The 120,813-nt window shown below is 39.0% G+C and overlaps 2 protein-coding genes across 4 annotated transcripts; one reads left to right on the top strand and one right to left on the bottom strand.

Annotated features, from left to right (window-relative positions):
- Positions 1-55,152: 55,152 nt before the first annotated feature.
- Positions 55,153-99,377, top strand: dlgap2a (discs, large (Drosophila) homolog-associated protein 2a). 3 transcript variants are annotated; one of them, XM_088433764.1, is made up of 11 exons: positions 55,153-56,220; positions 63,913-64,127; positions 71,129-71,197; positions 73,226-73,379; positions 73,452-73,668; positions 86,859-87,244; positions 92,515-92,603; positions 92,727-93,166; positions 93,243-93,334; positions 95,840-95,992; positions 97,992-99,377. In XM_088433764.1, exons 1-11 carry the CDS (start codon positions 55,153-55,155, stop codon positions 98,196-98,198), a joined length of 3,090 nt encoding a protein of 1,029 aa, XP_088289890.1. In that variant the 3' UTR covers positions 98,199-99,377. The 3 variants fall into 3 exon arrangements, with proteins under 3 accessions (XP_088289890.1, XP_088289889.1, XP_088289888.1); XM_088433763.1 differs by lacking the exons at positions 86,859-87,244; positions 92,515-92,603; positions 92,727-93,166; ... (1 more) ...; positions 95,840-95,992; positions 97,992-99,377 and adding an exon at positions 75,284-79,010 and having other exon boundaries at positions 73,226-73,370; XM_088433762.1 differs by lacking the exons at positions 86,859-87,244; positions 92,515-92,603; positions 92,727-93,166; ... (1 more) ...; positions 95,840-95,992; positions 97,992-99,377 and adding an exon at positions 75,284-79,010.
- A 7,854-nt stretch (positions 99,378-107,231) lies between these two features.
- On the bottom strand, positions 107,232-119,891 carry mthfd1b (methylenetetrahydrofolate dehydrogenase (NADP+ dependent) 1b). The gene is made up of 27 exons (XM_088433801.1): positions 119,769-119,891; positions 117,573-117,657; positions 117,366-117,425; positions 117,227-117,280; positions 116,963-117,099; positions 116,105-116,205; positions 115,777-115,913; positions 114,797-114,908; positions 114,592-114,719; positions 114,398-114,495; positions 114,138-114,311; positions 113,862-113,998; positions 113,736-113,782; positions 113,384-113,491; positions 113,226-113,300; positions 113,031-113,133; positions 112,871-112,947; positions 112,306-112,446; positions 112,132-112,200; positions 111,902-112,013; positions 111,645-111,784; positions 111,178-111,219; positions 110,083-110,183; positions 108,440-108,617; positions 108,250-108,357; positions 107,950-108,102; positions 107,232-107,862 (listed from the first exon to the last, which is right to left on the bottom strand). The coding sequence occupies exons 1-27, from the start codon at positions 119,804-119,806 to the stop codon at positions 107,773-107,775; spliced, it is 2,805 nt and encodes a 934-aa protein (XP_088289927.1). The 5' UTR covers positions 119,807-119,891; the 3' UTR covers positions 107,232-107,772.
- Positions 119,892-120,813: the final 922 nt, after the last annotated feature.

The raw sequence follows: 120,813 nt of genomic DNA, 5'->3' as shown, positions 1-120,813 counted from the left end.
TTCTGGGAATTGCAATATGAAGACAGCTTTTGAGCCACATCTCCACTTGCCTGCCAAACGAGAGAGTAAACACGACATGTGAATGGCAGCTCCAATTGCTGTGTCAGCTTTTGAACAGACTGTGAGTGAGCAGATGCACAATACAGATGGATTCTGGTCTTTTTTTTTTTTTCATTGTCAAGCATATGAGGAGAGCTCTCGATTTGTCCACCAGGCTTTTACAAAGCTTCCACTTATGATACTCAGGCTGGCAAATAAAACATGCCAGAGCCTGATGCATCTTACTTTTAATACTCAAGCATATACTAAATTCCGATATGGTGAACCATTCATCCATCCGTTGTCTTCTGCTTTGAGTTGCGGGGGCAGCAGCCTAAGCAGGGGAAACCGGGCTTTCCCAGGCCATTCGAGAGACATAGTCTCTCCAGCGTGTCCTGAGTCGACCCCAGGGCCTCCTCCCGGTGGGAACACCTCACCAGGGCGGCATCCTAACCAGATACCCGAAGCACCTCAACTCGCTCCTCTCAATGTGGAGGAGCAGCAGCTTGACGCTGAGCCTCTCCCGAATGATCGAGCTTTTCACCTCATCTCTAAGAGAGAGCCCGGACACCATGTGGAGGAAACTCATTTCGGCCGCTTTTATCCGGGATCTCGTTCTTTTGGTCACAACCCACAGCTCGTGACCATAGCTGAGGGCAGGAGCGTAGATGGACTGGTAAATCGAGAGCTTCGCCTCATTCGTTACCACGACAGATCGTCGCAGAGTCCGCATTACGGACGCTGCACTGATCCGCCTGTCCATCTCCCGTTTCATCCTACCCTCATTCATGATCAAGATCCCAAGATAATTGAACTTGTACGCATGGGGCAGGATCTCATCTCCGACCCAGAGAGTGCATTCCAACCTTTTCCGCCTAAGGACCATTGTTTCAGATTTGGAGGTGCTGATCTTCATCCCAGTCATTTCACGCTGATACGTGATATCAAATGATATATTTTTCATGAAGAATTTAACAATTGGCAGGAATTCCATCCATCCATTCATTTTGTATCTTTGGGCAGTAGGTGGGGGACACCTTGGACAGGTTGCCAGCCAACCGCAGGGCACTTGGATAAACAACTATTCACACACCCAATCACACCTAAGGACAATTTAGCGCGTCCAATACACCTGCCATACATGTTTTTGGAATGTGGGGGTAAGCCGGAGTGCCAGGAGAGAACTAAGGCAAGCTTGGGGAGAACATGCAAACTCTACACAGGAAGGCACTGGACTTCAACTGCCCTGGCATTCATATACACTAATTTAAAACTGTGTGACATTTCTATCTGTGTCAACGCAGCATATCTACAACTATTTAAGGTTAGTTGTAGCATTCTGAATTATTTTGAAGCTTGGAAAAAAACATACCTTAATATTGTTGGAGCCTGTCATTTTTTAAAATAAAACCCGTAACAGTCCCAATGTTTCGGCTCACTCTTTACTATCCAATAAAATGATATACTAACAGAAATATCAGAAATATCATGTTGGTGTCAGGTGAACTATCCTGTCACATGTCGATTCATTAGAACAATTGAATGTCTTCCTTTGGCTGAGCATGATTTAATAAATAATAAGCATATCAACCCCCATGTGCATAATAGGCCTGGGAGCTCCATGCATTGGCCGCCATGTCAACAAAATCTGATTTCAATCAACACTGTAATGGCTTTGAGGCACTGCTCTCAATCAGATTGGCTGGAATTAAGAGGTTATTTGTGTATACATGCACTCATGGGAAATTAGTTCTGTTTTACAGCTCTAAAAAAAAAGTCCACAATCTAATCCAAGTATGTATATATTCCTAACAGTTTATTAGACCTCTCATGCATTAGTAATGAAGATAACAATGGTTTTCATTCCATAATGTGAACCAATTTTGTGTTTTATTCCATAAATAGACGTTTTGTTTCCAGTTGAATTTTGTGTAATGATGCTGAATTTATTATTATTATTTTACCCTAGTGAGTTCGGTTTTAATGCGACTTTCCTCCTTTGGGATTCAAGACGCATCCTGCTGTTTACTCATGCTGTGCCATCAGTCTGTTTTTGCTGTCTACAAAGAGACAGTTGACTAATGGTGATGCAAGGCAACATTTCTTATCTCTTTCTCACAGTGAAATTGATGTCTGAGCTACTAAACGTGAACCCCGGGTTGCAAACATCTGTGAAATACTTATTCAAATCTCCTTTCTCCACAAATTATTATGCAAGTTACACGAAAAATTCTCGTGGTTGTCTTTTTCACATTCAACTGGAGCACAGGACAGGCTATGTACGTTTGATGAACCCTTTGATCATCACGATCGCAACTTCACTTTTAGTAGGCATCCATTTACTTATTATGAGTCGGTGAGTTTCTAAAATGGGATTTAAATGTGTTCATGCTAAAATGTGCTTATTCCCAACAACAGTGCCGCAGCACGTTATTTTCCAATTTCATTTACTTTTTTAACCCCTGGGTGTCCGGAGATTTTTCACTAGCCTGGCCTTTTTAACACTCAACTTGGGCTGACTTTGAAAGGGTCATAACATATAAATATAAATATATATTTACTTTCAACCCCTCAAAGTGTTCAGTGGCATCAGCCCAATTCATTCATGCGTGTGTGTGTGTGTGTGTGTGTGTATATATATATATATATATATATATATATATATATATATATAAAAATATATATATATATATACACACACTTTTTTTTTTGCAGAGGGAGGGGCTATGCCACCTCTATGTACAATTTGTTTTTAAAATGCGATAACAGCAAAAGTAACTAGCATGTATATGACATTGACATAGGAATATTTATTATGTCATAATTAGAGTATTTTGACTTTTGAAGACTTTTGCATTATGTGAGTCCAGGCTCAGCCAATCATCAAAGTGAAGGCTTGCAAATGGTGTGTTGGCCGCTAGCTCCACCCGGTGTTTTTTTCTACTGCGCCCCATTCGCAAGTTGTCGTTGAAAGGATTAATATAAAAATTGTTGGAAATGCATGATAAAAACATCGGGTTTTCAATATGTCCAAAATTGACAATATTTCCAATTTTGAATGGCAGTAAATAAGCTTGACATGGGCTAAATTTGACACCTACAAGGTGTACCTCTCGACCTTCCTTTTACAAGATTTAGAAGGAACGGCAGCGTTGCATATTGAAAGTGGTAATGTTTTGACAATCTATGCATTATTTAAACCTATTGTTTTTTGTATGCTTTTCCTTTGATATTGCACATCAAAAAACATTAAAAAGCCTGAGTTGGGACCTTTACTGAAAAAGTAAAGTCACATGAATGCACCTTCGGGCGGTCACAGCCCCTCTCGTTTAAAGCAAAAAGGGTCAGTGAGGGATAACATGGATGAAAAGCACATCAGGAAGTATCTGGCTAAGATGGATGTTGACAAAACTGCTTTGGCGAACAGAGTATTTGGTCTTCAGTTCATCTGGGGCTGGCTACCACTTAGTCATAGCCTCGAAAAGACAGATCCGATGATGCTGTCAGCCCGCTGCTGCACAGTCACGTCCAACACAAGGGCAGGGTTAATATACCCGGGAATAATTTGAGAGATGAGTTATTCAGCTGCAACTCTTTCACAAAAGGATGTTACTACTTGGATTCTTTCACCCAGAATGAATTAAGGGTGTCTTGTACCAACTTTTTCACTTGATATACAATACCAATATTTTAAGCTAAAGTACTGTCTGATGCGATATTGATATCAGCAGGAATGATAATTACTTGTTTTTATTAATTGTTTGTTTTGCATGAAACGTTAGAATAGTCTTGATCAAGACTAAGAACAAAAACAAGAACAAATATCAGCAACAGCAAGTATGGGGAATGATGACCCATTTGTTTCAAAGTTTTGGGTTGCATAATTCACCCACAAACGTGAGATTGTACTTGAATAAAGTGGATACAAAATAAACTAGATGGCACGATTTCTGGAGAAACCGTCTGAATGCTGAATAAAAAATGTGGAATGCTTTGGAATCGTGGAATATAATGGAATATTTTTGAATTACTGATTATGGAATGATATTTAACAATTTGGAATCCGGTTGGAAAGATTAATAACAAAATGGGATTAAGAAAAATCTGGATTTGTTTCTTCTTTCAATCATAAATTATTGGGTAACATTTGTTGTAGAAATAAGATCAACAGCTGAACCGGTTGAAATAGGTCAAAATTGTAAAAATTAGAAGTGGAATTTTAAATATTTTGCTATAGTTTAAAATTTGGGGGGAAACAATTCTGACATGAGCCAAACAGTTTAAAGTTGTGGCGGTTTGAATCAGTCAAAAAATGTGGAAATTTGAGAGAACAACCCAAAAGATTAAAAATAAAGATTTTATGGCCATACATGATGGAAAATAAACCAAAAAATGAATAAAATATTACAACATATTCATAAAATATAAGTATTTTAAAATATGGATATGTAAACACCGGGAGAACATGAAACTTCCCACTGTAAGGTCTAAGCCAAGATTCGAACCATGAACTTTTGAATATAAGGCAAACGTGCTACATATATAAAATCATGCCCCACTATGTTGCCCCACAGAGAGCAGGAGGTGCTGCAGGTGCTGCATTTACCATTGTCCGTAGCTATAACAAACATGGCCGCCTCCGGAGGAGTGCCACCCCCAATGTAATATAATTTAATGATAACTAGACCTATGATTATATTTAAAACATACTGGTGGTCATTAATAACACATTCATTTGCAAGTTTTTGAAATGTACAATCTTTTAAATTAATCCCTTTTAATGAAAAACGGTCTAAATCTTACACACTGTGCTTTTAATGCACTGAACATAAATTATTTTGGAGGCAATTGAAGAGGTCACCAAGGAATTTTATCGCTAAAAAGATTTGTTAAAAGCAGAGTGGATGCGTTCATGTTTTTTTTAGCCAATCTAATCTTCATATCAGCCAAGCAATGAAACACTCCCGAGTGGGAGCATATAAAAAATGAAAAGGTGAACAAGTACTGCGACTCAGGCAGATTGTGCAATGTTCAGAAATTTGAACGATATAAAGTTGTTCCTGCCAGACATTTGGAATATTTTAAAAAGATCTATAAACATACTGTAGATGTGATCGAGAAAATCTGCTCCGCCTGATGGGTTGATATTGTCCTTCTTGTCAATACATTCGTAATGTGAATTGGCGAGCGTTAAGTAAATGGAATGAACTTTTAAGCAAATAGTTCACCTTGAGTTAGGGTGAACCAACACATCTCAGAGACTAACATTTGCGATACCAAAGAGTTCCAAAAGGCAGCGCACAGCATTAGGATCTTCCATTTTGGCATCTCCCTATGAGGACTAGAAGTGGGCCACATTAATTCAGCCTTGGTGAAGACAGCAGATTAGCTTTATACTCATGCATCTGCTTTAAGTGGGAGAGCAGGAGGGAAAACACTATGCACGGGAAAGGAGACTCCGCAAACACCTCCTCGCCGCCCATCGTCATGGCAACAGGACATCTTCATAAGAGAGCTATGGTTAGTGGGCATGTGCGTGTGTTCTGTATTCACTTAACTGTGTTAGCTTTCTATGTGTGTGTGTGTGTAATAAAGGCCTCCTGAGTCACCCATGATGTGTTTAAGCGCTTTCTTCACACAGTCTCTCACAACCTTTGTGACACTTTGTCATGCGGTTTAGTTTTTCGGGAGTTTTCAGACTCCTTTTTGTCCCGTGTTGCTTGTCAGCTCTTGGGCACGTTGCAGTTATAACATGCCGCAACGGGGGGAGTGTTTTTCTTCCTGTACCACTGCAGAGCAAAGAAAAAAAAACTGCATTTCGGTTGCTAAGATACTGAAGAACACAGAGAACCCCTGAAGGATCCCGCTGGAATTATTTGTCGCATTTTGCATTCTATATCTTTGGAAGTCACCACACTGATTGAAATTTGTGAAAAATTTATTTTTTCCTGTGCTGCAGATACATGTTGTGTCTGCTTCTAATTGTTGACCGGAATACAGATAAACTATGCTCGGCCTATGTCAGCTTTCCCTGTCATCTACCAATCCATGTAGTTGTTATGGCCTCCCACTGTGAATCATGTGTCCAATTTTAAACAAACTAAAGAGACACAGATCCTAGCCTTTCTGTGAGGAAGGGACAGTTCACCGAAGCACAGAGGTGTTCACAAGCAGTGCAGCAGTGTGATAATGACAGGTCAGATAATTTAGCACTTGGGCTCTATCTTCGTAGACGTCACAGCTGCTCTCGGGTGTAAAAACAGCCGCATCTTGTTTTTTATGCCTCATCTTACCTGGTTTGGGACTTTGGCAGACAGCTATGTGCCATGGGAGAGTGGTGGCATACCAAGGGCATTTCCTTTGACCTGTGCCCAGCACTTCTGTGATTTTGGTAGTCACCTGAGGGTCACACCTACTGGAACAAAGTTTTTGGCAAAAAAATGATCACTTATCGATTTTGATGAGTTTGATTATGGCATGGATAGACTACAGCTGTAGGTTGTGAGGAAGGGAAGGTATTGTGTATCATGGTGCTTTAAAGTTTCCACAGTTAACTGTAGGTATGTATGTGATTATATACAGAAAACACCACCATGTGATATTAATCCGTTCCAGAGTTGGGATCGTAAAGTGAAATCATCGTATGATGGACAATAGAAACCTATAGTAATTAGCTAATCATCTGCCCATCCATTTTCTAGAAGCGTTTATCTTCACAGGGGTCGCAGGCTTGCTGTCGCCTTCTCAACTGGCTTCAGGCAGTAGGCGAGGAACAGCCTGAAATGGTTGCTAGCCAATCGCAGTGCACACAGAGACGAACAACCATTCACGCTCCCAATCGCGCTTATGGACAATTTAGTATGTCCAATTCACCAGCCATATTGCGTGCAAAACCCCGGGTAAAAACATCAAAATTTTGTATACATATTAAAAATGTGGAACAAAATAGTATTGTTAAGTACTCTCTCTCTCTCTCTCTCTCTCTCTCTCTCTCTCTCTCTCTCTCTATATATATATATATATATATATATATATATATATATATATATATATATATATATATATATATATATGTATGTATAATACAAATGTATTTAGTTAAATACCATAATAAACAAAAGATATATAAAGGAAAAATGAAATTATATTCACCTTTGGAGTGATGGGACTTGAGCTAGTTACGGCCATATTCTCTAGCGAGGGTAACGATGTGCGTGCCTTCTTCGTATTTCTTGATTATGCCCATGTTTGTTTCCGTAGCAATCGTCTTCTTTCTTATCCTTCTAACATCACGAGCAATCTTGGGATCCATGGCTAACCAATTGAAGTTTGAATTAAGCACTAAAATGCAGAAAAAGTACCATATCATAACCACACACACCAGAACAAGTCTTTAGCATATTGGCATTTTAGTGACGCACACCAATAGCAGACTAGCATATCATGACTGTGATGCCAACCAATAGCAGACCAACAGTTGTTGAGTGATGCCAATCAATAGCAGACCAGCATCTTAGTGACGTATGCAGTGATGCATATAGTGACGCATGAGAGTGGTGTGACTCGCAGTCATACCCAGGCACACTGATCGCCAAGTTTGAATTTAGGAATTTTGGCCGAGCAAAAGAAATTGTTGTTGATGCCATAAGACAGGAAAGACGATAAAACTTCGTATTCCACTTCGTAACGTCAAAAAAAAAAAAAAAAACGTATGCTAGGGATGCTGTAACCCTGGGGACCACTGCATTATCTTTGTCACGAAACGCAATTCAACTTCTAATGAAATATGGGTTATTTTGGCGGCTATAGTTCTGACCCAGAAATAAGATGCTTAGCTTCCTTGCATCCTGCCTCTCACGAATGCGTGCTGCATATCTGTCATGACTTCATCTCAGTGCATTGGTGACTGCTCGGACCGCGCGTGCTGAGTCTGCATGGGTTGTATGGGGGCGGTACTCAATTAGTGATGTAACATTATGAGGAGTCTGAGGTCCCTGTTGTTTTCTCTGATCGGGAGGGGTTGTGCTACTAAGAGTGCCGTAATGAGCAGGAATGCTCAGCAATGCGTGAATGGAGAAAAACTACTGTGTGTGTGTGTGTGTGTGTGTGTGTGTCGGGGGGGGGGGGGGGGCTGGTGAGGAACGGCTTAAAAAAACTCAAAAGTAAAAACTTGAAAAAAATTATGATATAATTATAATTATAATTAAATTTTGGAACTATACATGCCAATTAAAATAAGAGTAGACTTACAAAAGGGCGTTTTTAATCAGTGTTGCAAATACGTGTTTTATGATATTACTGAGTTATTGTTAATCATGAAAAAAAGTTTATTCGATTGAACAATTTGGGATGGCACTATCTTAAGCACCTTTCCACTACGCAGCAAAAATTGGAGGGTGTTTACAAAGGTAACAGGTCCTTTGATCTCATCGGGATTCATCCAAGCTCACAAAGTAAACATTTCCCAGACGTGCGCCTGTACTGCTCTTGTCGCAGGGATATCCTGAACATTCAATTTTTTTTATTTTTTTTTTTTCAAAATTTCTTTATGACGAGCAGTACAGGCTAATGACTGGTGGACGTTTGTTGTGACCCTGGACCAACCCTGACGAAATCAAAAGACAACTCTCAACACTCGCCAACATTCCTTATAATTCCGCATAGGTAACAATGAATGGCAATTGGTTTCCACAGTGCAGCAGACTATTATTGTTTTGTTTTACAAAAATGTTCCACATATTCTCCATGTTTGATGCTTAATACATGAAAAAAACGGTGACACATTCAGTACCAAATTCCAGTTGTTTTATTTGTGACACATTTTTTATGGCAGTCTAAATAATGCATATTTAAAGAGCATAAATTTGGATTTTTGAGCATAAATATATTTTTTTTGTTTTTCTTTATTTGTATTAGATGCGTATAGGAATTCTCCAGTCTGAATATCAATCTTGAAGGCACTGACAAATGTAATCAAATGTCTGGCTTGATATCCTCCCAGCAATTTGATTGTGCAGTAACACACACCTCTGTGAACAGGTAGCAGTCATTACTTCACAAAAAGCTATGATTGAAAATGCTGCTCTTTCTTCCTATCTTGATTGCTTGTTTATAACTGATTTGGCTTTTATTTCAACGCATCATTAAAATTTATGCTTACATGTTGACTTCATTTGTGTCCTTATATTGTACATGTGGGGGGGATTATTTTAACAGGGTGAATGTCTACATAATAAGCTAAGTGTGGTACATAGTATTTTACTTTGAAGCTCCAGACAGAAACAGCTTAGAATTTTTCCACATTGTTTTGTACTACGCCACATGATGAATGTTGTTCTGTATTTTTTTATTCAAGGTTTGAAATCATAGTTGGCATTCTCTGTGCATGGTGCTGTCTGTTCCTTTGAGTGATTTGTGCAAGTCGGGCAAGGTTGCATTTCATTGATTAGAACCCGATTGTGCCTGCTCGCGCGGGTCACTTTGGGCTCTGAAAGTAGTCACATTTGAAAAGTAATGTGAATAACCACACAGAATCGTACATGGGCAAAATATTTGATATGAGATGTGCAGTCTGATACTACCTTCCAAAAGAAATGCTGTATCAACAACAGCAACAAAATAATAATTTTACAAAGATTGCAATTCTCATTTGTCCTTGACATACCTGATCAACTTTGCCAATCAAACCATTAGTCTTTGCATACAGAACCATTGTCTGTGCCCCAATTGTATTGTGCTTTTATATCTATTGTAATGGATCTCATTTAAACGGCGCCGGTGTGATTAACATATTACGTTGTCATCACTGCAATCTTTTATAATCTTATCTAAGGATAATCAGATCTTCTTTTGACAAATTGTGTCTCATTTTATAATTGAAACTATCATCTGACATGTTGATGCATTGTTCTGTTTGCACAAAAACTAACATGTCTGAATGATTAAACATAATAGACAGTCGCCCCACAATCACCAGCGCTGACCTTGCTGATTACTTTCATGCTTGGCAGATTCCTTTTCTCTGCACTTTTGCCCACCAATATCGAGCACAGCGCAGAACATGTAGACAGCAAGTGGCTGCGATATGACTTGATTGCATATATTGATTTACGGTAATAAGTGTGAAAGTTGCCCCACCCCAATTTGAGCATGTTTGATCACATTTGTCAATGAAATCATGTCCCAATAAATTGTTCATGGACTTGTGAGTACAAGCCAATGTTTTGTGGAATTGATATGTTTTGAAATGAGAGTCAGTAGGCCAGGGTTGGCCAAGCATGTAAGCCCCAAAAGATCTAACTTTCCAGTAGCCAGGAATGTAAATACACTGTATTGTAGTAAAAGTGAAATGTTGTGAGGAAGCTAACCAAACCTTCAAAATATACTGGACCATATTTTTGGGGCTATAAGGCGCACCGGTTTATAAGCTGCCGCAGCAAAAATTGAGCAAAAAAAACATTTTCTTTATACATTTTTTTTAATTGTCTACCAATTGCAACAACCTCTCTTTAACAGACTCAACATGCCTGCATATTTAGTCCCAACATTATTTTTTATAGAAAATGGATGGATGGATATTACCAACAGAATACTGCGAGTTAAATACCAGTTCAAACTCGAAATCAATACTTTGGTAGGATTCTGTCTCCCGTTGTTTAATTGATAGATTATTTTAGTGAACATTGCACACACTGCAAATAAATAATATATGCAATCATAAATTTATAAATATAGTTATATATACTGTATACCATATATCAAATTTACATGTCACAAACGTTTATATAAGATCTTATTCAATTTAGATCTGTTTTTTTTATATTTTAAAAATATATTTTAAAACTCTTTTTGAGCACAGCCATTGATTCACACCTTCTCAGTTCTATTTCATAATTGTTCCATAGGCTGACTCCTTGAACACACATTTGCTTAACCGGGGGGGAAAACCAGCAGATAAGCCGCACTGGACTATAAGCCGCATGACTCAAATCATGACGAAAACGTCACAGTTTATAGTCCGAAAAATACGGTACTTATGTTACAAATAATGTATGACATGAACTCCTTTGCTACACTTTTATTTTGAAGTTTCTCCCGTAAGCATAGTCACAACAACGCTCAACCAACTTGATTATATTTTGTTTCTAAGTGTGAATCGATGGTCTTTTATTCTGGATTAATGTCCGTTTTTTCGGAAGATTTGTTTTTTTGTTTTGTTTTATTTTTTTAGTGCTGTCATGGAGGTGACCAAAATAGCTAGGCAGTCGACCTGTCCATCGCAGGTGACACATTAAGCATTCCTCCACTAGGGATATTCTCATTTAATTTCAAGATGCTGTGATTCTCCCATCTTGATTTGATTTTCCCATCTTTGATTGACCCACCATGCATAATCTGGAAACTTGCTTACAACCAAGATTTGTGAGATTTTGGAAAATAAGATCTTCTTTGTCCGTTGTGTTATGAATTCACCTAATTATAAATGCTGTCTTGAACGTCATTACAACAGAACTAAACAAGTCTGTGTTTTAACCGTTATTCAATAGGAGTGTAACCTTTTGTTTTTGTTCCAAATTGTCTCAGTTTGGACATCTTGGTTTAGTGTGTCCAGTTAGACGAGAAATACGCTAGTTAATTACAATATCTGCACTCCAAACCAGGTGGCGGTAATGTGCCTAAATCGCTTTGCAACCCAGGAGTAAACAAAAAACACCATGGAAAAAAAAAATGATGTAATCGCGACTAATGAAAAATGAATAATAGTCAACCTTTGTCCAATAAATCATAAAATGTTCCCATGTACCGTCAACGATTAGCTTCAAATTGAATGAGTCTTTCTATTGATGTTAGAGATGTTCTACTGTGGTATTGGACATTAAATGCACCTCCTAGTCAACTGCGCTAGTTAGTACAGTACTCACTTAACTTAGTTTATTCACGCTGTTATCAATCATTGAATGCACAAAACAAATGCACCTAACATATCCTGTGCCCTCATACGTTTCCAGGTTTAACTGGGACGTCTGGTCCCGCCCCCATACCCTCCATGGAAATACAGTACATAACTCAGATCAAGTAGCTCTTTTTCTCAGACGCTCACAAGACTGGAAGATGGTGTCTTTGAGGTACCAATCAAAATAACATTCACATTAAATCAGTACACATACTAGCGCGTTTGCAAATAAATCAAATCAATGAAACATAACAAATTTGCAAATACTGTGCATTAATGAAACAACAGAACAACAATCTCCTTTGGAGCTGAGTATGTTTGCTTTTTGGGTTTTGGTGGTTTGATATTATTAGTTTTTTGATAGATTTGCCCATATTTCATCTGCACATTCCTGGCAGCCAATCAGCAATGAGCCTGCCCTTGTGTTTCACAACTATTTTAAACCTCAGCCTTGTGATTGTTCTCCTGGTGTTCTGGTCTTGGTCATCTGGGTCATTTGTCATTTCTCCTGTTTTGACACTTACTTGTGGCCATTTTGAAGCTTTGTTAGTTTATGTTCGTAGTGTTTCAGGAGTTTTTGAGCGATTTAAGTCCTCTGTCCGACTGAAATGTCATTCCTCTTCATAAAGTGATAACACCAATTTGGAGAGGCTTTGAAATCTTTGTCAGGGTAATTTTACCTGTGTCTGATTGGGACTTAACAGCTGTGTAGCCTTAATCACTTAATCACCCAAAGAGTTCAATCCACCTTGGAAGATTTCCCGTGGTCCAGTGAGTGGGTGCGTTAGGATAAGAGTAGAGGTGGTGAAAGGTGAATTGATGCATATCAATGGTTTGTTTCAAAAAATTGGGTCAGCTGATGTCCTAAATATGCTAACTGAGCAGATTTGGATGCAGAGTGGGGTGTATGTGACATCATTTCCACACATTGCACTTATATAGTAATTGAGCAACTTTGGATGACTGGAGATGAGTTGATGCAGGGTTTGATTCTACCTTTGCCAATACAACGTCTGGGTAATCCAAATATGAAAAGGAGTAGTATCCTGCAAATTGAAATGATGCCACAGCTAGTAAACTAAGAAGAATCCAAAAGATTAAATATAACTAAAACCTGTGATTTTAATTTTTGGTTCGGCATTATGCATATCATTTACACCTCTTGCTTGCTGTACAGTTTTTCTGGCTCAAGTCAGAACTGACAAACAGATGAGAGGTTGGCATGACCAAAGAGGGGGTTAGAATTGAGAAGGAGGAGCAGTGAGAGACTTCATTGATGGCTACTCCCTTCTCGGCCAGGACGTGCCGATATGTTCATCCACTGCCCCAAAGGCAGCAGGCTGCTGGGGCGTGAAGGAGACCATCAATATCCTTTTTGTGGCGAGTCTTGGCCTGCTTCTGTCTATACACAGCTCGTTTTGTCTTTTCCACCCCGTGTATTGCCCCTCCTTCATTCACTTTTCAACTCCATTCACAGGAAGCAAATCACTCAAATCCAGTCAAAGATAAATCATTCAAGCCTTTCTCCATTTATAAAGTTATTATCTCAAATGTTCCTTCGCAATTTAAATCACTCCACAAAACGCCACTCCATCTCTCTTATCACCAAGGAGGTGAAAAGCCACCTTAAGGCTACCGCCCCGACTATTTTTACCATCAACCGCACAAATCACAATGCTCTTTTTTTATTTGTATTTTTCTTCGTAAACCTCTTATCTTTAGTCGCACAGTAAGGGTGCTTTGGCAAAAGTTTGAATGCAGTATATAGGAAAATCACAGTGCACTACTGTATAAATATGTATGCATGCAGAAACGCCTACAGATACAATGCCCCAACATAGCTATGCCTAGCTACAATATCCACATGCATATTGCATGTTCAAATGTAGACTTGTACATATGTCATCTTCCATCCATTTCTAGCACTTCCTTTCCTTTTAAAGCACTTTCTGAATGTAAATAATACATTTATTCAGGTACATTCAAATACTGTACCATGTATGAAGTATGACATATAAGAAAATAAGATAGATGATGGAAACATGTACCATTCATTTCATTTAAACACATTGAACCCATGTATTCAACTACCAGTGTTTGGTCAGGGTGTGGTAAGAAGATATTAAAATGTTGACTCTATGTTTGTTGAAGGGGAGACAGCTGTGTGAAAGGAGAAGAGAGCTAGTTGAAGCACTTCTGTTTGGATAAGGAGCAGAGCTGGTTGAAGCACTTCTGTATGATAGAAAGTGGAGGATCTCTGACCGATGGGAAAGTGGAAGATCCCTGACTGGTTGGAAGAGTTGAGTTACTTGTGCACAGTGAATTCTTTTTTGGGAGTTTGTTAACGAACCAATATGAAAAGAACAATTGGTCTGAATAGGCAAAATGTTTCTCCTTTTACATGACAAGTTTTATTTATTTTTTTCAGTCTGTCTTCAGTCTCTCTTATTGCTAACTGACAGTTTTATTTGGCTAATGCATTTGTGTGGTTAACACGGGAGGCTGTGTTTGAATCGCCACTTCATTTTGGGGGGGATAAATAATTAAACATCCTCTTCTATGTGCGTAATATAATCACTGTAACAACAATATGCTGTAGGACAAATTTAGGAAAATGAGGCCTCCTGTGAAATATTTTTTCCGCCAACTACCCCCGAACCAGCGCAAAACTTTTATACATGAAAAGAAAAAAAAAGACATAACAGAGTTTTGTGCCTCCCTTGTCTGATTTGTATTACTTTGGAACGGCGTTGGTCATAGCATTCCTTTGCATATATTATGTATTAAACTCCAGAAGATAGATCACGTAGCACGTTCTGCTTTGCTTCTGGCTCATCTGCCCGTGTCACTAGCGACAAAGCGCATCAATATAAACTTAACAAACTAAGGGCATTCGTATGCAAAGGCGTCACTTACCCAATTTAGCCATGAATTACGTCTTGTTCCAATTCATTTGAAAACAGACTGTTCCTGTCACAGAATTAAAGTTCATTAAATTAGACTTACAAACACCTGCAGAAACCGCTTACATACATATCATACAGAAACATCTTAGATACTTCTTGAGGTGCTTTCACAGATTGATTATTCAATTATTTAATGCAGGGTAACATATTGTAACATGAATACATGCTCCATACTTACTAATGTAATGGTGTTGTGAGATTAGCTGTTTTATCCTTCCGCAGACTCTGCAATTATAGTTACCAGAGCCCATTACCTAACTGTTGACTTACATGCCTATGGTGGCTTCGCAATAACTGGGGGCAATAATGCTACTATGCATAGTGTAAGTGACCCTGAGGGTGTTTGTTAGTTATATCTGCATCCCATTTTCAGGCTGGATTGATTGCACTGAATTTACCTTGCAAGCACAACAGAAAGTCTTCAGCACCTGCAATAGAGTATTCCCGTGAGCAGCGTTTTTAAGTTCTCGCTGTAGTAGGATATTTTTTCTTCATGCCTCACTACCCTCACAGGCATACGTGTACACAATGTTTTCCTCAAAGGACAGGTAGAACACCATATGTGATGGTTCCTCTTATTCTCGACACGGAATGGCAATGAAGTTTGTGTTTCCATCCCAACGTCATAGTGACCCAAGCGTTTCTTCTACATTCACTGAGAGCCTTTTAAACCCTTTACTCCCCAGCAACACATTTTAGAACTCTTACAACTATAAAAGGAGCAAAAGGAGGAGCTTTTAGTGTCTCCATAGTGACTTGCGCCACAATCATGGGCATGGCGTGATAACATAAAACGCTCTCCGGTCAAAATCAAAGTGTATTTCCCCTGATACAATAAAGTAATTGTCACAAGCAAGATAATTCACATTGAATTTAAAATAAAGGTACTTCAACACTCTTTGAATAAACAAAGGCAGGCTTGAATTTACTAGAAACTCATGACTAAATGTTACAGTGTCGATTTTTAAGCAAGAATAGAATACAATTTAATGCCTTTGTAGTTTGAAAAATATAGTACAGTGGTACATCTACATATGAACACTTCTTATGAAAAATTCAGCTCAAGAAACGTCACGACGGAAAATATTGTCTCCAGTAACGAGAGACACGTAAGATACGTAAGGTGACATTGTTGGCATATAATAAGAGACACTAGCGTTCGCACCAACATGACTGTAAAGTAATAAGTTATGTTGTTACATTTTTGTTATATATTTATGATGTTGTAGTTTATGATGCTTTATGAGTTTATAATTTATTAATTTGCAGGCACTTCCCACACTTCCCAGCAACTATTTACACCATAGAACTAAGAAACGTAAAATTGACATTAGCTATGGCTAACATATCCACATAAAAACACATATGTAACTTACCACTTTGGGTTGTCACATCTTACATTTGCGTTGTTAGCACATTGTTAGCACTTCAGCAATGACATCATACAGGAAGCACTTTGCATGACCCCCAAACTAAATTGAAGTTAACTTACATGCTCAAAATAAAAAAAAATAAAAAAATAATGGTATTGCTCCTGTCCACTTGTAAAATATTCATATTCACTTAAATTGTAAAATAAAAACATACAAATTAAGCATCCTTAAAAAAGTGTCTATTTCTACACAACAGCACTATCTCAAGGCAACAGTTCATGTTCGTAGGAAAGTCTGCTTTTTATTTTTTTATTCTCTCTGATTCTCTCTGTGTTTTTTTTTCAAGTTTTGTTGAATAAAAGAGTAGATGGAGTATGATTCATATTTTGACGTCAAAAAATGATGCATCCAAGGGACGCGTGTTTATTTAAAACTTTGCGTCACTTTCGAAAATGAGAGCAAACGAGAGCACCGTGATGGCAGAATTATTAAGAGTTGGGATAAGCTCAAGTCAAGTCAAAGTTTTTATTGTCATGTGCACAGTGAAGACACAAGTTCCTATGTATAATGAAATTCTTACTTTTCCGTCCACCAGAATGTCCTAAAATAAATACAAAGACAAAAAACAACGTATAAAAAAAAAAAACACAAACTTACTCCAGGTAGCACAAACACACGCACACAAAACATTTTTGTCACCTTTTTTCGCCGTCTTCAAATTTTCATGATTTCTGGGTTAGATGCAGGATTACCATTTTAAAAAATGTGAGAGAGCGAGTGAGGGAGAGAGCGAGAACCTGAGAATTAAACCCGTGTGTGATGGTGCACTGTAATTAGCCCCCAAAGAGGCCGGAAAGGCTTACAGAGTCGACCTGATGAGCTCGCCTCCAGGCCCGCACTCGATACAGCATCTCCTTTGAGAAGTGCTAAATCAGCTCCATGGGGAGGCTGCACTCACACGCGCACACCGATACACACACACACGGTGCGGCTTGTTGAAGATGGATTGTGCCAGTCAACGAGAAGGTAAACTGAAATCGGTGATTGTCCACATAGATGAGAGAAGTGAGAGTGAGCGTTTCGCTGGCCATTTGCTCAACTGAAGCTGAGTAAACATATAGTATATATAATACATGATTGTGGTTACAGTATACAGTATGTGGATGTGTGTGTGCGCATTAGGTTCATCATGGGAACAAGGTAATGAGTGTGACTGTGTACCTCCTTTAATTGAGTATCTATTAATGTTGTATCAATAAGCAAAGCTTTTATTACATTCACCCATAATGTACAATCTATTCACCGCGTGTTTGTCAGTCATCAGGGTGACAAATTTCAAAATTGCAATTTTCTGTCATTTCTAAATACTTCCATTCTGTTAATTCATATTCTTTATAGATTCTATTGTTCACTCTTTCATTTTTTGTTTTGCATTACAGAGCTGCCGAACGTATTTATCAATTCCCAGCAGTAGGAGTAAATGACTCATTAAAATAATTTTTTGTGTAATTTGCAGCCAGAAACTTTTCACAACAGGGGATTTTTCTCTATAGCAACTCTGTCTTGGACGTAAAAAAAAAGAAAAAAAAAAACGTGTTGTGCAATCTCCAATCTGAGTTCAAAACAAAACCATCCAACAATGAAAAGAAAGAAAGAAAGAACTTGGCAAATCTACAATATGCATTTATTTTCCTATTTTCATAAATTTCTTGCATAATGTCTTTCACTTTGCTTCACCCATCTTTCATCTTTATTACTTTTATCCTGTCTTTAGGTGTTAAGCTTGTTTTACGCTTGACGTTTCAGCAAAATCCGCGCGTTATTTCAGCAACCACACCCTTCCGCGCAGAGTCCGCGCGAAAAAGATTCTCTGCAACGCATATCTTCCAGATTTTTTTTAGGACAGACAACATGGCGGACGAACTATTGCTTATAAAAGTTCAATTCAAGGTGAAAAACACCTTTATGATTGATGAAAAGGAATACCGTGATCTAAATACCGTAAAAAACTCCTGGTGAGCACCACATTATAGAGTAGTATCTATCTATCGGTCGGTCGGTCTGTGTATATATATATATATATATATATATATATATATATATATATATATATATATATATATATATATATATATATGGGTTGTTTTTTTACATTAAGCTTGTGCAACATTTATACTGTACATTTTGAGGTATAAATGAAATCGTTTTTCTTTTATACTTGGATATAACGGATTAACTTAACTTGGACTATTGCTGTGGCTGTTGTATTAATGCATTCAGTGCCTGTCATTTTAGAGAATTCTGATTTCCAATGCCCACAATGATTATATATACACCAAATCTATGGAATGAAAGCATCTCCTTTCTGTTATGTGCTGGGTGTTTTGTGATACGTGTGAGTTGGTATCAGCTTTCTGTTCTTTTCTGTTCTGAACTTTTCTGTGGTTTTGAGATGTCATTGAACGTTTTGAGTTGTTTGGGGTTTCTGTTTCCCTTGTGTCTGTGATTGCATCCACGTGTCCTTTTTAACCTGCTTCCCTTGTGTTTGCCAATCAGCTCCCTGCTTCAATTGTGTCTTTCCCAGGTGTTCCTTGTTTTCTTGTCAGTTTTGAAGGTATTCAGTTTTCTGTTTCCTTTCACATCTTATTGAGTCATTGATGATGTTGATATTGTTGTTGCTGTCAGTCCCTCGTTGTCCTTGTGAGTTCCCTTCCTGCATTTCCCAAGTCTCTCGTCATGTGTTTTTGTACAAAGTTTATTTCTGTTTTTTTTTTCTTTGTTACTTTGAATACAAGTTTTTGACCTTGTTTATTTTTTTGTCATCTTTATAATAAATTATTATTTTGAGCACATCCTGTTTTTCTGCCTCCCTGCATTTTGGGTCCGTTTTCCGTTCGTTCATAATCAGCAGTAGAAAAACGGTAGATTTACAAAATGTAGCCATTCCTCTCAGTGGACATTCAAACTGTTTTGATGTCATTTCTGAAATGGAGCATTGTTACCATTTCACCTCCTGGCGCTTGTGCATCAGTAAATTTAGACCTTTACGGTGGAGCTTAATCAGATAGAAAAAAAAAAAAGTATAATAAACATTAGCCAACCAACTCCCCCTGCCCATGTGGGTTTTCTCCGGTTTCCTCCCACCTTCCCCAAAACATGCATGGCAGGTGAATTGGACACCCCAAATTTCCCTTATGTATGTTTATGAGTGTGAGTAGTTGTCTTTATGTCCTGCGATCGGCTGGCAAGCAGTTGAGGATGTCTCCCGCCTACAGCCTGAAGACAGCTGGGCTAGGCACAAGCACGAAAGCGACTCTAGTGAGGAAAGGAGGTTTACAAAATGGATGTATGGATGATCTGCACAAATGTGTTTGAAAGACATACTCAGTTCTAAAAATATATATGATGTTGATAGAGCTATGTTACAAGCTACTGAGAAATGTAGCTAAAACTGGTATCACCGCTACTTTGAAGTTCGCAACTAATCATAAGCACCTGTGTGTCTCGCTCGTCTGTAGATGTGTGAGCTCATCTAACAGGGAAGGTGCAAGCAAGTCCTGCAAATATGGAAATGAAGGCCTTAATTATGGATGAGCACATTATAATATCAAGGCACTAGACTTGATCCCCTTGTATGTTTTGTTTGGGGATGTTACGATGCCAGGGGACACCACAGACCCTCATGAATTTCCATGTGTTAGTTTACTGCGCAGCCAGCAAGCAATCAGCTGCAAGATTTGCTTTAAGGTTGTTTACACAAACTTGGATAGTAAATTACTATGCTTTAAAGCGGCAGTTCAGGTTTTATTACTGTTTAGTTTAAATCACCTGTCATCAATGAACTTTTGTCCTTCATCTGTAATTTCCACTTCACACACTACTCTTTATTTCATGCTTCCACTCCTTTGACAATGAGATTCATACCAGGTTCTTGTTCACGTCCGGTATTGTCCTTAAATTTCTGCCGGCACAAAATGTTTAGAGAGCTTTTGAGGTCATGGAGAGAAATGTTGAGCTGCTTAAAATAAATGTTAGTTGTGGTGCATGTATGTATATTGTATATTTGAAATATTTCCAATATTGTAGTTTGGCCTGTTGGCACTAGGTTTCCTCTATACATACCCTCTCTCCTTTTCCAACTTTAAACTTTAAACTGATGATCGAGACTTCTATCCAGACAGGGAAAGCCAATCAGACGATTATTTGTGAAGCAATTACTTTTTGAACAATTGTTATTGTTCTCCTCAATCATGATAATTCTCTCCCTTCCTTCACTGTAACAGCAAATAGCGGTTACATGTCACCTTAAAACAAAAGCAGGATTATAGGAAGAAAAAAAGATCCAATTTATTCATTCAATTTTTGTTATTTTCATCTATCATTAATTTCACAATGGTTATCCGGGCAAAGAACAACTGTCAAAGTAGGGCTGGGAGAAAAATCTCTTAGTTATAAGTTTTAAAGTTTATCTTGATACTTTTTTTTTGCAGGTTTCATAGTTCAAAGAGCATTCTTGCAAACAAGGCTGCAAAAATAAAAGAGCTTATTCAGAAAAGTGCAATCAGTGTTACAAAATATCAATGTTTGAGATTCTTTTTCGGGATTATTTGTTTTCTTCAGAAAAAAGTCACCTGTGAAATTAGGTTATATATATAAAATATATATATATATATATATATATATATATATATATATATATATATATATATATATATATATATATATAAATACACACACACACACACACACACACACAATCAATCATGTCTTGGTTATTTAATGGTTATCATTTGTCAGTATTTGAAATTTTGTGATTACTTTTTGTGATTACCATAGCATTTCAAATTGCTCTCACTTGGGCAGGTAATTTCATGCTCATCGGTTTTTTGTTTTTTTCCATCAAGAGAACACTTAAAGGTTTTCAGAGCCTTTAAGATCTTTATAGATGAGACACAGTTTAACCAGATTTACACCGTAATAGGTGCACAATTGCTCAAAGATGATAAGCGATTAAGTTTATCAGAGGATTAAAAGCCAGCAGCTACTTTAAAACCTGTCGTTGAAAGCCAATGAGAATTACACTAGACCACTTCCCACAATGCGTAAGTGGTGTGACCTAGATCAATATGAGCCGTACGCAGGGAAATTTGGGAGAGCGGTAGATTTTAACAGACATGACCAGCTGAGTGCACCAATTGCTTTGGCTCTGAGATTATACTGTAGGGAAAGGAAGGTAATTAAACCAGTAAATTTACTCCAGCCTTCAGATGTCTGCCACAGCAGTGCTCCGCAGTCAGGTTGTGTAGGGTTTAGTGCCACAGATCCAAATACCTAATGTGTTCATTTTAAGATAACCACTTGTCTTTCTTTCTTTCTTTCTTTCTTTCTTTCTTTCTTTCTTTCTTTCTTTCTTTCTTTCTTTCTTTCTTTCTTTCTTTCTTTCTTTCTTTCTTTCTCTCTTTCTCTCTTTTTTCTTTCTTTCTTTCTTTCTTTCTTTCTTTCTTTCATTGATGTCACGTCGTACAGACCTGGTGACATTGTTTTTAGTGGGAAACTGCCAGTCCAAGTTCACACAAATATTCTTGTCCTCTGTTCTTGAGGTGGGCCCATATGCTTTTTTTTTTCCTCATGATCTTTTCCTGACGCAAAATTGTTATTATTATGATTATTATTACTATTACTAATATTATTACGTTTATGAAGGCACAGTGGATGAATGGTTAGCACGTAAGCCTCACAATTTAGACGTCGTAGGCTTCAGTCTTCCTGTGTGGAGTTTGCATCTTCCCCCTGTGCCAACGTAGGTTTTCTTAGTTTGCTCTGGTTTCCTCCTACCTTTCCAGAAACATGCATGGTAGATATATTGGACACTCCAAGTTGCCCTCAAGCGGGTTTCTGAGTATGAACGGTCGTTCGGTTGTGTGCCGGTTGGCTGGCAACCAGCTTGGGGTGTTGACTACCTCCTGACCTGAGAGAGCTGAGATGGGCTCCAGCAGGCCTGTGACCCATGTGAGGACAAGCGTTTAAGAAAATAGATTGGCAGACGAATTTGCACTATACTTACCTTTTGAACATACTGTACATAAATGATGTAACTTCTAGTATTTGGGTGTGACTAAGCACAACGGATGCAGACAATTTCTCATCTCCTGAACAATGTGGACATAATCACCTGTAAGGATCGGTTTTCAAATTGCAATTTGTGGACTCTTGTTCACATCATGGCCATTAAAACTAACGGACCACATGTGCATGTTGCACAAGCTTTGAATTTGGAGATGGCTAAATGTGCCTATTTTGTTTCCAGTGCACGTGCTACATTTACTCAAAAGGGCAATGCGTATCTGAAGTAATATCATGTCTGCTTTTGTTTCCTTTCCATTCCTTTCCTATTGAATCATACCGTATTCGCCTTTTCTGCTGCTGCATGTGGCTGATAGTCGTATTATGCATGATGGCTGCCTCTCTACTGCGGTGCACACGGGTGTTGCTCAACACAGACATTACTAGCAGCATGACATTACGACATCTTGTTGCTCCCCTTGCCATTTACGCTGGATTTATTTTTTGGGGTGTTTTCCTGCAAAGCGAGAATGAGAGATGGTCACAACACCCGCACCTACAAATGCATTACCTCATTTAATTCCTTTTATTTCTCTGTGTTCCTTGTCTAGAATCACTGTGCTCTCTGTGTGGTGATCCAGAAGGTGAGTGGCCTTGGCCATGCCCAAAAAGCTCTTGTCATCATCCAGCTTGCTTCATGCTGCTTTGAGAGGGCGGGAATGCGTGGGGGCACAACGCTGCCGGCACATTGTTCCTCTGCCCTCGTCTCAAGGGGGGGCAGGGCACACACACTTAATATAGGGTCACTCTGTTTTTGCTTCAGTGAAAATTAAGCATTCAACAACTGTCCTTGTCAGTTATAAAAACCCATGCCTTCAGTGTGAGCTGAAGACCGCAGACCAGAGCAGGGCAGGTCATCTAAATGTAATTCCAAGCGGGCCGCTATCTTAATGTGCTTTTAACTGACTGATTGGCAGCATGACGGCTGAAGGACAAATCTTCCCAACGCTGACTCACCCCGTTTGCCTCCGCTTCATCCCACTAAAGATTCAGCCTAATGTGCACATGTGATTTCTAAGAGTCCCCACGCTCTCTGGTGTGTTGTCACATTGCTTCAGATGTATTTGAAAAACAGAAAGCTGCTTAGCGCTCCCGCATCCTGCTTCTCTGTATTGCGAAGTCTTCTCATGCAGCTCACGCTGCCCCATCATCCATCTCCAAATGCAAACTATTCCTGTGTGCATCTTTGCTGTTTGGCTCTCAAGCCAGCATCTCAATCTCTCCCTCTATTGTGAGGTGCAATCAGGCATTTCATCTTCTGCGGCTATTGTGGGATTTTGCTTGGAAGTCTGATGTTAGTGACAATTTCACTAAACAGAAGTGGGCAGAAATGGCCCGTGAATACAACAGGAGGTGACAGCTTACTTTGCATTTCGCTTCAAGAGAGGTGAATCGAGGAAACGAGCAAACATGCTCAGTGTTCGGCTCAGTGACAGATAAGAAATTTTCCCCTGGACTTAACCTTGTCCTGGAATCAACAATGTGCCTGTACGCCCAATGAGCATTATTCTATGTCTCCAAAATCAATGAGGCTTGTGCTTTGCCTGATTGGATTAAGACATAATCAAATTGAGCGTGATAACTGTGACCTTCCCCCTGAGAGGGATAGACAGACAGAACGTAAGAAGGAATGAGTCCATGTAATACTCAAATAGAATATGTGTTTGTGTGTGTTGTTCCAGAAAGCATGTGTGCTGCTGTGAGAGCATAAGCAAGTTGCCTTCAGTGTTGTTTCACTATGACATCGAGTCCACAGGGCCTGAGGGGGAGTGATGAGATCCTGGGAGAAAAAGTACATGTGTGTGCACGCGGATGTGAATTTTTTTTCGGAAAAGTCTGTTAAATCCACGCAGCATAACTGTTAACGTCTCCCTAGCTGCTTTGCAATGGGACAAACATCCTTTGGAATCCTTTTTATTTTCAGCAACTAAACATTAGGCCTAATCTGTTTAATGAAATGTTGATGTTTTGCCAGACGTCTTTTCTTTTTTGTCTCTAAGGACGGTGTCAGATTAGAGGAATTCTGAATGCCTTTTTTTTTTTTTATCAGACAATCATTAAATCTGTCAGTAGTTTTGTTTGTACTTCATCTTCCAGCACTTAATGAAAGAGCAATGGCAAATAGCCAAAACAAAATAGGCTAAGTGGTTTTGAAAAATTGACTAATCTATATCAAATTGTTTTTTTTTTTAATTTATAGCCTGATTTTAATACATAAAACCAGTAACAGATTATTTTAGTGATTTATTTCTTTTTTCTTTTTGTATATATTCATGTGAATTGTGTCTCGCAAGATCTCGTAACTGCGCAAGAGTTAGCGGAAGCGCTGAAATCAAGTTTGAATGCAGATGCCTGGAAGTATTTTCATCTAAAAAATGAAGGGCTGCAATGAGCTCAAACTTTGGAAGACACCTAAAGGGATGTGACTATCTTGAGCTAACAATATCTACTATTTACTAAATACACCTAGAAATCTTATAAAAGCTCTTATCTCATCCTTGCTGATGTTAATGTTTGTGTAATAAAGTGAATAAGAACAGGTTACTTTCATTAAATAGTAAATGGAGTGGACTTAGCATATATGGCTTTTTCTACATCATATGGTGCTCAAAGCACCATATCACATTCACCCAATCACTCGCACATTCGGACACCAGTGGAGGTTGCTCCCACGCAGGGCTCTGCCAAGTCCGCTTGAAGCAAATGAGCATTCAGTGTCTAGCTCAAAGACACTTCAACATAGTCACTAGGGCCAGGAATCAAACCCAAAATCTTGTGGTTGGGAGGTGAGCACTTTATTGTAGAGCCATGTTTTCTTTTACAAAAATTACTATATCTTTGATTTGAAAGTTTGAGGAGGTTGTTTTTTTGTTTGTTTAGTTTTAATGTCTTTGATATTTAAGAATTGTTGTTCCCATGTATAAGAATTGCTATTGAAGTGAATTAAAAAAAAAAAAATCAAAACAACTTCAGCTCTTGCGAATCAAAATTGAATCAGTTCAGGATGTAACAACTTAACAAATGTAATAATTTCTTTGTTTGATTCATACAGTGCACACCTGTTAGATTCTTAACCAATTTTACTTGATGAGATTTTGCAAGTCGTAGTGTGTGTGTGTGTGTGTGTGTGTGTGTGTGTGTGTGTGTGTGTGTGTGTGTGTGTGTGTGTGTTAGACATGATGTAGTTGCTTTGCACATTTCAATGAGATCCCGCTTGTAATTTTTAATCCAATCTGCCCTTTTATGGTGAGATTACCACAGTTGTTGTACATTCAGTATGATCAAGGCCGGACTATGATCAGAGGACATCAATTTCCTTGTGTTCTTTCGATTTATGCTGCGCAACTGGGCAAATGAATCTCTTCAATCATATCATACAGTCAGCCTAAGATAACAATGAGGGACTTTTAGTCGATCATCCAAAAACCCTCAAATGGAAAGGCGACATATGAGCTATTTCAAATCTAACCTTGCTGGTCAAAAATGAGCGATGAAAGGATGGACAACAATGGGGCAATTTTATCATAAACATCACTGTTAAAGTGTGAGTCTCTAGATTCACCTTGGCATCCTGGAATATTTAGAAACCTTCACCTACAAATACGTATGATCCTTCATGTGAGTTGGCATATGCTCTGCCAAGGTCTGACATCTCATTTTGTATTTCTCACGTAGACGCAGACTGATTCTGAGCCCAAATATGAACCTCATCGTTCAACTGATGCATGGGCAATTTACTCTCTGTCAGCGGCCGCAAATGTTCATCATTAACCAAATTTTCACAGGGACCCTGAACCTCGCCGCAGAGCCAACATAAGAGGGAAGGGGCAACGAAGATGAGCAAGCTGTGTGTCAGTCGAGATCAACAAAGAAATGTGCAGTACATATTAGACCCATACACAGCCATATTCCCTTCTAAAGCGTGGAGGTCATTTTGGACCTTGAAATAATATGATTACGATTCAATCGTACACCCCTCTCCACATGTCTTGTCCTCTATTCAATTCAACGTCATAAAATGTTTTTATTTATTTATTTCAAGAAACCCATATACAGTATATTGTATTTTGGCTGGACAGAACAGGATTCTTTCTAGATTGTTGACCAAGGTCGGTGTCTAAAAAAGAAGGTTTGTTAGTATGTGAGGAGAGTACTGATCCCATGTATTACCAGAGGCTTTATAATGTAGTTTTTGGTTCCCTTTAAGCCATGCCATTAAGTCCTTAAATGGTGGGGTACTCATCACTCTTTGCTTCAGAGTGAGAGCGGCGAGAGGAAAGGAAGTTCAGAGAAAATATGACATTTTAAGACTGCCTGCAGCTGCCCAGTAAAGTGGGATTAAGGATGCATGCAATTAAAAGTGCAAGCAATTTCTTTTCCTTCAGCAGGTGGCAAGCAAAAGTGCAATGGCAAAGCAATCTTTTCAGCTCATCATCAAGAAACGGAAGTTGCTCTCTCAGCTTTCCAAAGCGCGCATTGTCTTTCTGCCTCACCTTGATATTTTTAACATGAGTCGCACTCTTCAGTAGATTTTTGAAAGTCACATTTTAATTCCGCGAGGGGGCACCTCCAGTGGGATATATGACATAAAACACCAACTTGGCAAAATAATGAGGCTGGAAGCTGTAAGGGAGAACTTGTGGCAGAGAGCTTGCTTCAGTTTGACTGCCGCCCTGACAGTGTGGCTTTATGATAGATTGAACTAGAACAACTTTCCTTCACGCTCAGCTGCAGGGCCGGAAATTAGCATAACATAATCAGTACTCACCATCTTTGTGGGGATATAACACATGAATCCTCAAAATGCAATTTTTGATGTTGCTCAACACTGATAGATTCTGAAGTCGTATACTCCATGTGTGGAGCAGACATGCCCCTTCGACGCAGGAGTTTTACTCCCATAATGTTATGCCTCACTTGGTTTTTATGGAAAGGTTTATCGAAACATTAAGAGAGAACTCTGATGTGGAGTTCATAATGTGCCGTATCAATGTCTGCAAATGAGACAGCAGGAATGTTTATGATGGAGTTTTTTTGTTTTTTTTTCTCCCCAGCATTTTTAGACTGCATGACACTAAGCATGGCAGCAAAATAGTGGACTCTACTACAGCCAGGTAGAACAATCTCTATGCAAAAGAGAGTATTTGTTATGCAAAAGTGAAGCTACCAAAGTGGAGTAAAAATGTTCGAGTGGCATACTAGCTCATAAATATTTCCGAGATCAGTCAATAGTATTTCAGTGGCTTAACTTAAATGCATTTAAACATACTTGCAAAGCTTGCTCAAATGCATTTTTAAATATGCTGTAACGCATTCAAAATAAAAAAAAAACATTAAGTGTGTTCAAACATACTTCTTAAAACATGCATACAGTACCTGCAAGCAAAATGTGAAAATCAGTATATTTTTTTTCCATAATGCTCCAGGGTAATATTGTCACCAATCAGTACGGATGTACTCAAATATATTTGAAAATACGCTTAGACAGGAAATATGTTCGAACATACTTGCAAATATGTTCAAATGAGTTTGCCAGTCAGAATTTGTTACTCTACATCGGCAGCTTTCAGATTTTCCTTTTATGTAAATTTCACTATTGTTCTGTCTTTTTCATCGTTGTAGTACATCCTTGCTTTGAATGGAGCGATCAGTTATATTGGGCTATTTTTAATTTTATAATATTTTCCCATTTTCATGCAAAAGGTTTGGCTTTTCAAACACCTAATTTTATAGAATCATCATGCTTTCGGGCTGCTTGAAAGTTTAAGTCAAAGACACTAACAATTTATGATGACTGTTTTCTCTCTTACAATACAATGAATTTTATTGTCTTTAGTCAAAGGCACACACCTCACCAATGTACAACACAACATCACCCATGAAGACTACATTGGTAGAATTATTTTTAATAGTGTGTTAATAACACCACATGCTCAATTTGAGGTTTGATCAATCTAACATGCAACAGCATTGCAACATGAGGCCATGGACGTGTAACAACTGTCCATGCCATGATTGCACAAGAATTCAAGATTCAAGAGTTTTATTGCCATATGTATAGTATTATTATACCACACGATGAAATTCTTATTCTGTTCACTTCTGGAGCAGCAGATTACATTCCATAATCAAACAAATAAAGAAATAGCAATAAAAAAATAGTAATAAAACAGAAACAATGGTGCTAGTAATACAGTGCAAAATATTATTCATGTATGCAGTAAGAAGCAGATTAGTGTGTGAGGGATTTTTTTGAAAATCCGAATGGCTTATGGGTAGAAGCTGTAAGCCTACCTGGTAGTCCTGGCCCTCAGGCTCCTGTAGCGTCTGTCGGATGGCAGCAGTTCAAAAAGATTTTTTTGTGGGTGTGTCTTGTCCTTGATGAGGTTACTCGTCTTCCACAGAACCCTGGTGTGGTAAATGTCCTGCAGTGAGGGTAAGGCTGCGCCACAGATGACTTGATCACACGCTGGAGAGCCTTCCTGTCTAGTGCTGCGCAGTTGCCGTACCAAACTGTGATAGAGGTGGAGAGGACACTTAGGATTGTACGTAGTAATTGTTGAGAATCTTTGCTGACATTTTTTCAGTCTCCGCAGTAACTCCGCAATAACCAACACATGGTCAGTTATGCTTTGGGTCTCTGAGTGATTGTTTTTCTTAGGTGTAGTAGTTTCTGAAATGTCACATTAGAGGTACAAGAAGTTCCAAAAAATACTTTTTTTTTTTCTCCACAAATCATTTTACCATTGAACTACCCTGGTCATTGTGTGTTATTTTTGTCAAAATGCCTTAATGATCAAGAAATACAGACACACAATTATAGCATATTCCTCGCCATGGTGAAACTGGCTTGTTTTATGGCTGTATCTGTCAAGCTCGACTTTTGTTAGATTGACAACAAGTGGGCTGAATGTCGCCAGCAGGAACCGTCTTCTCTTCCGCCTCGCTTGGCTGCAAGTGTTCACCCTTGCTTGCTTCAGAGCCCAGAGTGTGGAATAAATATATTTTACGCATGTGCCCAAAACAAACAGCCCCCAATCCTCTGTCCTCACACCCCTGCGTTTACATCACGAGATTCGTCATCTAATGCCTAACACAGCTAATCTTTCTTTTCTGTAGAACTCTTCATACTAAAAGCAATCACCCACAGAGATCTAATTGTGTTTTCACATGCAGCATTTCATCACAAAGCTACCAAAATACACTTGTTAATTAATGTCTCGGTGAGGCGCAAGATATGGCCAAAAACGAATTCCCCAAACCCACACGTCTCCAACTTTTCCAAACATTATTCGAACATCATTTTCAAAAGCTAATTTTCATACATAGTTAACACTACACTCTTGGCAATTCCGTAGCTCCTTTTGGCTCGACATGATTGTGTTTCACCTGCCGCGTCAAAGTGGCTCTTTCGCTCTGGAACAAGGTCTAGGCTAGCTGCCAAGTCATTGGCTGAGAAAGTGTGGGGGTGGTTACCAAGGGTGCAAAAGTAGGTGCAAAATTTGAAAGTTGTACCAGGGTTGCAAGTTTTATGTTTTTAAGATGGTTTTTATGTATTCAAATATGTTTAAAAAAACAAAACAAAAAAATAAACATCTTTCATATTAAGAGAAAAACAATTTATGGTTAGGATTCAGGTTGCTTTATTTTGTTTTTTGGAAACAATGCCATTGCTCCAAAAACAAAAATGCATTAAAGACAGTAATGTTCCCAGGTGTTGACCTACCAAAAACCCTAATACAATTATCTTATATTTTGTCTGTTTCGTCCTTGAAAAAAAGCAGTGGTTGTTCTGACCATATATTAAGCATTGTAAAATAATAATAATTTAGATCTATTATTAGATTAAACATTATTGAAAATCTGAATGTGATTAATTTTTAAACACTTTTGTAATGGGGACCATTTATGGTCCCCAGAGTTTTTAGAGTGTGTGTGTTTTGTTTTTGTTTTTTTAAACACTGTCACACTTTGTGCATCAAAACCAATTCAAATCAATTTTATTGTTTGTTTCGGTCAGAAGAGGTCCCTAGATGTTACAGAAGCTTCCCTAAATTAAGCAATTTTTCAAGCAGTTAGCCACAAATGGCCAACAAAAGCTTCATTTCAGCATCACTAAAAATGTGCATCCTTAACATTGAAGCATGTTGAGCTATTGAAAGCCACGTATTCTTTCTCGCTACACTCCGCCATTCTCTGCTTGACTTATGGTGGCTCCTACAGCTCGCAGATCGACCTACTATCTCTGGTATTTTGGTGGGATGTCAATTATGATGTACATATGCACACCTTTATATTGGACATATTTTACTTATGGTAACTACTCCCTTCTCTCACTAGCTCGCCCACTCACTCGCCTGCAAGCCACAAAGCCGTCACCAGGCACCATTACCACAACATTTATTCTGTTTTTCTATTTCTACTGGTTTTATACTGTCACCAAACTGTTTGTGCGTTCTATACACGGCAACAAAATATCAGAATTTGACCCTAAAATTAAGGATGTGTCCTATTCACAGCTGCATCTTATATTTGGTGGGTTACGGAATTGTATTATTTGTTTCAACACTTTTATTACAGGGGCCATTTATGGTCCTTAAGTGTGTATATATACACCAAATGGTGAATGTTGAATAAAGACTGTCTCAGGGTACCTTCGCTCTCATTGGAAACATTTTAGGTTGTTCATTGCAATCGTTATTGCATTTTAGCTCCTGGTAGAGGACCTCAAGTCAAAAACTTTCTATAAAATAAAACGTCAGTCTGTTTGCTTTTGCGTTTGTGTGAATATGAATTAAGCATCAAAATCCAGCCATTATTACCTATCTCAGCAGGTGGCCATTTTGACACTTGCTGTTGACTAAAAACAAAATAAATGTTGCCTAGGTAACAGCCAGTCACCTTGTAAAGGACACGTTTGGTCAATACCTATTTGGAGGACCAATTTTTTTTTTTTTTTTTTACTTCCGTCCTATTATTCTAAAGTAGTCGTATTTTACTCGAGTAAATTGAGTCTACTAAGCTGCAGTCACTAACCTTCAAGTTCAGCACTCAAAGTTCCAACTTCAGAATCCGCTAAATCTAGATCCAAAGCCCCAGAACATGATGAGAACTAAAGAAGGCAATGCTTCCCAAAACCATTATATGTTATCTTGGCAGTTGCATTCTAGGAGCTTCGGTACTGCCTGAGAAATCCAGTAATACTGTATCTAGCCTGCCAGTTCGGAACAGACCAATTATGAAATCACCATGCAATACAGACAAAAACTGCAAACCACCATTGGGAATATGGACATGCGTCCATTAACATCTATCATCTTAATGTGAGTCTAATGACCATCATGACAGATTAGAAAAAGAATTGACTCTGAGTGAAGAGTAATGGCCAATAATAAAAGCATTATTTCAAACACTAATAATGAGTGAAGTAAAAATTCTGAGCTACCTTTAATTGAGTTTTTGCTTTTCATATCAGCTGGGAAAATTATTTGTAATGATGGACCAGTGAATCCTGATTGTGTTTTTTGGCTATGTCTTTCCTCTCCCCTTTTCCAATTTAAAATCTCAAACTGTTGCTGGCAATCTGTTTACGCCCCCGGCTAACACACAATTCACCGTGATGCCTTTAGTCCCCAAGTATGGACACCTGCTTATGCTGATTAGTGTATTTTGCGCAGTTGATCTTACTCTATATGTAAAATATTAATTTTAGAGTAGCTTGGAAGTGCTCACAAGGAGAAAAAAAAAAAACAAGACCTTTACCCTATCACTAAGGTGCGAGCTTAGATATCATCACTGCTCAAAAGCTTGTGAATAGGTGAGGTTGAACCAATAGTCACTCGGAAGAGCTCCACCATTCTTAAGGTGAACGCATTAATCTGTGCACTGCAATTTTCCAACTATCAGCAAGTCCCTGAGATACTAATACGCCTCCACTTGAGCTAGGATGTCATATTTGACTTTACTGCGAGCCATGGCTTTGAGATCTGGAATTGCTGATTCTCACAGTGGCAGCTTCACATTTAACAGCCCTAAAGGACAATGAAGGTCGGGAGCACATCAATCACAAATCACACTGATAACTTATAGAAGACAGGAATTCTCAAACGGGTTTCCAGGGACTACCTGAGCTCTGCAAAAACCATTTGAAATAAATTATGTCATGATAAGAGCATACCTACAAGACATACTGTATAGTGACTGGCAGCCATTCAAACAATCATAAGACATTTAGTCCTCCTTAGCTCAGCTTTGGGTAGTAAAAAGCGTTGTCATGATTGTGACATATCACATAAATTTGACATCCCTGCATGAATACAGAAATAGTATTACAGGAATAAAGGTCTTTTCTTTTCGAGAACAAAGGGACTTGAGAATAGTCCTGTTTTCTTCAAGAGCAAAAGGCATATTTTTCAAGATAAAATTACAAATGTAGTCATATTGAAACAGAATAATTGTAATGCATTTTCACAAAACCAGGCGTACTTAAGAGAAATGTGTTTTCAGTTATTGACCAAAGTACGAGGTTTTGACAGAGATGTCCATTTTGGGATTCAACAAAAACAATCTCCTTAAGGCCTCGACTTTCATATCCCAGCAGACAAACTTTTAAAGTTGTATTTGAAGTCTATAAGTAGGGATAAGTAGACCATGCTCACCACTGAAAGATGAATGTACCAAAACTAAATGCATTTTTCTCAAAACTAGGCTTGTCAAGTTGACGACATTGAAATTGAAAGATGCCTCTCATGTAAGTGGTCCTTGGACACAAAAAAAAAAACCTGGCTAACACCTCTAAATTGTACACCTTCCAAATATTTGCTGCTGAGAGTTAGTGCATATGACCATGACAAACGGGATTCGACATCCACCGTCTCTAACATCCACCATGAACAAACCGCTCATTAAAAAGTCACAGGGACTGATTTTGTCTCCTTTAAATGCCAATGCTGATATGTTTTCAATGTTTGGTTTACTTTAAACCACCTAGCATCCCCATCACCCCAGGAAAGCAAATGACCTCTCTGGTGGTGGAAAAAGCCATACAGTACAATTATCTGGCACTTCATGAGGTCCACCTACACAATGTAATGAGATCCAAAACAAGCATCTCATCCAAATCTGTGTTTGCAACGAGAATGCAATAAGAGAGTCAAAAATGCACATGAATTTGTGTCATTTAAAACTAGGTTACGTGAAACTGCAAAATTAGTTTATGCATCATCGCTAGTGAAGCCTGTTGTCATTTGAGTGGAAAATGTTCAAAGAGTGAGGCAGGGGCAGTGATACTTCCACAATATCCAAACTTCTCATCACCTATCTAGTAATCTACTGTACGAGAATTTTGAAGCAGCAACGTAGTTCATTATCTTTGAATTTACATCATGAATTATAAGAGCGTCGCAAACCTGCCGTATTTGAACCTGGAATAATTTTTGATATAATCAAAGTTGATTGCTGGACTTTTACTCATGAAAGATCTGGAGATTCAATGCTTGGCAAGCCAAGTGGAAGGCAGGGCCGCTGATAACTAGTAATGCACTGGTTCACTTCTGAATCACGAGCACTGTTGCTATCTATAGACTTAAGTGATCTCAGAAGAGTGGATTGGGCGTGTGAATGCTTGCTATGTTGCCGAAGCTTTGGTGGGTCAGTGAGCTCCTATTTTTGCCTACCTGTATTTGCATTTGCACTTCATGTTCCAACTGAGAAATTTCTGTCAGTAGAAATGTCTCCTTTAACTCGTTTTTTTGCTACTGAGCTGACATGGTTGACATTTGATATTGCTCCTCCAGAGCATCTCATGAAACAAGGACGGTGAGACTCACTGCTATGGCGTGGTCCTCGAGGATTTATTCACTGTGGCGTAAAAGTTTAAAACTCGGCCAGCTTGGGTCCGAACAGAGACCTATAATTTATCAGTACGCTCCGATTTATACTCTCATGGCCGAATCCACAAAGAACGAACCGCAACCGCTGACAGCACCATTCATTAATTGTACTGCATTGCATCTACTGTATGTTCCGCCTTAACGTGCTATTCACGGTACCGTAGTTATTGTGCTAATGACATACAATCGAAAACAGAGTGCGGTTTGCACCTGTTTTCCCGCTGACTGCCTCACACACCGTAGCATAATAATTTACTATTAAGACCACTATGCCATTGATGCAAAAATTTGACAATGACAGCGAATGCACATTCATGTCAGGTATTCGTTCAAAGCACCTTTAAAAAATATATATTATTACTATTATAGAAAGATTACATGATCAAAATGTGAACTTGGGGTTCTGATTCAGAAGCTGCAAACAGAATTGTCTTTTGTTGTCTTTTCCATGATGGAACGTGTTTACGTTTGGAATGAACACTGCTGTGATTTAACCTCTATATCTGCATCTCTATTAACTGCTAACTTCTGTGCAAATCAATGAATAACAACTGACTTGAGCAGGGTTAGACACATTTCCCAGTGGCCCTAAAATCCATTGCCTGCAGTGTGACTCAGGCTTTGTAGCAACCTAGAAACATATCCCCACGAGAACTAAGTGAGACTTCTGGAAATTTGATCCTGAGGTAACAGCATCTTCATTATTACCAAAACTACATTATTAAACTTTCCTTTACATAATCATTTGTGTCAGTCTGGTTCAGCTGTGTCACGATGGCATCGTGTGTCTGTGCTGTCTGTTGCCTGATTTTAATAAAAATATGTACAGTCTGGCATTACCGCTATTTGATATCAGTGGCTGTTCAATCAAGCACTTCCTGTGTGAAGAGCTGACCCTTATCATTCAATCAACCATCTGCTATTTGTCAAAATATCACATGGGTTAATTGTGTGTGCAGTGTCCTGACACACCAATTTTTTAGGGCTCTCAAATTGTCGGAGGTAGACCTCAGGACACATTAATTGCCCTTTCACCTTCAATGGGACTCACAAGACACAATATGGAGCTGTGGATAAGGGAGTCTTGCCTTTATGTTCTCCCATAAGAACTTGTGTTGAATCTCAATCTTATACATCTTCTTGCTTATTAACATAATGGCCAGCCGGTAATATTAAATGTGAATTAAAACTCAGCACCGAGAGGTTGTGCTCTTGATACAGTAGTAGTGACATTTGGCAGAAACTGTCGACCGCTTACTGTAGTGAATGTGGGTCAAAACCGTGCAGACACCCCCTGAATGTTTATTCCTTTTGTCTGCCAAGACAAATTAAAGCGGGTTAGACGGTCTAAAACATCACGCGTTTTCCAGTGGCTTTGTTCGAATTAAACGTAGGTGCTGCACGAGCAGCTTTGGTAGACTACACATAAATCCAAAAGGAAAATGACTTAAGAGGCCGGTCTTCTTTTCTTTTCTTCCAGTTTCTCCTTCACGAAACAAAACAACACAACCATGAATAATTCATCCTACAAATTGCACAATTGATTTTTGGCTTACTAGTAAGGCTCCTCGTTGCCAGGCAGAACTTGTGATGCACATTCATTACTGCTCCAAGCCACTGAAAAAAATGGCCGCACACACTCTGCCTTTTATAATTACAATAGCCACTAATGATGCTGTGCATCTGGACAAGGAGCCAATTGGTCGCCAGTCAGTTGGATTTGCTACAACTAACTCAAATGTGATTTGCCTCAATCACAGCTTAAAGTTTAGGCTATAGATTGGATTAGGACCATCGAATTTCTGCATTGAGAGGGGGCTGGTGCAGGTACTAAAGAAGGCGCAAGGCAGTAATTTCCCACTGCAACAGTGATTTCATGAGTTTCACCTTGTACTCAATAGTTTTTGCAAATGAGATGAGGTGCAGTACATTGTTAGTACTATACAATTTGATTGATGATGCATTACTAATTACAAAATGATGGGGGCGGTTTAAAAAGCTGAGGAGTCAGCATCTTTTCTTTTTCTGGCTGAAAACCCAGCTCCTGCATGTTGTTCTACCCTCACTTTAACGCAGCTGACGCTAGTATTTAGAGATTCATCCTTTCGAATCCCATTGTGCGCCAAAGTGTCAGTGGCAGGTAACCGTGTCCTAGTGAGTGATGGATTCTCTCTCTAAAAACAAACATGATTAACTGAAGCTCATTGTGTATTCAGCTCTTGCTTTTATTAGATTGATAAGACACATTGCATCAGTCGTGGTTAACTCACCAAATAAATTAACACAAATTAATACATGTGGTATTTAAGAAGCAAAACATTCATTGTTGGGGGTTATGTGACATCAAATTAGGGAAATCGCCTGACTGCATGTATTCTATGTTCATTCATGCAAAACAACATTATCCATTCAAAACGTGCTTAGCTGCATGCGTTAATGTCCATGTTTATTAGTCTTTGGTGTACATTTTCTTCAACTGATCTCAATGTTCTCCTTTAAGCACAAAATGACCTGAAACAGATTTTTTCAGTTTACTGATCTGGGAATTTTTAAAAGAAGGCAACATTTAAGTGGTAAAATATAATCGCGCACGTAGTCAAGTTTATTTCAGGGCTCTGCATAAAGTGTATGTGCCTATATGCTCGGCATACATGACAAGCTCAGGCTTCCGGGACAAACATTTGAGGCTAATTTAGACGCATGACGACGATTCTGTGGTTACCCTCTGGATTTCATCTTGTTGGAAATGAAAATGAGGGTGGGAGGAATATCACAGGCACTTTAATTGATTTCAGACCTCCCTCATGTTGTGCATTTGTAATGGCCACACAGTTAAATGGCGAGAACACACACACACATACAGGACAATGTGTTGGGGGAATGTTTTCCTGCATAATTTAAGAATCACAGTTGCTGCGAGGTCAATATTGAGGTAATTAAGTTTGGAATGTGTTTACTGTGATAAACCTTTGTATTTCTATGAATATTCAGAATGCGTTACTTCTACCCAAGTTTGGGTTAATTATTTTGACCCAGTAGATTGCACTGAAGATTGAATTTGGTCATGCTGAAAAGCCGTTCTGGAGATTTGTGTACTGAAGTTCAAGTAAAATTGAATGTAATATCCTTAGAAAATGTTAATAGGTGCTGAATGGCTGAGTGGGTTACAAATGATGTGACTTGCTGTTGTGACCCCTGACAGGAAAAATTTGTTGCTGTTTCGTTTTTCTCAGAAATTAACTATGTGCTGGTTTAAATTATCAACCTTCTAACTTTTAATCCTGCAGTTCTAAGAATATGGAACAGTGGGATATGGCATAGTGTTATGGGTTTTTTCTGTTGTTTTTATTATCCAGCGTTGATGTGGTCATATTTCCATATTTGGTCATTCTGTTTAAAATATTTGTCATGATTAGTTCATGCATATATTACCATAGTTCTCTTTTGATTAAAAAAATACAATGTTTATTTATTAAAATGTAACTACTTCCACTGTGGCTTGAAAGTGTGTTTTGTGGGAGTGTATACTAACAAAAATAATGTTCACTGGATTAAAGCATGCAATTCCGGTTGACTTTGTTGATGTTTACTGTGTATATCTGATATAGTATCGATTGACTGAGGGAAGGAGTGTATTTTTTGCTTGTTTTTTTTCTGTTCTTTTGAGAGGTGTTCCACCTCTTCTGGAAAAGAGCAGTAACGCTTGGCTGCTATGGTTAGAATGGAATAATTGCAGCATTCACCTAATTAGGCATAGTGTGTTTGGGAGCAGTAACCATTGTTTTGTTGTTGATGAAGTGGGGCACAGCTGGCGACTGTCACACATTCCTTTGCACTGCAGGCGACTCTGAATAGTGACTAACGCTGTCATCCTGCCTGTGACGCTCTTCTTTCTCACTGAGCAAGCGTCAAGCCACTGAGAAGTTCTCTTGATGTTCGGGCCATTGAGAATGCGATCGTGTGTCCGTTTGATCTTTCTCTCAGAAGCAGAAATGATTACAATTAAAAACAGGTTGTTAAATTCCCAATCTACAAATTCCCTCCGGATCCAGAATGCCGAACTCCCCTTTTTCTCCCCTAGAATGCCATACACGTATGCCATGTCCTATTTTTCGATGTATTTCAATATGGATAGTTTATAAGGATAGACTTGATTCTCAGGAGGGATGCGCTCATGTGCACATTCAAGCAGGAAATCCAGTTGAATCAATTAAAAGTGTTTATCAGCCAATCAATTTCATGAGCCCTTTCTGCCGATAGAATCTACTGTAGAATTCAATTTCATGATGAAACGATGATGTATCCAGACAAATTTCTCAATGCACTGATTTGAAGGACAATTTGATTTCTTCACATTACTTCTGGTGTGTTCTTCTTCCAACATCCTCCCTAAAGAGAAGAGAATACCTGCTTTGGTGTGCGTGGTCTTTGAGTACCTTAAAGGTGGTGAATCATTGCATGAGTAAAATCTCATTTGCCATTTTATTCATATTTATTGTTACTTAATACTAGTATTAAGTTGTGGGTATCTTTCACTCGTTTTAATGAGTAAATCGGTTGAGGAAGTCACTAAAATGTGATGTAAGCATTATTCATTTTATGTAAGCGTGTTATAGCTTTTGAATTGAGGTAATCCTGATTCCTTACACAAAACACACTGTATTACTTCATTTTACTCAAAGTGGATGCAAATGGTTGCCCTACATTTAATGGGTAGTTTCTTGAGGCGATTTGTTTTTGTTTTTGTTTTTTTTTTAAGAGTCTACCATAGCACCACCTGTCAAAATGTGTTCTCTGATTCATGCAAATACTGTATACCCATAGGCTCCCATCTTACTGTTAAATAAAGAAAATCCTACAATGATCACTGAAATAACTTACAATTACTGAGAATTGAGTTGTCACAATATGTACTGATAAGCCACAAACCTTCTGGGAGGATAGTGTGATGAAACAAAACTAGAGCTTTTTCGAAAGTCACATCATATTTTTTACTGACAAAAAAATAAATAAATAAGCAAATGACTAGAGGTTTGTACTAACTGTAAAACCTGGAGAAAATTTGTTCAGAGAAGGCACCTGAGACAGCTGGAGCCGATTGAGCACGAGGAATGAGTTAAAATGGGTTGTGTGTCATCCATGTGACAGAAATCGATTGACTGCAGTGCCCGTTGTCAACAAGAGAAACACACTAGTTTAGTCTGCCATCAATCATGTGCTGAACAGTTGCTGTCAATGTTTCTTTCCTCCTTCCTTCTGTTATACATAACAGAGAGAGCAGGTGACAGCTGTTAAAATCCAATCCAGTCATTAGTGTAGTCCGGCATCCGTGTTTTTTATGTTTCACAGCAATCCCATTACAGCTGCTTGTGTTGTGGAAACTGAATCAGCCCGTTGCCTCCATTGAATTACTACTAGAATCATGTGCTTTTAGTAACTGCCTGGGGAAGAACATGAAAGTGTGCCTGCTCCCAGAAGGGTGCTTCGGTACAGATGTTGACTGTCAAGTCAGCATCAGCATGATTATCTCCACAACACTTCCCTTGGTGGTCATCTTAATAAGGGTATGCACATTCTGCTTTGTAACATCTTGACCTTTTCAAATAGAGGGGCAGGCCCCCCTGGGGGGGCACAAGGTGATGCCGAGGAGGGGGGGGGGGGGGGGGGGGGGGGGCGTTTGACCCTAAGGAAGAGGCTGCATTTGTCTTTTGAAGTGTAGTTGAAACAAAATGTGTTTTTTTTTATGTTTTAGGCACATTGATGCACATGTTTTTTTCTTCAGTTTTAGACTAAGCTGTAACCCTTATAAATGCTGTAAAAAATAATGAACAGATGTTGAAAGTTGACTTATATTGCTTTTTTATTTTGCAATGTTAAAAAGGATACAAGGTTGAGGTATACTCAAACAATTGAGTCATTTTTGCAATTTGAAACCCTGTAGCCTTTAAACAACAATATAAAGTAATTATAATCAAAGTTTTATCAACAGGAATCGAAAAAACACAGTTTAACAAACAGGAGCAGGAAGTGGTTTAAGTTCAGGTGTGCCACAAATGTGAATTTGAAATTGAATGGTTAAATTCCTTTTTTTTATATTGTGGATTGATTGACATACACATGGTCCAAACAATTCAAAGAACTAAAAGGGGAACAAAACAATTCACCGCACCTCAAAAATGGGATTGACCCAATCAAACGGGGCTTCCCCGTTAACGTCTGGTAACCAGACGCAGCCTTTGTTGTCTTTGGTAAGAATTGGAATATACTCAAATGCCTTGTAGTTTTCCTTCCTTCCCATTTAAAACTCAGTCATTTCCTTATCAGCTTTCTACATGTTTAAAAAAAACAACATATTTTAGGCAAGAGTCTTATTTATTACTCAATAACTTATCCTAACATAAGATGGCTGAGTTAATGGTTAACAAAGGGTTTTGTTCCATTTGGAACAAAATTTTTAAATGTTTCAATCTCCCTGGGGTCAAAGACAAATGACCTGCATAGGTAACACTTTATCCCTTATGTCATGTTTTTCAGCAAATCATCCCAAAAAAGTGGAAATCACGTTATCTTAACTGTACTTTATCAGTATACTTGCACTGGGGCGAACACCTAAACGGCTTGCGAGAACAGTATTGGCATGCTTCTCGGTTGTACATATTTAGAAGCCTCCTTATGCTAAAGTAAGACCGTAATTGCTTAAAGAGAAAGGTCAAATCACAAGTTTTCAATATCTATCACTGAACAAAAACAGCTTTTCTGTTTTCTGCTACTTCGTCAGCTGACATTTTTGATAAAAGAATAATCATTCAGGCAGATGTCTTGAAAGTAAACAGAGCTCAAAGTTGCTTGGTGATTAAGGTGTCCTTGAAGTTTTTTTTGTTGTTTTTTTTTGTTTTGTTTTTTTTTCTCATCGATAAAGATAATAAAATTCTGGATAGAAATGCTAAAAGGCTCAATCTTATATTGCAGCTCTCAAAAAGTAATTTGTCCTGTTTTCTAACAACACACCCTGCAGGGAATACTGCAGAATTTGTTGGACTTTTTTTTAGTATCTCCAAGAACTGACTAACCATGAAGAGAAGAAGTACTCTTGAAAGCTTTGCATTCTCCCAAGGAATTCCATCTGTTGTGTAAAGCTGCTCCCACTTTGACTTGCGCTATATGAAAAGCGCCACGAGGTAACTGCTGTTGTGATATGATGCTGCAGAAAAAAAAGTTGACACGAATTGAATGCAGTCATATTTTAATATCTGCAGCTAAAATCACTTGAGTGGTCATATGCACTGCTTGCCGCTGGTTGCTAAATATTTATTGTATGCTGTGTTTAGAGCACACCCAAGGCATTGTCAATACTGCTTCATTCATTTCCGTGCTGTGAAATCAGGCCAGTAAAACACTGGGACATGCACTCAAACTAATTGCATTTTACCGTCAGACGTATCCAGGTTCACCTCCACTCACCGGAGCGACATGGGGGCAACTTTCCTCACTCCAAATCAGTGTGTGGTAAAAAAGAGGCATGTAAGTGACTAAGTGTGTCCATTCACAAAAATTGATGTTTTGGGAATAATAATAGTTGTTGTAGATGGAATCACTGATGCCATCACAGGCTTTGCGCGGCTAGTCTACCATTCTGACTTTCTGGCGTTTGTTATCCATTGTGCACAAGCTATTCCTGATTTCTGGATAATTTGTTGAATAACATTGCTGCAAATGCTGTTTGTTAAGTGTAAAGCAACTAATTGTTAAGTGTGACTCTTTTGGAAACTGCCGTATGCCTTTATTTCGTTAAGTTTAGAACAAATGTGCAGTATAAAAATGGCTTCTTCTTCTTTCACATTGCAATTTGCTGTGCAAATGTTGGACTTTGCGCCTCAAGTAAACACATGGACTCGCTAAACTGAGAGTGAAGCGCCTGCCGACAGTCCCAATTTGTTTTTGAATGACAGTTTACCTGTGCTCAAGAGGGCCAGGTTTTGTTAGACTTACAGGGTGACCCTTACAGAACAATTGGCATGGTTCAGAACGCTGTCTGAGGAGGAGTTGGAAGAGTCGGAGAAAGAGTCATGTCAAGCGCTGCAACAACGTAACACGTCAAAATAAACACTTCGAAAAATGCATGGAGGTCAAAGCAACACATCCAAGTCTCTGATAGCTTCTGACATGGGGACGAGATGGTGCATTCAAATGTAGTCAGACATTTTCAAATCATACAGAATAAAGGGCCATTGATGCATTCAACATTAATAACTGTTGTCAAGAATGTCATAATATTGTGATATTATTATATATATATATATATATATATATATATATATATATATATATATATATATATATATATATATATATATATACTATCATCATTTGATAGTATGTATTTAAGATATAATTACGAGTACCAGGACATAGTATTTGAAAAGTTCCTTTTTGTTGTCCTTCTCAGTGTCGCCTCCACATTAGCAGCGCAGCGCACCATCTGTGTGTGCACACAGCGAGCCCGCATCCTTGAAAAGTTTCTTAAGTCCATTAGTTATGGTTTGAGCGGTTCGTTTGGGACCCAGTTTAATTAGTCCAAGGAAGTCAGAGATAAATTCTCATTCGCTCACGAGAATGATACGCAGCCCAGACATCCAGTCCAAGCCGCTTTATTAAACAAACAGAGAAATATCCTCAGCTCAGAATAGGAAGACGTGATGGTTTCAAATTTCAAGAATATTAAATAAATGGTACTTACCCATGGGTCGATAGAAGATGTGTCCATGTTTGTTTGGTTTTTATTTTTGACAAAAAAAAAGAAAGAAAAAAAAAACATGTTCGATTGCCTGGTCAAAAAGACTGCTGCCAATATGGACATTTTTAATGGTACTAGTAGCCTCCCTCTCCTTTGTTGGTCTGAATGAGTTGCTATTGAGCAACACACATCTCTCGACATACGTATTTGTGACTCCAGTGCAGCAGGACTGTAGCAAAAGTTACATGATGTAAGAATAAACCAATCAGGTAGCCAAATGCGTACAGATCACCCTATTTACAGATCTACAGTATGTATGCTTTTCAACTACTGTATGTGTTTATGCAATCAACTCAACTTACACTTTTGTGACTTTCACTACGCCTTTGTGACTTTAGTTACATATATGGAATTTTTTGAAATACGCATTTGTGAATACTTTTGCTACAATAATAACCACATAGCAAAGAGAAAAACTGAAAAACAGGGAGCTTGCAGTGTTGCAGTGTTCCTGCAGTTTTTCTCGCCACCTAGCAAGTGGACAAGAGTTATTGCTTCTCGTTTAGCTTATTTGATAGCCATAACTGCACTGGTGTGCTACATTCACATGCTCTTTTCATACTTGTCAAATAAAGGATGACTGAAAAATTTCAACCCTGTATCAAATGCACCATTTTTCTTGATGGCTGAGGACATGAGCAGTAAATCTTGTACAAATCTTGGAGCCACTTTTCATGGAAAGAAAATGTTCAGCTCAGGCTCAGTTGTTGTCATGGGTGAAAGTTAGGTAGGGTATGCAAATGTGTGAAGTGAAGCACGCGACGTTACGCATCAGGGATTTCTGACGTGCATGCGTACCTGTGTACCGGTTATGTGCATCTCTGTATATACAGTAAGCCTTGTAAGTGTGTTAGGCTTTTGGGAGTTGTGCCAATAATTGCTTCCTTTTAACATACTGAATAGTCTAAAAATAAAATAGTAAAAATGCACAACACTTTAGACACATTGGCTAGCATATGTATTCACTGCATCTGAAATACTTTGTCAAAAGCAATCACATCTATCAAATCTAGCCTGAGCCGCTCCCCTCCATCTCCATTAAGTCTCTGCGTGCCTTTTTTTTTTCCTTTTGCTCTTTCTCCAGAGTTTAAGACCTACTCAAAACTGTATGGCGCTAGTATGCTAAGATGATGCACTCTTCAGAGGTGAAGTGGATGTGGACAAGGGATGGAAAGGGGATGAACTGCTCGTTACGAAGACTTGAGTCCCATCACTCGCAGTGAAGAGCGTTCAAAATAGTCGATTTGTTCGAGAATGCCACTTGAACATAATCATTAGAGACATATGAGCCAGTTGATGTTACATCATCTATCCTATGGAGTTGCTGACTAAAATAGAGCTAGGGATATCACAATGAAATGTTGTTCCAAAAATGTATTTAAAAACCTTAGTGAACACAAATCTGAAGTCATTACTGTTACCCTCTTAAGTTTTCTATCTATGTGTTTCCCAAGGAAAAAAAAAACTTAAGAACGTAAATATTCCTGTATTTTTCTCTGGACAGAGAGTGGGAATTCAAACAGTGCTTGAAGACCTTTAATGATGTTGTCTATGTGACCAATCGGTTGCATTGGGCATGTGCTTGTTTTATATTGATTCAATTAACTGTATTCTGTCCCTGGCAAATCCTTCAGTAGGTGTATAGGGAACATAGTGAGTTGCTATGGTAACCAGAAATTGTTCTGAGACCACAAACAATTATGCCTGGAAAATGCAGCTGTAATTTCATACGACGTGATCTGGGCTGCTCTCATGCCTTTGCGGGGTTCTCCAAATTTAAACGTTCGGTACAAATTTGGGACTAGACTCCAGCTTCAATGGATTAATGATTTCAACATACAAATGCTGCCCTCAACTTTATGTTTAATATAGTACCTCACTTGGTATTTGAGATGTACAAAAGCTTTGTTAAACTCCCGGAGCGTTTGTATGGGAGTTGCAAACCCTTTGAAGGGATTCATTTGGGGGATTGCAGTTTGCCTAAGACAGTTTTACAACATTGCTTCTATGTGATCGCAAGTTTTGATATCAATGATTCTGTTCAAGGTCATGACATAGGCTTGAGTCTATTCCTGCTGACTAGAAGGATATGCTTCATCATAAGAAGAGTGAATTAGTCAGTCAGTGTTGTGTAACTTTTAATATTTGCATTATTTATCCTTGTTTACTTCTGATAGTACATGCTGCTATCTTTCACGCAGTCAGTGCAGGTTTGATTCCTGGCCAGTTTTCTGAAACACAGCCAGTTACAACCTTTGATGAAATAAATAGGAGTGTTACATCAGAAAGGGCATCTGGTGTAGGAACTGTCAAACAAATTATGCGAGTGACCCGCTTATTTACTTCCAAGTTGCTGACAATTATGAAGTAATCTACATGCAATTTGGTTTTCTAAGCATGAAGGTTGTTTCAGGTCACCAGTGCTATTTGAACATGCATGTAAAATATCTATATGCTTTCAACTGGAATGAATGAATGACTGAATTAATTAATTAGGCAAAGTGCGCATGTCAGTGCATGTCAGTGTGCATGCTGAACAATGTATGAACAATGTAAAAATACAAAAATACAAAAAAAAAAAAAAAACTTGCTCTGCGGTTGGCTGACAACCAAATCAGTGCCCGAAAGGATCCAGGAAAAGTTCCACCAGGCCTGGATAGATGGATGGATGGATGGATGGATGGATGGATGGATGATGGATGGATGGATGGAAAACTCAAATAAAACCGCTAACTAAAACAATGGAGTAGGGCTTTAAGGCTTTAACTATCACATGGGAAAATGACATCAGGTTTTGAATCCTGGGGTAACAACCAATCATGGATCATTTGTTTTCTGTGTTTGATCACCTTTGCAAATTGAGTGGTGAATGGTCATTACCTGATCATATGTGATGTCATTTTCAGGCATTAATTGTTTATAAAAAGAAGCAGTTATCAAATGAATTCTAAACAAAAAAATAACTCTTTACTGGTGAAAAAGGCTTATAAGTATACAATCCATTCACAATCTTAATATTAGTCTAGTTTAGACTAGACTTTCATTTTTTTCACTTCCATTTTCCGTATGTATCTGGGTCCAAATCCTCCTGCTCTATGTGACAAATATTTCTATTTGTGGTGTTGTTGTGTGCTTCTTTGTAACAATGACTATCTAATAAAATTGAATAGATATTGCGTTTTTTGAATTATTGGTTATATTAATGGTTGTATGACGCAAAAGCGCAGCCAGAATGTTGAACGGCACAAAAGATCGAGTGTTGTCTTTCTTGGAAAAACAAAAGAACGCAGACCCTGACAAATCAAATTCTGTTCTGACATATCCCGCTTTGTTCCCATTTTGATCGGCACAGACACTGAAAGTGACGAAGTGTGCTGAGCACAGCACAGATAGCATGCTTCATCATTAACGTGCTTGTGATAAGTATTCAAGCATTCAGCAGCTTCTACTTATCGGGTCACAATCATTTCTCTGTGGTTAAATGCTGTGGCTCACAAGCCTCTTGGTAAAATTGCTCTTAAGAGGGGTGAAATTATGTTTATATTTTTGGGGACACACTGCTAATTCACAGGTCTTTGGATGGCACAATGTTTTCTCTACCTTTAGGTCAGTATTAATCACCATTCTTCACAGAAGCTAGCCAACGAATGTTTCCCTTGGTAATACTTGTTGTTCGAACACTGTTCAGACAAAATTTTGTCTAATTCCGAATGGCCTCGCCATGCTTTAATCAATCCCTTTATGTTGTGTTCTAAACTGTGCAGCGGAGATCGAGATTGCAATGTTTAGTCAGGAGCGGAGGGAGGGTCCTCTTCCATTCTTCACATTTATAGTACAGCATATTACACACACAAAAATGGTAATATTGTACTTGTTACAAATGTAAGTAATGCAATGCGTTACAATGCATTTTCACCTTGACAGTGAAGAAACGTCCAGGACAAAATGTTTACTTGCCTTTGTTAGTACAGTATCTACTGCAGCAGAGATGAATGTGGCAGCAGCAGACGGCAGGTTGAATATGAACAACATGTATACAAGATGGGTATACCACCATAATTTTCAGTTCATCAGTAATAAAGACAAGAATATAATTGTTAGGTGCATTTTGACACCTTGCAAAACAGGACCAGTAATAAGACAAACCATTGAGAGTAGCCGCTAACGTTAGCCCCACCGAAAGTATCTATTTTTGAAATATATGTCTCTAACCTAGCCTTGTCAACTGATCTTGAATTTGAATATTAACATAGAAATTGTGCAATGCATTAATTAACAGTCATGGTGGTGAGAATAATATACAAGAAAAGCAATTGTAGTGTAATGCATTACATTTACAAATACAGTGCAGCAATATTGCAATGTAACTAATTACTTTGAAATGACAGTAATAAGTAATAAAAAATACATTACAGTTTGGAAGTAACGTGCCCAACACTGGCTAAATCCACTTTTCATCCTTCCATCCATTTTCTAGAGCTGCTTATGCTCAGAAGGGTCGCAGGCTTGCTGGTGTCTATCACAGCTGTCTTCGGGTAGGAAGCGGGGACACCCTCAACTGGTTGCCAGCCAATTGCAGGCATTTTACTTTTCATTTATGCTTTAGTCATTGGCATGTTTTGTTATGACAAATCTATTGTCATTGTCAAAGAAAGCAAACAAACAAATTAGATGAATCCATTCCACCCCGTTAATGCACAGTAAAAGTCTGATAATTATCCAATTTCCCGATTCTACAGATTATTCAAATTTCTATGGAAAAAGCATAATCTGAAGGCTTTATTGAATAGCAGCCACTATATAATTAAAATTAGCATTCTTTCCCATGACTGCCAGCATTTTGTTTAAACGATAAACAATTGTGGTTTGAAGCCTATTTTGTAAGCTATTTGTTTTTTTTTATCTTGTTTGTTTTGTTTTTGTCATTAAAGTGCTAACAAGCTACTGTAGTATAAAAATGATAGCATCAGATAGTATGTTATTATAGTCACCTGCCTGGTGCTGATGCCCTTTGTCTCTGGGCCACGCAATATTCCAAAATGCAAATCATCAGAAACAATGATGACTACATTTTTTTGATAAAACAAATCAAAACAAGAATCGATTTTGATGATTTGATTATTCAATGTTAATTCAATCAAGACCATTTTGGAAAATGAGTCAACAAGTAGATTATAAAGGATAAGGATTTCTTCTTTAGAATTGTAAGGGGAGTGAGCGACACTGTATGCAACACATTACTGTTTACATGTATCTAAATGTAATTCAAAGTGTACATCATCATCACTGAGTAATGAAACAGGCATTTTTTTGCATTCTTGATTTCATCTCAGTGAAGGCACACAACAGTGACCTGCTCTCAGTTATTGTGCCTAACGGAAGACTTGCAGCTACAACCACAGTGCTGCGGCTTCATTTTAAGCCCACAGTCGTCACATCTGAAATGTATGCATGAATCATGCTGAGCTGTCACTTAGATGGACAAGTGAGCAGGATATGTGCCAAAGCCATAAGCCGCTGCCTTATTTTGATCAAAAGCGCTATGGTGACCATTACAAGCCTTGCCGAGCTGACAGATTGCAGCTTTGACACTTTTTCCCTTGGCTTCCTCTCAAACCTATTGACTCAGGCCATTGCTGATTCGCCCAGAGGGTTGAAGACACAATTCTCCTTCCGACGGTTTCCTAGACAAAGGCCAAAATTCGGAGGAGAGAACATTTAACCTTTGAGGAGATTGATAAGAAAGCCTCTTTATTGATTTGCTTTGCTGAGAAAATACGAGCCTGACTTTACTGCGGGCATCTGGAAGAGACGCTGCCAGAATGACTTGACGTAGGGCAGATGGTGACGGCGCAGTCTTGATTTATGTTTAACCCGAGAGTCCTTCTTAAATCTGGGCTAATGGTGCTGACTAAATTGTAAAACATTATGTTTGTATTCCTTTTGTTAACTAAAGAAGTCCCTCTGTATTGCTTGATAATGTTGATGACTAGTACATCATCCAAAATTCAAGGCATTTTTAAATCGTGAAAAAACACTAAAGTAAGGGAACAGTAATGCATGATTTTATTTAATTTACTGAGAGGATAAACCCCTTGAGATGAACCATCCAGTTTTCAAGGGGGCTCCATGAGATTCTCACCTCAAAGGTTCAAGATTCCAATCTCGTTTTGGACCATTTCATGTCGCTCATCTACTCATCTTTTGAATTAACATGGTATTTGTAAACATAAATTTAGTTTTCTGCGTTGTGATAATTATCTAGGAGCGTTTTCTTATGTCTTTCTCGTTTGTCTGTTATGTCATTGAGCCTCATTTACTTACAAATGCATGGAACGATTTTACTCTTTTACTCTTTCTAGTTTGATGTACAATGGTACCTCTGCTTATGTACATCTCTTGATTAAAAAAATCGGGGTTACAAAATGCCTAGAAAAGGGCAATTGCAACGCTGGCAATCTTGCACCATTCAGCTACACACATACACATAGACACAACCTTACTCGACGTAAAGCCTGGGTCTTCATGTATATGAATTGCACTGTGTAAACCATCATCTGTTGCATGACCTACTTGGTCTCAGTCCAGAATGAGTGATTGACTATTATTTCACCATAGATGGCTGTGAATAGGGATGTGCACCTCACTAACAAGAGTTGATTGAATTTGAATCTCCATGCATGGAGTATGACACGAATCAAGAAAAGTAATGTACATTTAACCCTAACCCTCAAGTAGAACAATTCTTTTAGTTTCTTAATGACCAATCAAATTGCGGCTTTTGCGGTAAACATATCACATTTCGTCAAATGGTGATTGTATTGCAAATGCAATTAATCGGCTACAGTCATTCCCTTTAAAACTAACATAGTTAAGTTTCACAAACTCTCGGATATTACAGATGCAGAAATTGACTCACTGAGAAGGGTGACCCGACATACCCTTTTACCCAGGACAGTCCCAATTTTCAGCCTGCGTCCCGAGTCCCGATGTGTTTTGTCACAATGTTATGTAGGTTGTGTCCCGACATCCCCTTATAATAAACCAAATGAAATTTAATTTAAACTGTTTCTATACACATTCACGTCATACCGGAACTAGAACTCCAGTAGTTTTTGCTCCTGTGTCAAAGAGTCATGAGAAATTGTGCCAAATCATAGTGAGCTGAGCTTTCTGGTGGAGCGTTTCCAGTGTGGCACGTGCAAGGTATGTTGTGCCAACTGATTTTTAATTTTGTCAACAAGTATTTGGAAAAAAAGAAGTGATTGCATTCAACACCCAATAACTATGTACAAAACCAAAAGAAAGCTAATACCGTACTTGCCCACACTATTGGTTTGAGGTGTGTTCAATGACCACTCATACAGGAGAACAAACTTCTAAAACTTCAATAGAAATATTTTGTTCATAATTCAATGCATTGGAACAGAAATTCCAGGGACGTGAGCATAATGCTGAGTGTCCGTAAAACATTTCTTTTTTTTTTTTTTTTTTTTTGACTAACCAAAATCAAAAAAGCCGCATGTCAGCTCAAGTTGCAAGGGCAGGGGCTACGAATTGTATTACATTGGCTGGGACCAGGCAAAAAAGTTTTGATCTAGTGAGTGCATTGAAATTAATAATTGTAAATTAGTGAAAAACAACCTGAAATCAAAAGAAACTTAAAACTCCATTTGTTTTAAAACATGGGTTTGATTATACTTTTCCTCATAATTGCTCTGATCCCATCGGCCTGTGAAAGCGTTGCTCCGAGAATAGAAGGTAACCACTGACAGGTCTAAATGTTTAATTTGGCACAAGTCCACTTTATTATCTTTAAACTCTCTCCTTAACTTCAGGTTGTGTCTTGTTTAGTGGGAGCTGTCAGTGATACTCTGTTAAGAAATAATGCTATTTAAATGCTAATGTGTTCAGGAGGCAAAACGACCTTTTCTCGCTTCGTGTTTGTGGGATGTGCAACAGCAACGAACAGAAACTTCACAAATGAGCCCCACCCTTTGACTTTTATACTTCTTGCTCCATAACACATGTCATTATGGCTTTGTTTATCATTTTCAAATCAAGATTGCTTTGAAAATGTTATTGACATGATCAAATCAAATTACTTTGTTCAACGGAATGAGACTGGTTACTTTTTTTGGAAATGTATTTTACATCCGCAATTATTTTGGTTTTCATCACTGTTAGTTTTATTAGCAGAATTACACACATACTTTTTCACGTAGTTCCTTGAAACACCAAGTTGGTGAGATGCCACAGAATAACCAATTTCATTTCAAATTAATTCAGTCGTAAAGTTAAGGGTCAGTATTACAGGGCCTCTGTAATGCGATTTTCAACTTTCCACAGGTAACTATAGACATAGGTGTGATTATATATTGAACTGCAGTTGTGCCAAAGGCAATTTATGGTCATATCTAACTATTATGAAATACGAGTTATTTTGGTGGCTATATTTCTAACTGGAAAGCTCGATGCCTGGCTTGTTGAAACCCAGCCTCTCACCGCATGTTTGCCACGCCCCTTTCATGACGTCCTACTAGTGTCCTGTGAACTATTCAGTAAATGTGGGCATGCGTTTCGCCTGCATATCCTATATGTCAGGTTCATCCAATAGACATCTGTAGAAAAACATCACTCAATGAAGAAGCAAAGACACCAAAATAGTCTTACTTATTTGCAAGGAGACAGGAGTAAAACTAGTCTCACCTGTCGTTCTGCCAGCCCTCCGTTCACCTTTGCTTTTATTGAACACAATCACGTCATGGATGTCGAGACATTTTTCATCAACGCTCAACAGTTCTTTCCACATGTCATCCAGGGGCCTTGGTAAAATGGGTCTCAAACTTGGCACCGTGCACCAGTCGTAGATCTGATAAGGGCCTCCGAACATGACCCAACCCAATACTTTTACTGCTGGCAACCTCTAATATGTTTAACAAAATGTACAATCTCCTGTTGCAAACAGTTTTAATATGTTTGAGCAAATGTATAATAAATATATAAATATTCCTACACTATATGGGGTTGGAATTCAATTAGTGACATAACAAAGTGCGGACCCAGTGGGTTTCTTAGATCTCATAGTGCTTGAGAGAGCAGTGATGCTTAATGGAGGAGAACACATTTTTCAGCATATTTTTGCTGAAGAATTAGCAATCTAACATGATTAAACTGTCCAAAAATTATTTTGCGCAATTGGGACACTTTAACATCTTACTAGTAAGATAAATATCAATAATAGTAGTTTTACTTCACTTTAAATTGCCACTCACCATCCAACTGTGCACTCAACTGGCTTTTTTGCAGAGAATGGTAAATGGTACTTCACTTGTATAGAGCTTTTCCACCTTAGTAGGCTCTCAAAGTGATTTACAGACAACAATTCATTCACCTGCCGATGACACAGCATCGGGAGCAATTGGGAGTTTGGTATGTTGCTCAAGGATACTTCGACAAGATCACAATAGCTGGGGATGGATCCACAACCTCTAGGTTGTGAGATGATCATTCCAGCACTGAGCCATGCCGCCCCAAGGCAATAATGAGCCAGTAATGGTTGGGGGGTGGGGGGGGATATGATATAACGATAGGAGGTGCTAACATCCGAGTTGAAACATCAAGCCCCCTCCTTGGCAACAGATGTCGCTGGGTTTGCAAAGCAATTGCAGAAGAAAGAGCGGCCTAGTTTTAGTATCCTCAAAATGTTTTGCACAATATATTAAATATTGCATCGGCTTTTATTTTATTCCTTTAGTTAAATTTTCAAACTGCAAAATTCTGCAGAGGGAATGGGGTACTGAAGAAAGAGAGAGGTGGGACAGATTAGTCTGTCATCAGTGGTATAATCCTTGAAAATTCCAAAACTCTGTCTGGAGGTAATATATTCAGTGCAGCTCTTTAGTGTACCGAGAAGAGCCCACAGTCAGAGGAAGTAAGACAGTGACGAAAGTTGCCAAAGAATGTACTATCAACTCCATCAATAATCCACCATCATCTTTCTGCTACAATTACTAGCAAGTGAACTGGAGTTTAGTAGGTTCACCTGATGTAGCCCAGACGCTGCAGAACATCTTTGATAAGCATTTCCTGCCGCCTGTACAATGCAGCTTCTCCTGAGGGAAAATGTCTTATCTCATTCCTAAACCACAGCCAAATCATGCTTAGAGTAGCCCAGATTAATTTTACATCAGCCTGCCAAGTGGATTTCCTCATGTAAGACTGGTAAACAACGAGACTTTTTCATCTCAGCAGATGGAGAATGACAGCATCGGCAGAGCACAGCTGCACCTCAGGGTTTGAGATCTTAGCCCTCATTAAAAATAGGTTTGAGAAGAGTAAATTTGATCCACTTTGAAAGATAAAAATGAACATCCAGCCTTAGTCAAAACACATAGGGCACAATGTTTAATAAAGAACTCAGATTCAGATATTTAAGCTTTTAGTTCCAGATTGTCTACTACACAGGGAGTTTCTAGACCCAACCCTGAATGTAAAAACATCCATTATTCAGAAATGGAAAAAAAATCCTGACAGTCAAGGAAAGTTGTATATTCAAGGCACGCACATCAAAAAATATTGTATAGTAATACTCTTAAAATCAGGAAGTGTCCATTTTCACCATCAGATTCCAGACAAGTGTGAGATCAAAATTCAAGTACACTGAACTAAAGGTTCTATCCAGCAAAATTGACAGCAGATCGCTTACGTATATTTGTTGAGCTAAACAGCTAATAAAACAATTACTTGTTTAATTTCACACTTCATGGCTGGGCAGTCCTCTAGAGTCTCAACTATTTGTATACAAGCAATTAAAAAGTCAATTTTCCATCATACGGTACAGTATGTCCCCTTTTGCCTACATAGCCAACGGACACAAAGGTGTCTCAGCATCTTCCTTCGGGCTTTGATGGATCACAGTAGAACGGCAGACTGATAGGCTATTATTTCACTTTGAATTGGACAAATGACAATGCAGGCTCCATCTAACCTGTTGCATGTTGTTCTCCTTTTTATTCTTTGTCTTTTTCACCCTTGGTGTTTTTATCAGTATGCTTGTACACATTTGAGGAAGGGGTAACCTCCAACTGTTGGGGAAAATAGTTTTGATGGAACATCAGTGAGAATGAATGCAGGATGGTCGGTGAGGTCTAAATTGTGTGTCATGTCATTTGAAAAGTTGTGTTTTGATTGCCTTTTTAAATGATGTTATGGTCATTTTACCCTCATCCATTCAATGTTTATTGAAAGTCTCATGAAAGTATAATTCAGTCAGACCTTGTTATTGGTTTTTGGTTGTCATGTTGAAAAAAAACATACAGTACATACTGTAACAGAACTACAGTAAGGATATGATTATTCATACCAGGACACAATTTGGAGTTGAAAGTGTATTTGTATTTATTGATGGAAATGAGACAAGATACTTTTAGATTTTTTTTTTTTTTTTTGCACAGTTCTAAAGGAATCTGTCAAGGCATCTTCAAGCAGTGGGGTAAAAATAATTTTTGTCACCATTGTAGTTATCGGTACGTTTCCCTCAAAGAGCTGTTATGACAGTGAGACCATATAAAGCTTAATTACCTATCTTATTAAATATACTGTATGTACAACAAATGCATGTATACCTAGTTTTGTATTTTTTTTTTATTCTGTTAAGTTTTACACATTGTCTTTAGCGACACAATTCTCTGGCCAACGAGAACCTCTGATCCAGAGAATGTCGTTCGAAATCAACAGTGAATCGATAGCACTGCATGAATGAATCGAGAATGCACGGATGAATCAATATTAAGGAAACAATTGCAAAAAAATATAAACTAATCAAAAAGTCTTGAAATCTGATCCATATTCTTTCATACAACCACCTATTTCATTTTTTGAACACTTTAATGCGCAGTTTTAGATCTAAGATCTAATATTCTTTCTCTCGTACTCATTTCCAGGCCATCGGTATTCATGGTCAACCTCGGCATACTTCAATGAGGAAAGCTACTCCCCTCCACGCAAAAACATGAAGGGTCTATCTGGTGGCCGTCCCACCCACCTCCAGCTCACCTCACCCACCTCGCCCCACACGTGTGGCTTTGTAGATGTTGACCATTCCCTGGAGCATCATCTCCACCACGGGGATTCACGGCCCCCGTCCTACCTCCTCAGCCCCACAGAGAGCTGTCCCCTTGAAGGTCGACATCGCTTCTCCCCGAGGAGTTCCATCCACTCGGAGTGCATGATAATGCCAGTCTCCATGGCGCCTACGGACCACTCTGTCGCATGTAGCACTTTCCCACGCATGCATTACGGAAGCGCTTCACGGGAAAGCGGAGGCAACACCTCAAGCGGCAGGGATGACGGTTGCTCTTCCTCGCATGGCGGCAGCGGCAAAATGAACCGAATCCCAGCAAATTTGCTCGACCAATTTGAGAAGCATATGCCACTTCACCGGGATGGCTTCCACACATTGCAGTACCAACGCACATCCACAACGACAACATCTACCGAGCAACGTAACGAAAGCCCCGGGAGGATCCGTCATTTAGTTCACTCGGTGCAGAAGCTATTCACAAAGTCGCACTCACTGGAAGGTTCCTCAAAGATGAACGGCACTAAAAGCGATTCGCATCGGGATGGCTCGCACCATCACCACCACCACCAAGGCCACCACAAACACAACAAGCGCAGCAAGAGCAAAGACCGCAAAGGTGACGGGAGCGGGAGGCAGCGTTCGGGAGGTTGGTGGAGTTCGGACGACAACTTGGACAGTGACAGCACATACCGACCGCCGAGTGTCATGTCACGACACCCCGTGGACCAAATCAGTCACTGCTACCCCGATTCAGTGCACAGCCACTTAACAGGAGACCTATCGCTAAAAACTTCCAAAAGTAACAATGACGTCAAGTGCTCAGCGTGCGAGAGCATAGGCGTGGCACCGGAAGGCAAGTTCATGAAGAGGAGCTCCTGGTCCACGTTAACAGTCAGCCAGGCCAAGGAGGCCTACAGGAAGTCTTCGCTTAATCTGGAGAAACCCATGACGCCAACAGACCTCAAGCCCAACCTCAGGTCGTGTCATTATCTTCAGGTGAGTTTCAATGGTCTGAATAGCCACGATCAACTGTTTGAGCGGCAAGGCATTTCGGATAAGATTATTCATTCATGTACAAACGATGTGGTGACTCATGCCATATAAATTGACTCACGTTAGACTCCGCTTGCTACTTTTATCACCTTGGACATGCTTGCCAAATACTTGGGAAAGACTTTACTTTCACTCAGTATCCAACTGACTCGACTATGATTTGAACTATTTGACCTGACAAGTCATATACTCAAGTGTATGGCAACCTAGTCATTGTCACTTGTTAATGTGAGCGGCTACCAATAGCAATAGGAACTGCACCGAAGATAATTTACAAATGAAAGTCGACCACTGACCTCTGTTCCACCCAGTGCAAAATCATTCATCAAATCGAATTCATTCATTTGTCGTAACATATTCTTCGTAGGCAACAAAGTCCATCCTTCTCACAACATTCAAAGAGGCATGCGGGAGGGACGATATTTTGTTTCATTCAGCGTTAAACTGTGTTACATGACCAAACATGGTGGCATTTATGACATCACGAATCCTCGCATTTTGACGCAGCAACGACTTAAGACATTCACTAATGTTTCTCTTCAACTAGTCATGATGAATGTCTCTGCCTTTGTAGCTTTTCTGACATCACATCCACTCTTTGCTGATTGGTTCTTTCAACTGTCTGTTTTGGTCTGGTTTGCCTCAGAAGTGCCGACTGTGCACAGACTCATTTGCTGGTTGAGTGATGAGTCTGATTCCTAGGCTCGATTTGACTTGGACGCTTGCTTCATTTTTTTCCATAGGACGTTGTCTCTGACTTAGAAGTAGTTTTCTTACAGGAATTTACTTAATCTCATCCGTTTCCCTACAAATGTTGCTTGGCTTGGATTCAGAGGGTCAGTCTTATCCATCGCACATCCATGTTTGACACAAGTTCATCCGCTTGCCGATCTCACAGAAAAAAAGATAGTTAGTATTCTGTAAATGATCCAATGGTCATCATCCATTGATTACAACAGAAGCATCAGGACGTTATTCTATTTTTAATCACGTTTACAGGCAATTCGCAATATAAATAACCATCTCTGTCGGTGATCACTTTTTTTCTAATAGCCCTAAATCACAAACATGTCTCCACAAACCCAAATGTATCATTATTATTATTGAATTTTTCCTCTTGTCTGATTCACAACAGACGAGTATCCTGTATTGTGTTCTCTCTCTATTGTCCATAATCTTTGGCCATGCAACCATGGGATGACTGTGTTATAAAAATCAATATCAGATTAATGGTGTTTGATTTAAAGCAATATGACATCTGACAGATTCATGTACTGTACGTTCCCCCTGCAGCCCAAATAAAATAAGCATGTCAGCATATTTGGAGAGACACGGAGTGTGCATTGTAAATAGAAAGCCAATACATCTCTTAAATTGGCCAGCAGAGCCAAAACAACACTCACTTTAAGCTTGTATCAACATAAAATCTTTTAAGAACTACTTTGGATGGAGGTAGACAGTTTTTCCATCAAGTCAAGTGCACTTGTCTGCAGTGAATCTTACCCTTTCCCCCTATTTGTCCACTCACTTAAGGTAGTGTATGACTAGCAGCACCATAAACATTTCTAAAAATAGCTTCTTTCCCTGTTTCCTGCCGCAGGACTAAATTTAGCCCAGCGTTATCAATCCATTCCTTGTCGGGTGACACGTCTTCCCCCTTGCAGGAGAATCAATGTGTTCCCGAAGCTGCATGGAAGTGCATGAAAGAGAAGGAGTGCTGGTTCGGAACGCAATCGAGTTAAATATGTGAGCCTCCATATGAGAGTTAAGGAGGAAGGGAATAGTTTGGGTCCTCAACACTTCCGCAAACATGAAGTGCCTCACAGGTGCTTTGAAGACAAATGCTCTCGCTTTCCCCCACAAGTAAAATATAGTGTTTTAAAAGCATGTTTTTGTTAACCTAAAGTCATCGCCAGTCTCTTTAAAAAGCCACTGGCAGCCTGTCCAGTGCAAGGGTTTGGCTATAACTTGGAATCTAAAAACCTTCTCATTTGAGATAATTAGTGGCATTTCTGAAAATGACAATCTTTAAAAATTGCAAACTAGAAAGACAATCAGATCCCTACCAACCCAGAAATTTCACGATTTGCAACACAAAAAAGATTCCTGGCAAAAGAACGGTTTAATAAACTGTTCCTATTTGAAATGTTGGTGTTACACTTTTGTGTAACTCTTGTGAATATAAACTGAAGACTGGTTGGTACTTCTGGTTTGATTCCAGCTCCGGCCTTCCTGTATGGAGTTTGCGTGTTCTCCCAGTGCAAGTGTGAGTTTCCTCCCAAAAATGTATTGGACATTCTTAATTACCTCTTCCTAAGTGTGAGTGTTTTGTTTGTTTTTGTTGCACTGCAATTGGCTGGCAAACAGTTCAGGATGTCCCCCGCCCACGGCCCAAAGACGGCTGGGATTGTCACCTGCATGCCTGGCATGGAGGGATGGATGGATGACAAATCTCAACAGAATAATGAACAGATTAATCAATCATTAAAATGCCCTAGACACTTAACATTGACCAATCGAATTTCCCTCATTTTGGTGATACTCTGAAACTCAAGAATTGAAACTGTTTGTGTAGCAACATTGGATCATATTGATTTTATTTTTATGGCTGTCTCTGAATGGAAATCAGCCACATCTTTCAGCACAGGGACAACTAAAAATGTGTCCAAGGACTGTCCATCCATATTGTCTGTCTGTGTGAAAATGAGAGCTTGGGTGTCATGGTGCCGTATTCATCATACGCCAGATGGTTTGGTGATGTTCTAATCACCTTGTTTGTGTCCTTGCTTGATGTCATAGCAAATAATATTAACTTTGAAGCTGTTCTAAAAGTATTCTAGAGATGACAGAAATCTACAAATGACTTGTGTGAACATGAAGCATGTGCTTTGTGCGCAAGAACATTTATATGATAGATCGATTAAATGGTCATTGGGTCGGACATTGATAGATTCATAGCGGCTGATCTTTCTCTGAAATGACAAATGTAGCTAAATCAGGCCAGACATTTGCTATCACTCTTTGTCTGTTCCCAAGTTAGCCTCAGTTAACCCTTACCAACAAACACATACGCACGCACACACACACGGCATTTATTCACAAGTGCCTAATGAAAGCACCTGGTAGCCTAAACACATCAATCTGCTGCTGCCGGTTGACCCATCTGGTATAATTTCAGGCTTCAAGATCATCATGGCCCCTTTGGCTCTTCTCTAATCTGAAAGCATACATATTACATGTATACATGATTGTTCATTTGATATCAAGGTGTGGACTATCTGTGCCTATCTGTGTCGGCTGCAAAAGCAAGTCACTTTTTATCTTCTTTTAACTGACAAAACTGTAATCCAAAAATGCCAGAAAGATGTTTGAGGCATTTAAAAGGGCAACCCCTTTCTAAGGCTTAACGCTCGATCAGTTATGGCACTGGTGTCAAACTCAAGGCCCGGGGGCCAGAACCGGCCCGCCACATCATTATATGTGGCCAGCCAAATGCCGATTTGATTTTCAAGTTTCTAGCTAAACTTGCAGATTGTCTTCAAAAACAACCATTTTCTGTTCTCAATCTATCTTTTGAACAGTTTTTATCGGCCTCTGTTTTCAAAATTAGGTAAAGATGTAAACCAGCAAAAACGGTGTTTATTAGACACATGTTTTTCTATTTTTAAGTCCTAAATTTTCAGGATTTTAGAGAAATTAAAGGGGTACGTTAAAATCGAAGCTTTATTTTAAACTATTTTTAGATTTATTCCGGCTCTCTAACAGACACTATAAGTACAATGTGGCCCACGATAAAAATCAGTTTGACACCCTTGAGTTATGGGTCACGCTGTTCGCTTAGGACCTAGTTTCATTAGTCTAAGGAAGTAAGAGGTAAATTCTCTGTCACTGTAGATTGACAACGTAAATGATCTCCGTCACACCTTCACGAGATGATACGCAGCCGCGACAGTCAGTCCAAACCGCTTAAATAAAAAAACAAATCTCCTCAGAATAGGAAGACATGGGACGTGCGTGTTTAGCTTTTTGAAAGGCGAGGAGAAAACTATTACTTATAGCTTGCATTGTTACTGCAGTTTGTCTCACCACCTAGCAAGAGAGTGATTAGCTATTGCTTCTCGGCTAGTTTGTTAACATTTAAGTGTGCTTCAAGCCATGGCACATCTTGGAGCCATGTATCAGGAAAAAAATTGTTCAATTCAGGCTCGGTCTTTGTTTTGGGTGAAAATTAGGCAGGCTACACAAATGCACCAATTGTACCTGTGTACCACACATTATGTGCATACCTGTCTATTAGTATGAGGTCCATCATCAACAGTACAACTGTACAGTATGTGTTTTCTCCGGTTACTCTACGTTTGATAAGCTCAAGACAGCTCTTTCTTAAGCTTTTGACTTAATGTCTGTTCATGTTGGCGTAGTGGAGAGTTAAGCAGATTGTAAATTATTATCTTTGTAAAAGCAGATTTGCTATCTTGAGTGAATCTTCTGCAGTTTTATACCACATTATTTCATGTGAATGTGGTGTTATATGAGCATGCAAGTGTAATTTATTTGGAGCAGGAGATTTGTCAGGTGGGTTATGTCGACTGGTTATCTAGTCATTCTTGCTTCCCTTTGAGGTCCCAAGAAAGAAATGAAAGTAGAAATGTAACACAGCACCTGCTTTAACACACACAATTTATCCTTGCAATTTTGCAGGAGGTAAAAGAGGACTATTGATGGGATTGCCATTGTCAATTTTAGGGCACTCGAACGGCCCCTCTCTGTCTTTATCTCTCGCCTCTGTGCTCATCCATTTCTACATCCTTCTCTGTCCCACTATTTTTAATCTGACGGTAGTGACTTTTTTCCTGTTCTTTTCTTGGTGAGCGAGGTGCTGCATATGTATAGAACTGTAGAGTTAATCAATGGAAAGCACTGCCGATGTCAGCCTAACAAGCTTCACTGTACATACACAACCACGCAACAATGAGAAAGCTTTGAGTAAAGGCAAATTCTGCTAATCTCTGAATGTCTGCAGTTATGCGAGTCTATAGTACACATCATATATGACTTCAAGTTTCTGGCCCAATTCACAAGATGTCTTCAACTTTTATCATGTTTTTTGTTATCAATGTCCCTTTTGAACTGTTTTTAGCATCCACTGATTTTAAAATGTGTAAATGTATTTTTTCAAATTTATTGAACTTTGCCGTCATAATGGCCCTCCATCAACTATAACTAAAATTTGGCCAATGGGAAAAATAAGTTTGACACCCTTGCTATAGAAATTCAGACATGGACAACACCTCTCACAATTTAAGATGCTTTTCAATGGACTCAAAACGTTGTTGTGATGTTTTTGTTTTACATGGTGTACTGTAACGTAAAGTTATGCTGACTTGCTTCTTCATAACATTTTAAACTTGGTCTGTGTTTTGTTTTTGTTTTTCAATCAAAAATACCACCAAATATTGATGAATAATTATTTTTTCCTACAAACTCTGTTAATTATCTTCAAACATGGGCCGTACGCCAGCCCTTGAGGAGGTTTAATTACATAAGGTCATTTTCTGAAGCATTACCAAAATGAAACGAAATGAACCCATTTGTCTGCTGTTCATAATACTGTAACACGTTTCTTCCATGGGATATTTGCATTTCATTGTAATTATATATTTCCTCCTATGTGCTCTATAAAAAAATATGTATTTTATGAACAAATTAAATTAAATAATTCATTTCATACAATTAAAGGAAAAATGTGATATTGGGATATAGAGGACCTAAAAGGAAATGATTTCATGGTTTCTCTTTTTTTTTCTTTTTAAATGTATTTGTCAACAATATATTTACAGTTGAGCCTCGTTATTTGCGAGGAATTGGGACCAGGCCGGCGCGCATTGCAAAAATATCTACATATTATCGACACTAACTGATTTCAAGATATGTAGTACGATTTTACCTGTCCGACCTCCTCCTGTCCTCCTCTTAACTGAGCTCTGATATTTCAGAGCGCTTCCACATGGGCATAATCATCCAATGATTATTTACTTTGTAACAAACTCATCAGAAATGTCTCTACTAATTAGACTAGTTGCACATCGTGCTGACACCATCATCATGTGCTTAACAGTTGCATACTGTCTTGTGAACTCTTGGGTGAGGGTCTTCACTGCCTCACCATGGAGACACCTGAGAATCTATTTAATTTATCAGCCAATTCAACTTAAACAAATTTCACCACAGCTTGTGCCTTTCCTCTGGCAAACTGTTCATTAATTAGATGTCTAAAAATACCAAACTCCTCCAAGACTTAATTAACCCTTTGACTTGCTTTTATAGCTTGTGTATATCTGTCCTGGGCAATGAAACAAATGGCGTTTAGCACAAAATGTGCTACCATGTGTTTATATGCTTGCATAACTAAAATATAATACCTTAAATTATTTTATAAAATGTAGTAACATACTTTTTGTCTGTTTGGCAGTGAATAGTCTTTCCAGGATTTTTATGACGCTTACTCACCTGTAGTTCAGAAATATTATGAAATGCGTTCTTTAATCTACAATTTAGCTTTGCCAGTACAATTCTACTTGTATCTACTGTAGCTTCAACCATATTTAAACACATTTGAACGTACTTACAAATACTTTTACATGTATTTGCTCATCAAAAATGTTTACGCTTTCATAGCACAGGGGCAGGGGCCGAGGATATAGGTTTAACATTAGTATGAAACCATTTTAATGGTTTATTCAATGCCTGAAATTCAAGATGCATTTCATCATTACACTGCACAAGTACAGGGCAACAATATTGACCTAACTGGTTCGAGCTTTCCAAGACTACCGAGATATAAAGGACAACAAGGCCAGTAGGGGTATGCCACAGGAGTAGCTCTTGAAGTTCAATAAATTAAAGAAAAGAAACACACAAGGGTAACTGAGGAGAGGGGAAAAAAGTCTTTTGCCCAATAAGGGCATAGCATAAGCCTGGAAAAAAAAAAATCCTTGCACAAACAAAAAAAGAAAATACCACAAATCGCAAACAAATATATACACCTCGGGGAGGGTGCCAGTTGGGGTGGGGGTCGTGACGCAGGCCCATTGTGAGCATCTATAGTTTTGAAAGTAAACTTGCAAACTTGTGCAACCATATTGTCTAAGTCACCAACGTGGTACCCGCGAGCACCAGGTAACCCCCAAGGATCGCATGAGTACTTCAATTGAGCTTTGCATACATTTAAGGATGAAAACATAAATGGCTTAGCTTGATACATTATTTTCACCTGAAAACGCATGTGTAGACGTTTTATATCCACTGTATTTCTTTGCTTAATGGTTGACCATCATCCATCCAGCCACTTTTCCTCACAGGGTTGCTGGTGTCTATCCCAGCCGTCATTGGACAATTTGGAGTGTCAAATACATCTACTATGCATGTTTTTCGGAATGAGGGAGTAGACCGGAGTGCCCAGAGAAGACCCACGCAAGCACGAGGAAAACATGCAAACTTCACACAGGAAGGCTAGGGCGAGCTGGAATTGAACCCGAGCCTCTGAAGTATGAGGCAGATGTGCTAATCAGTCTTCCATCGCGCTGCCTGTTGGCCATCATTAAATGCTAAAAACCAATCTCTCCTCATTCCCAGGTTCCGCAGGATGAGTGGGGAGGATATCCCGGAGGTGAGAAGGATGACGAGATCCCTTGTCGTCGGATGCGGAGCAGCAGCTACGTCAAAGCCATGGGGGATGAAGAAAGTGGCGAGTCGGATTCCAGCCCCAAGACATCACCACAAAAATTGGTGCGGCCTGATGCCCTGGTAAAGGCCATCATCAGACCCAGGGAGCTGTTGGACTCTCAGAGGTAAACATATGCAACTCCTGTAGCCTTCACCTCAACCTCTGCTTTCATGATGACACTAATGTCTCCATTTTGCTTTACATATTTAGCCTGCTCATTTTGACATCATCATTTGCTTCTGTTGCTGTTGTCATGCCACTATGTGACAATTATGTCCAGTGTGTTCAAATGGAAGCTTTTCTCAGCTCTCCTTTTGACATAGAGGAGAGACATAGTTATCAGTACTACAAACAATTTATAACAAATAACAGATAACACATTACATTTGGTGAGGATCGGGATGAATGTGCATATACAGAAATGCACTTTTTACTATTTGCTTCACGCTAACAACAATGGAACTGTGGAATAGAATAGAATAGATTTCAATTCAATTCAATCGTCTTTATTATGTCAACACACAACCACGGAAAATTTGACCTCGGTATTTGACCCATCAGAGAAGTGAACACAGCAAAGACAATGTTAGTGTCACACACTTGAACAGGGGGCTACACAAGCACACACGGAGCAGTTGGGGGTATTTGTTATCCTCAAGGACACTGCAGCTGTGAATCAGGAGGGAAGGTTTTGGACTGGTGTCTCCACTTTAGCAGACAATGAGGTCACTTAGTTTTGTTTTGTTGCTGAGAATAAATACAATTTGTAAAGGGTTTGTGAATCACAGCCTTTGTATTTTTGTTAAATGGCTTTCTAAACAAGCCCCTGCCTAGCATACAAATTAATAAAAAATATATATTTTTAATGAAGTAGAGGCTTTATTCAAATAAAATTATTTGAGTTTTATTAGAGTGCCTGAACATTCTGTGAGAATTCAAAACGGTGACCGTCAAATAACCACATCCTGGAAATGTGCTGTTTGCAAGTCCTTCTGAACTTGTATGAGTTAATGGTGGTTATTATGGTGTATGATTGGTGGGTTAGGTATTTAAAGAGGTGTTTCTAGGCCTCGAGGAAGGCCCCAGGCAAGATGGATGGATGGATGGATGGATGGATGGATGGATGCATGCATGGATGGATTCAAGATTCAAGAGTTTTATTGTCGTATGCGTAGTAATACTACCTAATGAAATTCTTATTTTGTTTACTTCCCTGAGCAGTCTACATTCCACAATTGAGCAAACAATAAAGTAGGCAATTAAAGAAACAAAAAAAACAGTAATAGAGCAATAAGGGCAGTATTAATAAGTGAATAGACTTACTGTGCATTCTAAGCATATTACGAACTAGATCGAGTGGAAGCAACTGTATAGATATGAGGATGATAGTGCAAAGTATTGTGTAATTAGCAGCTTTCCTGCACTGTGCAGGATGTTACAGTATGTTACAAATCTTTGGCATGTGTGTGAAAAACAAGTTACGTAATATTTCTGGGGTCTTCCACAGCATTTGAGGCATTTCAATTTGAAGACTCTAAACTTCCCTTTAGTGTGAATGCCTCTCTATTGGCCCCACAATTGACTGGTGAAGCCATATTTCAGTTTGAGTTGTTTTAGCCAGTAAAGGTTGTTTACTAGACTCGCCAGTAACCATACAAAATTCTGCTGCCACCAGTGATTTACTACTAAGAGGCATGTTTGTACAATCTAGTGGAGGTTGCTCCAGAGAGAATAGGCAATTAACCTTAAGTCGTCCCTGTAAGGGGCTTAAAGTTTTGCAGGAGGTCTGATATTATTTATTTTGGCTAAATGCCTTTTGTGTGGATAGTTTCATTATGGGAAGATTCCACTTTTATGCTTACTCAGTCCACAAATTAGGCTATGTCGGTGCCTTAGAAATGAAAGACCATTACTCATAGTATATGTGCCTACATAAATGAGAATATTGGTATGCATAATTAGGGCTGCCAGATTATCAGATTAATGGCCTTGTTAATTATAACGATAGTTAAATTGTTGTATTTATTATTTTGTAGTTTCTGATCCAGCTATGTTTTCTGTATGCTGAATAAAGATTTTTTTAAGCATCGGGCTACTTGTCCTTGAGGTGTTTGGGTTGGTTTTACGCTGGTATTGCTACAGAGAGAGAGACTTCCAGGATGCACGTAGCATTTGCAGGAGAGACGCCAATGAGACGAAGGAACCTTCAAACTCTATTGTTTTTTCCCACAGTTGTTGATTCACGCTAGTGTTCACATCTTCCTGCTATAAGCTTTTGCTTTTAAAGGCAATTGTTAGCTTAAGTGACTTATTTGAAGATCTATTTTGAGCCTGCTAGCAAGGTACTCACAGACCTGTGCTGGCTCTGACTATATCGCTATTATCGGACAATAGCGTAATGCCACTTTGTGCTCTCCTTAGTTTCCTTAAGTTTTTGCTGGGGTAGGGGTAGCGGCCCCACATTCCAAAAACATGCATGGCAGTTGTATTGCATACTCTAAATTGCCCTTTAGGTGTGATTTGGTGCATGAATGGTTGTTTGTCTGTGTGCCCTGAACTGGCTGCCAACCAGTTCAGGATGTCCCCTGCCTATTGCTCATAGACAACTGGGATAGGCACCAGCGACCCGTGTGAGGATAAGCGGCTATGGATAATGTATGGATGGATGAATGGATGGACGGAAACATGAGACTGAGCACGTGGGGTGGTCAATCAAGCCAAAATTTTCCAATAAACATTCAATATACAATTTTCACAAAAATGTAAATATGTTAATCAATACAGATATATTATTATGAAGTGAAAAAGAAATAGAACAGTTGAATCCACAGACATGGAGGGCTATTGTATTTGCAACCTTCTGTCACTGTAAAGTTGACTATTTTACAGCAAATTAACTATTCATTTCAAGATAATAGCACAATCCATGTGGGTCTTGTTTGGTTAAGAACAGCACTTTATTGCTGACCTTCTCCTCCTTCACACAGCCTCACACTAGTCTTTTGGGTATTCTAAACAAAAATGTCTAAAAATCCCTGCTAGCACTATAAAACCCAAGGTGACAGAGCTTTTCAAGCTGTTGTACCTCGTAACTCGTAAAAAGAAAAAAAAATCTTAGTTCTGCAAGCGAGCCCAAGACGCTAATGAAAGCTTTATTAGGTCTCGGAAAACGTTTTTTATTAAAATGAGCATGTGTTTCACTTTCTTTCAGCCATGAACTGGGTTTAGCATGGCATATCTGCCCTCTTATGCAACTGTATTTAGTGGGAGCAAAAAAAACAAAAAAAAACAAAAGTTCTATTACAAGAGCGTTATACATCTTACTTTTAAGTTTAATATCAGAGCAGCACAGATTTTAGAGTGCACGGGGGGAGCGTATTGATACAAAACCCCCAAAATGACAGGCGTTCTCCAAGAACTCCTCTGTAATGACACCCTTGGGGGCTCTCCCGTTGTTTGAAATGAATTCAATGACAAAGCTTCGCTTCTCGACTCAATAATACTGCAGCTGCAATCAGTGGACTCCGAGTCAGGCCTCGCAGCCTGATGCATGCTGGTCAATAGCTTCTTTTCAGCACAGCTCAGCGGAGTCTGTGTCTATGCACCAAGCGAGTCATTATTCAGAGAGGCCTTGGAGTCCAATAACTGCAGCTGATCGCCCTCCCTGCTGCTGGATCATTTAGAATCATTCATCATATCGTTTACAGCCATTCATAATGGATAGTCTGGGCCAGTTTTGGAAGATGCGGAAACATGCTTCAGCGCAGCCGTTTTGTATATTACAAGTTGTTGAAAAGGACTTTTTTTTTCCCAGTAATAATAATCATCGATTGCAATCCACAATATATGATTTTGTCATCGTACACAATTGACTTGTATTTTGGACGTGTATGTAGGAGAGGTGGGCAGTTCGTCAGTACTGACGGACTGTCGGTCGGTGAAAGGCCAGCGGTTTGCCGACAAAATGACAAAAACAATTTAAAAACCACAAAGACAGATGGTACAGTAGCTTTCACCCGTCCTTTTGTCATTTTAATTATCACCACCCGTGTCACCTGTCGCTCTTGATAATGGTTTGTCACCTCATACAGTGTGATCTTCTAATTTTGGGGAAAATTTTAAACTTCTAAAAGTTTAAACTATTAGGAGAGAAATTTTTCTTGATGTATCGCACTAAGCAACACTTTCTCCTCATTGAAATGATCCAGAATGGGTGAGATAAAACCGTTATTTTACTCTATTTATTCTGTTTTTTAACGCAATGCACTAAGGAGTAGCACCCAAATTTCGTTGTATGCTATACAATGACAATAAAGGCGATTCTGATTCTGATTCTTCTGATATCTGAAAAAGGTGATAAATACATGACAGTTGCAACTAATATAAAAACAATTTCAAATAGTTTCATCTTAATAAATAACCACAATATTAGAAACAACTTTCATTATGGTGCATGAGACTATACAGTTATGCTCATAGGTTACATACCGGATACTGCAACCTTTAACATCCATGACAGATTTTAGCCTTTTGTGGTAGTTGTAGACGGGGCTCTTAATTATGTTTGATGGTAAATGTTACCCACTCGTCATGGGAAAAGGCCTCCACTTCCTGTAAAATCTTGAGCTGTCTCGTATGTACCACACCTCTAAGCTCTGCCGAGAGTGGCTCAATGATTTTGAGGTCTAGAAACTGAGACAGCCCCTCCAGAACATTAACTTTATTCTCCTCTAGCCAATGACAGCTTGACTTTTGTTTTGTATTGTGTGTTTTTGGATCATTACGGTGGTAGTCTGCCACACTCTTCTGTTCGCCTATTATGATGATAATTTGGTTTTGTGAAATGAGTTGTCATTCTGGGCCACAGATTTAAGAACTGCTTGGAACATATGCTCGAATATGAGATCTGGGGTCTTTTTGCACCAATTGAGAATTTTTCTGTGGTCATTTCACTGAGGAACCTTTGCAATTGAGCCCACTCGCACAGTACTCAGTTTTGCTACCAATAATCCATGTTCCTTCTACTGAACTACTGATCCTCTGTTCATTTTCCCGACCAACTGCAGAGATGTGGCCACCATGTAGTCACTTCATTCTGACTAGCTGACTGCACTGCATATGTAGACCCATCTTAACCCCGACTTTGTATTACCGGCTCAATATACGATTGTGTGGGGAAAAGCGGGGGAATTTATTATTGTTAGTCAATATGTTGACTGCTGATAAACAACAGCTGGCTTGCGTGTGTTTGTGTGTGTTGGGGTTTCACCTCACTTTGAGCTGAAATACAAGGTCATTTTTGGATACTATCTACAATTTATGTGTTAACCAGCACATTGGGAGTAAAACAGACACAACAAACAAACCACACTAGACAAAAGCATTCCTACAAGCAGTCGTATTTTGAATTCAGAAAGTTGTACACGTGATCATTCTACACACACAAATGTACGAGTGGTGCACCTGGCAAGAGTTCTCAAGCTGTTTCTCATGGTTCACTGGGCTCAATGGGAGGGAATTAAATTGCAGTCGAGACAGGCGGTGCGAGTTGGATTTCCCCTTGCACTTGCAACAATTTGATGTCCTGTGGGGCCATTCAGAGGGATCACACTCATATTTGACAGCTGAAGCAAGCCATGTGAGTTGAGAATAGGCTGTCAGGTTGTGTCACCTTCTTCTATTGTTTTCTCTTTCAAGCTCTTTTTGAGGGCTTAGTAGTTGACAGGGTCACCTCTTTGTTCGTCTCACCCATAAAGAATACATCACAAGCACAGATCTGCTCAGCTGGACCAGCCAGGAGGAAACATTAGATGACAATCATTGTTTTAATGAACAGTTATGGATGCCTTCCACCCTCATTAAGAAGGCTACACATACCAATAAGCTGAATGTGAACATTTTTCTTCCTTTTGATTATCTTATTGTCTATGAAAAGATTGTCCTGTTTTGCTGTGGTATCTGTGGGTACTGGTGCTGTACAGAGCAGAAGCTGACTGTATTGAGTCTTTGTGTAATGCACTTCTCAAATAGTGGGGCGGGCCCCCCTGGTGGGGCACGGATGAACCCAGGGAAAAGTATTCTTTTTGACATGTGAAGTATAATTGTGATCAACTAAGGATTGGCATCTTTTTTTCCAGGCACTTTGATGCATTTGGGTTTTTTTTTTTTTTTGCTCAGAGAAATATTTAACCTTTATAAAGGCTGTAGACGTGGATAACAGTTGTTCATTTTTTTTATACTGCTGTTTCCTTGTGTCAATGTTAAAAAGGTAGTTTTATGTATATGTACTTATACATTTTTTATAGATAATAATCTTATTTATGGTCAGCAAGGTAAGTGTGTGTGTGTGTGTGTGGGGGGGGGGGGGGGGGGTCCTCTTCCCATGGGGGGATTTGCAAAATATGATTGAGAAGCACTGGTGTAACATGTCTCACAAGTCATTCACCCCCATGAAATTGACATGGAGAGTTTGCAAACACACTAGATATACAAATTTCTTCGATTTTTTTCTCATTTTCTTTTTTGTATTGTTTGAGAGTTTGACTTTGAGTGAGGCCAGACTGAGTATAACTAAATACCTCTGGATTCGAGGAGAAAACTCCTGATTGGCTCAAGAGAAATACTCTCTTTGCCTGTGTAATGTGCCGTTATTTTTAAAATTTCACTTTTGGGTCCTGGGCATGCTGTATTTTTTAAAAAGACAGACAAAACTCAATTTTTTAGTTTTTTGTCTTTGTTTTTGTTTTGTTTTTTTTGTTTTTTTTAAGGCCCGAGACATTTCAATGACATACTACACTTTAAATGTTTTGGAAACTCAACTCTCCCACATCTCACTTTGATGCCATACATTTTTCTCAAATTCAACCCAATCAACCCTCTTTGATTGGTTGACAATTAAAACTTCCTGTGGCATTGTCCCTAGTTTATTCATCACACAGAGTCCATGCTGGTCATGTCCTATCACCCTAATGTTTGCAGCATTTTGGTGAAAACTCCCAAGCAAACATTGAGCTCACCCCAATTTCCGTACCAAGCCACTTCCAGCAGACTAATGCCCAATGAAGTCACCTCCATCTAACTCTCACTTGTGGGACCCTGTAACTCTGTTTTCCTCTCTGCCCACAGCTCTTATCGCCTGGATAAAATCAACAGTGACATGCGTAACTACATCACCAATTTTGCTGCAGACTTAAGGTGAATACGCGATCAGTGTCTCTCGTTAGCTCTCGGCTGCTGCCGCCTTGCACTAGGTCATTGGAATGACTGGGTCAGTCAGTTGACTGAATTGCAGCCATTGCTGACGACTCAGCATTGACGCCACTGAAAGGTCAATGAGAGATCCCTTGGTAATTTCTCATGCAGTGAATAAGGAAAACACAATTAGAATAATGGAACCTTTAAGTTGGAGCGCACTGTGACGTGGCATTATTCAAGCCTGCATCCCCGAAATGTTTCATCATTCCATCAATTATGGTTTGCGTGGTTCGTTCAGTACGCAGTTTGATTACCATAGTTCAAGGAAATCAGAGGTAAATTCTCTGTCACTGCAGAGTGACAATGTAAACAATCTCTTCCACACCCTCATGAGAATGATACGCAGCTAGTCCAAGCCGCTTAAATAAACAAACAATCCTCAGAATAGGAAGACATACAGTAGGACGCACTGCTTAGCATTATGAAAGGTGAGGAGCATACATTGTTCCTGCAGTTTGTCCTGCCACCTAGCAAAAGGTGATAAGCTATTGAGTGATAAGTTGCGCTACATTCATGCGTTCTTTTCATATTTGTCAAATAAAGGATGACTGAAAAGATGAGACCCTGTGTCAAATGCACAGATAGCTGACATGAGCAGTAAATCTTGCACCACATGTAAATGTGCTTCAAGCCACATTTTGGAGCCACTTTTTAGCGAAAATAAAAAAAAAATCCTCAGCTCAGACTCGGTTGTTGTCATTGGGGGAAAGTTAGGTAGGTTACACAAATGTGCTAAGTGAAGGATGTGACGTTATGCATCAAAAATTTCTGTCTCACTTGCGTGTTTGCATATCAGTTATGTGCATAGGTCTGCTTCTCACAAGACTCCTTGTTGACGCATATAGGTCTGCTTCTCATAAGACTCTCTGTTAACGCTTGTTTTTCTTTGGAATATAAAATGCAAACAGATTTTACTGGCCTGAGCTCTTGTGAGTCACATCTGCCACCCTCTCTTGGGACATGAAGCTTAAATGCCCATTTTGGGATGGAAAAACAATCACAAAACGCCGAGTTAAAAAAAAAAAAAAAAACACTTTTTCCACAACCAATAATGTTATTTTTGGTGCGCTGGAATGTTCATATAACAAACTAAAAGTCTGAATTTCAGGTTGCACACCCTCAAGTGCCTTTGACTCCAGAGCTTTCAATGTAATGGTTTTAATTCTCAGCGGCACCTTTATAGAGCACAACACTATTGAAAATCAGGCCACATAACGTGCTTCTCTATTGTCATCAGCTTTCATCTTATTAATACGTGTAATGTCTTGTGTCTGAATGGCTTTGCCAACATGGGGCAAGAAACCTCCCCAGCAAGGCATGATGTACAGACAGTTTTTTTATTTATTTTTTTTTTTTTCATTTTTATCACACAGCTATTTCTTTTGCTCCCAAGCATTTATCTCCGTAGAGGGTTCTAACTCATCTCTACCTGACACCAAAAAAGAGCTCTGGCAGTGAGTGTTGTCTTCCTTATGTCACTTGGTAGTGAAGTTTTGAAGTTATTTACTGACCTTCTTTCTCTTACATTAATTTGGCATATTCCTTCCTTGGCACCTAATCCAGAACAGTTCTCCTCCTCTGCTTTGTTGGCATATTGAATGGATGCAGTGGATAACGGGGTTCTCCCTGAAGTGCTTGCTCACTAACTAGCTCCTGATTTGCATTCTTCTCATTTGCACACATTGATTTGATGCGTCAGCAAAACATAAATCCAATCACCTTCTTTAGGACATTGGTGCACAAAAGGTGTGACACTTTTTAGAGGATGAAAGGTCATTGATTACTTTTTTTCTCAGGTTCAGGTTGCTTTGGGGAAACCCTGTGCCTCACACTTGTAAGCATCCCCAGTAGCCACCAGACATCTTACATAAAGCTGGTGTTTTTTTTCCTTTGTTTTGTTTTTTAATTTACAGGATAAAAAAGACTTGTCATGAGTGCCGTTCCTGGCCTATTTTTGTCTGTGTTCAGTCAGAGCTACCACTTGCAGACTGCCATGCATCCAAGCATCGCCCTCGACCCCTCTGCACACTACAACTCCCCCAAGTTTCGCTCTAGGAACCAGAGCTACATGCGGGCAGTTAGCACCCTCAGCCAAGCCAGCTGTGTTAGCCAAGTGAGCCAGGTTAGTTTGCAAACGTCTGCCTCTCCTCTGTGATTTTTTTTTTTCCTTTCTGATGGCTGTTGCGCTTTACAGGTGAGCGAAACAGAAGTAAATGGCCAATTTGAATCAGTCTGTGAGTCTGTGTTCAGCGAGGTGGAATCACAGGCCATGGACGCCTTGGATTTACCCGGCTGTTTTCGAACCCGGAGCCACAGCTATCTCCGAGCGATCCAAGCTGGCTACTCTCAAGATGACGAGTGCATCCCTCCCATGGCCTCCACTGTCACCTCTACCATCAGAACCACCACAGGTAAAAGTTCACGTTCATTTTATTCATTTGACACAACAGCAGACGCTTTATATTTGCTATGGACTTGTGGTAGTGGCTGGAGCAGCTCGCATAAAATGGTGATACTGTCAGGTGTCGAATCATTGCATGACTTATTTTATGTTCCCATTGTTTTGGATGGATGTAGGACTTACACACTTAGAATCTTTGAGCTGTGCAAGTTCACCTTTTTTTGTATTTGGGATGCGGTGAGTCATCTGCTCGTCCAGCGGATACATCAGAGAGTAAAGCTATGAACCCTATTGAAAATCTTAAGGGAGAAAAATCAGGCGACAGGTTTTATGCGCTGCATTTGATGTCTGACTTTCTCAATTTTGCCACAAGGTGAATGCACTGACTTTTACTGTAAATTGGGCACCAGTCTGGTGAATGTGTCGTATGAATTCTCGACGTATAAACCCAATTTATAATGTACTGTAAATCACTAAATGTCACAGGGTATTCTACAGGATTTCCTTGCCCCCCTAGGTTGTTTTCAGTATCACATGAGAACTGTATAATGCAACTTGGATAATTAACAACCAACGTTGAATGTTCACATTTTGACAGGTTCGCTGTGTTTAATCACCCCTCACGTTTGAAAACTTGTTACAATAAATCTAAACCTATTCAGCTGACACCTCCATTTATTTCTGATAGTAAGACGTGATTATAAATTGGAAGCTGCTGGTGGTTTCGTGACTTCTCTCGATTAATGGATTCTCCAAGGAAATGATACGACCGAGCCCAGATGAAGACTGAGAGAGTAAAGAAAAAAGAAGAGAACGTGTCCATGAAAGAAGTCTGAATGGATTCCGCCACTTACCACACGGCAACATGTGGATTAACATACAGTAGGGAGGGTTAGAGGTGTGTCCATCTGGAGATGTGCTTAATATCAATACGTCAACCCTTTTGGTTCTTGATTACACTGCTTTCTCTGTAAACTTAAGTACATTGTTTTTCAGAGGACAAAACTTGGTAAATAGAGGCATTCATTTTGGAAAAAAGGCAATTACAGTTTGGAATGACTTGGTCTAAGTGGACATCACATTTTCAATAGGGTTCATACTATACTTCCTGATTGGTGGGAGAAGGTTCGAAAGCTGTGCTCATCTTTGCCTCTTTTCATTGCACAAAGTTCACTTTTCTGGAGCTCAACTGGTAGTGGAACAGCATGCTTTGTTTGAAACGTCCTTTCTATTATGAATCCTTTTTGTTTTCTAGAGACTCTCAGGTTCTCCTTTGTGCATTGAAAAGATGTTAAGAATGCATGCTAAAATTTTAATGTTGAGAAGGCAGTGTAAACCATCAAATGAGTCAAAATGGGAGTGCTTTATCAAAGTTATAGAAGCACCGGTAATGTGTCATGGTATTACAGAGTGTAAAACATAAGCATTCCAGTAGATATAGGAACAATTGTTGAAATAGCAATCATACATTTTGCATTGTAGATTTATGCTGTAATCTTGTTTTGACTCATGGCAATTAGTGCATGACTTGATGTTACTGCTCTGTGGCTATACAGAAGCACATTCTCTCCAGTTGTTCACACCTGTGGCCATATTACAAATACATATTTACATTTGTCTTCCAGACAGAAATTTTGTGCGGGAAGATTCTTGTTTACCCAAGCAAGCCAGGGCACGGGAGGATGTGGCACCAGATAAAGCCCCTTTGGCACATGATGATCTAGGCTGCCCGATCAGAAGGGACAGGTCTTACCACCAAGATAACATGGTGGCTACAGCCAAACCTCTGTCTGGACCACCAGTCTCTCCGATCCTCTTCAGATCGCCGAGACCTCCTGTACCAGAAAGACCTTCACCAAAAGCTATTCAGGCCAGTATTAAAGAGTCAGCAACATTGGCTGCAGCTATCAGCATGCAATGGAAGGAGGAGGTCTCTGCCATGCGTCTTGAGCTAGCTGAACTAAGAAGGGACCTCTGTAAAGAGCTTCGTGCTTTCAACAGTAATTTCAACACCTTCACGAAGCATTACAACACATGGTCTCCTCAGAGTTGTAAAATACCTGCAGGGCTGGGTTTGGGTGGAGGGGTCGGGGCAGAGACAATGACAGGTGCCAGTGCAGGACTGGGTGCTGAAGGATTTGGAACCTTTGGAGCAAATCAAAGCTCCGGCGGGGCTAAGGAGAAAATCAAACATGTATCTAAAGTTTCTGTGGGGACTCAGGCCAGAAGCAAAGCACTAGTGCGGCAAAGCACTGCGGATGCAGCTGTCAATTGTCCAGAAGAAAAGGAGAAAAAGAAAGAGACACGGAAGAAACTCCCAAAACAGCTCTCTATGGATCCGAGCATTCTTGCACGTCCACAGTCAATGTATGTGGAAAGTGCCATACCCCTTACCTTGGACCCAATTATTCCATTCTCTGCTAAAGCAGCCAAAACCAGCCCTACGGAATTGCCAGAGGTCTCCTCAGTAAGACAAGAAACGAAACTGGAGCTGTCTGATCATGTTTGGAGCTCATGTGATCCTGTGACAAAAGAGCCAGCCACCTCCAATCAAATGATACAACTTGCAGAAATAAACCCTGAAAGGCTGCAGAATTTGGCGACAGTTGACCAAGACATGGTAATTAATCCACAGCAAAGCAGTGGCAACCCTTCAAGCGATGACCTTGATACTAAGCTACCTCATCAAGTTGGGTTGAAGTGCACAATGTTGAAACATATTGAGACAGAAAATATTCTCTTGCCATATGTAGTCCCTGTGGTTACAGTATCTCCACCAGAAGAGCATGAATATGACGTTGCATCTGATTCTGAGTTCCCATATTGTTTTTCCGAAAATGAACCAAACTCAGTGTCAACAAATGCAGGCTTAGAAGAGTCAAATGGAACAGACCCAAGGGATTTAGAGCTAAAAGACAAAGACTTATGTATGGCATCAACATCCGAATCAATTCTCGAAAGCCAGTTGTTAGTTCATGATGCACCAACAGGTGAACAAGATAGTGCTCTGTCATACGATGCGGAGAAATGTCCTTCTATCGTCATAACAGAGTACTTTGACATCGATTTCCTGGAGAGTCCAACGGACAGTGATCCAAATCCTGACCCCATTGTGGCCCTTCCTCACAATTACGCTGATCCTGTCTCAGAGGAAATGCAGCTGGAATCACACTTTTCATCTAATTCAGCACAATATCAACTAAACACTGCACAAGAGCCAGAAGACTCAGAATGGCCACCCCTTCCTGAGCCACTTGATAACGCCCCAATATATCATGCTGATCTGGTTCATTTCGACATAGTCATGCTAACGTCTCTAGATCAAGAGGATCTTGATTCAGTGTTTATGGACCCTGAACCAGAGCCTTTTGATATAAGTATTGACTCTCCATCTATTTTAGACATGGACAGTCCTTTAAACAAATCAGATTCTTCCCAAATACCCCCTGCAGCATCTGCTGCAATGCCCCCCTTGGATCAGCCTTTGTCAGCAGATGCCGTCTCTATTAAAACTGCTCCCGAGTGCAGTTTAAATCCTGGCCGTCTTGGTAGCGTGTCGGTATTACAGAAATCCCCGTTGCCCCAAATCACTGTCACAATATCACCGCCTAGTTCACTATCCCCTGATACCTCATTGGAAATGGACTTGGAACCCACAAGTCCATCACCGGATCCTTCGATCCATGACATTGATCCATCTTTACATGATCCACAAGACATAGTGGTAACATCATTGGTCCAGGCAAGCACGAAACCATACGATATCCTCGAAAAGTCCCTCGAGTCCAGGAGGAACACCCAAAAACAGGGGGAACTTTTCAAGGAAAAGACCACAGATAGTCCGGATCGTCGGTCGTCGTACGAGGAAGCCTTTTTATGGTACAGATGGCAGAAAAAGACCCAGAGAAAAGAATCAGTCCAGAGGAGCGCAAGTGTTGAACTTTGGAGTGGGAGATATGAATACAACAGTGCAGAAATCACATATGTATCTCTGACTCTGTGAACTCCAGTTTCAGCAGACAAAATTTGGCCCAAAGTATATCCATAATTTACAGTTAATAGCTGCCAGATTGATGTAGAGCAATGGGCTGATCCAAATGTAATAAGATCATTGGCATTCAAAGCAAGGACTTCCTCATAAAATTTCACCAAGAAGAAATACATAAGAGAGCAGGGAGAGACATCATATTCCAAGGACTGTCTTCAGCTGTGACAAATTTTCTTACTTAACAATAATGTTGAAAGAATATTCACTTGAAATGTTGCAACAGATGGGAACGTGACTGCTCAGTAAGGACAACTATCTTAAGGAACTCTTCTGGACTATGAAAATGCTGCAGATGACTAAAGACATGAACAGCTTTGCAGTAAAAATTCAAATCTTCCTTTTATTCACTCTATGTCTCTGTATTTTCACTCCACTGTGGGGTGAGATCATTTGGACAGTTATTATATAACTATGATTTGCAAAGGTGTTTACTATGTGAGCTAATGAATCGACAGTTGTATGAAATATGAACTGACAGTGATCTAAACTTCTGGAATCTGGAATGCTCTTACTAAAAAGTAATTCATGCTCAAATATATTCCCAAAGTAAAACTGTAATGGCATATACTGTAGATATACTGTAGCTCTATATACACACAAACACACACAATAAATACTCATTCACATCAATAATGATAACTTGCGAAAATGTAAAAGTAAACTTATTCCGAAATGCTTGACATGCGCACCAAAGGAACAGTAAAAATCAACATAAAGTTGAGTGATAGTATGGTGTAAAACAGTACTGTAAAACGTTATTGTTGGGCTCAGGAATCTGAAGATTGTAATCTACAGAAAGAGAAGAGTTAATACATTAATCCAGAGTAGTTGTGGTGTATGGTATTTTTTTTTAATACATTTGACAATGAATGGTGAAAGGGATTTGGTAATGCTGCATGACGTCTTCAGTAAATCAAATGCGTCACAGTATGCGCCTTTTCGTAATTTCTGCCTTATAATAAGTGCAATTAAAAGCGCTTACATAGCCATTGGCGGCACAATTCTATTAAGAGTAGAGAACAGCTGAAAAGCCAGATCAATCACAAGATATATCTTTGCTATGTGTCCAATTAATGGGCTCCACATGCCCACTGAAGTCTGTGCTCTAATAAAGCACACTGGAACAAAAGGAACCTTTGAGCTGAGTATCAGTGTGCTTCCAGAAAAAGTTTTTTTTTTCTTCTTTCTTTTGTGCACTTCTTGAAAGTTTGTTAAATTGGCTGAGGCAGAAAGATTTGAAAGTGATGGGAAGGTAATTGGTTGTATTGTTGTATTCGTTTTGTCCTTTCAGCAGCAGAGCCCCCCCCCCCCCCCCCCCCCCCCCCATATCAAACTTCATTTAAAAAACATCTGTGCCAACATAATGCATTATAACACGTGCTCACATATTGTACTACTTTTTTAATCAAATAAAATGTAATAAAACTGTTTATAATAATTGAACTTGTAATGAAAGTCTGCCATTTCTGCTGAGGTCAAAATCTGGATGAGAAACTGTAAAATGTCTGCTGTAAACTAAATACTTATAACTGTGGAAAAATATGGCTGCTCTTCTTTTTTGTCAGAACAGATACTTTGTGAGATTGGTTTGCTCTGTTTTAGACAATAGTTGAAAGGGTAATGTCAACACTCCTATTACAGAAAACACATCAATACAGTAGTCGGACTTGATTTTCTTAAGACTATACAGTGTCATATCATTAGTATCTCAATTAAAAACAATTTTTAGCTGTGTTAATACAATGTATTTTATCTTAAGAATGAACAATTACAGAACACTGATTTTTTTTTTTATGATGTTTGCCTGCCAGTGTGCAGATCATTTCAAGTGGTGCATGCAGCAATCACATCGAAACCCCCCCAATTTCACCAGAATGACAAGATCACAGAGGAATGTGTTGCTTATGACAAGCTAATGCTCTTCATGCAATGTAGCTCTGTAATTTCTCATATGATCATGCACTCCAGAAAACCAGCTATTTGTGTACATGAAATTAAAATTTCCCATATTATGACACATCTGAAACTTATGTTAAATGGGAATCTTTCATGTCATCAAATTTAAAAAAAAATTCCCATGGTAACGCACAGCAATACCAACCATCCATTCCTTACATGACACTTACAGTCAAATGTAATGGCACAAGAAAACTTATGTCTGAAATAACATTTAATTTAGTCCACAAAATCTATTATTTTGGCTACATTTATTTCTACCAATATGGCACGGCAAAATGTATGATTTCATTTTTGTGACGATTGTAAGCCTTTTTGGTTATTCTGAGTGATTAGAAGAGTATGGCAATGAATATCTGGGAAGGTTCTTCAATTCCATTTGTCGAAAACCTGATTATTATAATGATGCCCAATGCTGACTATGACTTTTTTTTATTGACTCTAAATAAATTATGGTCGAGAAGCTACAATGCATTTGTTTCAGAATGATTTATTTTGCAATGTACTCCCACTGCGCAGCAATATCCCCAAAGCTAGCAATCACGATTACAAATGGATCCAGTCGCCTTCTGAAGTGAATACAAAATGTATGCTTGGGCTAATATGTCCATACTTCTAAATATGTGCCTCACTCCCTTGTTTTCAGCCACCCGGTTCTGCAGCAGTGTAGACTGGAACCCTCAACATATCCCAGGTTAAAAAACTGGGGTACCCAAAAGTCTAGTTCTTTGAATGTCAGTGATGTGGCATGAACTTATTTGTTCCACTGTTGCTATCATTTGTATGCAGTTTAGGGCTCTCATTTAATCTTTTTCAAATAAATTATCCAATGAATTATTCAATTGAATAATCAAAAACCCCATTTATCTTTATTTTGGTTGAACGTGAGTTGAAGTGTGTGCATATAACTATCTATACAGTGGGCCCCCGTGTTACGAGATTAATCCGTTCCGCGGTTGGGCTGGTAAGGCGGGCAAGCCAAACCTAAGTTAAATAGCTAATGCGTTTAGAACCCCAGGGAAAAACATCAAAATTGTACATACATATTAAAAATTGGTACCAACATATTATAGTAAGTGTTACGTAAATAGAATATACATGTATACAATCAGAAAACATCATAAATAAAAAATATGGAAAGGATTTATTTACCTTCGAGTGGCGATAGTTATGTTCATGTTCCCGAGTAAGGGTAGCCTAGGCTAGGCTAGCTTCGTTTTTCTTGATTATCTCCAGCTTCGTTTCCATATAAATCATCTTCTTACTCCTCTCTTTAACATCACTATCAATCTTGAGACCCATGACTAACCCATCCAAGTTTGAATTAAGCAGTAAAATGCACTATAAATACGTTTTTGTAACCACAAAGCTTTATCATTCCGCCATTTTAAAACAAGTGAGGCCCACCAATAGCAGACTAGCATCTCCGTGAGGACAGACCAGTACTGTAGTGACGCATTGCATGGAGGCATTCACGGCAACAGAAAATAAGTACAATTACCTAAAAATGCCTGCAGATGGAGACAAAACAACACAAATACAGCCAACCCCTTAGGGTCATGACAGTTGTTTTTGTCGCAAAGCAGGGAAAATACCTTAAAGAGGGGATGAAAAAAACTCAGTATTCCACATCGCAACATGAAAAAAAAACGTAAGCCAGGGACGCTGTAACCCGAGGGTCCACTGTAATTTATTATAATATACATATAAAGTTTTAGACAACAAAATTTGCTTGTGTTAACCGGTTAGCAAGCTAACATTAGCGTGCTACTGCTTACCATTTAAGGGCAAAAACAATCATTCCTATTTAGTTCACAAATACTGTACCTAATGTTACAGTACATTTGTAATAGTGTCCATCAAGTCACTTACAAATAACGTTTCAGCAATATTCAATAAATAAACTTGAGAGCTGCCTCTTAGCTAGTAGCTACTATCAGGTAAACAACTTCCTGTTCTTTTAAAAAGGTTTCTCTCTCTGCACTCTTCACCAGCACACAGTACCATCTCAAGCCAAGCAAAAGAACTATAATGTATTAATATTATTTCATGGGTTTAGGAGCATTTTGGGGGGCTTGGGATGGATTAGGCTGTTTACATGTAAAAAGTGGCTCTACTTCCGAAAAAGGTACATTATGAAATGAATTCAGAAACAAATTATTTGTGTAAGTAGTGGTACCACTGTATTTCCCACTAAATGAATTAAAGTTTTGAAATGATTTATTTTGGTCTCAATATTTGTAGTTCACAAAACCTTGGCCTTTGAGCAGGGTTGTGTAGACTCTTTGTATCCGCTTTGTATCATTTGTCACTCTCTTGTGTTCGTAGCAAAATGAGCGTATTAGCGATACCATAAACAAACGTAAGGTGATTTGATACATGTTGCTTCATTTTGGCTCCCTCGAAATGCTTGAAGTGCAAAGTCCCTTAAGAGAAAGACAGAAACGAATATTTATTTCTGCAATACATGTTGAAAAACAGCTCAACTCTTCCAGTTTTTCATCAGCATAATATTTCTTATTCCTTGATTTCCACCAGCAATAAAGGTGACAGTGCCAATAATGTCTTGTTTGCAGTCCATCCTGCTTCCACTGTCATTTACATATCCTTAATAGCTTCCTGCAAAACAAAGTGCTGCATTTCCTTTACGGTGATAAATCCATCTAGGGAAGAAAGACTCTTGATGGTGTGTCACTCAACTACCCCCACCTCACCCTCATGTTAGCCAGTCTTGATAGAGCGGTGCTAACAGAGATGGAGTGGGTGACTCACTGCCTTGTGTTTGTCAACCTTGCTAATACCCATGCTAGATGTTTGCACTTGCAAGAGAAAGTGAGAGGAAGATTAAATTCCTTGCTGTCTAATATTGGCATAGCTTTTACTAACTGTTAATGATATTTCTTCACAGTCACATGGCCAGCCAACAAAATGCTGCTCCACTGCTTACCACAGTTATGCAAACACCATACGGATGTTCTGTTAATTTAGTACCTGTTACTGTGTTACTATGCTATGTTCTATTTCAATATATACTGTATGTATCTCCCCTGGCACATTTGCCTTCAGGAAACATGAACTCACAGGTTCAATCAGCTGCATTGGACGACGGAAACATCAAAAACATGCAAGATAACGACCCTCGAGAACCGGGTGTGGGCATGCCTGGTGTACATTGTAGCATTGACTCTGGAGGAGATCAACATGCATATTCTAGAACTCTAAATACAAATCTACCCTACTTTCAGCCACTAAAATGTCAGGTGCAAAAAAAGAACAAAAACTCCTTGGTCTGCCAGAACCTCCAGCATGCTTTGCACTTCTGATAGTAGTTTGGCCTTGGGAAAGAGTTAGCCAGCCCTGATTGCCTAAAACTTTACAGCTGTTGTAGAAATGACTGTCTAAAGAGCAACTGTTTTATGGGGTTTTCTTTTTTACTGCGACATTAAAACAATCCCTGAGTGAGTCTTCATTTGGGATTAAACAACTGCTGAGTAACGCTGGCTGTGTCGAGATAGGAACAGGAATTATGAACCAAGGTCCTAAATCCTAGGTGCCTATCGTCATCCCATGAACATCCCATAGCATCCAGTCCCTCCTTTGCACAACTTACAGAGTCTATTTTTGGTTTTCTTGCTGAGTCATGCCCCCTGAATAGGCTTTTTATACTTTGCACCTCCTCTCGCTCACAGACAAACACACACTTTTTTCTTGTACCTTCACACATTCACTTCCTCTGCGTGTCAACGTTTCATCATCTAATTTTGTGAATGGACAGTTGCATGACTCATTGATTTGCCAAAGCAGAATAATCTATACAAATGTGACTTCTCTGGCTATTAATAAAGACAACCAAATTAGGGGTGTGAAGAAGGTCAGAATGTATTGAGGGGTTTAAGGAGCTTGCTTTTATTGGCAGACTCTCTCCCGCTTTTTATTTTTGATATCAGTGTCTCTAGTAATTGTGTTGCTCAGGCTACAATTTAATTAGGCAAAATGCTATTAATTTGGCACCAACCTTTGGGAGGGCTTGAGTGGAGGGTGCTTCTCATTATAACCCAAAAGAGATCCCACAAGGCCTTCATTAATTGCCTTGTGTGATGTAAGCATTTGTCAAAACCAAAAATGGAACCAGAGAGCTAAGCATTTTTTCCAAGGGTAACCCGTAGTGAGGTTTATTAGAATGTGGGATATCTAATCTATTAACTATCTTTGAGACTGCGAAGGTGAGAAAGACAGAGGGGAACATAGATAGTGGGCATTTCAAGTAGTAATTTAAAACTTTTTTTATATTGCTCTGCGGTACAGATATTCCAAGGCTTAGGTTGATTAAACCCTGGTGCTCCATTGTCTCTCAAAGAACAGAGGGAGAGTATACGCGTGAGTATACAGGTGCAAAAGTAATGAGAAGGGAGGCCACTCTCGCTATAAAAAGACAGGCACAAAATAGTGTGGGGCGCATCATTTTTGGAGAGACTTCTCTCGACGTCAGCATGTGATGAGAAAAATGTCTTTTTCCAATCATGGCTCAAAGAAGTTTTCATTTCCATCTCCGGTTGGCTTTGCCTGGCGGCAGCGTCGTCGACCCACTCAAAAGAGAAAAAATACACTACAGTAGCATCTCCTATTGTGTGGCCTGTCAGAAATAGTGAAAAATGTCTCTGAGGCCCTATATCAGTGGTTCTCAAATGTGGATACATTTGGCACTGCATGGGGTCACATGAGATTTTAACAGGGATTCTGCAGATAATGGTTTTTTTTTAATGCTGTGAAAGGTGTGTTGTTAGTGACAATTATTAGGTGGACGAATCAGAAATAAAATACACTAAATTATACAATCTGTCTTGCAAGCAGCAGAGGTGAGCGACCTACAATTTTTTGCTGGTCTGGCAAAGGCCAGTATGAAAATGGTATCAGGGTTCCCAATGCGTGACAGACAAAATTTGTTTGTTTTCGACATAAAAAAAAAACCCGGATGGATATACACCGCCAATAACACTGCAAATGTACTTTCAACGTTTAATCAGACACAGATTGCACATTGAAAAAATATTGAGGAACTAGCCAATAGTATTCCTTTTACATTACCAATTACTACTTCCCTACCACCGTTTTAGACTTCGACCGAACGTTTACCACGTAGCCCTCTACGGTGTCAAACGCACAAGGAGTCTTGCATGCCTGTAGAAGCTCAAATGGAATCTTCCATCAGGCTTCTATTCACCATTTAGCCGACTGGCTCTCAGCTGGCATCCAACACCAAAGAAAGAGCACAAATGTGCTCCATATAGCCGAAAGTATGCGGTGTGAGAAAGGTGAGCGAAATCAATCATTGAAACTATAAGAGAAGTATGAATGTGAATTTGAAATGGAATTAAATGAAATGAACAACCTTTTGATGGCAGCCTTGCTCCCAACACATTTTATTCCAAAGTCCTAGGTAAACACAGGTGTTGCTGATTACATAACTGAAGCTTCTCCAGCATGCTTGTTCAGAGTCCTAATTAATGACATCAGTTGCAGCTGTGTTTACACACACGTGTCAACATGGCTGCTGTGAAAAGGATCAGTCTGCCGCATTGATGATAACTGAACTGTTAATAATATCCTACCTTTAAAAAAATTAGATGTGGCTATGTATGAGGTCCCAATATCAGGCAGCTGGTGCAGTGCAAACATGATCTCCAAAGCAATATTTTACTTGAGAAAAATATCACACCACACCACTAAACAAATTGTCAATACATGTATTAAATGTGATGAGTTTTCGCAAAACCAGGCCTATGTCGTGGAGATCTGTTTTTGAGTAACTGACAAAGATATTTGACAGAGATGTCCACTTTGGGATTTTTACAAATACAACCTTCTTAAGGGCTCAACTTTTATTTCCTGGCAGCCAGAAGGTTGCAAATGTAATTGAAGTGTATAACTATATGAACTATATCATTTTAATGTAAATTAAGTACAATGTTAGAATACATCAATATCTCACTTTTTTTTTTTTTTACAAAAGCCTGATTTTGTGAAAACGCATCACAAATAATGTTGATCTCTTGCTCTCCATTTACTGAAAAATTAAGTGTATACCTGTTCAGTTGAAGCTATAGCTTGTTCTGATGCGAAAGAACAACAATTGATAAGACTTTTGGTATCGACTTTTCACTTCCTGGTTAGAAATGTCGATACCAAAAAAACTCATATTTCAAATGAAATTGTTTTGCCAATGTTCGAAAGGTTTCATCATTTATATGCAAACTGTAGAAAGCTAACCTTAACCCTGGCCACAAAACAATAACAAAAAAACCTGACATAATCTTCTGTTATGGAAACATATGGATGCAACGGTAATATTACTATGTCAAGAAACTCAAAAGTATATGTAACCTATACGTTTCATCAAGAAACGCAAGAAATTTAGTGGCAGTAGAAAAATGCCCCATGTAGTAAGATGGTATTTTCTATCCAACAAAGCTAATACACACTTACAACAATGGCCTCTCCATGGGGTGCAATTGTGCGTAATCCATTTACGGAAAATCGACTTGTATTGACAAAGGTTTTACCATGTAGTCGGCGAAACGATGGTGGTCACAAATGCCTATTGGTGTGCTCCCAAACACACATTTTTGCCACTTCGACCTTTTTTACAGTAAAACTTTGCAACTAATCAATAAAACTTTGTTTTCTACTTGTCCAATTTGGTGTAAAATTGGTTCTTTCCAACTCCGGTGTAAAACCGCATGTAGAAATCGGCACGGTCGCTTGGATAATATAACCACACATTTACACTACACGGGCAGTACAAAGGCAGCGTAGAAACGGTTTCAGGGCCTTCCTCCTCACTCTGACCTCATCCTGCCTCTAACAAGCCTATTTTATCTTTTCGGGCGGGGCCGGTGCTGATGCCGCAGAATAAGCAAGAAATTCTCAGAAATTCCTCATGGAAGGCAAATGACACTTTGGGAATGTTTCAGGTGAGAAATAACATTGCAACATGGTTAAAAGCTTCAAAAAATAGAATTTCTATAAAGGGGGTTCTTTAATGGATAATTTTCCAGTTAAAATATCTGGATAATATCTCTGGGGCATACCTAAACATCGCTTACAGCACAGGGGGTAGGACTCCCACTCCCACAATTTGTTTTAATAATTGCTGCTTTTATAGTCAATGCGGTGTTATTTTGTGTTGTCTTTTGCAGCCATTACCTACACACCAAGCTACAAGAAGCCCCCTCCGCCCGTCCCGCCCCGCACCACCTCCAAACCCCTCATCTCCATTACAGCGCAGAGCAGCACAGAGTCCACCCAGGACGCCTATCATGAGGGGAGGCAACTCCACGGCGGGATGTGGGGCCCCGACGGCCTGACCCTGGGCCTGAGCCCCGGCAGGGCCCTCTATAACTCAGTCGACAGCCTGGATAGCGCCAAGGCCGTAACTATAGCCATGGAGGCGGCAGGGGTCATGGCTGGGAAAAGACACCCGTCCACAGACAGCCACAGCTCAGTACTCACCTGTGACAAGGCCATCTTGGTGTCTAAGGCTGAGGAGTACCTGAAGACGCCCCGGTCCTCCATAGGAATACAGGTGGGTTGATTGCCACTGAAGGATATAGCTCACGAGAGCCTCAAAGAATGCCACAACTCTTGCCAAATGATACAGAGGCAAGAAAGAAACATAGTTCTCAGTTCAGCTGCTAAAAATAGGCCCAGTGAATCATCATCCCACAATCCATCAATTAGGATTCAACTCATACTATAGCTTGTTCTAGTGAATAAGTCCCATTAGGCTCCATTCACTCCATCTCCATTATGTTTGCATTTGAGCTGCTAATTTGGAAAAACAGACGAAAACTCACCTTGCAATGAACAAATAATGACTACAAATGCACTTTAATGATTGCCCTTCACCTTTTTTTTTTGTGGTATACATTCGAAAAATGGCAGCTCTGTGGCCAAGTGGTTAGCACATCAACCTATCAGCTTAGAGGTTGTGGTTTTGATTCTGATTATGGCCTTCCTGTGTGGAGTTTGCATCATCTCCCTGTGCCTACGTGGGTTCTATCCGGGCACTCCAGCTTACTACTAAACATACTAAATTGCCCTTAGGTGTGTGTGTGAGTGTGAATGGTGTGAATGGTCATTCGTCGCTGTGTGCCCTGCGAATGGCTGGCAACCAGTTCAGCATGTATCCCACCTACTGCCTAAAGACAGCTGGGATAGGCATCAGCAAGCCGTTGTGAGCACAAATGGATAAGAAAATAGATGGATGGATGGACGGACGGACCGAAGGATGGATGGATGGATTGATGGATGGATGGACAGATGAATGGATGGATATTTGAAGATTTTTTTTTCAACACTCATTAGTCCTCATTCGCCCTTGAGTTAAAGTGATTGAAAAGTCATCTTGTCATTTTATTCACCCCCAGCAAAACTTTCTACTTCATGCATATTAAAAAATATTTTAAATACCAGTACAACAAATGTATCTTCTATTAGGACTGATTGCTTGGAAGCCATCTTTGGCCATTTTCTAATCACATTATTACAGGCTAATACAGTACAGCTCGAGTGCTTTTGGGGAAATTTGCAACATTCTTTCCTTTGTTTTCAGAAGCTCCAGTCGCTAGTGTTGTCGTTATTGAAAGCCTGCTTACTATTAAATTAATATTTTTTTAAGCAAACAAATATAATCAGCCATTAGGCCACTAGATGGTGAGCCAAGGTAACAAATGGAGTCATGCATTATGCCGATTTTTGCATAAAGGTGTTTTCTGTGTAACTGTGGCAACAGGTAGTTCTCTGGTATGCTGCACAATAACTGATTATTACACTAAATTTGACACTTTTTTTTTTTTTTAAATTGAAAATTAATTCAAACTTGTGATGTCTTGGTTCATCTCGGTGGGCTTCATTGCAAAACTGCGTGCGTCTGCATGAAAGGTCAGTATAGAAAACGGAGGCACAAACATGGTCCCGGTGGAGTTTTGAGTTGGATATGTTTATTATGTTTAAAGTCAACTTACCCAACTTGGTCAACTTTTTGCAGCATGTACATCATGACCAATGCATTCTAATGAGAGTCACTATAATATGAGCTGTATCAAAAATATAGTATTTTATCAAATTGTGTTTTGTGAACTAATGCTTCTTTGGGTCATTCAATTTTGATCATTGTAAAAGCAGAATTGTTGTAATGTTGTAATGTATCATTAGGTTGCGCGCCTAATATGATCATTGTGTATATTGTATGGCAATTAAACACCAACCAATCAATGATACAAGGTGGTCATTGAAGGTCAGCTAAAAGATATTGTCATCTTGAAAAATGAGGAAGATTTAGACATTCAAAAGTTAACAACTCTACATGGCCGCTGGGACTTTTTCTGAACACATGCTACCTTAGCTATAGTATTTACACTGGCTCCTCCTTTGACTCCCTCACATTTTTTTTTGTTCCTCGAAATACACTGAAAATCCCAATGCGTCCAGAATACTTAATAGCCTCGCTCACATGATCCACCCAACTCTTGATCTTTGCCTTACAAATCAGCCAGCCGAGCATGATTGTGAGTGATTATGACCCTGTTGCCTTTCAAGCTTGACAAGGAGTTACATGCAATCAGGGTATCTTCCACACCAGCCTACATACGGTAGGGTTTTGAATAATTTCCTTTTCTTTGAGCGAGTCCAATATACTGTAGATCAAGTAGAGCCTGCGGGAAATCTGGAGGAGAATACAGTGAGTGTTTAAAGGAATTCAAGGGAGAATAAGTATATTTAAGGGTGATATATGTTGTGTCACTTTTGATTATTTTGCCCAGCAGTTGCATTTTTCAGGAGAACAATTTTATTTGAGGATCAAAGAAAGCTGTTTTCATCTAAATATCCTTCTATTTATCACATTCATTCCAAGATTTTACTCAAATGCATATACAGTATTACAAGCTTTGTAGAAAATAGTGAAAGTAGAAAAATGTGGTTATTGGTTACATAAAATTGTCAGATTAATTGTTATTACCCTCTTTCGGGGTCACTAAACTTTCAAGCCAACTGAAAATGGCCCAAAAAAGAGAAGACACAGTTTGGAAAAGCTCTCCATATTTTTGCTAGTCAGCATATCTGTAAATCAATGGTAAAAATGTGCTAACCCTAACCCAATTCTATGACCCAAAAAAAAAAAACGTCACTTAAATTTATTTCACCTCAACCTCACATAAGTAGTAGATGTCTTACAAGATTGAAAAAATATATACTGTATATGAAATTACCTATCTGTATTTATTGACTTTACCATATTGTTCAACACAAGCTGTACTCTATGGAAATTCTGAATTCCCATGTATATTTCCAAAGTTCACATTCTCCATTTTTCTCATCCTAAAAATTCATGATTCCCCCCCCAAAAAATTCACCCAAAAATTCCCCATCAATTCCTAATGTGGCTTAACTTTTGTCATTAGCTATTTAACATTAATTTCAATGGCACAAAGAACACATCATATCAATCGTTCCAATTTGCAATTTAAAACATTAAGCTTATTCTTATCACCACCGTATTTTCAACATGCCAACAATATTAACTTTCCAAATCCCCACCACCGCCCCTACCTCTGGAAAAATCGCAAATTAAGATGTATATTCTCCATTATTCACTTCTCCATTAACCTTCCTTGACTGATTCATTCTATTCCACCTTCGACATTGAGCTCATTCATCAAGTTCATTCCATGTCACTCAATTCCATTGATTCTTTCCAAATAATGTCCCTTCTTTCCACATACTTTCAGTGTTTTTTTCCATCCAGCATTTCAGTCTCACAGGCAATTTCTCCAGAACTTGCATTTCATGAACTTAAGATTGAGGTTATCCCTCCTCATTATTGATTTCAGTTTTTTCACCTGTTAAACCACGCCTCTAGAAAAGCAACACTTGTAGTCTTTAATCTTTCACCTTGTCCATATGATGTCATCAACTCGTAACCCAGAAGGGCCCCGTCATAAGATTTGTTATGTTTTTGAATGAGGCACAATTAATTGTCGTAACATTGGGATTGAGTAGAGAGATGGTCACAGCTTTTAACCTTTGCCAGTCATTGTCTGGGAAGAGTCGTCATTGCTCTGCGTGCTCCGAAAACATAATGTACGTGACATAATGACAGAAATTACTCATCGTTCATCCTTTTGTTTTGCTTCCAACAAATTATTCTCATTTCAGACTTTCTGACAAAATACTGAAATATTATATGAAATAATTGAAATATTTTCTCGTGTTTGACTCATTTCATTTTCCAAATGAGCAATTTACCCTCGTAGTGTTAAAAGTGAACTGAGCCGAAGATTTATGAATTTCTTCCAAAGGTCTTGTACGCACGCCTCTGAATTTTAGTGAGCAAAGGGACCAAACGGTACATTGCCTTCAAGCAATGGCCATATGTCTCAATATCCACACACGGTGTGCCACCAAACCTTTCATTTGCGAGGTCTTTCTTCTACGGACACAGTCACAAAATGTTTAGTGGGCACTCGGGAGTGCAGACTGATTTATTGTGACGTTGAGCCAACAGGAAATTATGATCACTCGACAAAGCAAAGAAATTAGATGAGAAGGGAATGAGTAAAGAGAAGAGACAGACTGAAAGGAGATGGGAACACGGTCAATCATGGCACTCCGGAGAATTCTGCAGAATATCCATCTATTTTTATATATCAATTTCACTTTTTTGTAACTCTTAATTGTTGACTGACTGACAATTGTTGCTTCACTTATTCTGAAGAATCAGCCTCACTGAGGAAATGTTTCTATCCCTGTACCGGCAGTGAATTCAATACTTAGTCTATTTTTAGCTCCTGTTTGAGCTGAACAGACCGCTCGTCTTGGTTCTTTTATGTGAATTAATAAATGCCCGAGATTCTCTTTGTGATATTCTGTTGCCTGTCTTGTGCCTGCAGGGGGATTAGAAACTTTTTTTTAATCAATAAAATGACAATGTAGGTTTGGAGATATTAATCAATGACATCCCCAGACTGACATTTAAAATGATAAACTAGGCATTTGCATGGTGTTTTGTTTTGTTGCTTTTAATTTTTTTTTTTGGGGGGGGGGCCTTCATGAAGTTAAAAATTGACTGATGAATTAATTATGATCTTTAATTAGAAATGATAAAGAAAACATCATTCACCTGCACACTTGCTCAAAAGTGGGTTTCCTGGGCTTAGTTTGACAAAGAGTTTCGCTATGCTACTTTAGCGTCTTTGTTGTCATCATTAGCTGTAGCTGCAGTCGCAGTTGGGTGCTTTGCATTCGTGTGGTATGCATATATATTTTTTTAATTAACTTTACCAGTCATCGAACCGACACCACTCTTATGCTCTTGTGTTTTCATGTGTTCCTTCTGACCTACCACCCACGGGCGCTTGTCTGGTTATGCCAAAAATAATGACAACCAATCTGTGTCCACTTCAGGGTCTGATTGACTTTTGTTCTCCATCCCCCAGCAACTCAAGCACAAGATGCCCTAGACAGGAAAGCAGATCTAATCAAGCATACAGAAAAAAATAAAGTCAACACATGAAAAAAAAAATAAGATTGTTGTTAATTGATCACAAAAGCTCTGTTAATCTGACACCTCTCATTTTTAGCTGAACTCAAGCTATACAGAAATCCAACAGAGCCTTTCAACAAAAAATGCAGGACCCAAAGAAAGAAACCTTGTTGTTTTGAAACCTCTATAAATCACAAGATATTCACCAGCAATCTTTGGATAGTTTAACTCCCACTTCAATAAGACACAAGCAATGGATGCTTGCTCACATAATGACAGGAATATCGGCTTGTATTGGGTCTGTGCATTAGGTGGAGGCTGCAACAGACTCGGAATCTGAAAGCAAAGGCTCCAGGGAATATCATTCTGTTGGGATCCAGGTGGAGGATGACAGGAAAGGGTAAGATAACGGTTTGGAATCTTTGCTATCGGTGTCGACAACTGTCACTTTCGTTATTTGTTTTCATCTCTTGTTATGAAATATTCATGCTTCCCAATGCAATTTCACCACCTTGGCCTTCAGTCAAGGCAGGTTCAAGCGCTCCAACAGCGTGACTACAGCAGTGCAGGCCGACATGGAGTTGGAAGGCTTCCCCACGATGGAGGACAAAGGCTTGCAGTTTGGAGGGGGCTTCCAACGACACTCGGAACCAAGCACGCCTACCCAGTACGGAGCCGTGCGAACCGTACGCACCCAGGGGCTCTTCAGCTACCGCGAGGACTACAGGACCCCAGCTGAGCCCGCCAGTCCCAGAGAAACCACGAGTGAGCCCACGTGGCAGCTGGAGCCCCCCTCCTCACAAGAGAATGCAGTCACGTCAGGGGAATCGGGGCGCAGCTCCCCTTCTCTGAGGAGAGACGGAAGCTGGTTCATGCAACTGCTCCACACTGAGACCAAGAGGATAGAAGGCTGGTGTAAGGAGATGGAGGCTGAAGCTGAAGAAAACGACTTGTCGGAAGAGAGTGAGTGACACAGACGTCATTGTGCAAGGTAAAATATTTGAATCATTGTGTCAAGCGTGTATACTTTGTGTTACAGTCTTGGGGAAAATCCGAAGTGCTGTTGGGAGTGCTCAGTTGCTAATGTCACAGAAATTTCAGCAGTTCTATTGGCTCTGTCAGCAAAATCTGGTAAGTGTGCTTTTTTTTTTTTCAGGTTAGATGTTTTGTCACAACTCCACTGCATGTAATACAAGCTGTAGGCAAGAATTGTTTCTGTTTTGAGCATCTGACACAAGAAGGCTGAGCTGGACAATTTGCGTCCTTCCTTGTCACTGCTCTGTTATCAGTCACAATTTATAGCCAACTGAAGCATGTTGAGTTATTTTCCTTTCCATATTGGCCCTTACCTTGAGTAGTAAAAAAAAAAAAAGAAAGAAATTAAAAAAACACACATAGTTGATGTCATCCCGAAAGGTAAACGTATCACAAAATAGTAAACATATCACAAAATATGATCCCAAGAACTCTGTCATATAACTTTTACTCATCCTACATTGTAACTCTTAAATTGGAAGTTACAATGTTATGTGGTCCACTAGTCAAAACATAGTACAGTATTTTGCTTACTACTGCATTTATGAAATATGAATTAAGCAGCAAAATCCACTCATTTTTATCCACCTAAAGAGGTGCCACTTTTGCCACATGAAAATGACAGCACGGTGATTCATGGCTCAGATAACAACCAATCATGCCTCAGCTTGCAAATGTCACATGACAAGTCTGAAAATAGGTGAGCCATGATTGGTCATTACATGAGCCCTTAGCAAACAGCAAGTTGTTGAATTCCCATTTCAAAATAAATGACCTTCAAGGAATTGGATTTCAGAAAAACAGTGCACCTTTGTCTTAGTTGAAATGTATGAAAGTACAGAAATAGGAACTGGTGATTTTTCAGTGAATGACAGGTTACAAAAAAAAAGAAATTGGGAATGAAATCACAAATAGGTGGAAGACTACTGTAATGGGTTTTTTCAGACGCAATATGGTCACCTTAACTCATTCAGATCAAAGCTAAATTGTGCTGTGCCACTTGTCTGCCTGGTACCCTTTCAAACCAATCCTCAGGCCCAAGTTATTCAGTGGTTTCAGACATTGCAAACATTTTTTTCTTTTTGCAACCTTTAGTTACAAAACTGCAACGCAAACTGACACATTCACGGACTCAATCAACCCTACTGAACGTCATTGATTCTGGAAAGCAACAAAAATGAGAATCAATATCTATCTGGGACATTTGTATTCGACCTAAAAGCTTTGGGGCAAAGCTACATGAGAGGATGGATGTCGTTACGATGATCGTGCTGTGCGCCGAAAGAAAAAGAGGCTTGGACAAAGCCTTGAGTCAATACGCGTAAATACCTCTTCCATTCAGGGTCAATTGCACAGTAGATAAGTTGGCCAATAGTTATGAGACGGCCATCCATCCGTTTTCATCCATTCTTCTTTCCTATTCCTCCACACCTATCCTCACTAAGGTCGCAGGCACGCTGGATCTCAGCTGTCTTCAGGCAGCAGGCGGGGGACACCTTGAACTGGTTGCCAGCCAATAGCAGGGCACACATTTATGTGTGGGCAGCAAAAACTACCCTTTCAGTGGGAACAAGAGAACACATCAAGAAATTGTTATAGTACATTGATGGCAATACAGGCAACACACATGGACAACATTGATGTTGCCCCTCTGTCAATGAAAGATGAAAATTGCTCAACATTTTTTTATGATTTATTAATTTATTAAATGTAATGAAAATAACAAACGAGAATCAGACATTGCTTTTGAAATTGTGGCCCAACAGAATTTACTTACAAAGATATAAAATAAACTCATGAAACATGGCTGGAAACAAAAATGGTGGTAGTCATAGATAGAATTTAAATAATCAATCAAAAACAAGCATTGATTTAAATGTTGTGGCTGGTCAATCCCAGCATTTGGGATTCTGATGGCCCCTACCGCTTTAAAGCAAAAAAAAAAAAAAAATTCTATTTTAGAGTAGGTCTTCTTTGGCAATAATTGCCACTACGGTATACTGTAACAGATCAACCAACATCTGCTTCAATTTCAGTGTCAATCAATATGCAAAGAATGAATATTTGTACTGTAGCCTATCAGTCTATGTTCTAAGTACACATCAGCATATCGTTGTATCCTTATTAAAAATTTTCCAGCAAAAGAAAAAAGATATAGATCAACTTACAACCCAAAAAACTTTAACATCTTATTCTCTCAACTTTTCATCGGTGTATAATATTTCTCCACATTCTTCCTTTAGGTTTGTCAACTTCCTATTTCCTGCTGTGGTGTGTTTGAGCAAATACTCCCCTACACTCTCCTGCCACCTACTGTAGTGGAAGTGTAATTACAAATTTTTTCACAATCCAAACACATAAACGTTAGGTACCTGCATCCATCCATTTTCTATAGAATGTAAGACTGTCCTTAGCCGTGAATGTGGGTGCATATGTTAATTTTTCTGGTATTTGCTGAAAAGTCAGTCAGTCCAGCTCACACGTTACCCGACTGGCGATAAGGAAGGTACTTAAAATTGGCACGAGTGAGTTAAGCTTGCAGTCACCATCTAAAAAAACAAAAATTAACAGGCTCATGATAGTTCCCGCTATGTTCCGTAGGACCCCAGTGCCATGCCACGGCCTACCTCACAGGACCTGGCTGGTTTCTGGGACTTACTGCAGCTCTCCGTTGATGATGTCACCTTGAAGTTTGACCAACTGCAGCAGATCAAGAGCAACAACTGGAGGCCAATAGACAGTCCAGAAAAGAAGGTAAATAGGCTTTGTCTATACTTTAAATTTTGCTCCCAGACATGGACACCTTCAGGGTTTCTTTCTGAGGTCCAAATTTTTCATCATGTTTTTGTTTCCACATTTTTAGTGGTAGTTATTCACATCACTGACTTTCATACATCTGACATTCACACTCCACTGAGATTGACTGGTGAACCATCACAAGAGAACAATTTCTCACATGGGGAGCGGAATTTGGACCCAGGAGTAGACAGGACACAGAAGTGGAGACGTAAAAATCTTTATGTACAAAATTGAAAAAAAAATTAGACCTGTAGGAAATTAGGAGGACAGCTTGAGACCTTAATGTTCCGACCATGTTTCTAAAACTGTGTTTGCATGCAGTAAATGCCGATTTTATAAAAGGTGTTTTTTAAGGCCATGCAAACATAGGCAATAACTCTAATAAGTTCATATTCTGGTTTTTAAATAAAAACCCAATTCGACCCTTAAATTACCTCCTTTCCTAACCCAAACATAAACACATTAGGGTTACCTCCTTTGGACACGACATTAGTTTATACTCTTTGCATAACCGCAAGGAATATGGGTCTTTTTTGGTACAGAATTACTTATGCTGTTTTAATCTTGGCGTAGTGAGCAAGAAGGAAAAACAAACCACTCACCATTAGTAAGCCTAGTTTGAATGTATTGATTTCTTTGTGGGGTAAACAAACAGGGAGAAACTCAGACGAAACAAACAACCACACTTTTGTAGCCAGGAGGAAACTGATTTTTTTTTTTTTTTTTTAATTACTGGTGAGTGACATGAATGTTTTTGGTAAGAAAAGAGGCAGCTCAGGGATTTTATTTGGGTCTTTAAAAACCCGAATATGAGCTTTTTCAGGTTATTTACATGGCATTTAAAAACCTGGATATTGCCAATATACAGTTTTAGAAGGGTTATTGACTACATATAAACCCACTAACGAACCTGACCTTTACGCAGTCTTTCTCAAATCGTAGGACATGCCCCCCTTTAGGGTTCATAGGACACAAATGAACAGGTCTTGCTTTTGCCATATGAAGTGTAATCACCCATCCACGGCACCAGGTGGTGTCAAAGTCTGTGTGGGAGTTATAACGATTTTAGAGGGCTGTCAACATTTTTTTTTCTAAATCATTTAATGGTTAATGTGATTTAGAAGAAAAAATCTGCAAAATGTTCTATACCTTTTTCTTATACAGCTATATACAGCTTTTTTGTGTTTGTTAGTGTCTAAATGACTTAAATGACTGCATGTACAGTAAATGTAGTCACTGAGAACCTACTACTGTATATGTAGTTACTGAGTACCTACTATATCTTAAATGCAGTCAGACATCAATCCCATATGACAGATTGAAGCAAACTAAAGGATCATAGCAATTGCAAATCAATGGATGCATCAAGGAACAAACCATTTCCAACAGTAAATATAGGACCCTGTATGACAAAGGTGATGAATACACAAAAGGTGACATGACAACAATACATGACATGTACATGACGATACATGACAACCATAGCAACTGCTATCGCAACACAATTGCCCCAAGCTCAACATTTTTAGGAGTCATGAAATTTCATGGGGAAAAAAATTCTACAGTAATAGAAGTTGCCGTGCTCATCATTTTTATTACATGCATTTTAGAGTCACATCAGCTGCCTTAAAAGCTGCACAATCAGTGACCTGAGTCAATTTGTTTTATGTGGTGTGTCTGTTTTTTAACTAGTTTTCACAGTTGCCAAACATCTGCAACTTCTCTGTCTTGCATTTCAGCTTGAAGTGCATTGTTTGACTGTTATGACAAGTTGTTTTTTTTCAAAGAAATGACTACGCTACACCTAAGATAAAAGATTGCGATTAGCGGAGCGGTGAAAAAAAAAATTCCTTTGTTTTCCCGACTCCGAATTTAGGTGTCTCGTTTGATCCAGACAAAGCGCTGAACACGTTCTGAAAGCAGCACCTAATTAGTTTGCCGTTCTCTCCCGAAGCCTCCAGCTCCTGTACCAAAGAAGACAATTCGACAGAGGAGTCTTGTGACAAGGGAGAAATCCTTGGACCTCCCTGACAGGCACCGGCAGGAGGCTCGGCGGCGACTCATGGCGGCCAAGCGGGCGGCCTCCTTCCGGCAGAACTCTGCCTCCGAGCGAGCGGACAGCATCGAGATCTATATTCCCGAGGCTCAGACTCGACTTTGAGAAGTTAGGTTCAGGGGAAACTTGTCTCCCTGCTCACATAGCCTTTTTTCTAGACTTCTACAGTATTTTCTTCTCCTATATTTATTTATGCGAGCTCTAAAGCCATCCTCAGCGCCCCTCGCCAACGCCATCGGCCCGTAGGATGTGCCACCGGTCCCCAAATTAGTTCTATATCGGACACGGGTTGACTAGTTCCCTTGCTAGTAATCTGGTTGCCATACGTTCATCCAGCATCGTGCATGAACTTTTGTTTTCTGTAGTTTTCCAACATTTTGCAAAAGTGCCATTTGAAAAGTGTAGCTTACTATCAACCACTCATTTGGGCTACAAAAAAGAAGAGTATTTTAACTAGGCGAAGAAAATCTCTTTGAAAACTCTTTTTAAGTAATTCACTTTTACTTCCCAAACTTAATGTGAATTGAGAAAAGTGCCAATGCTTAAGATACCTCGGTCAGTGTGCCCTAATCGTGTTGGAAATGCAACTTCTTCTTTTTTGACAAAATCGGGTTGTGGCCATTTCGCGTGGAATTGTTGGGAAAATGGCCTCTTCAGCTTGCACATTTTAAACACCTCTTCCATTCATCTGCTTTTCCTGCTGCAAACAATCGATATTGACATTGACTTGAAACTGAAAACGTTGTGCCAATTATTTGCATCACGTCATTGCAGTAGGAAAAACGGTTTGTGATCTTAGATCAAAACGTGTTGACTGCACTAATGCACTTGTTACAGATTCGCTGTTTATAAAATTATTATTATAAACATATATTTTTATTTATACAGTATTTCACCATGTCCATAGCTCACGCCGCCTCATTGCTTTTGACTCACGCTCATGATCAACCAAATAATATATTTGAGTGTGTCGTGTTAGGCAAAATGACTGGTGTTTTCGTCCATAAAAACGTGACATTGTCCAGTTTGACTTTTTGTTTCACCAAGTTGTAACCAACACCTCACATCATAGCAAATCTACCGTGGGATTTGTCACATATTCATATTCACTTTGCACACTGATTCACATCCTTAAGTTAGCATGTTCCAAGCTTGCTAAATTGAGAGGTATTCATCACAAATTTAAACACGGTTTAAAATTGAACGTTACGTGGCTCGATGTGCTCACTGATTCTACACATAAGGTACACCTGCGCAATCTCATAACATTCATAAAACGCAACATTAAATTTTAAATTCTGCCTTTACAAAAACAATAAAGCTCAGTTTGTACTGACACTGTCAGAGTGAATTGGTTTAACAATGTGTTGCTGTAATAGAAATGCACTGTGTCTGACTGAAAGGTATTGCATTATTTTTCTCCATCATGTAGCTAAATAAGACAACACAAGCACCCCTTAATATCTTGTATTGCACTGTGAGACCTTAATGATAAGCACATTGCTACATTAATACCTCTGTGACGGTTTCACTCAAACTGAGCATCATTGCCTTAAGTGAGGCAGAATTACAAAAATGCTTTTTGTTTTTTACTGTACATCAGTACCTGATGTATCCACACAATTGGCTCTGTTTCTGATGATGTGCTCTAATTCACACCTAAGAGAGCAAGAGTAGACATTTTTGAGTTCTGGTTTATTTTCGTGCTGCTGTGCTGACAGAGACAAAGAGAAGGTGAACATGAGGTCAGAGTCTGTGTTGACTTTGTGCGACTACTCTCTGGTGGCATTTCGCACGTTTCACGAACGCAGTGCACATGTTGGCCATCAGCACTCCTTTAAAACTAAGATAAGGACTTTTATGAAATATAACTTCCATACACTTGCTAGCCACTCAACATTTGGTACATATGCACAATGCAATAGGATTCAGAACTGCTCTGCATAACTATCAAAAGTATGAATCGATTTTGATTAACATGTCTGCAAACTCAAAATAACCTAATATATATCCTGGCAAGAACAGCGCTCAAATGACACTTTCCTAGAGTTTAAGTACAACTGGTTTAATCTTGTAAATTTACCTTCTCTGCACAAATGAACACACAGCTATTATGGTCTAACACACTGGCAACAAGGTGCGCACAAAATGTCCAAACATTGGGCCCAAACCTACATATTCATGGTGGCATTGGTTGATTCCATATACAGGAATTTATTTTTGGATATTTCCAAAATTGGGAATAGTATACTCTGACTCTGTTCCTTGTGATTTGCTGGTGATCAATTAAGGGTTTACCCACTCACTCTCCTGTTGAAAATTGGGATGCTCCGGCACACATTTTGTAATGTCCCATTGAGGACAAGAGTTATTAAATGTATAGTTTTCCCATGGCAAAAATTATACACATATTGCTGCCTCAGTGAATCATACGAGTTGCAAAATATTCACTATATTACTAAATACTTATCCATAAATTCATAAATACATAAAATATCACATTTTCGGGATAATATCTTGCATGACAAAAAAATCCAAAGTACAACGTGCCTTTGTAAAGTTACAACTTGCTGAAACTACACAACGGCACATCTATGGTAAAGTATACATTAACAGATTGACAATAGCATACCACCCCTAATTAGAATAAATTGAAATCCATAACACATGCTTATGATGGGGAGGATGGAAATAGTCTCTGGTGTACTTCCAATGGCTTTATTGAACAAATTGTAGCAAATGACAGGAAGTAAATGCACACTCTTAGACGACACTACTACACACTTACTGTATGTGACCGGGTGGGGGCACAGAGCTACCGGTGAGCAAAAATGATGGACCGTCGACACGGCTCAGCACCCCAAGTATCTTAAATGCAGGTTAAAATTGCTGTTTGTGACCGGGTGGGGGCACAGAGCTACCGGTGAGCAAAAATTATGGACCGTCGACACGGCTCAGCACCCCAAGTATTTTAAATGCAGGCTAAAATTGCTGTTTTACCAATATTAGCTGAGTTGGACATACAGTGGCTCCAAAACATCACCTAGCTACTACAGCACAAGCCTATAACCGTGCAAGATAATTTCACAATTGATTAATCAACATAGCACGACCAAACTACTGCAAAGCATTTCACCTTGGAATATTGGGAGAGCAATGTAAACATCTTAGCTTGGTCACATTGGGAGTAGAAGACTGGCAGAGGCTCGGACACGTGGCATGATGTCGCCACGCAATCATCCAACACAGCGCACACACCAGCTCTCACGTCATATATGCACAGGTATAAATAATAAAGAAAAATATCATTTTTAGCTTCTCTGCTGTTAGCCTTTAGGCCCTTTGTTTGCGCCTGTGTATATTTTTCTATGTTGCGCAATGTCATACCAATACTACCAATAGCATCCCTTGTTCTTCGTCACATGATTTTCTTCACCCATTCACAGATCCAGTGCTGTTTCTGTGTAGCATTCAAATTAAATTTGCCTAAACCTGTAGAAACTTTGTTCAAATTTCGAGGGATTAATGAAATAAATGGGGGATTATTATTGAATCTGTTTTTATATTGTGCAGCTGTACCAATGTATTTTCTAGCTCCTATCCCATTGAGGAGCAAATGCTGTTGAGTGTCGGTAGCAGCTAGTAAAGAAGGCAGTTCTTTCGATCTGGTCAGTCTTAATTGTTTCAAAGTAGTCTTGTTTTTTTATGTTGCAAGGTCTCTTTCTGACTGAGGTTTGAACATTGCCGAGTTTCAACAAAGGTAGCTCTCATCAGCTTTAGGTCGCTTTAGTTCTATCGTTCTTAAGAAGTCCTTAAGACTATCTAAAACTGTCTTAATTGTTCTGAAACTGTCTTGTTTTTTAGGTCGCAAGGACATTTTGAATATTCAAATTGATTGGGAACAACTGAGATGCGAACATTTGCGAGTTTTTACAAAGGCAACAAATGGTTGTTCACATCAGGAAATTATCAGGCTCTGTCGAAGGTCGCAAATGTTCTGAAGACATTCTTAAGACGATTCTGGAACAATTGTTTTCCTGTCATATGGAAATTTTGAACAAGTTCAAAATTCTGACAGGAAACGAATCAAGGCTGTTTTAGAACAATTAAGATGTCTTAAATACAGCTTAAGAACAATTGTGATCTTGAACGAAACCTGACGAGATCAAAAGAGCCGTTAATAATGTTTCGTAGATTTTTCGACGCATCTGGGTATTTACACAAGCAACATTAGACATGCGCGCAGTCTGTTGTTGATCACAAGGTGACCAATATAACAAAGCTCAAATTTTGCCAAAAACAAGCATAGAAGGAAAGGGTCTTAGAGTATGCTTGCCCCTTTCATTTATGAGGGGATTGGTGAGGTGAGAATCGTCATCCAGCACAAATTCGTGACAACAAAGCATCTCTGTTGCCAAACCATCACAACTATTTTTGTTCATTTTCAACGTGTTAAAGCTATTGCACCTGTGATATTTTTTATAATCCTGAGCAATTAGTGTTATAGACATAACAGTGTAAACTGCACTTGTCACCATGGTAATAAACAAGCCACAACTCCACAGAATGCATCATTTATCAGAAATATAGCCCTTCACATGTGGGTATATCAGTGTCATTACATCATTGAAATAAAGCTGCTCATAAAACCAGACTAGGTAAAATTAACTTGAGTGGGCGTCTTTGGCAGAGTGCATTATTACAATACATGGTGTGCATTTCAGTCTGCAATGCTGTTATGGACAAATTTTCTTCACACTCCGTCAACCGCATGTCCCAAGTAGGCATGAGGCAAATCTGAACATACAAAACGTTAATACATAGGGTGTTTGATTTTTTTTTAATGCGATGTGTGCATTTTCTGTGCGCTGAGCGGGTGACAGTGGTGCACAGTTGCATATGCTCGTAGCTTAGAGGAAACATTGGCCGCTACCTTCATTGACACTCGCCAACGTTAGCATGTTTGTGCGGGATACATTTTACGAACGCTGACTCAATTTACCTTCCTTTTTTTAAACATCTGAGTGTATGGGTTTGCCTGTCACTGTTTGTGAAAATACGTGCATTCAAACCAGACGCATGTACACTTCATTTGATTTGAGAGACTTTACAGTTTGACGGAGGGAGCGTGTGAAGTTGATGCCAGCCATTTGGCAGAAGCAGAGACAATCCCCTGCTGTTCGTGCAGAGGCAGGCAGACATGCAGAGAGACGGGCCCGGCCTGACATATGCTGGCTTAGAGGAGATGCGAGTGCCGCGCCGGGCCCCCAAACTGCTGGCGTTATGTGCCGTTGTGTAGCTGCGGGCTGTGTTATGTGAGGATCTCTGTTCGCTGCGCTGGGTATTTTCACTCTGCCTTTCACTAGGCAAAGCAGCTTATGTAAGATTTTGGGTCCTTGGTGAGATCAAGCAAACTGCCTCACAGGGCCCTCCAAAAGCCGCTGTTGATAAACGTCTTGCGGAATCCCGGCCTTCGCTGTTCAACTACATTGGGCGAATTTCAATGTGGATTTTTTTTTTCCCGTGGCCACGTATAATAAGTAGAACATAAAGAGATCATTGTAAATTGTCAGTGAGATGAAGGTCATACGTGAGAGGATATCCTGTATCCTTAAAGCGGGGGTGTCAAATTCATTTTTATCCTGGGCCACATTGTAGTTAAAGTTTCTGTCAAAGGGCCGCCTATGACTGTGAAGTCAATTAATTTTAAGTGTGTTTCTCACACACTTACCTAGTTTTGAAATCAGAAACTGGCAAAAAGCTGTTAAAAAAAAGAGTTTTGAAATAAGAAAATGTTTTTTCCCTCACATATTTTTAAAAGTTAACTTGCAAGTTTGGTATTTTAGTCAGAAACTTGAAGTCAAATCAGCATTTCGCGACCACAGCTCATACCTAAACACACATCGGGGCCTTGCTATTTATGGGCAAATATGTACCGTAAGACGCAGACACTACCATCCACATACGTGTTTTAAGGTTAGCTTGTTTTGTATTTTTTGGTGGGCGCTCAAATGTTACAGTAAATATTCCTAAGCATAATACTAAGGCCAAATGACTTTTAAGAGTGTGTGATTGTACACATGAAAAAAAATGTTCATATGCACTCTATACCACATATTGCTGATGGGCCACCACAAAGAGAGTTTTGCTATAAACCTCTAAATCAGGGGTTCTCAAACTTTATGGAGAGACCCCTTTAAGAAAATCAATTTTCCAAAGACCCCAATTGTTTGCGGAGGAATAAAAAAAATAATTTAAGCCAAACTCAAGTGCTCTTTTAATTCCACAACATACTCAATTTGACAAATGGTATTTTGTTACTTCTCAGCTAAACTCAAGTTTAGAAAATAAAAATTGCAAATTGCACACCTCCTTGTAAAAAACTGTGTCAATTTCCCCACTAAATGTTGCTGCCAATTATTTAGTCAAAAACAGCATTAGCTTCATTGTCTCATTAGCAAGCAATTGTAGACACAAAACGCATTTTGACAAATTTAAAAATTACATTTTTAAAAATATATTTAAAAATGTATTATCCTGGTAAATAAAATTAAACAAACAAATATTTATAGATATTTTTGTATTTTTTATTAATAACCCAATGTTCTGTCCATCCTAGATGTTACAATGGCTTCTATCTAGGTAGAAAGACAACGCACTATCAACAGCGGCCAGAGGCGGGGCCAAAAAACACTAAGACAACCAAGGCGCAAATCTGCAACTGTTAAAAGATAAACTAAATCAGTTCCAAAACACCCAAATTATTTCACGGCCACGGACCTTCGGCGGTCCGCAGACCCCACTTTGAGAACCACTGCTGTACACTACTTGTGACGTGACAGTAGAAAGACAGTGTGAAGCTCGACAATTAATTCTACAAGGAAAGGACAGTACAGCAATCCCAGACATTGAACGTCCCTGGTTTCAGTTCACATCCTCCATGTCAGTGTTTTGGGAGGAAAAGAGAAGAGGACGAGAGCCCTCTTGGCAGGAAGTCACTGGCGTGATGATAAATTAATCGCCAGTCAGCCACCGTAACCTTGTGAAAACACCAAAGGCAAAAATCATAGTTCCACATTAAAATACCATGAGGGCAGCACATCCACTCAAAGTGCCATCTTTTTTCACTTATCTAACACAGTGGAAAAACATTACTCAGCCACACATCTTTTTCCAGAAGTAAATCATTTGTGCTCCATTAACGCATCTTTTCGTCACATTTTCAATATTTCATCAGCAGCCTCACCTCTGGGTCTGTCTGATTTTGAGCGAAGCACCAGATGTGAGATGTGTAAAGGGGACATTTTTTTAAATCCAAAAGTTTGGAACTTCAAGATTTCCTTGAACCTGTGAAACAATTCTATGATTACAAAGGAAAATGGAAAAAAAAAAGTAGTTGTTTAGCGAAAAATATTTTCTTCTTATGTATATCATATCTATAGTGTGGATGAATATGCCAAATATTCAATATTTGTAAAGAAATATATATACATAGAGATATACAGTATATAAATCTATAATATGCTTCACCGAAACAACTATTTTTTGCTGTTGCTCATGTTCTGTTGTCACTTGCTTTCGGATTATTTTATAAACTGATATGATGGCATGCATACTGATTCTGAATGTAGACTTTTATATTATTTATTTATTTTTCAGTCATTTTACTGATGTAGCCTACAATTGTTATATTATTTTTGACGGAAACGAGTTTCTCTGTGTATTTATTTATTGTATTGTTCTTCTTTTGTTTCTGGAAAGACCTGAAGAAGTTTGCCTCTTGAGTTATTTGATCATCGTCGTCATCATCTAATGTAAATGATTCCTGCGATTAAATTTTTGGACAAAAAAAGTTTGACAAACTGTGTGGTTCAATTGTGCTTATTGTAAATTCATTTGTAGAAGTAAGACGAAACAAGTGTAGCTATACTGTGTACACTGCCTGCTAAATGTGCAGTGTATGAGTGAAAACGTTAAAGGTGAACATTTTATTTTGAATGTTCTTTGCTTCTCAAGCGAGACACACCGTGACGACTTAAACATAGACTGAGAATGCAATAACCCAGCTGAATGCAATGACTTCAATTGGGTTTTGACTTCAATTAGGGGTAATCTCGCCCCCTGCTGGCAACGAGAAGATCTCCGAAATACCGTCGCGCAAATAATGCAAAGAACAGGACCATCAAATGTTGTTGCTATTTTCTTTCTTGTAAATATCTTTTGTAGTTTTCTCACGTTTAAGGTCATCAAACCTGAAAATATTAAAAAGATAAAGAAAACTGCAGCCGCTACTGTTTTGCAGTTATTAGGGACCTCTGTGTTTTTATTTCACAGTTCACAGTCCACTTTCTACTGCAAATGGACTGGAAATTATTCGTTCGTGCTTAAAAAAAAGTTGGATGGTTTCTTTTTTTCCCAATGCTAGTTTTTAGATATTATACACTCTAATTTTCAATGAGCCCTTCATCTATTTCAAAATGGATATTTTGTTTTTTTAATTCATTGTGCTGCAACGTGTCTTCTGTAGAACAGCATATGCAGCCTCAATGTCATTGAATTGTAGTTTTCATGCTCATTTGCAGGCACTTTGGCATTGGAATTTTGAATTTGGTACGGGTTTTAATCTACCGGTAATTTTAGTTAAAAATGATACTTTAAAAGTATTATTAATTTTAGTGACAAAAAAAAGACAAAAATAGCATCATGTCTAAGGCTTGTCAGTTTTTTCCCCCTCACATTTGTCGTCTTTTTTTAAAATGCTTGTTGATTCCTAGCCATTAAAAAACACATTACTACAAATACTCGCTTTTTTATTATCTTTTAGTCATTTTTAGTGACTTAGCATAAGATACATGAGATGTTTTCAGAGACAATGCATTACTATAGGCAAGATCTTGTTCTCTTAAAATTATTTTAAAATTAAGAAAATACAAAACTAAACAACAACAAAAACTAAAAAGCTCCCCACACTATAAATCCTTTTTAAATGGCCATGTAGATTGCATGCAAGGAGTTTTGGCCATCCCACACATTTTTATTCCACATGGAGTGGACTTTTGCTTTTTCTTTGACATATGGTGCTCAAAGGACACAACTAAGGTAACATCCAGGGGGGGGGAAAGGAAGGAAACAGAAACATCTAATTTGATTAAAAAATATTTTAATTGTTTCATTCTTTAGGCTATGTGATACAGTGTTAGAAAACTAATCCGGGCAATTAAATACAGGCACATTCTTTTTCTCAATGATTTGGAATGTTTTTAAAAAGTGGAACTAACTTTATAGAGGGGTTCAGTAGCCTGGTAAAGATCTATGTGACAATAAATAAAATATTCGAATTAATTTACATATTAGAATGAAAGTACAATTTTTTCATGACCTCTAAGTACCTTCGAACATTTGGACAATGTGATGATTTTTTATTTTTTTTTCCCATGGGGTGCATTGCTGATGAATCCCAAACGTAATATGGTACATAAGTAAGTCCAACTAACAAGATTTTGGGCGAGTTATTGCTAATTCGAACAGGATTCAAATAGACAGGTGATGCTATTATGATTATGGCACAAAAAATGTAATTAAATCAACAACCAATCCAACCACTGCGCGAAGGCCTTAGCACAGTGCCGTATGACTGATCTCTGCGGAACATATTCTTTCCTTCATCCAATGCAGAGGCTCAGAAAAGCCCGTTGACCTGTTCAGTCTCAGGATCCAAGTCGATGTCATAGAAACAAGGCCTGGTGGGCAGGCCAGGGATTGTGGGCATCTAGAACGAGAGACAATAAAAGCCACTGTAATAATCCCCAGAAACAATATGAGACAACAATTGAGGTTATTCATACGCTGAACCTACAGTGCCAACAAGCGGGAAGAGGAAGCCTGCGCCAACACTTGCTCGGATGTCTCTGATTGGCACAATGAACCCTGTTGGCACGCCCTTCTTGTCCGCCTCGTGGGACAGCGACAGGTGAGTTTTCGCCATGCAGATTGGGAGGTTGGCAAAACCCTGGAGGGAACATGTTTTTGTCACCGCAAGGAAGGTACACGCCTGACGGTCCTTCAACATTTAAATGTATTCCTTGTCAGATTCACATGAAACGCTCATGACTTCTTGAAAGGAAAAACAACCAAACAAACAATGTCAGCTGCAGACCTGTTTGGTGTAGCGCTCCACTTTGAGCTGGGCCTCTGGGAGAAGTTCAATATCATCCGCTCCATAGATCTTCTGAGCAATTATTCGGATCTTTTCAGTAATAGGAAGCTAATTATAAAAGGCGGAAGACACAGTTAATTAACTGACTGAACACAAAAGCACAAAAATGCCATTTTCAGTTCACACATACCTCCAAGTCATAGAGGAACTTGAAGCTGCTCGGGGCCTCCGAGGCCTTTTGGACCGCCTGTCCCAGGGCAAGAGCGCCCGCTCCACCCTCAGCCCAGTGGTCGCAACGAACAGCGTCAAAAGCGCCGGCACCTTTGGCAATGTTGCACACCAGGTCCAGTTCAGCATCCTTGTCGGTTCTGTGTCACATCAATAGCATGCCCGAGAAACCATAAGCTACCCATATTCAATTGGCTTGGAAATGCTTGTTTCGGACATAAATAGGACGTTTTTGTAGTTTCAATCTTAAGGGATTGAGTGGCATGAGTTCAACAAGCGACATTTGGGCAGAATGTGAAAGATTCTAGAAAAAAATGAGGCTTCAAACTATTTATTTTCACTACCGCTTGAAGTTCACGCTACGTTCAACTCTCTTTTATCCAGACAGCACTTTCGAAATGGCCACTTCTGTAATAAAGCGCTGTGCACAAACATACCTCTGGCATACATTGCAAAAAAAAAGAGCATCTATTGAGTGTTTAGAATGCTTTAAGCAACAGATAGTATATTTGAACGCATACACATTGAGGTATATAGGCAACAGAATAATACTACTGTACTGTATTGGGAAATCTTTATCGTCTACACACAAAAAAACATGCTACTGCACGTCATTTACAGTACTGGTGAAATTCTTCATCTACTGTATTTCTCCTCTCTTATACTGCCCCACTGTGGCCAAGTAACATATCAGAAAAAGATGCAATGAATTAAATTTACGTCTTAAAAACACATTTAATAATAACATTTTCTAGTATGGTCTCCTGGTATTAGAAAATAATTTGTTGCTAGGTTTTTAGAAAAGCTGGAATAGTTTAAACATATTTTCGATTCATTTCAACGGGGAAACGTTGTAAATGGTATTTCCTCTTCAGTACACCAGGGGTGTCAAACTGGTTTTAGCTTGCTGGCCGCATGGAGGAAAATCTATTCCCAAGCACATCATCACCATGAATCATATAACATTAGCATTACGATTAATCCAAAAACTTTATGTTGTTTATATATTAAAAAAAAAAAAAAAAATCAGCAAATTTTGGCACTTTACAAAATCATCTTGCAGGCCGGATCAAACTTGTTTGCAGGGTCAGAACTGTCCCACAGGCCTTATGTTGGACACTGCCGAAGTACACTACATACCTGTACCGCTTTCTACTTTACAAGGCCCTCAAAGCGCTTTAGAGTTGACTACTTATTCATATGCTGATGAATAGGGGCCACTGGGGGTCAGTGTCTTGTTTTGAGATATGAGCCTTTTGAGTTACAAACTTGGTCACAGGACTAAGCTCATAATCTCAAGGTGCAACTTTACCTTTGCACTGAAATAACCAAAGATGAAACTTCAGTAAGATATACATTTTGTTTCTCTATTGTATTCTCTATTGAAAACTGTTGCAATAATTATAATGACAGCTTATATGTATGTAGCATCTCAGAAGAGACCCAAAGACCTGTAATAACCCATAAGGGCAAATTAACTGTTGACTATGTCAGGTGAGCCATGTTAGCAGAGGAGCAGCAACTAGCGAGCATCGGTCACCATCTGACAGCCAGCCAGCTTGACAGCGAGCGAACAGCGGTTTGAAGCAATGAAGATGGACTTACTTGAAAGCGTTGACAGCCACCACCACAGGCACACCAAAGAGTTTGGCATTCTCAATCTGCTTTCTCATGTTGCTGCAGCCTTTTTCCAGCAGCTCAAGGTTCTACACACACATAAACACCAGAGGAGGGCAACATTTTTTTTTGCTGGTCCATCATTTTTCAGTCATACGTGCAACAAGAAGACAAATTTATACAAGTCTCTTAACCCTAAAATGTAATAAACCGGCAAAAGGCATCTAAGTGAATGTAGATGGGATTAGAGTGCAATTGGCAATCATCTGGATGTCTGTTCTTATTTATAACTGCTTGGCTAACTATTGTACGTAATGGTTTCCATTCCATTTGTCTAAATGTTATCTCACACAGGTTACAAGTAAAATAAAGTATTATTGAGCTTGAATTTACTAAAAAACTGCTTTCGATTAGGGAATTAAAAAACTTAACTATATTACATTTTCTGGCCAAGAGCCAATCAGAGTAAGCTTGGAAATGTGTTGTGCACCCATTGGTTACTTGAAAGAGTGACCTCCTTCAAGAGGAAACGCATCCCAAAATGCTCTTATCAGCTAGCATTTTTTTATGTAAATCATATTTAAAATGCAAAATAACACAAAAACTCTCTCAAGAGTTGATTCTAAACCTTTTACCTTTCGGTTGGTATGACAATCCATCTGAGCGAGATTGTGTTCAGTGGGCATTTTGGTTCATGAACCCTTGACTCAGAAAGGCACCATAAACACATAAATCCCGTAAAGCCAGCTGTGTTATAGCTATGAATGACAAGTAATGCCTAACTCTGACAAACACATTGTTATGTTTGACCGTTGGTTTATGTGTATTATTTCAACACAGTAGCTTTGTTTGAACAAGTGTACAACATGCATGAAAGAGAGGAACAATTTCATATTGGAACACCACAGTAGCCCACATCACATAATGGATTCTTTATCTGTATTAGAGAGACACTGTTTAGGAGTTCATGAATATTGGATGATAATGTTCTCTCAAAGGTGAAATAAAAATAAAAAATGAGATACGAAGGCTACAGTAGCCTCTGTGAGTGGGAAAACATTGTCAAGCACCAGAGTACATTACCTCCTCAATATATTCCTTTGGCAGCGGCATCCCAGCAGTAACCTAAAAATATATATAAACTGTATTGTTTAAATGAATAAAATAACAGTCATTCATTAATCATATGAATGTTCAGTATTCAAGGACACGCTAACAGGCAGAAACACACCGAGTCTAAGTAACAGGAATTATTAAGTCTGCTTCACAGTTCTGAGGTTAGGAGCCTTTTTGTGTGAAGTATTCATGTTTTCTGTACTTTTGCTGGTTGTATCAGGGTACTCACAATTTCCTTCGCATTTCAATGTTAGGTTAAGGTGAGGACTAAGTTGTCTATAGATGTGAGTCGTTGTTTGGCTCCAGCTATCAAGACAAAAACTATGGAAAAATAGATGGACTATACTATTTCAAGTGGAAAAGTAACGTGGTAACTAGTATGAAGACAACCTAATACAATTATCGTGTGGCTAAGAGGTCGTGGCAAAACGCACCGTTGGCCCTCCGCCATGCATCTTGAGAGCTCGGACGGTGGCCACCAAAACCACCACGTGGGGTCTGAGGCCGGAGTATCGGCACTTGATGTTGAAGAACTTCTCCATCCCGATATCGGCGCCAAAGCCAGCCTCTGTCACTGTTAGGGTCCAATGAATATGAGGATAAAGTCAATCAGATTCAAAAGTGGAGTTAAACTGCCAAGAATAAAATAGAACACACATCACATGAGCATGAACCATTCATTTCAACTTACCAACAAAGCCCTCTGGTCCAACCAATTTTAAAGCAATTTTATCAGCCAAGATGGAGGAGTTGCCGTGGGCGATGTTGGCAAACGGGCCAGCATGGACGAACACAGGAGTTCCCTGTAGAATTGGATAAATCAAAAGATAGAATTGAGCCTGGTCATCCTAATGCTTTTCTTTATTCCCCAAAGTCTTTGCTCAAGTTATAAACTCGTTAGTAACATAATGTTCCACCCACCTCCAAAGTCTGCATAAGATTTGGCTTGATGGCATCTTTCATTAACACAGTTAGTGCACCACACACGCCCTACAAGACACATGGAAACATAAACCACTAAAGCTCAACACCATGTTGTCTATTACTTGTCTAATTGTGATGCTGTATCCTTTTTAGTCAATCAATGCTCCTGACCAGGTCTTCAGTGGTGATGGGCTGTCCATCGCGACTGGTGGCCACCACCATTTTGGCTAGCCGCTCACGCATGTCCGCCAGGCTGCTGGTGAGGGCCAGTACAGCCATGATTTCACTGGCTACTGTGATGTCAAACTGAGCCTGATCAGACACAAAAAAACCCAAACAAACGGATGCTCCTTATTCCACAACAATCCCAACTGAATTTTTGTAGTTGCTGTATATACTGTACACACACACACATAATCACAGTCACTAGTCAGCGCAGGTAGTCTTGCAATACCTAATGACTTTCCCTAGAGCTATATTAAAAAGGCCTTTACAAAAATATGACTGTTTTGATGACACTGTCAGAGATATATTCAATTTAAAAAATGTAATGCAGTAAGAGAAATTAATTAGGTTTCAATTATCAACAGTGAAGGAATGAATTCCTTCTAGGAATCTGTTTGGTTTTTCTAAATCAAACACTTAAAAAAAAAACTATGTTTTGCATTTTCCAGTTGTTATGATGCTTCCTTGCATAGCCGCTACTTTTTTTTTTTTTTTTTTTTTTTTAATTTACCTCTCTTGTATAGCCCTTTTCAGTTGGCGACTGTCCAATTGTGATCTTTCGAAGGAATCGATCATTGGTATCCAGCACTAGAGGTACAAAAAAAACAAAAACATGACGAATGAATAATCCCACATTAAGTTATACTACTTCACGTAATGTATATTTTCACCTCTCTGCCAAGTCACTGAGCTTGGGTCAATGTCCAAACGAGCAAAGCGGGTGATCTCATCCTCAGTCAGGGTGTTTGGATCCGTTTTATTAATGCCTAGTTTCTATAAAAAAAATTAACAAAGCAAGAATGTGAAGGCAGTGCAATTAAGCAATACACACCATAGAAGAACCAATGAGACTAATAAGAAATGACCTTTAGTCTGTTGAGCTGGACTGGGGAGAACTTCCTCTGTCCTCCGCTGAGGGGAACCAAGCGATTGTACAGAGCCTTAAGAGGCATAGAGTCATAAATACAGCAGCTATTAAATTATAATAAATAAATAAATAAAACAGACAAAAGAGAAGAGCCACCTTATCACTTTGTGTGGCCTCATGGAACATGCGGGCGTCAATAGCAGCGGCCACCAAGTTATTCGCTGCTGTAATTGCATGGATATCCCCAGTGAGATGGAGGTTGAACTGAAAGAAAAAAAAAAGTTGATTAGAAATTGTAAAAAATAAAATAAAATAAAAATGAATATAGAGGATGTGGATAAACACAGCAAATAATACATGGGTGTAATGCAATGGTTGTAGCATCCCTTTATTATGTATAATAAATGTAATAAGAATAAATGTAGAACAAAAAATGACACTTTAACATCTCCATTGGGGTGGGGGGGTGTCTTTTTTTTTTTGTAGTCAGAGTTTTGAAGAACAGTACCTCTTCCATAGGAATGACTTGAGAATATCCCCCTCCTGCAGCACCACCTGTAGACATAAATCAAAGCTCTGAGTATAAAATGTGTAGCACTTTAAATTCCAGCAGCAGCTCAATCTCAAAAATCACCTTTAATGCCAAATGTGGGTCCCTGCGAAGGTTGACGTACGTTAGCGAAAACATTCAACTTCATGTGGGCTCCCATTGCTTGGACCAGGCCAATGGTGGTGGTGCTCTTTCCCTCCCCCAGTGGAGTCGGAGTAATACTACCAATGGAAACTCATGTTAGCAAAATCAGTCGACATGTGACTCCTAAAGAGTGCTGTGACACAGTAATACGAAAATTGTCTAATTTCACTAAATTGGTCCTAAAATTATTTCCGAACAATAATAAGTAAAGCATACCCAGTGACCACCACATATTTGCCATCTGGTTGCGCCTGTAGCCGCTCGATGGTGCTCAGATGCACCTTGGCCTTGGTTTTACCGTATAGATCCACCTCATCTGAGAGCAGACCCACTTCTTTTGCCACACAGTCAATGGGCTTCGGCAGACAGGAGCGAGAAATCACAATGTCGCTGTGAGTGAACATATACACAATTAAAATCACACCAAATTGCTTGTATATAATTCAATGGGCTTTGATGCAATTGAGAGGACAAACCTTGGCACAGGCTTCTGAAGTTTGAGTTTGGAATAGGAAATAGTCCACCGCCCTGGTTGATGGCTCTCCAAGAAACGCTTCGCACTCAGCACTGTGTTCTGAACAAACACGCACACTTTTATCATTCACAAAATCACTGAAATTGAAAACTTCATGTCTACAGAAAGTAAATGATTTGGTACAATTGTCCTTACCGCCATCAGCATGGCCACTGTCATTGGTCCGACGCCTCCAGGCACTGGAGTGATGAAGCCTGCTTGCTCCTTGGCTGAGTTGTAATGTACGTCCCCCACAACCCGTTTGCCACTGGGTTTGCTCTCATCTGGACCACATAAAAAGGTCATTAAAATAAAGAAAAAAAAGAAACCACTAGACTGAAACCTCAAAAAGGTAAGCAACCTGTAATTAGATTGATGCCACAGTCTATAACTACTGCTCCTTTCTTGATCCATTCTCCTTTCACCATCTCTGCTTTCCCGATGCCAACAACGAGGATGTCTGCTTTGCCAACCTTGATGCAAGCATAAGAATGCGTTATTTTTATGTTGTTTACATTGGTGTTGAATTCCCACAGTGGCAAATACACATGTGGACAAAATTGTTGGTACCCCTCAGTTAAAGAAGGAAAAACCACAATTCTCACTGAAATCACTTGAAACTTACAGAAGTAACAATAAATCATCAAAATCAGCCATCACTTTTGAATTGCTGATTAACATAATTATTTAAAAAGACAAACTAATGAAACAGGCCTGGACAAAAATGATGGTACCTCTATAAAAAGATTGAAAACTATTTGACCAGACTGACATGATTAACTCAGGTGTGTCCTTTAATTGACATCACAGGTGTCCTGGTGGACTCACTAAGGTCTTCTTTTTTATATCGGTGCTGCTTATCTTTTTGTTTTAACCGTTTTCCTGTTTTTGTTTTATTTTTCTATTCTTGTAATATTGGTTTTAGTTTGTGTTAATTTGTGATTTTCGGCTCTTTTTGTTTTTTAGTAATATTGGTTAAAACCTTTAGCATTATGTTTATCATTTTGTATGTACTGTATATCTGTTGTTTGACCCCAGGAAAAGTAGCTAGATGAATCATACATTCTTATACACTCCATTTAACTTTGTGTTAAGTCAGTGCTTCTCAATTATATTTTGCCAAGCCCTTCCAGGAAAGAGAAAACCTTTCACGTACACCCCCACTCAACGCGCTGACAATAAATAAGATTAATATCTATAAAAATTCTACAAGTATATCTAACCCTGTATCCTTTTTAACATTAATAAAAGAAAAAAGAAAAATAAATAAACTTTACATCATTTATACGGGTTAAGCCTTAGTCAAAAACACTTGATAGAAAAGCATGTTGTAGTTTGTACCTCTTCAGCCAATTCCACAGTTTTGGAATGACATGTGGTAACAGTGGCATGGTTCCAGAGTAGAAGGTCATGCATCGGTGCACCTACAATCTTGCTGCGACCTAACACAACTGCTCGTTTCCCTGCCACTGACACACCTGCGGCAAGGGAAAAGATTTTTATTGTTGTTGCTGTCAGTATATAGTCTAAGTAACTTTCAAGACCTTGTGAAGTCATGCATTGCTGCGGAAGGGTGGATAGCTGCTTTTTATTTTTTTAATTCATTCAAATTTTAGAATTTTGTTGTCATTTCACAAGATCTTTGGGGATGTTATTTTGCTCTGTTTACCAGTCTGTCTGATCAGTTCCATACAGCCATTTGGAGTGCATGGGATGAAGCAGTCGCTCAGGTCTCCACGAGACAGCTTGCCAGCATTTATGCTTGTAAGCCTTAAAACAAACAGAAAGTAGGTCACTTATTAGACCCTATTAGATCAGCGTTTGACGTGTCCTTGTACATTTCTAGGACTTAATATGATCAATGCAGTACAGAGATCTTAAATGTTTGGTGGAGTATAATCTTGGCTAAAACGACCAGTCAACAGCAGCAGAGTTCTACTTTGTGCCATCCTTTCGTCCCACACACAGCTAACAACTTATAGTTTAATATAACTTAGCACAACTACAAGCGGCAGTCATACAAAAATCTTATTCTATTGTCATACTATTCCATTCATGTTTTTTTAATTAATGTTTGAGTAATTTCCAGAAATAAAACATTCATCCATCCATCTATTTTAACCATGTCTCTTACTCAGCAGGCATGAAAAAGATGAGAACCATCCCAGCTAACTCTGAGCAGAATTCAACCTTGTAAGTTGCTTAGGCAACCACAGGGAACACATTTAACAAGTAACAGAAATGTAAAAAAAAAAAAAAAATTAATATGGAACATGATTAACCAGAAATTCTGAGCTAAGATTTTTGTAAAATTTTCATCCCCGTTCCAACACTGCTGCATATGAAGGAATTTTGTCATTATATCTGTTTCGAAAAGTTATTTAAACTTGATAATAGTAAGTCCATAAAGATTTTAAATTAACAAATGGCACCTGTTTTTTTTTTTAACTCATTCTGATTTCTAACAAAGAGCAAAGACATTAAATTAAATTAACAATTAATTTTACAATTAATCACGTGTGCTTACCCGTCTACATCCTTTTCGGGTGCCACGGCATTAGTCACCTTTTCTGTGTCAATCTTGTGGACCGAGTCTAAAGGCAACTGGACAATGAGGCCGTGGACAGAAGAGTTCTCATTCACCTCTGTGATACTGTGAAGAATCTGTGGGGGAAAAATATAACTTGAGCGGTTTCCATAGTGCCCCACAATTTTTAATGCCTGAGTAGCCTACTGTACTGCATCTCAAGGTCTGTTTCAAAGATTCTGACATTCAAGAGAGCGTCCTCACCTCTTCCTCAGTTGCGGTGTTGGGAAGTTTCAAGTGTGTAGCATTTATGCCAATCTACTCAATAAAACAAAGAGATCACCTTACACATGACTGCATTATGTCTTATAAGATGAGTGAGGAAGGAAATGAAAACACTTGCCTCAGATGCAGCCTTCATCTTCATGCCAATATAGAGGTTGGAATCATCCCGGTTTCCGACCTATAGAGATATAACTTTAAAAATTAGAAAAAAACATTTTTTTTAATTGAACAGATTGGAAACTGACCAATAAGCAAATGCCAAATCACATTAGCATATGACATATGATCAAGAAAGGACTAGTGCACAAATCAACTGATTACTGACCTGTAAAATCACAAGGCCAGGTTGGAAGTTGGGGTCCTGAAGCTTCATCTGTTCTACATCCTTCTTCAAACTTTCCCTCACCTGCCTGAGAATAAAAGAGCACAAGCAACATTGACCTGCTCAATCATTTTTTACAGAGAAGGGTTTGAATACTGTACTATATGTACATGACTTATTGTATTACTTTAATTGGATTATGTACTATACGAGGGGCAAAAGTAACTATACAGTGCCAAATTTTAACTGTCAATTCAACTACAAATAATATAAGGGCATAACTACCACTTCTGGAAAAATGTGGTTCATGACATTAAAATGATCAAGCAATGTCACTTCACATCGAACTCATCATATGTGGTAATATGTCACTTATTTCACTGATGTGATACTACTGTATTCCTACTTTTGGACCATCCCGTACATAATCGTGTTTGTGTTCTAGGCGTTTTTATTTATTTGTAATTGAGCTGTGTATTCATATGGTACTGTATGTAATATCTAAAGAAAACATACCACAATTTAGAAATACCCTATTTAAGTACACCCAAGGGATTGTTTTATATAATTTACAGCACTTGATATTTTAAGGACTGAAACATTTTTCAAACAAACATAATATGTCGAGAGAGCTCAAAAGAAAACGCAAAAAGAGTATTGAAAAAAAACCACACCTGTAACAGCTGTCATAAGACTTTTATCTGAGACTGCAAAAAGTGTAGTGCTAGAGAGGTTCATTGTATCACATTTTTTACTTATACATTTCAATCAATAGCAATAGCGTTATCTTGGTACTTAATCTGGTTGTGCATGCAAAATCAGGTGACCTAAGTCCACTAAACAATGGTTTTGTTGTTGCTCTTAACTTTAATTATTTAATTAGTGAGGATAAGGGACACAAAGCCAATTTTCATGTTAAGGAAACAGATAAGTCAGATGAGCCAATCAAAGGTCAAACACACAAACCAACAGAGATGCTGGACTTCACTACACTTTCTTTTACAGCAGTCATACTATTGTTATAATTTTCTCCATGTGAATCGAGCTCAACTCAGATCGCAATTGTTCATTTTGTCCTCACAAACGAGTCACACAATTGTTACCTTGTCATCAGAGAAGCATGAGACTTAAGACATAAGACATGACTTTGAAAAAGAGGGGAACTAATTTAATCAGGCTGACGTGAACGTGATATTGCACGAGTTGCACACAGCAAGTCATTTAAGGCCTCTTTATTAGACATGCATGACAGCATTTACGCATATCAAGTTAGAAGGGGATATATCCATCTTCTGTAGGCTATAAATAAGAATTAAGTTGATTACCACAGCAAAGATTATGGGAACATTCTTAGAGGAATATCTTCCCCCTATTGAAAGTGAGCAATGTGTACACATGCCAAAAACCCTTAAAAGAATGTCCTTGACTTTTAAGCAAGAAAAAAACAAAAACAAAAAAAGATTACACACATACGTGTTTAGTAAAACCTTATGAGCTAATGAGTGCAAGGCTCATGAAAATTGTGGCTGGTACATGCAACCAAATGTACTGATTTTCAAAAAGGATGTTAAAATTATGCTTGAATACGTTTTATTATTAATTGTTATTATGTTGCAATAGACAAGACAAATGTTCTTGGTAAAAGAACCATCTGAACTAGGTTACTTGACCAAGAGGACAAAGATCACAAACACACAAAGTTGTTACACAATAGACTGCAACATGTACTGTAGAATCGCTCATGGCACAGTTATGCCTGTGAGAGTCAGTATTACATAACAGCAATACCGCCTTTAATTTAAATTTATCAATTATAAATATACATTTTTAAAATCGGAGAGAGCGCAAAATCGCATGGGGAAAGTAATCCTCAAACGATTACGAACACTTATTTTTTAACGGAATTTCTGACATTCAATCACGTGGTCTACACTTTGCTTGAATATACACAATTTACAGTTTTTAAAAATACTCTGCAAAGGTAGTTGCACTACCTACCCACTAATGTTTCAACACACGGAAAAATTAAGCAAGTGTTATAATTTTGACTGTGCAGAAGAAGCAGGCACGTGTTGCTGCATCATTAGTTAGCCAGAACACACAACCATGTCGCGCTGAGCTGGGTAAATTCAGCGCTGCCATAAAGCACATGACTTGGAAACGCCAACAAACATCTCGAAATAAAAAAAAAAGACTTACGCCGAAACCTCCTTCCCACTAATGATTTGCGCAGGCATCTTGGTTGGTTGACAGACTCAACTTTCTCCCTATACACTCGCCCTGCTTAGCAAATATATGGCTCAAAATTTAGTGAAACGTAAAACGACAAAACTGACGTAAAGCGCTCTTTAGGTAATCTGGATAGGACCGATTTTAACCAATTGGTGTCACGATGTGACAAAAGGGGAGGGATTATACTGAGATTGTCAATAGAGGAAAACCAATTGAGTTTAAATTTAAGCGCCACTGAAAAGTTCTATCCACCAGTTAAAATTCCTGTGTACCATTGGCATTGACGTAAAGAACATTTTATCATTGTCGCCGTTATGGTAATGTCAGCAGATGGCGCTAGTATTTTTTTAATACTGAGATCTTAAAGACATGTATTTGCTTGTGCTCCGCTGTCCTAATAGTAAACCGTGGGGCAAAAACATCTTGCAGTCTTTTTAATTTTCCGTGAACACCATTTTGGATGAAAATTTGCAAACTGGTGCGTTTTAACCTTCTAAAGATCACACTTCTTTCATGTATTCAAATGTTTCATATTTGCCAACCAACACCAACAATATAATGGAACAATATTCTGTACAAAATAAGGTATTATAAAAAATACCCTTTGTTAAATACAAGTATTTATTTAATTAGCACCTTGACTACACATGGAGTTGCCTCACAGTCCATTTAAATGCTTAAGATGAAGGGGAAAATGGAACAAAAGAAGCCTATTCTAAGACACAATCCTCAGTACTACCCTGATTGTCAGATAGATGGAATGCAACCTTGACCAACATTTTCAAAGTCTGCAGATGTTCGCTTCCATAAGCAATGTCAACAATGGCATTCCCCGTGTGAGATTCCTCATAGTAACTCAATTCTCTCAGCTGTGGACAAAGTCTTTTGACCCAACCAATTAGTCTGCAGAGAACTTGGCTGAAATGTGCCTTGTTCAGTGATAGTTCCAACTCAATCTAAGTCTGTCTCGTGCATCCTCTTCTCTCACTCCAACTACTTTCATGTCCTTTTT

Source organism: Hippichthys cyanospilos, chromosome 14 (genome assembly GCF_059441005.1).
Source record: "Hippichthys cyanospilos isolate Australia breed blue-spotted pipefish chromosome 14, RoL_Hcya_1.0, whole genome shotgun sequence".
NCBI lineage: Eukaryota > Metazoa > Chordata > Actinopteri > Syngnathiformes > Syngnathidae > Hippichthys > Hippichthys cyanospilos.
This window is presented reverse-complemented; position numbering and strand designations above follow the sequence as displayed.

Coding starts and splice junctions, on each gene's coding strand:
- dlgap2a (XM_088433762.1), top strand. CDS start 55,153: ATGAAGGGTCTATCTGGTGGCCGTCCCACCCACCTCCAGCTCACCTCA. Junction 64,128..71,128: donor GAGCTGTTGGACTCTCAGAG/GTAAACATATGC, acceptor CTCTGCCCACAG/CTCTTATCGCCTGGATAAAA. Junction 73,669..75,283: donor TACCATCAGAACCACCACAG/GTAAAAGTTCAC, acceptor TTTGTCTTCCAG/ACAGAAATTTTGTGCGGGAA.
- mthfd1b (XM_088433801.1), bottom strand. CDS start 119,806: ATGCCTGCGCAAATCATTAGTGGGAAGGAGGTTTCGGC. Junction 114,312..114,397: donor CTTCAGAAGCCTGTGCCAAG/GTTTGTCCTCTC, acceptor GTTCACTCACAG/CGACATTGTGATTTCTCGCT. Junction 112,201..112,305: donor CCATCACCACTGAAGACCTG/GTCAGGAGCATT, acceptor TGTGTCTTGTAG/GGCGTGTGTGGTGCACTAAC.